The 115,620-nt window shown below is 38.5% G+C and overlaps 1 protein-coding gene across 3 annotated transcripts; it reads right to left on the reverse strand.

Moving 5' to 3' along the window:
• Positions 1-9,135: 9,135 nt before the first annotated feature.
• On the reverse strand, positions 9,136-104,953 carry DPY19L1 (dpy-19 like C-mannosyltransferase 1). 3 transcript variants are annotated; one of them, XM_041728054.1, is made up of 23 exons: positions 104,569-104,953; positions 87,388-87,412; positions 86,671-86,758; positions 83,100-83,237; positions 80,101-80,221; positions 79,294-79,387; positions 61,127-61,184; positions 50,250-50,341; positions 48,274-48,373; positions 46,063-46,140; positions 38,845-38,931; positions 36,600-36,659; positions 35,983-36,063; positions 30,595-30,696; positions 25,688-25,759; positions 23,457-23,506; positions 22,119-22,143; positions 20,904-21,023; positions 19,301-19,475; positions 18,355-18,454; positions 17,074-17,199; positions 11,794-11,967; positions 9,136-10,408 (listed from the first exon to the last, which is right to left on the reverse strand). In XM_041728054.1, the coding sequence occupies exons 1-22, from the start codon at positions 104,864-104,866 to the stop codon at positions 11,811-11,813; spliced, it is 2,247 nt and encodes a 748-aa protein (XP_041583988.1). In that variant the 5' UTR covers positions 104,867-104,953; the 3' UTR covers positions 9,136-10,408; positions 11,794-11,810. The 3 variants fall into 3 exon arrangements, with proteins under 3 accessions (XP_041583988.1, XP_041583987.1, XP_041583986.1); XM_041728053.1 differs by having other exon boundaries at positions 11,786-11,967; XM_041728052.1 differs by having other exon boundaries at positions 9,136-11,967.
• Between the last annotated feature and the right edge of the window lie 10,667 nt (positions 104,954-115,620).

A 115,620-nucleotide genomic window follows, 5' to 3' on the forward strand; every position in this document is an offset into this window, starting at 1 on the left:
CCTCAGTGGAAGTCCAGGGCATGCAGCACCTTGTGTTAGTGGAGTTGGGGGGCTTTAAAGTGCACCTCTGGGTGGGGGGGGCCTGGTAGGAAGACCAGCGTGATCCACCATGGCACCTGTGACAGGATCCCTAGACCGAGTTTGTTCTCACAGTAAATAGGACATTGAGCACAGAGGGCTGGCAGTCACTTGATAAAAAAAAATATGATCTCGGGACACCTGGGTGGCTCAGTCGGTTAAGGGTCTGCCTTCTGCTCAGGTCATGATCCCAGGGTCCTGGGATCGAGCCCCGTGTAGGGCTCCCTGGTCAGTGGGGAGCCTGCTTCTCCCTCTGCCACTCTCCCTTGTGTGCTCTCTCATGCTCTGTCTCTCAAATAAATAAATAAATAAATAAATAAAATCTTAAAAAAATATATGATCTTGGGGCACCTGGGTGGCTCAGCGGTTGAGCATCTGCCTTTGGCTCAGAGTTCTGAGATCGAGTCCCACATCGGGCTCCCTGCATGGAGCCTGCTTCTCCCTCTGTCTATGTCTCTGCCTCTCTCTCTCTGTGTCTCTCATGAATAAATAAATAAAATCTTAAAAAAAAAAAGATCTCATTTAAACCTCACACCCAGACTCTGCAGAATCATTATTCCTATTGTACAGACAGGAAAAGCCGAACTGGGCATGTTACTATGTTGCTTAAGCTCGCTCAGCCTTTTCTAGAGGCTCAGCCTATTCTAGAGGCTGGCGGAAGCAGAACCAGGCTGCGTACTCTGCTCTGAGCCGCTCCAACTCCTGTGTCCCTGGCCAACCTGCTTGTGATAAAACTTGCCCATCCCTCAACATAATTCTCCACGTCCCTGACGACAGGGAACGACTGACTTCACGGTGCTTGCTCACTACTGCCCGGCATGCAGCAGGTACTCAGTATGTATACGCTAAATTGCAACCCCCCAGAAAAGAAAAAGAAAGTTCTTTTTCACTTTCTACAAGTGCTGTCATGGAGAATATTATCCAGGTAGCTCAAAAGTTCATTAACTCGCCTGAGATTACATAGCTGGAAAGTGATCCAGGTGTGCCTCAGTGAAACATTTGCTGGGGACCCCCAGCCAGCCCCCCAGCAGCCTGGCCACACCTCTGCAGGCCAAGGTGAAAGGCCGCAAGGAGGAGCAGAGAGATGGCATCATATACTGGCCCACGGTCAGGGAACACGCCACCAACCCTTTTTCACCCAGGGTAAGGTCCCAAAGCCAGGACGGAAGAGCAGACTGGGTGAAGCTGGGTGAAGGGAGAAATCAATAAAGGAATCAGTCGTTTATTCAAAAAATAAAATGCTTTTGCACACAGTCGGTGAATGATAAAGCCTCTCAGCTTCAGGAAATTGATTCTGGCAAAAAAATCTTTGCTCAGCTTGATTCTTCTGGTTCCCATAGGGATCTCTCGATGATAACAAAAGCTCTGCGTGTCTGCACTAAACAGGAAACAACAATAATTGTTTTGTTGCACAAATGTAAAGTGAATGTCCTGTCATCTGGAACCAGAAATAAATCTGGTCTAGTTATGAAAAATAAGAAGCAAGGAGCATCAAGAAGACACTTAACTAGAAACCCCCATGTGCCCTTCTATGTGCAAGCACCCCCAGAGGCGCGCGGGGCCTTGGCTCCCCTGCAGGCCTGCTGCTTTCCTGCCTGGGCGTGTGCGGGGTTGACGATGTCACATCATCTCAGCCTCCTCATCTGCTGGCATCATGGGTAGGAGGTAAAAGAGGCAACTGGCTTTTATTATAAAAACTTTCACATAGAGTCCCTCATGCAACCTCCTAACAGCCACACGAGACTGGCACGATTTCTAATCCCCTCCAGTCCCTTCACATTGAACTGAGGATCCATCGTGTACCAAGTCTCCAGGAAAATCCTATTTACAATTGTGATTGCCAGAGAAATTGAGGATTTCTTTGCCACTTCCTGCTGCACCTACTGGAGATTGTTCTTTTCATGTGTGTTACCATCTAAGAGTGTCTACTTTACCCCAATATTGAAGATTTGTTGAAGAATATTTATAAAATATTTAAAGTATAAATAATTATCAGGGGTGCCTGGGTGGCTCAGTCGGTTAAGTGTCCGACTCTTGATTTTGGCTCAGGTCATGATCTCACGATTGTGAGGTCGAGCCCTGCGTCAGGCACTGGGGGTAGAGCCTGCTTAAGATTCTCTCTCCCTCTGCCCCTCCCACTTTCTCTCTTTTAAAACAGTAAGTATAAATAATTACAATTAAGTTACATCCACATACCCACTACCCAATTTCAAACAACATAACCTTCAACTTTATGCTGCTGTTCTTTGAAGACCTCGGTGTACCCCGCCTTCCACCCCATCCTTTGAGAGATGACCACTAATCTAATTTTGTATTTATTATTCATTTGATTTTTATATTTTACCATGTTTCAGGCCCTTAAAAATAATTAACTTGTCATTGAACTTTCTGTAAATAAACTCACATTGCATGTATTCTTCTGCAAATTAGATGTTTTTTGCCTAATAATAATCCCGAGAGTCCTCCAAGTTGTTGCCTATCACTATTTTACATATTCAGTAGGATGCTTTATCTGTCTATTCTATTATTTATTCCAGATACATGTGCAAGTGATCTCCAGGTTTTCGGCTTTTATGAACACTTGGCAGTGACCTTCTTAGACATGTCTCCTGATGCACATGTATAAGAATCCTTCTGGGATATATGTCTAAGGAGTGGAAAAACTGGGTCATAGTATATATATATATATATATATACACATTCTCAAATTTAACAGATAATTCCATTAATTTCCAAAATGGAGATCTTCTACTAGGAATAAAGGGAATTGTGCTTTTCCATCTGTTTCTCAGTATTTACTTTTTAAAATCAATGTCATAAATGTTATCATTTTGGTTTCAGTTTGCACTTCCCTGATTATGAGTAGGTTGGATTTTCTTTAATGATTCTGGCTCATTTGCATTTCTTTTCTGGGAAATGTCATGTCTTCGGTCAGTTTTTCTAATGAGTTCTTTGTATACTTCTTACTGTTCGTCAGAGTTCTTCGTTCTGGATATTAATCAGGTATCTTCTACACATCATGGCTTGCTTCACTTCATATCTTTTAGTGAACAGAAGTCAATAATCCTAGTGAATTCTTTCATCTAGAGGTTTTTGCTTGTTTGCTTTTGTTTTGGAAGACTTTGAGGATTTCCTCCTTGAGGATTTCCTCCTTGAGGATATGAAGGTATTATCCTATGCTGTCTCCTAGGTTTTACAGTCCTCTCTCTCCTACTTAGATATTTTATCTGTTTGCAGTGTTACTTTTATGTACGATGTGACGTAGGGAGGCAATTCATTAATTTCCAGGTAGATAACCAGTTGTCAGCCTCATGTGTTAAATACATGCGCATTTGCTCTTGAGCTAACCTCTTCTATGAGTCAATTTGTATATCCTTATGTCAATGCTTCTACAGCTATTGCGATAAATCTTATTATCTGGTAGGAAAAAATTGCCCTATCTCATGTCCTTCTTCAGGAAGGACTGTTCATCTGTAAAAATTTTACATTCAGATTATCAAGCTCCCTAAAAAGCCCTATTGGTATGCCGATTAAATGATAGGTCAATTTGAGGAGAACTGGTATTTTTACATCTTATGTTCAATTTATTCTTAGGTTCTTCTCTGCATCCTTGTACATGTAATAAACCTTCAATTTTCTTTTACTGCATTAACACCACTCTGCTCTGGGTATTAATGTTATAGTCACCTAAAAGATGGAATTCTCTTATTTCCTATTCTCTGGGTGTTTGTAGAAGACTGGAATCATCAGTATCTTGAACATTTAGTAGAACAAACTGTCTAGGATATGTTTTCTTTGAGGGAAGATGTTTCCTAAAATTATTAATTTAAATTCTTTGTTGGAAATAAGATTGTTCCTAATTTTTATTTCATCTTGGGTCAGTTCTATTAAGTTGGATTTTTGTAGGAATTCAATCATTTATCTAAGTGTTCAAATTTACTGTAATTTAATTAATATCCTCCTGTTGTCTGTTTACTATTCACAGCTTCAGTAATTTGTCATTCCTAATTTTTTATGACTTCTCCATTTTGTCTTATGATTTCAAATAACCAACTTTGGCTTTGCTGAGCTGTTTTCTATTTCATCAAGTTCTGCTTGTTATTTCTTTTCATAAGTTGGGGAATGGGTATGCTGCTGTTCTTTGTCTATATCTCTGACATAGATATTTGAATTCATTTTTAGTTTAATGCATGTGTTTTAGACTGAATAGGGAAAAAAGTATACCTCTAGACCTGCTTTCATTATACCCCACAGATCCCTGGGTGGCTCAGCGGTTTAGCGCCTGCCTTCAGCCCAGGGCCTGATCCTGGAGTCCCGGATCGAGTTCCACATCAGGCTCCCTGCATGGAGCCTGCTTCTCCCTCTGCCTGTGTCTCTGCCTCTCTCTCTCTCTCTCTCTTTCATGAATAAATAAAATCTTTAAAAAAAATTATTATACCCCACAAGCTATTTGTGATATATCGTCATTCTATTTTTTCCTCAAATTTTTTCAGATTTTTTAATTCATAGATTACTCAAAACTTATTTATTTTGTATTAATTTCTAACATGAGGGGTTTTTAATCATTAATATTTTTGCAAAGTGCTATTTGGTTCCACGTATGATCAATTTTTTTTAACAAGTATTGAGCACTCATATATGCCAGAGATTGTTCTAGGTCACCAGGGAACGGAACTGACCAAAAATTCATGCCTTTCTGGAATTATGTTTTGCTGTCAATTCTTGGAAATCTCCCATATGCTTAACTGGAATCAAGATTGCTTCTCCTATTACTCAAATTATGTATATCCTTACTGATTTTTCTTTTGCCCGCTTATTATGAGAGGTATGTTAAAATTTCCTGGTCTGTTTGTGAATTCATCTATTCCTCCTGTTTTTAATTACCACCATAAGAGGCATATCCTTTTGAAAGACAAGAAAACCAATTTTCAAAATAAGAAACATGTCTTATCTAATAAACTTTGTAAAAATAGAGCCAAGATTCCAATTTAGTTATCTCAATTATGACAACATTGCATGACTACTGTCATGTTTTGTCTAATACCCTTATGTAGCAACAACACATCAATCTCTCCCAACTTGGGGCACATTTCCTCTCTCATACTTTAAAAAAATTCCTAGAGTTCTCTGTTTCCTGGCCAGCCGTGAATGTGCCCAGGACTGGCCATCATAATATCTTAAGCCACACAACCTAAACCAGGCCAATAAGAGTCCTTCCTCTGGAAATAGACATATCTGCCTTTGTCATATTGCTTTCTAATGGTTCTTTGGTTACTAGTTATGTCTGAATGCATCAAGGAACTTAGCCAGAATATGTCTTGAGGTTACTTTTGTTGTGCTGTTTGTCAATGATATTCTTTTCCTATATATATTAATCTCATATGAAGATATTCTGAATGTCATGATTTCATCTCCATAGCTAGAATACATAATCTTCCATTTCGTTTAGTTCAAATGAATACTTTTTAGTGCTATATGGAATTTACTGCATTGTTTTTTTTTTTAATTTTATTTATTTATGATAAGCACACAGTGAGAGAGAGAGAGAGAAAGAGAGAGAGAGAGGCAGAGACATAGGCAGAGGGAGAAGCAGGCTCCATGCACCGGGAGCCCGACGTGGGATTCGATCCCGGGTCTCCAGGATCGCGCCCCGGGCCAAAGGCAGGCGCCAAACCGCTGTGCCACCCAGGGATCCCTACTGCATTGTTGAATGAAGTATGGTTTATTTCAAAAATCATTAAGCCTTACTACAGGCCAGGAACTGTGTTAGGAGGCACTATAGATTCAGAATGGAATAAACTAGAAGTCCAGTCAATCAGGACACAGATGCAGAAGTCAAGTTATATGCGTGGAATACAGAAGTTACAGGAGCATTGGCAGTGGAGGCAGGTCATTCAGCCAAGGGGTAGGCCATGAGGGAAGGCTTTGCAAAGGAAGTGACACTTGAGTTGCAGCTCGGAGTGCAAGTGATCAAGAAAGTACAGTCCAGGAAAAAAGAAAAAAGCATCTGGAAGGAGAAGAAATGATTCTCCACACTAATATTAAATTATCAGTGATTTTTAGAGGAATTTTTTTTGCTGTTATATTCCCATTTCTCATTGACATTCTCACCAGGGTTTATGAATATCTGGCACCTACGCTGTCACACCTCCACTGACTCTAACTGAACACAGAATTCTTAAGGAGTCTACTACACATGAGGTTCCATGATTAATAAAGTAGAAATAGGCCATCATCCTTAATAAAAGAGTATATAGAGAAACTTGCTGACCATTTCTAGTTTGATTGGGTGGAGGAAACTCTGAAAAGTTGAATCCAGAAGTGAGGCAGGGAGGCCAGGTTCTAAAACATCACTTGGGCATTTTTAAAAGTTCCAAGTCTTAAGCCACACCCTATACTGGTTAAATCCTAAACTCTGGGGGTGAGGGAAAGGATTCAGTATCTTTGAAGCTCCCCCAAGTAATTTCCAATGTGCAGACAAGTTTGAGAATGACTGCCAAAAGGGGTCTTTGTTAGAAAAAGTCTAATTCATCACAGATTAAAAGGGCTCGAAGAATTACCAAATTGCGCTTCTTGGGGAGGATGTCTTAGGGCAAGATGGAGGCCTCTGAATCTGGGCTGTGGTCAATGAGCAGATAACAAGAGTGAAGACCTGAGGGCCTGGCCAGTGAGCAGGGCATCATCGCCCAGAGGTAGAGCCAGAGGTGTGAACTATGTCCATAAAACTGAAGAACTGGCTTTCAGGCACCTTTCCTGTTTTTTTAAAATCAGTTTTAATGGCCTAATGCCAAGTCTACTTAAAAATGGTCGTTTCCTGTTTTCATTTCTTTCTATGCTTTTAGAAATGGCAAAGTACTAAAAGCTTTGAGGGCAATCGGCATAGCAACTGAATGAGCTTAATTTCGCTACATTGAACTTTCTTTCAAGGTATTAAATTTGCATACAGGAAAAGCCCAGGTACTTAAAAATCAATGAAATGATATTATGCTCAATTAAAAAGAACATGCCTGCGTAAACACAATACTTGGTAGCACTACCATTTATTTCAAAGTCATTTTGACAACGCACTGCTTACTTAAAGTAATTAGAATTTTGGGTTAGAGATAATGGGAGTACAGAAAACACTGCCCTGAAAGCAGAGCCAATGTCAACACCATCCTAATCTCCTTGCACAAAAAAGAAAAATCTACCTCTGCGGCATTATAGTGACTCAAAATCTTAAGAGAAAAAGACTTCAACTTGTACATTCACTCAGAATTTTAAAATCTCTCTCACGGAAGGAAAGGTAAAAGTAAAGAGTTTTCAAGACCTTCCCATACCTCAATGTGCTTTTCAGTTCCAGATATAAAACTGTATTTGTACTGATTCAGTACTGTGCAGTAAAGACCAATTCAAGAATGTAATGAACTTTAAAAGCAGCTTCTCTTTTCTCTGCACAGGGAACAATTTTACTGATTTAAATTAGGAACTTCTAGTTGCAGGGAAGGAGAAAGGGAAGGCAGGAGACAGAAACAGGTGATCCGGGACTCAAAGCTGGTCCTTAGCTGCTTTCTAATAGAGGGAGAAGATTGAAGATTTCTGGGGCCAAACAAAGGCAATATAGAAAAATGAAGTTTTAAAATCCACACACATCACCGAGTTTATCCATTTTCTTCTAAGAAAAGTAATTTTGCAAAAGGAAGTTCGATTTTAAAGGATTTATCTCTTTTTTCCAACTCTGAACTGAAAAGAAACTGTTCAAAGCCCAGTCTAGTTTACGGTTTCAAAATATTTAAGTGATCATAAGCCACCTGTTCAGCCAACACAATGTAAATAAGCTGCATTAATGTTCTGGTTAAAAACTACCTTATCTGTTCTTTGCTCCTCGCAAGTTCTGTTGAAGCAATGCCCCCTAAAAGACAAAGAAGGGGCTCTACAAAATTGTTTCCAACACAGAGACCCTGTCGCCTGACCAGGTGGGATAAATGCTGTCAAGAATGGAACGCCCTCTAGAGGCTAGTCATCCACATAGCCTTTTGCAATCCATCAGAGCAGCGGGTCTCAGGTGTGGTTCCTGGACCAGCAGCAGCAACATGACTTGAGAAATGGTTAGAAATGTAAATTCTGGGGTCCTGCCTGTTTAGCCCATTTGGGTTATCCTATAAACTAAGAAATTTATTTTTCACAGTTCTAGAGACTGTGCAAGTCCAAGATCAAGCGCCAGCTGATTTAGTATCTGGCAAGAGTCTTCTTGATTCATAGATGGCACCTTGTAGCTCTAACTTCACAATGTGAAAGGTCTAAGAAAGCTTTCTTTTATATGGGCACTGATCCTATCCATGAGGGCTCTACGCTCATGACCTAATCACCTCCTTATATAATCACTTTGGGGGTTAGGATTTCAACATATGAATTCTGAGGAGACACAAACATTCCAACCACAGCACCACCTTAGGCCAACTGAATCAGAAACCTCTGTGGTGGGGGTCAGTGATCTGTGTTTTAACAAACCCTGCAGATGATTCTGAGGCACACTAAATTTAGGAGCCACTGTATTGGAAACACTTCACTCCCCAAAGATGTCAGAGAATGAATGTGTCACTGTGTAAAGAAATTAATTATACAGGCATGAACTAAGCTAAACTATCTTTCCTCCAAGTAGGTAGATAGATAAAGCTGATGCTTGTATCAAGCAAAGACATGGAGATATAATTTAGGAAATATCATGAGACCAAAATATAATGTATGAGAAAACGCTTTCAGGAACTCTAATAGAAATTATCCCCAAACTATGGCTTTAAAGAATGATCGAGTCCCTTGATGTAAATGATAAAGTAATGTAAATGTGCAATAGCATAAATATGAAAGAAGACTATGGGTAACCCCAGTACCTACACCGCCACCAATCAAGAGGACTAAGTACATTCATGGACTCCCACGGTTGGAACCCTTTCCCATCATTCAGGACTACAGCTTGCTACGAACCAGTTCATGGTTATCTGACCACAGAATGAGGCAGAACATGTTAACAGTCGAGGTAGAAATGAAAATAACAATTAGAAAAAAAAACACACTATATTTTCATGATCTTTTTTATTGAACATACATAGTACATGTAAAACAACTGGCATAAAATTCATAAAAATACAATACTTCTATGCGATATCACTTTATTCCTGATACAGCTTTTCACGTTCTCCTTAATATCACTGTCCTATTTTAATGCAATACTTTTTCTGTGAAGCGTTTTTAGAGGCTTATCTGCTTATAGAAATACTGCCCCCACTTTGTTTTTTCTATGTCATGGCAAGAGCTACATTTACCACCTCCTTACCCATCCTTACCTTCCTCACACTAAAGCAAAAATATTTTTAGATGCTAAAAATGAGTAAAATACTGAGCTTTAATACTGTTTGGTCATGTATATGGAAACTACTACTATTCTATGTTGCCATAAAAGATACTGATCACCTACAGCACCGGCTGCTACGAGATGTGGCCAAGGCTGAGTGTGCTGTACAGCCCAAGGCCTCTGTTCTAAACTGACTGGTCTAAAAGATAATCATAGCTTGCTGGTGGAGTTACATTAATAAATACCATTACAAAAGGATTCTGTTTGGGGGGAAAAAAAAGAAAACCAACCTAATTTGACCACACTTAGCTCTTCCCAGCATATGCAACTGTCAAAACGGCATTTTAGTGTTTCCTGTACAGAATTTCCAATCACTGCATGGGAACCCATCGGGAAGGGAACGATCGGAGGGTGGGGAGAAGAGAGAATGACTTTAAAAGTGCAATCTTTTAAAAAGTGGAACCGCTGCATGTATAAAACAGCCATTTTCGGGTGCAGAACAGTCACACGTAGAGCAGAGCGCCTTTCCCTCCTCCCGCCCGCGGCCACTCTGGGCCACATCAGCCTCCAGTGCCCTCCTCCCAGTTTTCTGGATTGCTGCATCACTGCTCAAATTCTACTCCTCATCCACGACTCCCCAGCTGCTTCCCTATTTTCTGACACTGGCAACAGCCCAAGGAATACAAGTCACCCAGCGAGCGAGGAAGAGGGGGCAGGCACCTGAAGACACTGTCGGCAGCTCCCGGCGGAAGGAGGCTCCCCAGAAACGTGGCAACGTGGGCTCTGGGGCGGGCTGGGGGCTGCCCACTCGCCAGCCCAGGCTGTCCTTGCAGCTGTCTGCTCTAAGCAAGCTAGTGCTCCCCCCAGACCAGGCTTGTCCTTGGGCTCTGGTGAGAAGGCAGAAAGGGAACAGCTCTTCATTGGCTCCCAGCAGTGGGCACCGGAAACCATCCCTGAGGACTCAGGTCTCAAGGACAGTCCACAATGAGGTTAATCTGCCTGTGGTTAATAAAGAGAACACTGTATAATTAAATGTGTAGTCCATCGAAGTCATGGTTTGCTTAGAATGTAAAATCTTAAAAATGTTTCTCAGAACTATGAGGATTCACTGTTTTGAAGAATCTCATTTCACACAAATTAGCTTCTAAGAAACAACAAAAAAAATCATACTAGGAATTCAGAGCAGGTTTGGGAGTCTTTCAAAATAAAAATAAATAAGAAGGAAAAAAAAATAAAGAGGAAGGCTGAATATATTCATTCCTCGTACGGATATGATCACTCTGGGGATCAAAATCATAACATAAGGCTTAAGGCTTTGTCTTACTCAAGACAGGCAATGTAAAAAGTAAAATATAAAAACTCCATTCACTTCTCATTATCGTTTACTCTTTTGACAGAAAAATTAGTCATGTTTTATTGTATATTAATAGAAGAAAAACTACACATACTACAGTCTACTGTTCCACTGCAAATTATGTCTACTCAACTACACATTAGTTTGTAGATGCATTATATTTGGGTCATTCAAAATAGTTGTTCTTAAAACTACAATTAAACATGAAAAATTTTTACAGTGGTTTAAAGGTATTAAAATATAAACATCTGAATAATACTAAAAATGAGAAAAATACACAATTGCCATTACATTTTTTTTAACCAAGAATAAGTACTTTCTAAGCAACTAAACGAGTAACACTTATTTGACAATTCTGGGAGAGAAAGAGGGAGAGAAGGAGAGAAAGAAGACACACTAATGTCATATGGTTGGTAATTACAGGAATTTAGTCCTGACCATTAGATCCAAAAATCTGGATTAGTAATGGGCAGGAAATGCTTCATTCACAAGAGCAACAAGAAACAAAAGAACATTAAGAAGTGAAACAGGTAATTCCACATAGCAAATACCCACGTCTGCCCTATCTTCTCTTACGAAAGTTGATGATGGGCCCGACGCAACTGAGATGCTTAGGACAGTTACTGCGATGTCACAAAGACAAGAGCAAGAGGCAGGAGAAGCAGCAAGGGGCACCAATAGTCCATAAACTAAAATCGGCCCCTACACTGTTCGGAACTCGTGATATTTTCATATCCTTCTTGTCGTGACCCATCATATTTTTTATACAGGTAGCTTTGCTCCCTTACTTTAGCACAAATATTTAAGTCAGGTACAAACATATACTCATTTGCATAGCAAATTTTAAGGGGTGCATTGAAATCGTAACCAATTGATTAAGGTATAAGTATTTTTACAGTCAGAACAACATTCAAATTGACCAAACAAAATGTTTTCTATTTGAAAACAGTCATCTATAAAAGTTTTTGGGATTTGAATTAAAAACAAGGCATGAGTTATTAGCAAAACATTAAAACCATTACTGATGTACTTCTCTGTAGGCAGCAGTCATTCTTCTATAACTTCTAAGACCTTGTAAACACTGTTCTGGAATACGGTGGTGAAGTGTGGCTTGGAATCCTTCACCAAGAGGTTACATAAGGGAGGCTTCCCAGCATTAGCAGGATCTTCTACGTCCCAAATTTCAGGCATACTGCACCCAGGCCTAGAGAAATTAACGTACAGATTAAAAATCAAAGTACACTATATATGGCAGATGAAGCAGAGCACACTTTTCATATTCTTGTCTCCATTTCATCTTTTCTATATAAATTAACTTAGTTAAAAAAATCCTATTAGAGTTATTTATATTTATTTAAGCTGTCATAAATTCTCTTTAGAACAAGGTGAACACAGCCAAGTTAACCATAAAAAAAAAAAGAGACAGACATACAAAATACATGAATTTAGGTGGGGTAAGAGATCTTGTTTAAATTCTGCCTCAGGTACTTAGGAAGACTGTGGCATTGGATAGCTCAAGCAGTCTCACCCCACATTTGTCAGATGGGGGATACAACTGGGGTGTGTCATGAGGACTCAGAAAGAGGGAGAAACTGTATCTAGCTTGCGCTATGCCCCGCACGCAGTAAGAGGTAATGCATTATATTGTCTTAAAAATTCTAACTGGCAGATATGCTTAGGTCACATTTATGCAACTTCCCCCTACTGTCTTCTAGAACGAGTCAATTTAAAGAAAATCCAGTGGTGCTCAGCTCACATTTTTTAAATGCACAATTAAATTTTAAAAGCAATAGATTTTATAAAGACTAGCGGAAGTGAAATTGGCATTGTGTGGTATTTGTTCCAATAACTTCTGCAGATAACTATAGTGTTTATTTTAAATTTAAAGCAGTGTTATAGATATAACTGTTGGCTTTCACTAGGGTTCACAAATTTGTTTTTTTGTTTTTTTTGTTTTTGTTTTTTTTTGGCTTTTGTTACATTGAAGATTTTTACGTTATTATAGTCCCAAACGTCACTCTTTTCTTTCAGGGCTTGTGATTTCTATGTCTTGTGTAAGGAATCCTTCCCTATCATGGTATCATGTGAATATGCATTGTGTGTTCTTCTATGAAAGTTTCAGAGTTCTGCTTTTCATAGATCCATAATTCATTTGGAATTAATTTTTCTGTATGGTGTGATGTAGAGATTTAATTTTAATTTTTTCCATATAGATAGCCAACAGCTCTAGGTTCATTAATTATTTATTATTTATCAAATCCATACTTACACAGTAAGTACCTGTACTTATTCAGTACCTGGTACACTGCTTTCAAATCTATATTACTTGTTTTATAACCACCAATGTAATAATTGATTCAGGTAAGAATCAAAACTGGATGCAAGAACTATCTGGTGAAAGGCTGTTGAGAAAGAGGATAAACAAATGGCCTCTAAGTATCTCTACAGATTTTATAGATTATTAATTCTAAAGGAGATGTGCCTCCTTAAAATAGACCAAGTGATCTAACTTAGCATCATTAATGATGGAATAAAGTGATCTGTCCCTTCTCAAGTGACATAATGGAGAGTATAAAACCCCTTTGAGGTAATTAAAATTCTTGTCACAATTTGCTAAACTAAATCTAATCATGAGGGAGGACTCAGACAAATCCAAAGGTGGGACATCCTAGAAGACAACTGCCCTGGACTCTTCCAACATATCAACAAAAACAAAAAAAGGCAAAAGGGAGTTCACAATTTATGTGCTTACTTGATAAATAAAAAAAAAAAAAGAAAAATTACAGAGAATTGGCAACTGCTTATGTTTTGTCATAGTTGCTTCACTTTAAGAGAAAAAAAAAAATTCCAACATGTCCTTTTTATTCCCTCCCAAAGGCAGTTCCACTCCTCTGCTCTCCACCATGAGACAAGCACCATGGCAGGAGTACATATGCTCTCTGCTTCTTAATAACATCTTCAACTTAAAGGTAACTACCATCCCCAAAGTTGCCAAAATATAGGCCTATCAAAATAAAAAAAAAGAGAGTCAATGTCACTTTCAATGCCATTTCTCAAAGGTGGCTTGTGTAAACAATTCAGCACACATTCTGCTGGACCTCTTTCATCCAAGTTCAGACACACATGCATACAAACAGAGGCACGGATTTATATACGCAGATGCTCCTGCGGTTGCTTTTACAAAAATGAGATTATTCTGGGACTCCTCACTTGACAATAAAATATGGCCATTTTTCCACCTCAGCACCTAAAGATCTACTTCATTCTTTTTAATAGATGCTAGTACATCTATGTATTAACAAATCACTCTTTTATGTATAGATATTGTGTTTTCCATTTTGCCCTTATAAAGTGATATTGATATAAACATTCTTGCGCCATTATCTTTCTGCAAGCTAAACTTCTGGAAGCAGCACTATCACTACATCAGAGGGCTACACAATTTTCACTTTGCCTCTGTCAGATTATCTCCCAAAGGGTTTTACCCATGAGCATTCCCAGGAAGAGTATTCAGGCCACATGTTTTGCACTCTCCTGACACCAGATTCTATCAACACTGAGCATGTATGAAAGCAAGACTGGGCTTGGGTTTTCCACCACTTAATTTTCTCACATGTGCCGAGGCCAAACTGTGGCTACACTGTGGGCCATGGGCAGGAGAGAGCACAACGCAAGGACAGAGAAAACTACCAGCTTCTGAGTTCACCTGCTTTCAGGAGAGAGTGAAAGCTAGGAGCTGCCTTTGTGAGCTCTCTTGGCCTAAGCATAACACCCTGTAGTCCTTATCTGAGTTTCCTGAAGCTCGCCAAGCCAGCCAGCTATATCTTTAAATAGCATTATTGAAAATGGGAATAATTTTCTTCTGAATTCATGTGTTTTAATTTTATGTCAACTCTATTATTGGAATTAATGAGAAAGAAAGCAGAGAACTGAGAATAAAAGAGTAGTTAATTAAAAGCTCATCTACAACTTGCATTTGAGTATATTTTCGTACTTGTATTTGAATACAGGGTGTCAAGTATTTAAAGAATAATAAAGCCACACCATTAAGGCCACTTGTACTGAGATCACATCAATACAGTGCCCACCAAAGTGCCGGGCACAGTTTAAGTGCTAGATACATACTGAGGTCCTCTTCCCTTTCTTCTCCTACTTGAGTTCCCCATGGGCTACCCACCCCCGTCCTCATACATTTTTCTATTCCACTAATCCAGAGATGTCTCAGGCATAAACGAAATGGACAATGGGGGGGCCAAAGCAGTAAAAGATCCTAATTCCGGCATAAAGTTTTGTCAAGAAACTCAGTCTTCCTTCTGCACTAAATCTTAGTTCTTCTTCCCTTTCCTCTCCTGTCTGAGCTCCCGGGTTGCTTCCCTGCCAGAACAGAAAGTACAGCTTGTGTTTGGTTTCAAGGTTTAAGCAGAGTGCACCTGCCTAAGGTTTCCTGAGATTTATTATCATTCTGGCTTAAATCTTGCAGTAGATGGAGAGTGCTTTTTGAGTTACTGAGGACAACAGAGTAGAGAACGTCACTTCTCTGGCTTCCTCCTCTCCACTCCTGCTGGAAAAACACAGCAGGGGCAAGTCAAGGTCCATGGGGGAAATGGAGTATACACCCCCAGCCCAGACTGCTTAGTCTTATGTCCAGAAGTGAGCGCTACATGGAAATGATCCAACGTCAGTGAAATCACTGTTGACCTTGTTTAGTGCACAGGATTTATTGCTATACTTCCTAAATTTGTCTTTCATCCCTTCTGGTATACAAAACAGTTCTTTGCCCATCGGAAAACCGAGGAGCTCCATCAGCATCTTAGAAGATAAAGCGTGCCAGCCTCTACAGTTTCCACATATTCAAAACACTATGCAAGGTCTAGAAACAAGATGAAGAATCTTACATCAAGGTTCATTATTAGCTTAGGAATAAAGAGGCCATAGAACATTATTTTTATGTTCCAGAAACCTATGGGTGTCTCAGGCGATCACTGAACCAGAAAGTGAAGCCCGAGACGATAAAGAAGATCACAATGTGGGTGGAAATCTCTTGCCAAGAAACTACATCCTCCTGACTGCAAATGTCAGCCCACCATTCACTTATTACAATGTCCTCATAAAATTATGAGAGGTGTTTGTGACTTTTTTGTCCTAAGTTTAAATAACAAAGTTAACTAAAAGCGAGTATATGGATTTCATATATATATTCTTATGTTCATAAGGAAATAAAACATTTTCTAAATTATGACTCTAAGAACAATAACATTTTGTATAGATCCTAATTAAATTCAAGTCACCTGGGACACATTCATAGGAAAATCATTCAATAATCAACAATTGTTTGGGTTTCCTTGTGGGCACTGTTGACAGCTATGGTTTCACAGAACCATTCTCACTCCCGAGTCAATATTTAATTATTTTGTCTTAACACTCTTGTGTATCACTGACATACATGGTGAATAAGTATGATTAAGCTAGAAATACAGCAACCTCCAAAGGCCTCTGTTTAAAGAGCAGTGAGAATATTAAAAATAATAGTAGTTCATAAAATACTTTTGATTTCTAATGAAACTGCCCATGTCTGTGCTCCTTGTGGAGCCAATGCTTTGGTATTTTAATAGCCAGCCACTGTCATCAGCTGTCTAGTCAGCCAGGTGCAATATTTCTAAACAGTCAACTTCAACATTCCTCTTTGCTTTTAAGATCTAACTTTTGCTATCCTCTGCATAGTGGCCTTCTCTGAGTGGAGATAGTTTTTAAAACTATAAACCCAAGAGAATGTGGGTCACAGTGAAGTTAATTATTTTCCCACTCAAATAAGCTGTGGAACAGCAAGAAGGAAGTGTTGCTCTGAGGTGACACTGGGAGGGGGGGCCTGTCCATCACAGGACGGGTGCAAAGTGGCATGTGCAAAGGAGGCCCTGAGTCTCAGCTGCCTGCCTTACTTTGTTACAATGAGATGCTCCATTATTTGGTTTCAGACTCTGCAAGTCTTCTAAAAAGTCTTTAAAATACATCCAACTTTAAATGAAAGTTTTTTAAAAACATTCAAGGTGAAGATAAGCCATCTGGGAAATTGTCAATGCCAATATAATACCTTTAAGGTAGCATACACATGCAAATCATTATGAGAGAAACATTTATAATGACTAGAAAGGAAAAAATTCCAGTTCAAATAATGATCTAAACAGTTTTTTCCACTTATACCATGCTAAATGTTATATATATCTTACACATAACGAGTAAAGCACTTGCCATAAGACTGAATTAATTTTTCATGTCTTATGAATATAAAATATTAACTGTGTTAAATACTCACTTGGATCTTCTTATACACCAGGACTCTTCTAGAATGTAATAATTCACTTGTAACTTTATCAATTCTCGCTTCACTTCTTCAGCTGCTTTTCGACTATACATTGAGTAAACTATTTTCGTTCTTGCTCTTTAAGAAAAATAATTGGGCAGAAGATTTTCAAGATTAAAAGGATGCAATCAAGCTATCTGGAAGAAAGCACTGAATGGAATAAGAAGAAAGACTCTACAGAAGAGTCAGGTCAAGAGAACATTCTTCACAGAGTTCCTGCTAAGGGGCATTAGGCAAGTCAAAAGAAAAAGGTAGAGGCATACATAGCACAAGAGTCCTGGGAGAAGAGGCTTAGTTGAATGCATCCCTTCATTTCCAAATTCAATCTTTTTGCTTGTTTGATCGTTTTTGTTTTGTATTCTCCATAACCCTATCATACATGAGAGTAAGGCACACTGTGCATGGACGGGGGGAGCCACAAATGTGGCTACCAGACTACTTTAAAGCTGCCATGCAGTCCCAGCTTTGACAGCAGCAATAACTGGCATTAATGGCTCTCCATTTTATTCCTAGATTGAAGAAACAAAACAAAACAACTAAACTTATTCAGCACAATTGTTCTAGAAATATAAGCTTACTGAAATTGAAAAAGATTTTTTATTTATAAAATATGTTTCACTGTTACACAAAAGAACAGATTAATAAGATTCACCCAATTACTTAGGAAATGAATAGCTTAAACTAGCCTAGAAATTGCATGAAATTTAAACCTACATCTTTTTCAAAGAGAACACAATACTCTCAAGAAAAAATATAAAAAACCAAAATCAAGATCATTCTAGTAGGCAATATGGATGAAAATCAGAATAAAATCCTCTTTGAATGGGATTCCATTTCAACTGCCTTCTTAGAATTCAAGAACAAATAGCCAAAAGGAAACCTTAAATAAAAGCTAGAGGATCATAAATCTTCTGGGGAGCTTAAGGATAGTGATGACTAATAAGGACCTGAGTGTTTCGTAGCCCTCTTTGCCTGGAGAAGATGGACAGGCTATGATTTCGTTTTGCTGCCTAGTAGAGAAGAGACCCCCAAAGGTTGTTGTTTTATTGCCCAATGGAACCTTACCAGTTTTGTTTCTGACTCAGCCTTCTTATTTCAGCACTGCTTTCTCCCCTAACTCTAGAAATCTCTGTTCACCAGTGTTCTGGAACACTTCTCATTATTTTGCTGGTTCCCTTCATCACTAGTTGTGTGAGAAATTTGTTTTGAGCAATGTGAAAATTGTATACTAACCTTAACCCTGCATCTTCATAGTGTGGATGATTCACAATGGGCCGAAGCGCAGAGAGTTTAACACTTGCCATTGTGGGCATGGCGCCCGCAAAGACTGCGTCTGCAAAGCAGGAAAGGAGGTCTCAGGAAGGCACTCAGTGAATGTTAACCAGGGTCTCCTTCTGGTCAACTCCATTACTTCCCAGGTGAGAACGTGGAGGCCCAGAGAGGTTCAGGACTTAAAAGATTCAATGGAAGAACCCAACTGAAGTCAGCTGGCTGGTAAAATGGCTATCAGGCCCTTGGCTTTGGAAGTCAGACCCTCCTTCTTTCATCAGTGAGGATTTCTGGGGTTTTGTTTGTTTGTTTTTGTAACATCTTAGAAATCTTTCCTGCTTCTAGGAAATAAGTATCAAATTGACTAGGAAAGTTTTATAACACCAAGGAATTCTGGGAAATGATTTGAAATTCAGTCATTTGATACTCAGATAACAAAATCTCCCTTGAATAAAATGTCTATTCTATTAGTTCAAGAAGGAATGTGCAGGACTAAGGTTAAAAACTCACAAGGAAAATATGCACAACAAAAATTATTTTAAGTCAAACCACATTAATGAGCACTGAGGATTAGAGAAGACTGATGAATCACTGACCTCTACCTCTGAAACTAATAATACATTATATGTTAATTCGTTGAATTTAAATAAAAATTAAAAAAAATCATGCCACATGCCACGTCAAACTTTGGGTACATTTTGAAAAAAAAAAAACATTAGAATTTCTGGAAAATAGCAAAATAGATTACTAAGAAAATATATATAACATTTCCTTTGCAAATCATTTAAATAAGATTGACATTTCTCTTTTCCTGAATAATCTAGAAGCAGCACTGCTTAGAGTAAGGTCACTGGAAGTAATGTGGGTTTAAAATTTTGCAGTGGTACATAAAACTGTGGGGAAAACTTACCTGGTTTAGTACTGTATTTGATCCATTCGATAAGTTCTTCTTGTGGCAAATTGCTGAACTCTCCTACGATATTCCATTGGGTTTGGAGATTTGCTGAACCCTGTATTGACATTGCTGCTAATACAGCAAAAACAACAGCACCAGGATGTACTTTGCAAAAGAGCCATCCAAACAGCTGAAACCAAATGAAGAATACATTTGATAATTGTTAGTACAAAGCAGCCTGTATCCAATAACAAAAGTTCTTCTCAGAGAGGAATACAGTCTCCTGTAGATAAACCAAAAAGCAAAAACCTAAGGACTAATTATCCTAAGAAAAAGTTCCAGAAACAATGACCAGAGGGATTAAAAGAATTTTTCCATTAACTTTATAGAGGTGGGGTATAACTCAGGAAGCTGTTCTCTCATTGTGTTCTGATTGCATGTTCCAGTAAAGCTGGGACCACCTATATCATTTGCCAGGCCCGATGCAAAATGAAAATATGGGGCCTCTTGTTCAAACATTATTTAGCAGTTCAAAGACAAACAGAAGAGCATGTAAGTAGGTGCAGGGTCCTTTTGAGGGAGGGGGCCCCATGCATTTGTGGAGGTCCCACACCTGTAAAGCCAGCCTGGGGTAAGGTTTTCTACCCTCAGTCACAGGGCGGGCTGGAAATTAAGATGCAAGGCTTCCCATCAGCCTCTTTTCCTGTCCCAGCCTGGAAGAGTCAGGAAGAGTGGCTTCATCTCCAGGTTCCTCTGGTAAGCAATGCCTCTCTAACACAACACCAATAACCTGATTGGGAACCATGAGACTGGCTGATTTTTCCAGTTAAATGGTCCACACTCAATAGTAACACTTTGTCCCTATCATTCACTCCTTAATTTCTCTACATGTCTGTAGAACCAGATTGAAGCTTCTTGAGGGCATACATATTTTTTTGCTTTTTGGTTTATCTATCTACCATCCTACCCTTGTCCCTAGAATGTAGTGCAGATGCTTCATAAATATTTGCTAAATTTAAAAGAGGTACTGCTGCTGCATCTTGGCTAATGGACTGATGTAAAGGTGACACTATAGAGAAACATAAATCTGTGAATACAGAGCAAGAAGGCAGGTAGCCAGGAAAAGTAAGTAGCAAATACCCAAATGGCTTATACTAAATTTTAAAAAGTCAGGGAAGTGCATACAAATGTATACTGAAATGAAAAAAGAAGTTTTAAGCTTGATACTGAAAAAAAAAAAACAAAACATATATTTGGAAGTAACTGCAACTTGAAACCATTGGTTAGAATTCTTTGTGGTAGGAATGTCAAAACAACAAAAAGTTCTTTCTACCGTGAAGTTCTGTTTTCTATCAACATCTGTAGCAGTCACTCATAAATTTAGTGTGTTCTACTTGAGTGTTTGTTGTATGCCAAAGATTATTTTAGAAGTTAGAAGGATAAATGAACTGCTTTGGTCTTTGCCCTTTAGGAAAGATTAATACAAAACCACAAAAAACTTTAACTACAATAATTTAAAGAATTTTCAGTAATTCAATATGATTTTGGGGCCATTCAATAACAAAAGAGGGGTAAAGCGATCATGGCAGCTACAATGCCAACATGACAACCATCTTACCTGTCTTGAACAGATCAAGGAAGCCATAACACACATGTGTGGTGTCAAGAAGAGTTTTAGTCTCATAATTAAAATACCGAGGACTGTATATGCTAACAGTTGCAATGCATGATAAACTAGCTGAAAGAAAGAGAAAAATTTTTTTTCACTTCTACGATCTGTGAAGCTTAATACATTGTTAAATAGATGAATATCTAGAAAAGCGTACTTTTTCTTAGTGACAATATTTTGATTTCTGACTAAACGAGTCTTAAAATTCACTTTCAAACTTCTCCATCTTATTAGAAGCTAAAATTATAGAGTCACTACAGCTAGCAGTTCTAGAATTTTGCTCCGAGTTAAGCCTAGAGTTAATGAAGCCCACATTTCTGAATCTACCTTGGTGTTACCATCAGATTTAGACAGGAAAGTGGTAAACAAAAAAAAATTTTTTTTTTTTATGATAGTCACAGAGAGAGAGAGAGAGAGGCAGAGACACAGGCAGAGGGAGAAGCAGGCTCCATGCACCAGGAGCCCGATGTGGGATTCGATCCCAGGGTCTCCAGGATCGCGCCCTGGGCCAAAGGCAGGCGCCAAACCGCTGCGCCACCCAGGGATCCCAGTAAACAAAATTAAGTACTGTTTAAGATCCCAGAGCTCTGCCTTGGAACAATCATCAAAACCAGGCTGAAATATGCAATACAGTACAATTAACCAAAGTCACCAGGCTGTTGCTAAGAGTGTAGATTTTAAAAGTCCTCACCACAAGAAAAAAAAAAATTTTTGGTAACTATGTGATGGATGTTAGACTTATTGTGGTGATTATTTCACAACGTATACAAATCCAGTTAATTATGTTATACATCTGAATCTAACATAATGTTACATGTCAAGGAAGGAAGGAAGGAAGGAAGGAAGGCAGGCAGACAGAAGGGAGGGAGGGAGGGAAGGAGGGAGGGAGGAGAGAGAAACAGGTGGAATCACCAGGCGATAGGAGCAGCAACCAATCACACAATAAACTGGATCACTGTGAAGATGATCAGAACAGACCAAATGGGCTTCCTACATAAATGTTTTAACAAATGGTCACGATTGTAATAGTCTCATAAAAACACAGGCCCATTTTGAATATGATAAGTGACAATTACCAATAGTTAGAAACTGGAACTAGAAAGAAAAGTCCAAATACATACAAACTGTAAAACAAAGTAAATTTTAGTAATACTGAATCTTTACCTCTCCGTGATCAAACTGGTGTTTTCTGAAATGGAATAAGAAATACGATTGAATCATTACTGAAGTATGTACTTCAATTATTTGCATCATCTTACAAAAACGAATTTTACAACTTGTATAACATTCAAAGGACATATATATGTAAATAAACATAGCTAACAGTTATGAATGGAAATTGGTGTCACAATCTTTTAAAAGCCAGCTGATTTTTTTTAAATGACAATGTTGCATACCCTGCACATTTGACTACATGGACAATTATTGGGCCAACGAAAGACACGCCGTGGTGTATCAGGCGTGTCTATCACCAATATCCCTGGTGATATTCAAGGCAGGGAATGGGGTGAAGGGAATCCTAAAGCCTTCATACTTCCATATGCCTGCTTCTCGTTGTCTCTGAGCTTCCTCATAAACTGTAACTACTACAGAGACAATTTAGGAAACCACACAAAAAACATGTTTTCAGCAGCAGCTCTAGAATATACAAATAGCCACAAAACTCCCCCATGAGTTTTACTTGACAATTTTAATTTCCGAGAAAGGATACATGATTAGAGACCCATATACTCTCCCTACATCTGCCTCTGACCCTGCACCACCCCACCCCTGCCATCCCATTTCAATTATCATCACAGCAGTGCCAGCTAGCTTTTGCAAGGGGGAATCCAGTCATACCAATCCCTTACTTAAAACCCCTCAATGAATTCCTTTTGTAATTAGAATAAACTCTCAAATCCTTATCATGTTGTACATCGTCTTTCTATTTCTCATCCTTGAAACTCATCGTCTACCATGTTCCCTCTTGATCACCATGCTACAGTCACACTAGACTAATCTTAAACATCAGACAGGCACTTGACTCCCATATTCAGTGCCCCTCTCCGTAATCCCTCCTATTCCATTCCTGTTTTATCTCCTAAAAAATGTTCATTTATTGGTTTTTCCTACATTTAAATCTTTGTTCCATCTGGAATTTATTTTGCGTAAAACATAAAATATGGGATCAGTTTTATATCTCTCTGCTTTTCTCTCAAAAGATAGTCCATTGGTCCTAAAACCATCAACAGAATAATTTATCTTTTCTGCTAAGCTGATGCACAAAGCTGCGTCCTTCAAGTATAGATTAAGTACTAGGTCTACTGTCAGATTGTACAGATGGAATTTGAGGTGTGAATAAGTGATGTACTGAGCTCTGCACAGATAGGGAAGAATGAGAAAAGCAAAGAGGAATGACAATCGAAAACATCAATTATCAAATGTTGAGTATGCAACATGAACTATAAAATTAATACACTCTAAATATCTACTTAATAACAAAATGATTAAAAGCATATTTACCTTATATGTGTTTGTTGTTTAGTTAAGACACCCCACATGTCACTAATAATCTGCAAGTAAATTTTTTAACACATTAGAAGAGCTGTTTGGGGAAAATGAAATTTCAACTAAAGCATCTTGTAAACTTTCAAACTTCTACTAAAAAATAGAAGAAATATGGAGATAAGAGATGACTCAGGAAATAATTACACCACCATAATCTTCCATTTGTACAGTCCTTGATCATATCTAATACCCAACAATCCTGTTCAGGTAGATTGCATTATCCTCATTTTGTAAATGAGCCACAGGCTCAGCTGGATGAAATGGTCTCCCAGAAGGTGGACAACAACTAGGAAGCATTTCCAGGCCCTGCAACCTGACCTTCTGGCTTCTAACTCACATTCAGGGAATTCAACATACCCAGGTTGTTGGCAATGCCTCTCCCTCAGCATCCATACACATACCTGGGCAACTTTGGAGGCTGAGAAGCACAACCAACCAAACACTGAGTTTGCATATTTAGCAGCAACTGGAAGGTTATCTCATCTGAAATCCGATCCCCAGCATGGGTGTCCACCATGACACCGCTGACTGGTGTTAATCCACCTCTTGGAAGGCTTGAGTCTGTAACACTTTCCTAGTCAGTCCAGATCAATTCTGGTCAGAAGTCCTACCCCTGAGAATCGGCCATGATTCTAACGAGCCAAAGTGAGTGTAATCTTATTTCCAAGTGGCGGGCTTTTAAATATTTGAAAATAATCACACTTTATTCCATTTGAATCCTTCTTAAGTCAAACATCCAGTTGTTTTAACCCGATGTAACTGTTCTCATCATCTCCAGCCATCCAGATTGCTGTCTTTTTAATGTACTCTAAATTGCCAGTGTTGGTGTTTTTTGATTACCTGCCAGGTGCACACCTGTGCACATCAAGTGTGCAAAAGTGCAAAGGAAGCACAGAGACTTCTTGCATCTGGCAGAAACTGACTATAAACTCATTAGGTTTGAAAAGTTTGTGAGACTACAAAACTGAATGCTACATAACACTTAATAAGGAGGGAAAGGTGCCGAGTCTGATTCTTGCTCTTCCCTTGCTTTTTAATGGACATGGTGTGAGCCCAGAAACAACCTCTCTGATCTTCTAATGCTGCATCTGTCAAAATGGGGATAATAATATCCATGTACCCTTCAGGGCTGTCAAATGACCAGGGGAAATAACATTATATGTGTGATATGTTCAGGGAGAGTATAAATATGTAATATGAACAATAATTATAGTGCAGAATATTCTACAAATATATAATGTGTTAACACAGAATCACTAACTACAAATCAGAAAACCTTTAGAGGCTATCATCTGTTTGTTGATTATAGATTAATCTTTATCCATTCTCTTAAAACACTTGCAGTTACAGAATTCACCAACTCTTAAAAGAAAAAAAAGAATATCACACCTGCTCTTTGCTACAGACTGGAACTTCTCTGACCTGATTTAAATCTGGGCTTAGAATTTCATTATCAAAGCCAAGTTGGGAGTCTAACAATTTTATCGATGTTGGTTAATACATAGTTAATATTCTATTTTTTTCCTTTTGATCAATAATAAGAAACTCATTCCAGGAGTTACTGAGAAATGCAGAAGTGACTTAGAATGGCATATATTAAATATTTTAGGGAAATATTACATAAAACTAAAAGTAATAATTTACAAAGACAAAAATAACTGTATCTGGTTCAATATAGTCTCTTTGATCATGTCTTTCAAAATATATGACTACCAAAACTGGAGCCATCTTTTTCCTATGCCTATTTTATGCTGGCAGATAGAATATTTTTAAGGCCTGTAAATGTTCATCAAGGGCTATTAGTAAGAAAATACAGAATATGTTTCAACAAATCCATATAAAATATTGTGTCATATTAACATGTAATTTAATATACTTAACTACTATGTAGAACAAGAAAGTATTTTATGATAAGAAAGAGCTCTTAAAAAAAAAAGAAAGAAAGAAAGAGCTCTTAAAAGGCTCCTGGTGGCTCAGTCAGCTGAGCATCCAACTCTCAATTTCAGATCAAGTCATGATCTCAAGGTCATGAGATCAAGCCCCACATCAGGCTTTGCACTCAGGGGGAGTAGACTTGAAATTCTCTCTCCCTCTGCCCCTCCCCCTGCTAGCACTCTCTCTTTTTCTAAAATAAATAAATATTTTTTTTTTAAAAAAGAAAGAGCCCTTAAGTGATAGACATATACCTTTTTAACGATTGCAATAAACACAACCAGAACAACTGGAAGCAACAATGTCTTTGTATACCTCAGTGGAGTCTGAAATTCAAAGAGATGTTTTGTTAGAGGAAAATGTTATTTTCAGATAAAATTTCATTTCAAATAATGAACAAAGTGAAGTTTAAAAAGTGTAAGTAGAGCATTTAAGCATTTAGGGTTCGTCCAATATACCCACTGACTCCCATCATAAAAATGAAGATATATTTCCATAGAAACAAGTTTACCCAAAATGTCGATTTGAAAACATGAACAAATATAGTCCCCAAACACTTGTAAGTATAAGATGTGAATGGAAAGATTACTGTTCACTTTTTGCACACTACTTTTCTAACTAGACAGCTCGACTTAATATTCACCTAAGATCAGTAGAATTACTTTAAATTGCATGAGCTCTTCCTGTCCACTTGATGGGAGATAAAAATCTTAACCATGATTCCCTCCCACATACACACAAAATAATGACCATGTTTACAAGATAAATAAAAACTTTTCTATTTTCTTAATAAGAAACTACAGAAACATTTAATAACAAAATCCTAAACATTGCCAATCCTATATATTTCTCAATCATTTTCAAGTCATAGTCTTAAATAATTCTGAAATTTCTAAGCTGCAATTGATTTGCTTACCACCAACATTTACCCTCACAAAAATAATCCTATACTATTGAGTTAAATAATGTACACTTCCCCTAATATGTTAATCAGGAGAAATCTAGCTTTAACAACATTAGAAGCACTGGTACATTTTAATCCTATAAAGTATAAGTAGCATTTTCTTATTTTCCCTCTCATTAGCCCACTTTGGTTGCTTGTTATTCTGTATTAGACAAGTAATTTTGGTAATTTATTAACCACAAATGCATACTTCATAGTTAGAAGTCTCATTAAAAGATTTTTTATGTTTTTATTTTACTATTTACTTTTATTAACATTTGCATAGTATTTAATTTTTAAATATATTTCTATTTTGTAAATTTTTAAAAATAACATAGGCAAAAATTATATAACCAGAAGTATTTTATTATTAAAAAACTCAGGTATTTTCTAATAACAACTAAAAATAAATATAAAAAAAGTTGTGAGATACTGGTGTTTACCTTAAAAAGGCAATGTGTCAAAGCTGCATCAAAAGTATTTAATAAAATTTAACTAAGAACTCAAATTTAAAATCGTATGCCAAAACTTTATTTGAAAAGTATTTTTTAATATTTATTTTTTTTAAAAGAAAATCAGGGACACCTGGGTGGCTTAGCGGTTGAGCATCTGCCTTCAGCCCAGGGCGTGATCCTGGAAACCCAGGACTTAGTCCCACATTGGGCTCCCTGCATGGAGCCTGCTTCTCCCTTTGCCTCTCTCTTGCTCTCATAAATAAATAAAATCTTAAAAAAAAAAAAAAAAGAGGGCAGCCTGAGGGCTCAGCGGTTTAGCACCGCCTTTGGCCCAGGGCCTGATCCTGGAGATCCGGGATCGAGTCCCACGTCAGGCTCCCTACATGGAGCGTGCTTCTCCCTCTGCCTGTGTCTCTGCCTCTCTCTCACTTTCTCTCTCTCTGTGAGTCTCTCATGAATAAATAAATAAAATCTTTAAAAAAAAATTGATTTGCATCAAACTGACAGCAACACTAAGCCGGAAGAGGGTGAATTTAATTTATTTGAGACACTCCAGGAAAAATACATGAGCCAAAGATTTTATATCTAGCCAGATCTCCACATTTAAAAGCCACTGATAAAATACTGGATGTGTGAAAACTCAGGGATTATTGTTCCTATAGCCCCCCGTGAGAATCCATTGGATAGCAAGCTTCACACAATCAAGAAATGGCAGGAGAGGCTTCCTCAATCCCAGAACATCCAGCACGAAAAACACCAACCTACAGAACTATGACAAGGACAGGGATATGAAGGTGAGAGAATAGCATGTGCAGACAGTGAAGATGCAATGGGACTGAGTGGAGGATATTTGGGAAAGAAATAATGTCATTGATGATAGCATTACAATAAATTAGAAAAGGGGTGGGAGGAGTAGTGGAGAGACAAGAAGGGACTGAGTATGACTCTCCATAGGAAACCAACAGAAGGGACTTGAATTAATATATAAAAGCATTAATATAAAGGAAATAAAATTATATAATTTCCTCAATACTAAAAGATCCAGCAGGGAGAGGGTATGCATAAGAACAAATGCAAAGGAAACAAACCACACAGGGACAGAGGTACACATGTGTACATGCGTGTGTGCTACTGGAATTACAAGGTCTTTTTCTATTAATTTTTCATTTTATTCTAAGCATAAAAGTTATATGTGCTCATTGTAAAAGCCAAAAAATGCATAAAAAAGAAGACAATCAATTTTAATCAATTATCAGCATTTCTTCCCCAATGGGCTGTCTGTTCACATGCCTCCCCCACTTCTGCACATGTGTATGGGAGTAGGGATGTATTTTTGGTGGTGGGCAAGGGTTAAGAGTCCTTGGTAACTTTTTATACATTTGGACAATCTCCTAAACTCATTACATTAATTCCTAGTTTCATTTGTTATATTTATGGCAAGAATCATCCCAGTTAATTATTTGCTTTTTAATTTTTACAATATTTAATGTACAGATGTCACATGCAGTCAAATCTATTAATGATTCTCATATGCATTTTGCACTGCTATTATGCCCACTACAAAATGAAGCTAATACTAGTTGAAATGTCCCTCAAATTTATTTTTCAAGCTCCATTTAATTTTGACACATTAATTAACTGAACTGAAGTTTATTGCATAATATGACACAAAGCTTTTTTTTTAAGATTTTATTTATTTATTCATTCATGAGAGACACAGAGAGAGACAGAGAGAGAGAGGCAGAGACACAGGCAGAAGGAGAAGCAGGCTCCATGCAGGGAGCCTGATGTGGGACTCGATCCCGGGACACCAGGATCATGCCCTGGGCCTAAACCACTGAGCCACCCAGGGATCTCACCCCAAATCCCATTTTTCAAATAATATTTCTGAAATAATGCACTTTTTATCCATTTATCTGTGCTTCTTTCTTCTTTCATATTAAGTACATACACATAAACATAGTTAAGTACATACTCATGGGACTATCCAAGCACTATCTATTTTTGGCCATAAAAATGTGCATGCCTTAGTATCCCTGTACTTTAAGTACTGTTGCTAACCATTTCCATACCTAGAAGGGAAAGATCTCCCTCATTCTTTTACTTTATTTTAAAGCAGAATACAATTAAAATATGATTATTGTAGAACATTTTAAAGATGCAAATTACAAAAAAAATTTAATCACTGATTATCTCTCCAGCCAAAGACCACTGTTCAAATTTTCCTCTCTCACACCTTATTCTATGTGTGTTAATTATAGGTAAATAAGATCATACCATTTTGTTCATTCCATTATACATGTCTTTCCATACCAGTACAGTATCATGTTAAACTGTTCCCTTTTCCCCAGTGTATGGATGTATCATACAATGGATGCACACTCTCTGAACTGGCACCATACTGTCTCTACAGCACAGTCCCTGTGAAGATACGAATGGAGATGAGGAATAGCAGGCTGGAAACAGCTTTGCTATTTTCTTCAAATTAACGGAAGTCATGCTATGCCTCAATAAACAATTTCTTCTATCACCTAACTGATGGTACATACTCTCAGGTTATAGTGGCATGAATATCCTCAATAATGTCAAAGGACATTGGCCATATCCTAACACTCTGCTGATGTTTACCCTGTAGTCTACTTCCTTTACCACTTGCTTGAAGGAGTCTTGATTTGCTATGAACATGCATTTTAACGTCTTGCAAGACACTCTTTCTTGGTTTCTTTTAGTGGGCTCAAGAGTATCATTTATATACTTTTTATTAGCCATATATGTCAGAATTTGCCAGAACCAGGGAATGAAGACTGACAAGTTACTGGAGTAAACAGTACATCTGCAGGACATGCTCAATTCAGAATGTCTGGTTGATAAGAGTTTTCAGTGCGGTACACTATCATCCACTGGTCTGTAACTCGGAACACAGAGGTAACCACCCAGCACGGATCAAGGGGAAAATGAAGGTGTCAGTAGAGTACTGTTGACCAGTGTAATACATACACACACAAAGCTTTAAAGGAAAATGTTTCACAGATAATAAAATATCATAATAAGTTGGAGCCACAACGATGGTGTTAAAAAAGACACACACACACACACACACACACACACAATTTGTTGAATCAAACCCTCTCAGTGATTACTGCAAAATAATATTTTATATAAAATATCACTAAAATATCAAAGTACTTCCTACCTATCTCATTTGGCCTTCACAATATCTTTTTGCAGCATACAACTAGGAACTAGTAAGTTATGACAGGAAAAAAAAAATGAGAGTTGCTTGTCCAAGAACATCAAGTAGTACTGCAGACTTCCATCTCACAATCCCCCACGCTACTCCGTGGTTTCTTTTTAAACATCTGAATACAATTTTAGAAAGAAAAACATTGCTGGAATGAAAAACTTGTATTCAATATTTCAAAGCAATAAGATTATTCAAATAAATAACCACTGAGTGAATGGAAATGTGGGAACTTGAGTCTCCGAATTAATGCTATCCCTGAAAATAGGCAACTTGAACTGCTCATGCAAAAAACTATTGCTAGTCTGAATGCTTGCTTCTAAATTATCAGAATGAGAACAAACCATATATTTCAGGGGCGCCATACTAATGTAAGAAGGAACGTCTTCTTCCAAGCCATTGCTTTCCCTTGCTTCCCACAGGTAACAGCACAGGGAAAAGGCGGAGATAACAGGAGTGCCCTTTATGAAAAAAATGAATGGACCAAAACCTGAGGAAGGAAAACTAGAAATCGTATCTTACCTCCTTTTCCATAAAGTCAAACTCAGCTGCACAGGTATACAATAATGTATCAAAATCCTTGTAACTGAAGAATTTTGATGTTAATAAGTTGCCGATGTGAGCCTAGGAAGGAATAAAGTGAGGTATCATTAGATTACGGCATATAGTGTAGTAATGCACTTTAATTTTAATAGTATCTATAAATAGCTTTCACTACATTGCAGAGCTTGCTGCTCCCATGCCAGGCTTGCTTCTGTTAAAGTGCTGCAACTTCATGGTTCTCCCTTCTTTTGCTGACAAATGATAGTTCCAACAACGCCCTGCCTTCCACGATCCATCATCAACAAAGCAAATGCTTTTTATCCGTGGGTTTTCCCTGCTTAGGGTTCTAAACCTGACGAAACAATGCTACATAACATCTCCTTTTCCTGAGCCTACCAGGAGGGGTGGGCTTGGGAACACACACAGGCATCTATCAATCATCAGGAACAGAGTGCAATGAAGTGAAAGGAAAGGAAACATTAATTCCGATTTCTGAAAAGGAGACTGAAAAGACTCTCTGAGGGGCACATGAGTGGCTCAGTCAGTTAAGTGACCAACCCGTGATCTCAGTTTAGGTCTTGATCTCAGGGTTCTGAGTTCAAGTCCCACACTGGGCTCCACACTGAGCATGGAGCCTATGGTCTACAAGAGACATGTTTAAAACAAAGGTATACAGAAAGGTTGAAAATGGAAGAGGAGAACAAAATAAATAAATTGAACCAAACAAATCTAGGTTAGCAATGGTGACATTTAAAAAAACTGAATTCAAGCAAAACATGGAAAGAGACAACAAATGACATTATACTCTGGCAAAATGAAGAGCAAAGCAATGTCCTATGTGTCATGAATACATCTGCAGTTAACAGTAGAGATTCAAAGTGTATAAAGAGCTGAAAAAAACTGTAGGAAGAAATAGACCAGTTAATAGTGGTCACTGGAAATGTGAAATATTTCCCTCTAAAACAGAGCAGACAAATGTTAACATAACACCTGAATAACATTATCAATACACTCATAGAAAATACAAACTTCACAAAGAGAGAATACATGTTACCTCTGAACATAAGAAAATTTTTTTAAATATTCACATACCATATCACCACACATCTCAAAGAATTGATATAATACAATTTTTTTTCTAATCACAAGTGCAATAAAATTGGAAAACAACTAACTAGAAATGACCTTAAAAACCTTTATTGGCTAAAAACTAAGTAGCGCAAAATTTAACCTTCAGGCTAAAAAGAAAATCTCAAAATAGTTAATTTGCAAGGCATAGGGAAAAAACAGTATCAATAGGGAAATTTATAGCTGTAAATGCATTTATCAGAAAATAAAAGAGGTTGAAAACAAAAGAACCAAGCACTTTCCCTCAAGCATTAGTAAAAGCTACAGAACAAGCACAAAGGCATAAGAAACGAGGATAACACAATTTGGTGACAAAGAGAAATTCGGCAAAACCAGAGGCCTCAAAAAAAGGTGGTACTTTGAAAATATTAATACAGCAAATACAAAGCAGAAAAAATAGTACACACAAAAAAAAAAACTCTCAAAGAACAGCTCTTTACAGGAGACTAATACTGATCCTGAATCCAAACAAGGAAAATAAATAAAATAATGTAAAAGATCATTTTACATCCATACAAAAATTTTAATAGAAATTTCTACTGAATTCTACAATATTTTTTTTAAAAACATAATCCATTTGATTACATACATGAAATGGGTAGTTTCCTCTAAAGACATAGATTTTCAATAACTTCCTAAAGAAAGTGGATTTTGTAGTAGAAAATTCTCTCATAAGGAAAACTTTAGGCCTTGAAGAAAGTGGATTTTGTAGTAGAAAATTCTCTCATAAGGAAAACTTTAGGCCTTGAAGGCTTCACTGTCAAATTCCACCAATCATTGCAGGAAGAAATAGTATCAATTCTACATAAATTCTCTTTGAAATAGGAGATTGGGGGCAGCTGGGCAGCTCAGTCAGTTAAGCAACCAACCCTTGATTTTGGCTCAGGTCATGGTTTCAGAGTTGTTAGACTGAGCCCCACATCAGGCTCCACGATCAGTGGGGAGTCTGCTTAAGACTCTCTCCCCCTGGCCCTCACACACTGCGTGCGCGTGCTCTCTCTCTCTCTCTCTCTCTTAAATAAATAAGTAAAATTGAATACTTCCAAAATATTTAGCACTACCTTGAAACCAAGGTCAGACACAAACATTATAAGAAAATAAAACTACAGACTAATATCTGTCATAAATACAGACAAAAAGGACACCGGGGTGGCTCAGTGGTTGAGTGTCTGCCTTCAGCTTAGGTCTGGGATCAAGTCCTGCACTGGGCTCCCCGCAGGGAGCCTGCTTCTCCCTTTTCCTATATTATGTCTCTGCCTCTCACTCTCTGTGTCTCTCATGAATAAATAAAATCTTTAAAAAAAATACAGACAGGGGTCCCTGGGTGGCGCAGCGGTTTGGCGCCTGCCTTTGGCCCAGGGCGCGATCCTGGAGACCCGGGATCGAATCCCGCGTCGGGCTCCCGGTGCATGGAGCCTGCTTCTCCCTCTGCCTGTGTCTCTGCCCCTCTCTCTCTGTGTGACTATCATAAATAAATTAAAAAAATTAAAAAAAAATACAGACAAAAATCCTTAAAAATATTAATAACCAAATACAACAATATATAGAAAGACAAATACATTGTGCACGAGTGGGGTTATCCAAGAAATACAAGGCTGGATCAACACTCAAGAATCCATGAAAATGGGGACTTCCCATGGCAGAGGAAGAAGTTGACAAATCCTCTCTCCCAATAACACCAATTAAATTGGATGAGACTGTCAAAACAACCATATCGGGTTCTAGAAATCGACTAAATAGAAAACAAATTGAGAAGCACTCATTCATATAAGCACTGATGAACAGTGAATGGAAATAGTGGGTGTCTGTGGCATCCATGCCTGGGCTTTTCCCACTCACCATCAGCAGCACCTCAACTTCACTGGGGTGGTAGACCCAATAGTTCCATGAGGGTGGGGCTGGCCATGAAAAGCAGAACCTCTGCTACCAGAAGGTACTGACTTGTTTGGGGACAGGAAGCAAAAAAAATCTATGCTCAGAGGTACTGTTAAAAAGCATCAAACAGCAGGAAATGAAAGGTGAGAGCTCACAGCTTTGCCAGCCTCATGTTCTATTGCTTGCCCAATGAATAGCAGATTAGCTAGAAATTTTAGAGATTCTGGCAATGGGAAAACCAACAAGAGGGTAAATCAGTTCTCACATTCCCTGGTGGACTGGAAGGCTGCACACATGGGCTCAGGGATCCTTGAGCCCAAGATCTCCATAAATCTATGAATGACTGGGACATGGTATGCAGATTCATGAAGATCCAAGAAGGTGTGGAAGAAAGGAAAATGTGGGACAACCTTGATGTTCGGATGACAGTTAACACAGCAAGCCTGACTGCTCTCCTTGAAAAACCTGCTTGCAAAGCTGGCACCCAGCTGGCATCAGTGAACTTGGATTACAGATGGCTCCTACCACCTTAAGTGAGAATGAGTAGTGGCTTACTGTACCTAAATCATATGAACACTGGTTTACGCTGAGCACCCACATTCTTTCTGGGAGTCTGGAATTTTGATATGTGCCAGGCAGAGGATGCCTATGTCACCAGCCCCCAGTGAAAACTGTGTGTCATGGTACTGACTGAGCTTCCCTTGCAGACAACCCCAGGCTTCTACCAAGAAGAGTGTTGATAGGAACAGGGAGGGGAAGTCAGGATATACTGAGAAATGGCTTACGTGGTTCCTAAAGAATGAGGAAGTGTCTAATTTTCTTAACAGGGAAGGGTGAGTGGAAATGCTTCTTAAAGGCTGTGTGGCCTTGCAGTCTTTTCCTTTGACCAATGTCACGATTCAGAATTTATGAGCTGATGTCCTTGATCAGATTTCTAGAAATATTAAATTTGCAATTAAATTACTCCTAATTTGTTTGGTCCCGCTCCAACATTGGGCTGTGACAAACCTTAACTGGTTTGTCTTCCCTCAGTGAGGAGACAGATTCCATTCACCTAGAACTTGGGCTGTCTCCCTTTTCTTCCTGTTCATTCTCTGCATTCTTGCTGACTCAATAACCTTTTAGCTCTCCTCAGGAGACTTCCAGGACCCTTCTCCAACTCTTCTCCTCTGAGTTCCTGCAGCATTCTATTCTTGTTTTTATCACAACCTTTATTACATGGTATTAGAGTTGCTATATATCATCCCTAGCTCCCGCTAGACGACGTCTTACTATTCTGTATCTCTAGGATCTGGTCTACTGCCAGGCACATACCAGGTACATATTGAATGAATGAATAAGTAATTTCAGACTATAGTTATCTACTTTAAAAAGTCTTTCCACAAGTTGTAGATTGCCCATTGAACAACCCAACTGCTATCAATCTTTTTCAAACAAATTCCCTTGTTTAAACAAAAAGCTCTATGATTGTCCAATGTCTAAGAAATCAAAGCTAAACTGCTGTGGGTGAAAGAGGGGCTCCCACCAGGGGGGTTGGGAAGTAGACCCTACAGAAGAATCCTTGGAAATTCCAGAACTTTACAAAACCCAGTTTCAAAACTATAGCTTTAATCTATTATGCACGGAGGAAAGATAGTCAATGAAAATAAATTACAGAAAAAAATATGTGGTTTACTTTACTCTTTCTGTGGTTGTGGTGCTGCTTCTTTTTTAAAATTTAATCAATGTGTTTACTAAAACACCAAAATAAAATAGGCAATAATAAAGTTATGGATAGGAAGAATGCTTAAAGTTATAAAACAGAATTCTTCTCATTTTCTCTCTTATCCAAACACCAAAACAAAACAAAACAACCAACCAAAAACCTTTCGCTTAGTAAGACTAACTTGGGTTAAATTACACATAAATAAACCTTTGACAAACACTGACCTGGAAACAGGGTTGGGGGAATGAGACTATAACATGGTCTATAGTTTCAGACACTCTGAAGATGGCATACTGACATGTTACCGAAGGGGATTATAAAGAAGCCAGAGAAAAATGACTGTATGGACCTTAAAATTTGAGCTGAAATCTCTAGAGCTTTTTTGCTTTAAATTTTTAAAATCTTTGTGATACAGAAAAGATCAATTAAAATAACAAAATTGTGTCAAGAAATTAATATTGGAGAATACAGACTACACACAGTCACATTTATTTTTTTTTACATTTATTTTCTATTATCGTAAATAGACAAAATAATAAGTGAATAGACTTCATATTAGAATTTGACTCTAATAGTGGTACTTTAGTAACTCAAGTAATTCATTCTTAGTCTGTTTGATTCTTTTCAAGTCTTTCAAATTTAAGCAAAAATGCACTTACATCATCTGCAATGCCAAAGATTTTAGATGTCAAATACTTTAGTACAACAGTTCCAAATAACCAAAAACATCCTTGGATAACCTACAAAAGGAAAACATAACAAAACAAAAATCAACTGATACATACAGCCATTCCTAAGACACAGCTGAGGAAGTAACTAATCAATGCTTTAATCACATGTGAAATAAGTATCTCCATATCCAGAAAAAAATGCTAAAAAATGCAGCTTAAAGAATGTTACTCCAAAATCAAGGGGCTATCACCAAAAATAACACATGTGATATTATCAAAATTAAGGTATCTTATAGGAGATTTACACAACAATTGCAGTTACGTTCTCCTTCTACTAATAGTCTCTTACACATGCACTGCTCCCCCAAAAAACATGAGTGATAAAAGAAATAAAACTAGAATTCCTCACCTATCCAATATTAATTTTAACTTGCCACATAAAAAGGGCAATTTAGCACATTAAAATTGAGTCTTAATTACGTCATAAAGCTGTTAGATTTCCTGCATTACATAAGAATAGATAATTTCCTTAAAAGTAAAACATAAAACTGATGATATATTTTAGAAAAGGAAAAATTTATGCATTCTAATAGATAGATTCTTACCCATAAACTAAGTTCAGATACATTTATTTTCAGGAAATGTGGTTTCATTTCCAGTATAACCTTCATGGAGAAAACAACATAGAATACAGTTAATATTTATATACATAAATTCAAGTACCAGAAAACACTTTTATGTAATAAGACTCTCAAGAATCTAAAATTCAGCACATTGTCAATGTTCCATATAGTATCAGCACAAGTTCATTGACTCTACAAAATAGCTCTATTTTATCCAAAGCAGATTAGATCAGTTAGTGATTTTGTAAAATTGAAAACTGAATTACCATACATAAATTTCTATGACTGATTTTACATCTCTGATTTACCTATGAACCAATATAATATATAATAGTATATAATATATATAGTAGATAATAATTTCAGAATTTTAGACAGGTGTCTTATAGTCTTAAGATTTTAAGTATTATCAACTCTTAGAATGACTACAAAGAGTTTTTAATGATCAACTAAGTATTTCTCTACCAAATCTTTTCTCTCTCTCTAGGAAATTAATAGATTCCCAAAGTATAGTACCTATAAAGAGCTAAAGCTACTTCAAACTTGCCAAAAATACAATTGGAGATCAAAACATAAATACATGAACCCAAGTTAAATGTTTTCAGAAGTTTCTGAATATCTGAGAACACAAAAAGTGATAAGATTTAGGTTTCAAATAGATAACTACAAATAAAAATAGGCAGATGTGTGTTTATAGTTAAATACGCATACGTACTCTATATTCTATAATTGTTGGCGTCATTTATTTTTATACACCCAAATATGAAATATACATAAATATGCTTTATTCATAGCCAAGACACACCTTAGCGTCAAGCACCTAAAAGAAAACCTGATATATTTTAGGTACTGGACTGAATCAAAGCTTCCTACCAAATGAACTTAGGTTAGATTTTACTAGTACCTGAAACAAGTATCAAGAATCATGCACTTTAATCTAAGTAATAGCAGGCTTTGCCTGTGTACACATGTAAAATACAGCACTGAGTACATCGTTGCTTTTCCCGATTACAAAGAGAATTCACTGACTGTAAGAACTATCATTAATCTCAAAGTACAACAGCCCAGTTAGTGATTTTTTTGTCATTGCTGAAAACTATGCATCTCTATATACTAATTGCTAATATCTGTGACTACGTATACCCAAACTACACAACCTGAAAAGGGTAGCGGCCCAGACTGGAAAGAGGCATATTCTTGGGAAGTGGGATCTTAAATGTTACTTGTGAAAAGGGAAAAGGAATAGGAAGTTCCCAATTGGTTCACTGGTTCTAAGAATCAAGAAAGCCAAAGTAATCTGGGTAACCTAAACAATTATTTAAGGAGCAGAAATATATATTTATTTATTTATTATAAAATATTTATTTATTTATTTATTTATTTATTTATTTATTTATTTATTTATTTTAAGAAGCAGAATATATTTTACTTAGGACAAAACAACATACTTTTGTCTTCAGGAAAACAGCCTCATGCTAAAGCATGTGCACTTTAAATAAAGGAATAATTTCTTTCCTCTTAATGTTCTTAACAGAACATTGTAATGGTGAATTAAATCTACTAATAATAAAGGCACACCCACCTCTGGAAGTCCTTAAATTTAGGAAGACTTCTATTTAGAAAGTCATCCTGCCAAAAGTGGCAGAAGGAATTAGATGACCTTTCACCATTTGCTCTAATTCTAGAACATAGTCTCCGGATAATCTAAATCTGCTCTTTGCAGTGATGTAGCAAAATATAACTGAATCATCACCTGATTTAAACTATCTAAATATTTTACACAAATAGACATGACTAAAAAAACTAAAAGAGCCCAAGGTTCCAAGCTTCTGATCACAGTGAAACCAGGAGAGACTGCTGCGAGATGCCATGGGGAGGCAAGGGAGTCAAAGAGTGGAGCTCTAGGAGAAAAACTGCAAAGAGGGGAGGAAACACGAAAAAGAAGGAAGCACACAACCTCTCTGAAATGAACCTGGACTAAGGGGACAGAAAAGACGAGTAAAGAGAAAGGGCAAAGTAGGGGTATAAGGCAAGATGCTGTTTTCCAATACTAACGCTTGTGTTTCTTTCCTGTTTGGGAAGGGAGCACTCTATCACATATACATGAATTCAGTAAAATACCTGAGATGATTCTTATCAAAAATCCCTCACGAATTTCAAGCCAGTGAGTAAAAAAACTAGAGAACCATTAGCTTCAAAAATAGCCACATACTTAAGAGACACTTACCCAAATAATTACCAAAGAGGAAGCATAATAAGAAGTTAGTAACATTGAGTTTCCAAACATCAAAACAAAACAAAGTGCAAGAGATATCTGGAAAAAATACAAGAAAAATATAATTAATGTACATCAAAAACACTGATTTTTATTTTGAAAATTGCACATGCCATGATGAAATGCAAACCATTCAAAAGAGGATACACCATGAAAACAGCCCACATTCTATCCCACATTTCAAAACCCCAAAGCTGCCACCATCAGTAGTTACTGTGCATCCTTCCACACTTCATGAATACAAAATCTCAGTCTGTATTTTTTAAAAACCACAAATGGAAACTTGGCCCATAAGCTATGCTATTGTTTGCTTTTATTCTTTGTTTCAGAGAGCTTTTTATATGAATCCAAGCAAATCTAATTCATTTGGTAGCACCACTCTGGAGTCTTACCAAAGACTACTGTGAACAGGTAAGTACTTTCCAGTTTTATTTTGCTGTTATTTTGTGTTTCCTATTACAAACACTGTTATGATAAACATCCTTAGGTATGTAGCTTATATACATGTCAACACACTCATGAGATAATTTACTAGAAGTGGAATTGATGGATCAAGGGTATACACATTTTGAAACCTGAAAAAATATTGACAAATTGTCATAAGAAATATTGTACCAATTTACTCTCCCATCAGTAAGACATGAGAACTGCTGCTGCTACACACTTGTATCAATTTGTTAAAAAATTTGACTATTTCATACAAGAAGAATGTTGCCTCATTGTTTCACTTTTCCATTCTTTTAATACTTGGTGGGACACAGCATCTTCTCTTCTACTTGCTGTTTTTGTTGTGGGGCTGAACTGCTTATTCCTACTGCCCATTTTTCTATTGGGTTTTAATTATTTTCTTTAAGAGCTCTCTTTATATGTTATGAAAACATCACTCCTTATCAGGTAAATATGTTGTAAATATTTTTCTAAGTTCATTTTTATCTTTGTGGTATTTCTGTATTATGATTATTTTCCCAATTTTTATGTTAGTGAAATCTATCATTTACTTCCATTAGGTCTTCCATCATTAGAAAAGCTTTTAAAAATAAAATAATCTGTATTTTCTTTTAGAAGTGCTATTTTTGATCCATATATTAGAATTTTCATCTGAATTTTAGGATCAGCTTAAGTTTCAAAGGCTGACGTTTTATTAGAACCACTTTATTCGATAATGTACATCACAGCATGTTTAGAGTTCTGTCCACTATCAAATCTTTAGATCCAAAAATAACACATGATTTCCATTTCTTTAGGAGTTCCTTTACATTCATTACCAGAGTGTAAAATTTTCTTCATATAGATGATCCTGCATATTAAATTTATTTTGAAGTATATTATTTCTGTTGCTTTTATATCAGGAGTCTTTTCTCATCACATTTTCTGACTGCATATAGAAAAAATGTTAAAAGTATGCAGAAATGAATATACTCTTTCATTGTTTCTCATAATAATTAGTTTATTAATTTTGGTTTTTTAGGTATTCAAAATCACATCACCTGCAAACAATATTTCATCATCTTTCTTTATTTTTAAAAGTCTTGTTTTTTTAGTTCATGTATTAGCTAATAATATTCTTGCAACAAACTTAAGTAATAAGAGTGGCAGTAGGCATATTTGTCAAGCTTCTAGCATTAATGGGAACAGTTCTATTGATTCATCATTTTGTGTGATGCTATTAGCTTCTGAGTTGAAGTATATGCATATATTTAAAATTTCAATGAACTATCCATCAATTTTCATTTGATTAAAATCCTAAAATCAGAAATATCTACTGACTTCTATCAAATGCCTTTATAGTATCAAAGGAAATGATCAGATTTTTGATATTTTTAAAATATACTGATGTGATATATTAATAAAATTTCTAATGCTGTCAAAATCATTCTTGTATTCCCAGGAATGAACTTTTCATGGTACATTATTCTCCTATACTTGCTAAATGAGTAAGCCACTAAATTCTCAAAATTTTATGACAATAGCTTTTTCCCTTAAGTACTAAAATTTTTTTTTTAAGTACTAAAATTTAAGAATAAACTTTCCCAATCAATTTTAGCAAAATTTAGCAGAATAACATCACTTTGAGTAAACAGATCCATAACCAAGAATTAGGTAAAGCAATGCCAAGGGTATTCAGGAAAAAACATAAGGCGGTATTTTTTTTAAAAAGGGGGTATTAAAGGTTTAGAGAAAGATTTGTGGTCCATTCTGACCTTAGCAGCCAGTCTGGTCACTTCCCTGCTCAAACCCTTCAAAGACTTTGATTCTCAAGTTAAGGGAAAGCCAAAGCCTTTCACACACCTACAGACCCTCTAGGGCCTACCCCACTAATATCTGGGACCTCACTTCAATTACTCTTTCCCATCTCACTCCAATCCGGCTGTATCTTGCACATCCTAGGCCATACCAGGTACATTCACAAACTCAGAGCATTTATGCTTGCTGCTTCTCTTAACCCAGTGGCTGGCTACCTCAACTCCTTAGCTATCACCATGTAACTTCTCAGTGAGGCCTTGTCTTTGCACCCTTTTCAATTCTGACTTCCCCTACATACTCAGTAATTCCCACAATCCTTGTCTGTTTTATCTCCTCAGTAATACCTACTAACATTTAACGTAATTGTTTATCTTGTTTATCTTACATATTTGCTTTCTTTGTAAACTAGAATGTAAGCTCCATGTGGGAAGGGTTTTTTTTTCTTCTTTTTACTGTTTTTATCACTGCTGTTTCCTTAGGACCTAGAAAATGTTCGACAAACAACTGGTTGCTCAAAAAGCTCAGTGAATTTAAATTTGAGGAAGAAAATTTGAAAGTCAATAAAGCAAAAAATTGAGAACTTAAAAGGTACAGAATAAAGCAGAGATTATTACAAATTATTTAGTATTTGTGTCTCGAGTATCTGTATTTTAGTAGGCTATAAAAAATATGACAACCCTGTGAATGACTTATGTTGGTGAACTTTAAAACTTAGATAGTCCCTAGCAAAATTAAAATTACCAAAAATTACTCAGAAAAGTATAAACTGTCCTATTACCATGAAACAAGTTAGATCAATAATTTAAAATTTGTCCACAAAGAAAACAACAGGCCCTAATTTAATAGGCAAGATCTACCAAACTTTCAGGGAATATTCTTTCCAATCTTACACAAAATCTACCACAGAAAGAAGAGGTTGGGACACTTTACATTTCATCCACTCTATATACATATATCCTACCCTAACTCTATAGGGCTAAAATAAATCTGATCTCAAAATCAGTCAAGCAGAGTCAAAGGATTCTGGGAAAATGGCAGGAATCTGTCTCCTCACTGCACTGGCCAAACCTGTTTGCTGGAATTATTTGGGAACTTGGGAGCCTCCCAAGACTTGCAACTCCCAGGAGAACTCTGATGAGAAATGGAGTTAACTGGAGTGACTTTTAGCTTTTATCTCAAAAGCAGCTGCCCATCCCTCACACACAAGCCCAGATGCAGACAGTACTGGGTGAGTTCACAAGTACAAGCAACAAAAGTAAAATAAACAAGTGGGACTATATCAACCTAAAAGATTTCTACACAGCAAAAGAAATGATCAATAGGAAGATGCAGCCTACACAATGGGAGAAAATATTTGCAAGCCATCTAGCAGACTGTTAATATTCAAAATATATTGAGTAATTTTTATAACTCATTAGCCAAAAAGCAAACAAATCCCCATATAATATGATTATAAATGGGCAGAGGACCTGAACAGACATTTTTCTAAGGAAAACATACCAATGGCCCACAGGCACAGGAAAAGGTGCTTAATAACGTCAGTCATCATCAGGGAAATGTAAATCTAAACCACAATGAGATATCACCTCACACCTGTTAGAATGACTATTATAAAAAAGACAAGAGGTAAATGTTGAGGAGGATGGGGAGAAAAGGAACCCTTTTTCTCTGTTGGTGGGAATGTAAATTGGTACAGCCACTGTGGAAAATAGTATGGAGGTTCCTTAAGAAATTAAAATTAGAACTACCACATGATCCAGCAGTTCCAAAGAAAATGAAAACAAGATTTCAAAGAAATATCTGCTCTCCTATATTCACTGCAGCATTATTCACAAGAATCAAGACGTGCAAACAACCTAAATTTGCATCAACGAATAGATATTGAAATTGTGGTATGTGTGAATGTACACACACACACACACATATATATACATATATACACACAATGCAAAAATTATTCAGCCATAAAAAAGGAAATCCTTCAACTTGCATCAACATGGGTAGAACCATGAGCTAAGTAAAATAATGCATTAAGAAAAAGACAAATGTTACATGATTACACTTACATGAGGTACCTAGTACAGTTAAAATCATAAACATAGAAAGCAGAGTGGGGGTTTCCAGGAGCTGGGGGAAAGACAGGGAATAGGGAGTTATTGTTTAGTGTGTACAGAGGTTCTATTTCCCAAGATGAAAGGAGTTTGGGAGATGGTAGTGATGGGTGTAAAACACCATGAATATACTTAATACCACTGACATGTACACTTAAAAAAATAAGATAGTAAATGTTATGTTACTATATATTTTACCACAATAAAAAAATGGAAAAAAATCCTTTTTGGAAATAATTTTGTGTCTTTTTCCTTTATGTAATTATAGGGATTTAGCAATTTGTAAAGTGATAATGGAAGAAGACATTCCACAGCAAGAAAATAGTTCCATAGTTAGTAAGTCACATCACAAAACATATACCCTTCACCCAAGATAGGTCCTACTACAAACTAAACCTGTGTAATATTAGTGCTTTTATAACTGTAATTGAGTCAACACCCCACTCATAGTTGTCTATATGGCTGTGTGGCTGACTGACTCTAAATGCTAGCCAATTATTTTGACTTTTACTGCAATAAAGAAAAAAAGCTATATTAAACACTTTGGAAAAAAAATAAGCCAGTGTAAAAAAAGGATAATTACTATCAAATCCCATTCACAAACAGAGATTTAAAAATCGTAACAAAACAACAGCAAAGTGAATCCAGCAATATATAAAAACTATGTTTAGCCCAGAAAAGCAAGGTTTTTAATGTAGAATATCAATTAATATAATTTACCACAGTAACATATTAGAAAAACACACAAGGGATCCCTGGGTGGCGCAGTGGTTTGGCGCCTGCCTTTGGCCCAGGGCGCGATCCTGGAGACCCGGGATCGAGTCCCACATCGGGCTCCCGGTGCATGGAGCCTGCTTCTCCCTCCGCCTGTGTCTCTGCCTCTCTCTCTCTCAGTCTGTGACTATCATAAATAAAAAAAAAAAAAAACAAAAAAAAACACACAAGATCATGTAGACAGATGCAGAAAAGCATTTGATGAAGCTTAGTTTTTATTAATTTCTTTTAAAAAATCTCAAAGTTTGAGGACATGTTAAAGGGACAAAGAAGTCACCTTACAGTAGTTGGCCAAATCAGGAACAAGTCAAGCATAAAAGCATAAAAATAAATAATGGAAATAGTGGATATACTGCAGTGAATAAAACAGACACCATTCTCTCTTGGACTTAAGAGAACTGATAGATGTGAAAAGGAATGTCACAAAAACAGGGATATCACAAAAAAGGAAAACAAAGGGCCCATAAACAAAGTAAAATATCTTTGGCTTTATTGAGAATCAGAAAAAATGCAAATTAAGGCCATATGATGCCATTTTATACTCACCTAACAGACAAAATTAAAAAGGATGTACAAGAATATGAGCTATATATTATACATTACCGTTTGAGGTAGTCCAATCATTTTTGAAAAACAATACAGGATTAAATTAAAAAGTTGAACATGTGTATAATTTACCACCTAGGAATTCTACTAGTAGGTAAAGACCCTAGAGAAATTAATATATATGCCTCAGGAGGTATATATGACAATCAACATACAGCATTACTCAGAAAAAAGAAGAGAGAAAAAAAAACCTAAGCATCTTTCAACAAGAAAATGGACAAATAAATGGACAAATGGAAAATATAAAGCAAGGAAAATGTCTAAATTCCAATAACATCTAAATCTCAGAAACCCAAGTAAAAATCAAGTCTCAAAAAACAGGCACTATTTTTATAAACCTTAAAGACAATACTAATATTCAATAATAAAGATATATTATTTAGGAATACATATATGGTAAAGTCATAAAGAAAAGCAAGTTAATTATAATTTAAAAAGTCAGGACAGTGGTTATCTATCTCTAGGAAAAGTGAGAGGAATGTGTCCAGGGCACACAAAGGCTCCCAAGCAGTGACGGTTCTATTTTTCAGTTAGAGAGTGGGTTCATGTTTGTTATAACTTTGTTATAACTTCCCTACACATATTGTAATAAAATTTTATATGATAGCTATTAGAGAATAAAACATAATAGTGGCATATTATAATACCATCAAAATTACAGAAAAAGAAAACATTAAAATTGTAGAAATAATGACAAAGAGAAGACACACTTTTAAAGGATAAACATTTGTCAAAATCAACCATCTAGCCTTAAGGCCCTTTGTTCTAACTGTTCCACCCAGAATATTCTTCTCCATGACACATAATTAGTTAACTCCCTCTCTCCCCAAACTTTGCCACACTTTCCTCTTCTCAATGAGACCTGCCCTAACCACCTCATTTGATATCTTAATCCCCTATCCCCCAACACTGGCACTGTTGATCTCCCTGGGGTATCATGACTTATTCTTTCCTTTATCACCTTCTAACATACTATATATAATTTGTCCATTTACTGTATCTATTATTTGTCCTCAATTCTCTTGTCTTTCTCCACTCTACCAAAATATGTTTAACATTATGCTGGGATCTCTGTATTTCTCTTCTCTGGTATGACCCACATGGCTGGATAGTTGGTGCTCAGCAAATGACCATTCCACCTCATTTTAACAGAAGGCTCCTGGATAATAAAACAGTCTGTGTTTCTCTTTCATGAATTTTCTTTTACTTATATAGCAAGTCCAGCACAATCTCAAATCAGATAACATGACCCTAATTAAAATTTTCTTGGTGGCCTATTTAAAACATGGCCTTTAGTTATATCACAGTATTTGAATGACACTTGTTTTAGTTATGGAATCCTGTTACAACTAGTTTCAACCATGTGCAAACAAATAATAATCAGGAGTTTGTTTTAAGGTCAAACTAAACAGAAAAAATATTTTTAAAACATTACCATGTGTATATAAATGATCTTCCGTAATTTGCATATATCAATGTATCCCACAACATATACTGCAAATAATGATGCAATCTGAAATTTAAAAAGAAGTTACATTACAAATAAAACTTACATATAATGAATAGCTATAAGAATGAAAAAAAAAGATTATTTTTATTGTTTTATCACATTGATTCATATTTATATTCAAAGGGAATTCTTTAGTCTCCCTATTACCTGCCAAGTTATTATTGAATAGTCAATATATTAATATAGCAAATATTGATTTTTTTCTTCCATAAACAGCTTTCTTAATTAACCATTTGAATTACCTACTATGTGGATCATTCAAAACAATACTCATTTTAATCTCAACTTACTGCCAACATGTACAACTACAAAGTGCCTTGCCCAATCAAAAAACATGAAAATTTAATTATAACATATGACAATTAATACATAATTGGAAAGGTACATTAAACTCAAAAGTAATTATGTAATGCATGTGTGTGTAAAAAATGCATTCAGTTCTGCTTATTAGTCACTCTACAAGAATCTCCATCAGTGTTCTTTCACTTATGTAAATATTCAGGTGTTTGTTGTCATCAAATCCATCAAATTTCAAATCAGAAGGAGTACTTTCACTACTTTTAACTTTCTTTACAGTTTTGAAGAAATCTGTGTAGTTGTTCACCAAGAATTCAAAGAGTACTGGACTTATTTAGGTGAATTGATTGATTAAATGATGATAATATACTTCTCCGTAAAATATAGTTACTATGTCAAACAATGCCTCTCCTCCCTTCTTCCGCAGAAAGCAACTCAGATGAAGTCCCATGCTTCCCCTACTACACAAACATGGCATAAATAAGCTACAAAGTAGCTGAATATCTAAACATATAACTTAAGTTTCACTCATTAAGTTTTTTATCTCCAAACATTCTACAACAAATTTTCCCATTAACAAGAAAAACAAGATTCCCTTTCCCCAGATTGATCCATGGGAAACAGTTCATTGCTTTAAGGATGAAACTCCTATGACACCGTCAGTGTGAGGAAGTGTGCCTTGTTATTCGACAGAAAACCCTCACTCCATGCAACACCTTCCCCGGCTCACCCACCAAAAAGCAGGTCATCACCCCTAGCTGGAAGCAATGGGAACTCTCCCTTTCCACCGCAGGGCCAAGTAATATACACACAGCAGGCCTACGAGGGTAGGATCTCTAAGGGGCGTCTTTCAGAGACCTTTTTAAACAGGAATATTTAAAATGTCACCAAGCTAAAAAAAACAAACAAACAAAAAAGGAGTCTAAAAGATCAAAGAAAGAATTAAGTACAAATAATCTCTTTTTAAAAAGTACCGATAAGAGCAGCTAACCTTACTGACATCTTGCTAGGTACCAGCAATGTGTTAAATCTCACATACATTCCCTCATCTGATCCTAACCCAATAAAGCAGGTTCTTTTATTTTCTCTCTCTCACAAATGAGAAAACTGAAACTAAGCACAATTAAGCAGTTAGTCCAAGTTAAGCAGCTCGTGGACAGGACTCAAACCTAGATCTTACTTCATGTCTCAAGCAAGACATTTCCAAGATTACAAAGCAACTCTTACACTGCTTTATAGGAGTATGAATATGGCCAGCATAATGAGGAAACAGAAGTAGCTGGGAGTTGGGGTGAACACAGGAAGAGACCACATGATTTACTCCCTCTTTTACCAGGAACCTTCACCTTGCTTCATATACCTCCATTTAAAGGGAGAAGAAGGCAAGAATGCAGAGAAAAAAAATGATAAATTACATATTGGTAGAGGAGTTATAGAACTAAGAACAGTTTATTTGTCCCAAGTTATTTCATGTGCATTTATCCTGTGGATAAGAATGTACAGCATTGTTCACAAAGGAAATATATTTTTTAAGAAAAATACTTAAAATTATAGCACCAGTCCTCTTTTAAACACACTAACAATACTGAATAACAAAGTATTCTTATTGATTTGAATTCAATAAATGCATTCCATTAGTAAGCAAATAATTAACACTCACTAATAAATAACCTTACATAAATCTTACGTATTTCCCTATCCTGAACTCTCTTTAAAAGTACTAACTAAAAAACATTTTAGGACTTAGAATCATATAATCTCTCAGTTCTATAATTTTATACGAGTTCACATAATCAAACAAACTAAGCATAATTCAGCTTAAAAATATAAGCCCCTTACCTGAGTAAGAAGTACAAACTGAGCAAACTGCCATGGAAGCATGAAAAAGACATTGGAAATGCAGAGTGCAATCAAGCTTCCTCTATAAAGTTTTGTAGCCCTTGGAAAGAGAAAATAAATATGAGTAAGTTTTACCACACGGTAGTATAGCATGGGCCCAAACTACTGCAAATTAGAATCTCTAAACATGATCTGGTTGTAACATAAACCAGACATAAAATGAACCAATGGGTTAGAAATTATACTTCCTGACGCTCAACTACCACTTTCCATGAAAAGTAAATACCCATTACTACTGTAAAACCAAAGCTTGCCAAAGAGAGAGAGGGCAGCTGGGTCAGTATATCCATGGAATTTTTTTTAAACTCCATTTCGGTGAATTCATAATCAAACATATTTAGTGCTGCATCCAATAGTGTTATTTGCAGAGACAGAGGATGTCTATAAAAAAGCAGAGAAAGCAGTATATTCTAAGTGCTAAGTATTTTGCTGACAAGGGGAATTCAGATTACGGATGAGCATAGGGCGACTCTGTGGAGGATGCGAGGCAACGGCAGGTTCTGCACAGGGAAGTCACAGGAAAGAGAAGAGGTGGCAAAAGCAGGGGGACAATCTGGAACCACCTTTAGAGGTTTTGCTTTGGTCCTGACTTGTAATTTAGGGGATTCTGAGGAGTGTGAGTTAATTTTACCTTCATGCTAGTTTTAAGAAGTACTTCTCTCCTAAATCGTCAGGCTTATATGAAGCCCCCAACACGCCTAACACCTTCCCAAAGCGAAGAGCATACATGATGTATGGAGGTTGCAAGGAATGCATCTTAAAGAAATCTTCCTCAGGATAAACCTACCTGGGGCACTAAGCCCACCAAGAGGTACCTTTCTTTACTTCCTTAAGTGTCCCTTTTCCAAAGACCTCCTCCTTTGCTATTCTAATCCAATTCTTTCTATCATGCCCATGAATTAAGTATTTTTTAAATCCAGGTAACTTATTTGTGAGGTATGAAACCAACTTATTAGATAAAAACCTGCAATTTTTAATGGAGTGAATACATTCCCCCATTCAGAGAAAGGCCTGTCTAGAAATCGTACTTAAGAGACAAGGCCACCTAACGGCTCTAGTCATGCTGAGGTGTCACAGAGGAAACAGATCGTCCAAAGGATTTGGCGTAACAGATTTCAACCAGGTTCTCCTGAATTCTGCAGATCATTAAAAGGAGTTCTTAGTCTGAGCCATCTTCAGATTTTCATCGTTTTGCTCTATTTTTTTCTAGTCCCCATTTTCTTTCTTTACCCTCTGAATCAAGGTAGCATCTATCCAAACTCAGTATTTGTCAACAGAAAGGAGAGAGAACTGTTCCCGGTCCTAATCTCTTCCTCTCATATGGTGCTTGAATCTCTGTGAGATCTCTCTAGCTTAGGAGCCTAATCCAATCCACAATTCTCAGCAGGAATTCCCCTAGTAGATCTCCAGTCTACTGAGCGGTTTCTTTCTACACCTACGATCTGATGCTCAAGGATACTAAGCAAATATAGGAAGAATTACACATGTTCACGTAGCTGGCCACAACTATTCTACAAACTGTCCTTTCCTCTGAAGGACAATATCTCACAGGTTACACTCTGTTGCCATCTGTCTTCCCCCTCCCTCTTGCCTACTTTTGGGAAGCTGTGGTGGCGGCCTAGAACGACTTGGGGAAGTGGAGATGGTGAAGTAAAAGCACATTTGCTGCTCCTCGAGCAGCTCTGTGGGCCATTAAGAAAAAAAGGAAGAAGACTAGAATGCAGATGAAGGAAATGTTTTTGGTAGTAAATATTTTGAAGTTACACGCTTAAAATAACCATGAATTCAACCTAGCAACACCATTGTAAGTTTTTCATTACATTGACTCTTTTGATTATGGAAGCTTAAAAAATCCTAGCTTAAGTTACTCAGTGCAAAATCCACACACAGGAGACCTAAGGATAAGTCAAAGTTACCTGAGAATATGAGTCACAAGCAACATCTGAAGGACGAGGAATGGATAGGAGAAGCTTTCGCGGAGAGGTGGGGTCCACATCACACGAGTGCACTGAAAACAAAATTCATTGCATATGGTTGAATTTGTTAAGTAAGACATAATAATCGAAGGCAGCTACTCATACACACAAAAAAGTTTTTTCACACATAATTTAAATGGTGAGTTGGAAAACAAGCTGTTAGGTTTTCCACCAACAGCAAAACCGCAAAGTGAGAAGGAAACATTATTGAGAGGAAGACACACACAGCAGAAGATCTTTTGAAATATTAACATGAATTGTCAACACCAAATACCAAAAAACTTCAACTAGAGCCTAAAAGGAAGGTACGGAAAGCACCAGCAAGAAAATGCTCTGCCAAAATCGAAAACATTTCACTTGAATTTGTTGTATAAGCCAGTCTAGTTTGTCTCCTTCCACTTGAATTTCAGCAAAACTATCCATAACCAATACTTCAAAACTCTTTGTAGTCATCAATGCTAAAATTTCTATTCACAAGGCTACTAAGAAAAAAAAGTGCTCCTCCATTTCTGTTTTTATTTCGTCTTTCCCCAAGCTACCCTCGTCTGCCAAAATTTAAAAGTGGCAGAGGGGATCAAATAAAAAAATAACAAAAGTGCTAAAATGTCATGTACCAACTCTACTGAAGAACTAGTTTTGACCTTAACATTCCATCTCATTCTTTCTCTCCCTCACCCTCTGCGTCTACCTCGACTCACATGCACTCTAAAATAAATAAAATCTTTAAAAAAAAAGCTCGATCCCAGTTTTAGTGCTCTATCATTTTTTTCTGCATCTATACTAAATAATAAGTCTATCTTTCAATTAAAGGAACACTGCATTGGATGAAATATAAAGTCAGATATTACTATTACTAAGCTAGTCACATTAGAATAAATCATTACATCTTTCAAGTCAAGCAATTAAAGACTATACGGAATTACAAAGACCACAGTGGAAATAAGCACTTCCTTTATTTTAGCTCTACCTCAGACTATTAGATTTTTCTACTATTGCTCTAGAAAGTTTGATCCAATTTCCTTTTTTAACTAAAATTCACTATGCCTGATGAAATTTAACATAGATATCTATTTATAAGTGAGCTATACACACAAGAAAATTCTGAAAAGATTGAAAAAGTCTTTTTTAAATGCATATTTGTTGTTACTGGAATACAATTTTAAAAATCTGTTTACTAAATTAACTAGAAATTTCAGTATGATAGTGGAGATATATAAACACAATTTATAAAGCTATCGATTCCTATGCAAAAACCAAGAAGAAAATATTTAAACTATATATTGAGAATTTTCTTCATATAGACTGTTCACTCACATTTATTTTGTTACCCAAATCAATGTTGCCATCTCTTAGAAACTTGCTTCTTTTATTTTTTTTTAATTTTTATTTATTTATGATAGTCACAGAGAGAGAGAGAGAGAGAGAGAGAGAGAGGCAGAGACACACACAGGCAGAGGGAGAAGCAGGCTCCATGCACCAGGAGCCCGATGTGGGATTCGATCCCGGGTCTCCAGGATCGTGCCCTGGGCCAAAGGCAGGCGCCAAACCGCTGCGCCACCCTGGGATCCCCTTGCTTCTTTTAATAGCTGAAGTCACACAATTCTCTAAAACTCAATTAATGTCCTTTGTAAAGTAGCATGAGAAGGACAAATTACAGAATTGAAACCAAGAACAAGGTCTTTTGCCTCTACAATGTTGAGTGAATGAATGCAAATATATGTGAAAGTGCTTCTTATTGTTTCAATAACACAACGTGCTTTACTAGATCTACAAACATAATTGTTGGCTCAGATGACCCCATGTAACTTGAAAACAGTATACAGATTTGCTTTAATCATACTTTAAGTTTCAACAAATAATTATTTTTCTTTAATTATAATACAGTTCTCAATATAAATTGACAGGTCAAAATGCCAATGCCTTATAAAGGCATATTCTTGAAATTTAGGAATTAAAGAAGGGAATAAATGTGTGAATCCTTCACAAAGGGTTACACGACTATATGAAACAGACAAAATACAAGACGTTCCTGAAGTGTGAAAATGAACACAATGAAAATCTCAGTTTATTTAAACTGCCCTCTTACAGTATGCAATTTTTACCACACATTTCAGAGCAATGAATAATGCTGCAACATAATACTGCCTGGGTATTGACGAGAACAAGCTCCTATTTTACACTTAGGAAAGCCAGATTTACTCCAGAATCAAAAAGCCAAGGAATTTCAGCAATAAGTAGCTTCATTTGTCAAGCTCTACTTTCAAATAGCTCACTTACACTATTAGAAATCTATCATAATCTAATATACTTCTCTTCGTAATCTAAAACTAAATAGGAGTACAACTAACTCCTGAATTATAAATTACAGTTAGTAACAGATCATGATTAAGGTTAGGCCCAAGAGTTTTGACTAGAGCTGATATTTGTAGGGTCAGTCATAAATTGTTTTTGGTATAATGTTTAGGTTTAAAACAAATTATCCCACTTCTGAATGCTACACAGCCCTATTAGTTATAATACTGCTTTATATAACTTAATGTTAATTATAATATTGTGTTAGACCTTGCACTTAAAAATGCTTTCAAGGGATCCCTGGGTGGCGCAGCGGTTTAGCGCCTGCCTTTGGCCCAGGGCGCGATCCTGGAGACCCGGGATCGAATCCCACGTCGGGCTCCCAGTGCATGGAGCCTGCTTCTCCCTCTGCCTGTGTCTCTGCTTCTCTCTCTCTCACTGTGTGCCTATCATAAATAAATAAAATTTTTAAAAAAATGCTTTCAAAAAAGATTTGTGGCCACCATGGGTTTGGCTACTCCTCTGCAGAGAATGGTATAAGTATAAAAATTTTATTATCCAGATGCTAACCATAAAAAAGCTAGGTGTAACAGCCATAGTTTGACCATCTCCTACTTGATGTTACTTAGGGTAGTCCCACTGTTTACACAGACCTTTAGCTTGGTGTGGGCTTTGTGGGGCTGATGGGTGTTGTACCCTGATAATAAGTCAGATAGCTTTCTTGGAGTTTTTGTCTCTTTTTGTACCATGTACTGATATACTGCCCAATTAACCAGTCAGTCATATACATCAATTGAACTTGTAACACAATTTTGGCTCAATAAGAATTAATACTGCAGTAATATATGACTGCTATTAAGTTCTATCTTTACAAAGAATTTCTGCCAATTCTATGAAAAGAAACACATCTTTTTTTGTCTCTGGACTCTCAGAATATCAGTATATCCTATTTTAAATATATGTAAAACTTCTGCGAACAGTAAACTCTGTTGGAAAAGCATTTGAATTACATTTTCATGCCTCTATCTATTGTTACAATGACTCAAACTTGACCATTTCCTACTCATTCAAAATAGAAAATACATCTGACAAAATGCTATCAATATCATCTCCTTTACCTTGTGATTGCAAACTACACCTCACAATGCTATTGAGAATCAGAACTGTCTATAGTATGAAAGTATAAGTCAAGACACAAAGGCAGTATAAACTACAACAAATTATTTTAATTGTATTATCAAAGTGACAGAGAAGGAAAAATAATTCAAGTAACTTTTGAACTATTTAATTTTTGAACTGTAACTAGAATATACTCAGAAGAATAATGCTGAATATACTCTTAGAAGAAAAAGAATTGCAAAGAAATCTCAAGCCTTACTTAGTAAATTTGTTGTTGGTAGCAGGATTAGTGTACCAATTTAGAAACTATTTTGTGTGTATTCTAAAATGAAACAAATAAGTAAATTCATTTAAATCAGGGTGAGGAGAAATATAAAAATATGGGGAGGTGAAGAAGAACTCTATGATAACTATTGGAGGAATCAGTATAAATTAATGATTTTTTAAAAGTATATTTACTGGCTTTCTGCTGAAAGGACCTAAAAGGAATTATACCCAAGTACCAAGGGTACACCAAGGACCTCTTTGTGGTCGCTAAATACCATTTCCAAGGGTCCAAGTTTCCTTGGAAAACAGTGGATTACACATCTGGGGGCAAGAAAGTGTAAGGCAATCCTGAAACATCTTTTTGATTTTTCCTCAAGAAAAAGTGTTCAAAGACTGATGGAGACATATCAAAGGCACACAACAGTACCCAAAAAATCCATAAAATACTAAAGAATTAATCTAACATAAATATATTTCATCACGTCTACAACTCAGTTTTAATGGGTTAGAAAAATGTCTGTGGTGTGTAGGAGTGTGTATAAGAGAGAGAATACACAAATGTGGGAAAATATTAAAACTGGCCAAAGAAAGTGAATCTGGAACTTTTGTGTAGAATTTTAATTTTTCAAAGTAAAAAGCTAGAAAAAGAAATACAGAAATGTGTACTTTTGTGGTACTGCCTTTTTAGGACAAAAATTATAATGGAATTAGATATAGCCCAAAAGAAGATATAGAACATCTGTTGGCTCTACGTTCACACCTGTGAACAACTGCATAATTTAGGTATGGACCTGCCACAGTCTTTGCTGGTACCAGATATAATACAGATAGACTTTTAACAACATACACGGAAATCTGGAAAAGTCAAAACACAAAAATAAATCTTTTTGATAACATCCCCCTCCTCTACCAACCCTGAACACCCCCCACCCCACCCCCAACACACACACAAATTTGGCAGAATAAGCAGTAGTGGGGGAGAGCCAGAAAGCAGAGAGATCTCACAATCTCCCACACTCCTCAGCTTCCAGATACTTGCTGAAGATGAATCCAGAGATGGACGGAAACTAACTAAAAAGCTGAAAACTATCCCTGTCTCAATTCAAATGCTGGTTAAGATCAAAGAGCTAATACCAGGGCTGAGTGTCTAGGAAGCTGGAGACTGAGCCAAAGAGTAGAGATCCCCTTAATTCAAACTGGAAGTAAAGTAAAACAATGAAAACTGCAACCCTGTCCAGCTAAAGCAGGACTCATGGTGAGATCCAAATGCTCAGCCCCTCACCTTCCATTCTAACACAGGAAAAAATGTTCCTTCTCTGAGAAAAAGAAAAAACCAAGTGAAAGCAATTATTTACTTCCAGTTTTATCATTTTTTATACATGTCTTACATAAAATAGAAAGCTATGAGACATTAAAACCCACAATCAAGAGTAAATTCTAGCCAACAGAACTAAATTCTTAGATAATGTATATGTTGGAATTAACAGACAAGGACTTTAAAATAACTATAATAATTAGGTTTAAAATGTACAGAAAAAGAATAGGTGAACAGATGGGAATTTTCTACAGAGAAATGGAAGCTCTAGAAAAAAACTGAAATTCTAAAATCGAAATTTGTATCTTAAATGAAAAATTCATTGGACTGAGTAGCAGACTGAACGTATCAGAATAAAGTATCGGTGAACTCAGGGATATGGCAAGAGAAAATACCCAAATAGAGACAAAGATCAAAAAAAAAAAAAAAAAAGGAAGGAGTATCAAAGCCTAAAAGGACAACATCCAAAACTGAACACATATGGAATGAGAATCCTCAAAAAAGAGAGACAATGGGAAAAAAAAAATATTTGAAGAGAAGATGCTGGCTAAAAATTTTCCAAAACTGATAAAAAAAAAAAATCAACCCATAGAAAAAAGATGTTCAATGAGCTGTTAAACAGGGCATGTACTAAGAAGACCACATCTAAATTTATTACCATCAAACCAAATATAAAAAGAAAGTCTTCAAACCACCAGAGAAGACACATTACATGCAGAGTAACAATAAGAATGGTAACCGACTTCTCATCAAACAATGGAAACCAGAAGACAATAGAATGACATTTAAAGTGCTGAAAGGTAAAGCTACCAACCTAGAATTCTCATCCAGCAAAAATACACTTCAAAAAAGAAAGGCAACATACAGACATTTTTAGACAGGGAAAAGCTAAGAGACCTTGCTGGCAGCAGATCTTGACCACAACATAAATAAAGTTCTTAAGACCGAAGATAAATTATACCAGATGGAAACCCAGACCTGTAGGATGAAAAATATCACTGACACCCAAACACAGGTGTCCAGATGTGAAGGATGACTAGGTGGTAAAAAGGAGGGAAGTATGAGGGGAATAGGAAACAGTAGGTATAAAAGCCCTGAGGAAGGAAAAGGAGTGGTTCTTTCTGGGAACTAGAGAAGGAAGGACAGTGGAATTGAAACTTAGAAAAGAGCCTGGTGGGCAGCCCAGGTGGCTCAGCGGTTTAGCGCTGCCTTCATCCCAGGGTGTGATCCTGGAGACCTGAAATCAAGTCCATGTCAGTCAGGCTCCCTGCATGGAGCCTGCTTCTCCCTCTGCCTGTGTCTGTTCCTGTGTGTGTGTGTGTGTGTGTGTGTGTGTGTGTGTGTGTGTGTGTGTCTCATGAATAAATAAATAAAATCTTTTTAAATTTTTTTTGAAAAAAAAAAAAAAAGAAAAGAAAACATCCTGGACAATGGTGAGAGCCAGCAGGGCTCAGGTCACAAAAGGAGCTGTAGGCTCTTCTACTCCATTAATAGGCAGTTTTCAAATCTAAGCAATAGACACATTCCTATCTAAGATCAGCACAATCTTTTTTTTGGGGGGGGACTTTTGGAGTTTATGCAAGTTTAATATAAATTCACAAATCCAAAGTACACCTCTCAATAGCCTTAATAAATAATACAACTTGCACTCATACTATTTTCCAAATTAATGTAAAAAATAAATTAAGCCACATCTATTTTCCAAATTAATGTAAAAAATAAGTTAGGCCATATCACTCTTCTACCTGTAACCTTCCAACGGCCTTTCCACCTCTCCAAATGAACTGTACAATGACAAACAAGGACTACAGAAATGGCTCCTTCCACAACCCACCTCCCACTTTTAACCTGCCTCATCCCTTCCACTTTCCGCTCCTGTCACAATGGGGAGCTCCTGCTACTCCCCCAGATAAGCCAATATTCTCCCATGGTAGGTATATGGTAGAAGATGGTCCCACTTTCACAGGATTATCCACAAGGACAGGGATCTTTGTTTTACTGAGTTAACAGCATATCCTCAGCATCTTCAAGTACCCTGCAATCAGCCCTCTGTATACACTGTTTTAATCCAGCCAAATAAAAGGAAGACCCAGAATAAAATGTCCTGGCCAAAGGTTACCCTCACAAGAAAAGGAAGAAAGAAAGGAAGGAAAGGGGGTAGGGAAAAAGAAAAAGGAATAGAGAAAGAGAAAGAGAAGAAAAAAACATTTCACAAATTAGCAAGGAAAGATCTCTGTACTTTTGACTTGTAAAAGATAAACTGTGGTGTTATCACTGAAATTCTACTCCCCTATCTGAGTTATCTGTGTTGAGAGAAGTTTGGAGAGATTCATGGTTAATCAGGAAACCTAGAATTCTGTCCCTGCTTCACAACCCTGAGCCAAACACTTAACCTTTTAGTGCTTCCAATTATTATGCAAACTGGAATATTATTATTTACTACTTATCTACCATACAAGAACATTCAACCGATTAATGAGGCTGTTTTCAAAGCGTTCTAAGAACTGTTTTCCAAACCTTACATAAATAACATAACTATGTCAATAATTAATTAGGAACATGTACATTTATAATTTCATTATCTTAGTTCAGTTCAAAAATCTTTAAGAAACTAGTATGGGTCAGAAATACGTTATGGGTAATAAAAAAAAAAAAGGTTAATTAGATATGCCTCGATAGCAAATCTTTCATATACTACTCTGAATTACTTACTTTGGTTCCAAAAAAAAAAAAGGATTTTCTTCCCCATATGTGCCTATCTTTTTATCTGTGAGCATGTGAGCATGTTTTATATAAAACACCATCAGTCGTGCTTGGTAATAACTTATAAAATCTCACCATGAAAATGTTAAACAAACTTATTTCACATATAATGAATTTTTTAACAGTCAAAAATTAAAGAAAAATATTATATTTCATTTTTTTCATATACTCCTCTAAATGCTTTTTAGTCAGGATGCTAAAAATCCTGCAGCATCCAGCCGTGCAGCATACATTGGATCTTATAATAAGGAAGGATTCAAAAGGCAAAGCAAAACTGTTAGTTTTCATCTTAGCAATAACTCTCAATAGTGACAGGGTCAACATTTAATTAAAAAAAAGCTCGACAAGGGAAAAATATCAATATAATTTTTATTATGAAACATATAACCTCAATATTATTAATCATTACTATGAGCAATTAATGAGTCCTTCACTGCTTCTTCACAGGTTTCAGATTTGAAGGTTTTCAACTTCTGTTTTATATCATTTGATTAATCCTTTTATACTATACATCTTGTAGTTCTTTAAGGCCCTAAATTTTCCCTTGTAAAATCATCTGAGTGAAAGAATATTTTCAAAAGTACATCATATTCTATCTTAGACTCAAGCAGAGAGCAAACTGAATGATGGAAATAGAACTTAAAGGCAAGTAACAATTCACAACTATTTTTTGGTATGTAAATCACTCACATGATTAAAATACCTCTCCTAAGAAAGAGGGTAGGTACCACTTAGTAAGCCACCAGCAATTGTAGTTAGCACAACACTGTGATACTCTAGCAAAATTCACTAAATGCGTGAATGGGTACTACCAGAGCAGATGCTTCTCTGATATATGCTTCGGGCAACATTTTTTAAATCCAGAAAAAAATAGAATTTGACAATCTTGCAGTCTGAAAACTAAAATAAATATTACATTATTTAAAAAATGGTTTCAGATACTTCAATTCTCACCCTTATTTTACCCAAAATTACAATTTATTTCCTCAATTTTAATGTCTTTACTCCAAATGGTTACTTTTCTACTCTAAAGCTAAGTTCTGACATTAAGTACAATTACCTACTTGACTATTTCAGTAAAACTTCAATTCTAATTCCAATTACATTTAGTTTACCCTTTAAGTAGAAAGTAATGTCTAAGCATATTTAAACACACCAAGTAGCTGAAAGGTATAAAAAAAAGTTTATCAACCTGAAAAATGATCTGAATAGTCCAAATTTCATTGGTATAAACTGAAAAGACTTTGTAAGGAATGATGTGAGCTACATGAGGATTAAAATTATAAGAAAAACATAAAATCAGGAATTGACAAGCTCTAATTGAGGCTGAGAATAACACAACAGACCTTTCTGCTTAACAGACAGTCATCTTTAAACTGCACCTTCACTTCAAATTTTTCTATAATCTCTTTCCTCCAACATCTTATTGTGAACTCAATGCTCCTTTCCTCTATTGCTAAGTTGTTATTTCTGATCTCTTAGGTCATTCTCACAGGATCTGTGCCTCCACATGCTCTGTGGTCCACACTATGACATTGAGAAGCATCCACAGTCAAGAAGAGGCCAAAAAATTATTTTTTGCTCAGAAGTCAGACTAAACCATATTGTAATGATTTGTCTCAAATGCCCTAATCTATAAGGCCACTCTTAGCTTTAAATTTCTGTGATTCCAAACACTAAACATGTATTAGTTCAATATCCATTAGTAACCCACTGAACAATTAAAAAAAGTTCAACCTTGACTCTACAGTTAAGTTTTAGTATGATTATTCTTAGGGCTTTATAACATGTGCATATTCAAAAACTACAGATACTGAGTTTATAAATGCATAAAAGTATTAAGTTGCTTCACACAAAAAAAGCCAACCATTCTTATCTTTCTTTCATACAAAATTTACCATGAAAGAAAACCAGGTAGACATACATTAATATAAATTTATTTACAATTACAATTGATTTGGTGGAAAGAGGTCATTGGCATCTTGAATTTTTATTAGAATTTAATCTAAACTAAGTTATTAATAATAATAACACAAAGTAACAGTTACCTAGTAGTTACTATGTGCCACACTTTGTTCTAGCAACTTTACACTTATGAATTCATTTAAACTCCCCAATAATCCCACGAGATATGTGCCATCATCATACCCATTTACAAAGAGGAAACTAAGGCAAGTGAGATTAATAATTTGCTCAGGTCACAGAGCCGCTAAATGGCAAAGCCAGGATTTGAACACAGGTAGTTTAGATCCAGAGCTGATACTTTTTAGAATAGTGTTCTCCTTAAAAAACTCTTGGATATGTGCAAGTTTGGAGGTATAATATAATTAATATTCTGCAAAGGAGACTTAAAAATACAACCAAGTTTAATAATATGCATTAAAATAGAAACATACCAAAAAAAAAAAAAAAAGAAACATACCATATAACTCCTAACAAAAAGTTATCCCCACCCAAGGAAATTAACTATATCCATGGCAGACTTATTTCCATTATAGCTGAACTTCATGATTTCAGCTATAAACATGAACTTTCACAATTTTAAATTACATAAAGAATTGATGCAGACACACTTATTACTTCAAATCACTAAGAGATTAGTATATCACATAAAAGATATAACGTTCATGAAAACTTAAAATAAATGCGTGTTAGAATTTGAATTAAAATAAGACCAAACGGGATCCCTGGGTGGCGCAGCGGTTTGGCGCCTGCCTTTGGCCCAGGGCGCGATCCTGGAGACCCGGGATCGAATCCCACATTGGGCTCCCGGTGCATGGAGCCTGCTTCTCCCTCTGCCTGTGTCTCTACCTCTCTCTCTCTCTCTCTGTGACTATCATAAATTTAAAAAAAAAAAAAAATTAAAAAAAAAAATAAGACCAAACATTTTAAAAATGCTACTTTAGACTAAATTTAAAGAAATTAAATTTTAAAAAGAAATCTGTAGTTCTGGAAGTAAAATCTATAATTTTGAAAAGTATTTGACTACTTAGAAAAAGAAATTTGTATTTCTAAAAGTACAATCCCCTGAAGATTTTAAAAGTATTTGTTGACTACTTACCTCTCCATGATTGAAAAAAAAGCACAGCACTGTAACCAGGCCTCCTAATCGGCTGCCACTGGAAAAGAGGATAGAAAACATAACTCAAATAACAAAAATGCAGGTCAATCCTAATGAAACCTTGAAATAATATGATAAACTTCTAGTTCTACACAAAGTAGTAGCCACACTAGAATTCTACTATGCTTATTTATAAAAGTTTATTCCATTTATCATATTAGTCAAAATAAGTTTCATTTCTAAAAAGCCATCTTCCATTTTCAAAATATACAAAAAAAAAAACCCACACAAACTGACAGGCAATAAAAAATTGTGATTAGTCATGTTATTGGGCATCATGTAACCTCATTGTTCGTTTCTTTCTTCTTTCTTTCTTTCTTTCTTTCTCTCTCTCTCTCTCTCTCTCTCTTTTAATTCTTTAGTGACACATATTTATTTGTGTCCTCCAGCAGTTCTCAAACTATTTTTCTAGGGACACATGACACACACTCAGGAAAGAGAAGAGAGTGAAGAAAAAGGCTTCGTGGTCATAAAGGTAGAAAACATCACACTGACTCTTTCTCTTGGAAATTCAGAAAGCAAGCCAGCACATTAAGGATTTAATTAATTAAGCATTTCCCAAACCCCATCCCAAGCTACTTTCCTAAAGAACATGCTTGGAGAACACTGGTTTACAGGCAAAATTTTATCTTTCGTCGGTTTTAAAAACTTGTAAAAGTACACAAATATCAAAATATTACCACCAGCCTTCTAACTCTAGCTAAGAAATCACAATCCCATAGTTTGGCAGTCCTAACAACTAAACCTTCATTTGTTTAGGTAAGAGTAATGCAGGTCCTCCCACCCCCTCTTCCCATCCTGGCATCTGGATAGGGGAAGGAGGGCTGTTTTAGGTTTGTTCCATCATTTTTTTCATCTTTACTCTTGAGGTCTTCTACTCTCTTCAGCTCATGCTGTCTTCTTATTATTTTACCCAAATATCCTTCCTCTGTCTAACCACCCAACAAGCATATGTAGAACATAGACAAGCCAGGGAGGTAACAAGGAATCAGACACAGGTATTCTAGGTCATGCTACTTACTCCTGGGGATGTAGGAGTAAGAAAACACAGAGGAGGTACAGGAGATGGCAGGGCTAATCCATGCAGCCAGCACACATCCCCTCCTCCTCCCTCCCAAGAGATGGGGAGGGCTGGCAGCCCCAGCAAAAGTGGCCAGTCAGCCTTGGCACAAGATAAGGGTTAAGACTGCATGTTCAGTGGAGTTTAGGGAGTTGCCATTTCCTCTACAGAATCTTGAGCCCTTTGCAGCTCTAAAGAAGAGATAGCAGTGCTAAAAGTTTGAGGAAAGGGGGGTTGTCTGAAATACCACTTGCATTTAAGGACAGAGGTAATGAGGGAAAACGGAAGAGCTGCAGAGCCATCTTAAGGGATCACAGGAAGTTGGAAGGCCACAAATTTACAGGACACTATTAGAACAACTGTGTGATTTTTCTCTACTGATTATCAGTCTGGACTAGCACAAATGTAACACAAAGGGACAAAGAAATAGCACATGGACCAGAAAGTGGCTGATGGCACTGAATCCTTAGACACGAGAAAGAATAGGTTCCTCAGGCCCTCTGAGCACCATGAGGAACTCAGGTGGGCATCTTCGTGGGAGCTGGTGGGACCAATTAGCAGAAATAACATGGCGGCCTTCCAGAAAGAAATAAGAAAACATAACCACAAGTTATGATGAATCATAGAAATAAGAGGGACACATAAGGGGGCCAGAATGTCATACAGACCAGAGAGCTGAAGGCAGGGCTCTGCCCTCAGAGGCACTGCATATCTTAGAAAAATCCGCAAACAGGCCAATGCCAGGCTTCATGGCAAGTCATAAGACATTAAAGAAGTTAAGTGTGAGTTATGGGTTTAAATAAACAGTAATATTTTGAACTTACTCCAATAAGAATAATGCAAATGTCTATATATTTTAAAAGTTGGGTTTCCTCATTGCCACTTCTTCCAATCCTATTCACTTAAGATAATCAATAATAACATTTGTGTGCGTCCACCCTCCTAAATCTTTCTCTGTACCAATACAAATATATATTTTAATGTGATCATGCTATTAACACCTCTATGAATTTTTTTCCTTTTCTAATTAATCAATTATAAAGATTACTCTTAATCAATATACATAACCTAAGGCATTCTTAATAACAGATGTCAAACGCTGCATAGTACAAATGTACTATAATTTACCCGGTCCTTTCCCTATTATTGAACATTTTTAAATTTCTTACTATGACAAAATCACGCTAAAATAAATATCCTTGTACATGTAAATACTGGTGCTTTTAGTTCTATAGGACAGACCTAACTGTGAGACTGCCAAGTCAAAAACTGAATTTTCCAGAAAATGCTATACCAGTCCACACACACCCATAACACAGCATCTGATGGGCCCAAACCCTTTTGTATTTTGCCCATGGGATAAGTGGAAACTTTTTTCTCACTGCTATTTTGATTTTTACCTCCTGCCTGCTAATACAAGGCATCATTTTAATGGGTTTTGGGGGCAATATGCATTTTCTGTTTTGTGAAGTGCCTGTTTACATTCTTGTCCATTTTTCTACTGGATCATCTGTTTCACTATTCAAAGATTAAGGGTATCCACTTTTTTACTGCCATATGTGTGATTAAGCCTTTTGATATAAGCTATGGTATATTTTGCCAAAAAGAAATTTTAAGCTTTATGCAGTAAAATGTCAACACTTTCCTTTATTTCTTCTGCATTCCCTGTCTTATCTGTGAAGATCTTTCTTACCTCAAAATGACACAGTGTTCTAAAATATCTACTAGTAACATTATATTTTACATTTAAATCTTTCATCCACAGAAATGTATGTGTAAAGCCCTAATTTTGTTCTCTTTGAAACCGATAGCCAATTATGCTAATACTATTTATCAAATAAACATTCCTTTTTCCAGTGTAGTGAAATTCAGCCTTTATCATTCATTAATTTCTCACAATACTAAAATCTGTTAATTCTAGTCAGTTGATTTAATTCTGTATTTTCTATATCACAATGTTTTCATTACTATAGCATTATGGTAATCTTAACAAATGATAGGGAAAGTTCCCCACCTGTAAGTGCTCTTTTAACATTTTTTAAGGTAATTTTAACCACTGCCCCTTCCTACACACAAATAAGTGTTGGATTCCTGATCAGAATGTCATTAAATTTTCATATAACTTTGAAAGAATTGTCATTTATATGATGGTAAGTCTGCCCATTTGATTGGATAGTAGGTATCTCTCCATTTATTCAATTCTATTTTTTATTCCCCCCCCCTCAATTCTATTCTTTAAATAAAAATGTTATGGACAAGCAATAGAGCCACCAGATATCTAGAGCTAAAACTTCTAGAAATACAGGGATATGATAAAATCTGATCACTGTAAAATCTCATTACATGAGATGTAAAGTATTTAACACTTTGAGACTGTGGCAGGTGATATAAGCTTAAGAAAACACACCAAGGATTTGAATGAGATAATAAGCTCAATTTTATGAATATACGTAGTACTTTGACTATACAGAGAACATACATAATTTTTTTAAGTTACCTGACTGTAAAAACACCTCATCCTCTGATTATAATCCAAAACAACCTACACAAGAGACTGAAATACATGACCGCCACCACCACTTTGGGAAATTAATGTAAAATTCTCTTTTAAAAATACCCTGAACAGAGAGTCAAAACTAAAATTTTGTGATTAAAATTTTTATGATTAAAATTTTAATTTTTTTTTAATAGCAGAGTGAAGATAGGGATGGGGATAAAAAAGACAAGGATAGAAGAATCACAAGTCCAGTTTCCGAACCAAATCTCATGATAGGGTCTGCTCAAGAAGTCTTCCACCCTCACTCAATGTCCATAAGACCCATGGGGCTCTGGGACTGAACATTTTCCCAAGGATAGAACCAATGTGACAACACTCCCTTTTCACCAAATAACCATAATATAGGTTATAGCCCAGCATCTTCCATGAACACAGACAGCTCTGCTTAACTAACCAGGGAGGCAGATGTTCTGGTACACTTTCATACTCTGCATAGCCAGGAGGGGAGAACAAAATTTGCTTATCTCCAAAGAATATATGAATTACAATCATTTTGAAATGATGTGACTTCCAATAAATCTAAAATAGTGTCCCCAGCATTTACTCCACCCCAATCCTTACAGACTATCACATAAGTCATTTTATTTTGCTAAACAGAAAAGATGTAATAATCAGAAAACTTAAGACTGATTTTCTTTTCCCCATTACAGTTGATCGTTGATATTTCAGCATTCCCTAGTGGTTAAAAAAAAAAGCTTCTTCTACAATATTACCTCTATCAGAAAATATGAAGGCTCCTATTGTGCAAATTTTAAAATAGTCTAAGTTCGCACATCAACTCATACATCTCCTTTACCTTTTGAGTCTTGATTTCCTCAGGTATAAAATGAAGGAGTAAGAATGTAAAAGATCTTAGAAATACTTTTCAGTTCTGACATTTAATAATTTACAATTCTCTTCTTTCTCACATCTTTAAGTACATGGATTCAAATCAATCATCATATTTGGGTCAGCTTAGTTAATCACTGACACTTGTACCTCTATTTACCAAAAAATAATAAAACATACTAAGTTCAACATTCAAGGAGAAAAAATAATCATAGTTAACTCAAAATGTTGGAATTGTGTAACTCTTGGAGTGAGTTAAATGAAATAACTTTTGTTGTATGAATGCTTATGAAAGAGAAAATGAGAGAATAATGTGGAAATAACTGAATTAAGGGAATTCCGATCTCAAGTTTGAGATGTAAAGTATAAGCACCTTGCTAGACAGATGAAAAAATGCCCAGCAGGCCTGCGGAGAGCTGAGCATTTTCCCCTAAACTTACACGTGGATCCTCTGGCATCTCTGAAGCATTAAAGAAAGGCACAGAGAGTAAAGGTGAGGAACAAGAATGACAATCAGGAAGGCTAAGAAAGGTCTCAGCTTAGTTTTTCCAGTCTATTACAGGCAACTAATTAATGCCTTTAACTCTTTGCTGGGGCCAAGAAATAGAATTATTTACTAGAACTTCCTAGTTCATCATGGTAGCTCACATAGTGCCTAATACTGGACCTGAGCCTTGCTATGGCACAGAATCTAAAGGTATCAGAGTAGTAAATGAAAGCGTAAAAACTGTCCAATCAAAAGTTGTCAGGCATTCCTTTGGCAGGGGAACTTTAAGTCAAACACACCACATCTCACATCACTACTATCCTGATCACTGACACAGGATCCTGCTCATTATCAGCACCATGTGTTCAGTGGAGCCTCTACTGTGACCCAACCACCAAAATACTTGAGTTGCCATCCAGACCTTTAACTGTGCCCTCCAGAACTTCCATTCCATGCCTCTACCCAGATGCTTCCCTCTCCTCCTTCCTTGAAACCTCACCATCCTCTGAGAAGAAGTTTCCCTTCCTCATGCCACCATTCCCCTGTATGGCTCAAGACCCAGAGGTAAGGCCAGCAGCCTCCTCATTGCTACTTTCAGACACCGTGCAGGACCCTTTGTGTGAGCCTGCTCCTCCAAGCTCATTTCTTACTTGCCTCCTCACAGAAGTTCTCTCCCAACACTCCAGATCATTCCCCATACAGCTGTTCTCCTTCATCAAGGGCATGCTTAGAGTCTTAACTCACAGAGGCTGCATCCAGGGTTCCCTATTCCTCGTTTCCAATCCCTCTATTGCACTGAGGTGGCTTTTTGAGAACTTTTTAATGATCCTTTTTATGAACTTCTCCAGATTTAATGTCTGCTGCTCTGTATCACTGTGGCTACTCTGATCTGTCTTTGATCTCTTCCTCCCCTTGAATATTTACCTTTCTCTGTCTCCAAAGCATCTCAGCTCTTGTCAGAAGAACCTGCCCATTGTTTTGCACACATAGCTAGTCATCTGAAAATGCCTTTTGTTCCACAAGAGGAACCAACCAGTAACTGAGCATAATGTATTAATCTTCTTTATTTATCTACTCTTATTTTCTTTGTTATTGAAGGTTCATGTTTCTTTGATACCAGAAAGGATTTTTAACTACTTTATTTCTAGATGTGTTCCAGATGCCCCGAAGGCCTGGTAGATTAGTCTATATGCCAAATCTTCTTTAATTTTGCTCATTAACATTCTCCTTTCTATCCTGAATAGTGATAGTGAATAGTCATAGTTAATGTAATCAGTTTCTCTATTTTCTTCTCATGATCCAACCCAACTTATGTATGAAATGACTCAGTGTGGCAGAACAGAGTAGCTTTCCTTATCAATTCTTTGTATCAATGTACATCTCCCCCTTCCCCAATCTGTTTTAAGGCAAAGGTGAACTTCTTATTCTTTATGCCAATTTTGTTTTGCTTCCATTGTTTTGAGATTTTTCTGTTGTTCATGCTTCATTAAGACAAAAACAAGCATTATTATTTATGCAGACTGGATCTTTGGCTAACAATGTCTTAAATAAGCTATGAATTACACCAGTTCAAGCTTTTCAGTTCCACGTTATTGTTGCAGGGTTTTTTTTCCTTGTTTTTTTGTTTTTGGAACGTTCTATTAATTTGGCCTGCTAGCACATCTTTAATCACTTGGTCTAACAGTTGTATATGAATATTTAAAAGATAAGTATTTCTCTTCAGTATGCATAAATTGATGGAAGTTATTGGTTGAAAATATTGGCATCTTTTCTCTATCCTTTTTTAGGTCATTATCTCAGCAAATGACACTAAACCACACTGTTTGCTGCCCAAATCTGACCCCTAGGAGAGATCTATAACTTTCCTGCTATATCTGTTTCCTTAGAGTTACACCTTGAAGTGTTAGATATATATATCTTCAGTAAAAAGTAAACTTAAGACTGGAATCTGGAGGGGAAAAAAGGGTAGAATCTGCAGAGGAAAAACTTCAGACGAGTCCACTAAAAAAATATTTCTGAAATTGGTAAAATGCTAATGAAGCTTATATGATAGATAATATTTTATTTTTGTGCCTTTCACTAATAGCAATCAAAAGCTAAGGGTTTTTTCCCAATAATTTATTTATTCATTTCATTCAATTAAAAACTATTTTCTGAAAGGAAGCATTATTTTATTGCAATCTCACATAGGAGCCATTGCCTCTTAACTTGGGTATTCTCCCTTCTACTCCATCACTTCTTAAAAATTCTATAATCTTGCATTCCAGTTAGCTTATGAAACACTTCACCTCCCTATTACAACCCTGAAAAACCTTTGTTACATTAAATTTTCTTTTATATCTAAAGGCACACCAAAGAACTGGCAGTCACTCTAAGTTCTTCCCACATCATTTATTCAAATTACATAAAAACTCAATGCTAACAGGTTCCACCCACGATTTGGAGCTTCCATACAGCTTTTCTGTCCTCCAATTTCAATCATGACAGCCTAGGATAACCAAACAGCTAAGGAAAACTTTTGACATGGCAGGTGAAGACCAAAAGATTAAAAAAAGCAAACTAGATATCAAATTGTTTAGGGAAGAAAAAAATCATTAGTATTCTCAGACAGAAAGATACTGAACCCCCAAAAAGAAATAAAATACTATTTTTGAAGGACAAACGAACATTCTCAAAAATTAAAAGGTAACAAATGAAAAACTGAATAGAAGAATTGGAAAAATAAAGTCGACAAAATTTCCTAGAATGTAGAACAGCAATGATATTAAAAATGGAAAAAATACATGAAAATTAGAGGATCAGGAAATGCAATATCCAAATAACAAAAGTTCGGAAAGACAAAACAGAAGGAATGAAGTGAAGAAATAATCCAAGAAAATCTCCCTGAAATTAAGGGCATAAGGTACAAGACTGAACCCATCACACATCCAAGATAATAAAGGGGAATAGATCTTCGTGAGACATACTGTGAAATTTCAGAACCATGGAGACAAAGAAGATTCTACATCTTACAGAAAGAAAGGAAAGAAAAGGTCACATACAAAAATTTAGGAATCCGAATAATTTAGGAATGCCTGAACAGTATCACATGAATGAACAACAGTGTGACACCTTCAAAATTCTGAAGGAAAACAGTTTCCAATCTGGAGTTCAATATTCAGCAAAACTATCAATCAAATATGAGGACAAAAGAAAGATATTTTCAAATAACAAGGCTTCAAAAATTTACCTCCCATCCACTTACTCTCAAAAACTCCTAGAAGAAATACCAGAATGAAAAAATAAACCAAGACAGAGGAATACACAGGATATGGCACAAGAGATCCCATTATAGGAGAGCAATGAAGGAACTCTGGACAGTGAAGGAAAATGCCAAGGTGACAGATGTCTACCAAATAATAGAAAGCAGTCAGTCTAGAACTGAGTACTGACTCATGCCCAGATCCTCATGTTTTATTTAACCCAAGAATAATGCCCCAGTGAGCTTGGACTAGATTGTTGTCTATATTTTGTCTTGGCTTCTACATGCCTTACTGTTGGCATCAGCTAAAGACACTCATTTCACCTACAGGAATTTTTCTGCTTTGGTATGCTCTTGAGAGCCAGGTAAGTAGTAGTGAATTTGGAAACAGGGGACATCTCTTCCCCTCCCTGGTGTTGGACCAGGACAACACTACATTTCTTTCAGATCCCTGGGCCAAATGAGTCCTACATTCATCCCAGGACTAGCTCATGACCTTGCCTACTGATGTCCTAGGGAGTCGGGCTCCTGATTAAAAACGCATACATGATTTCTGAAACTCAACTGTAGACAGTTACAATGTTTTACCTGACAGGCCTCACTGAGACAGCCACCCTGCCCACACACCTGTGGTCCATGGCCAGGACAACGCAGCCTCTGGGGACTCAGGATACCCTGGCCAGTCATGCCTTTCAACATCTCTGCATTCCTAACCCTAGCACCTTCATTCCCAGGTCTCTTTATTGGCGACTTTGGGCAGAGGTCCTCTTCATATGCCTCTGCCAATAGCTCCTTAGGGAGGGGTAAGAGAGGGAAACTCTGAAGACACTTTTCCCCAGTCTGACTCCATAGCCAGTACTTTTCCATCCCTGGCCATCTTCCTCTCACCCTTCCCCTTCCTACCTCAGGGTCCATAAAACTGCTAGAGCCTTTTGTTGAGGGCTTCCTCAACAGAGATGACCCCCGTGTCTACACTGATCCCTTGATTCTCAACCAGAGGAAATTGGACCTGGGGGGGTCTGTGTTTTCCCATTTTAGAATCTTGTTACACCATCACAGTAAGTGATGAAAGGCTTAATTCTTTCGCTTTTGGCCTGTTGCTTTAACAGACTACACCAATACCTGGCAGTTCAGCTCCCTCTCCTCGCTCAGCTGAGCTCCTAACAGTCCCTGAAAGTTTCCCCAGGGAACCCTCCTCCCTGCAGAATAGAGAGTTACACACACCAAGTCTTAAGCAAGTGGCCTCCAGAAACCTTTAGTCTGTAGCTGAAACATGTCAGGGGATCCTATGAAAAAAATCACTGCAACCATGAATTAACAATATGGCACTTAGAAAATAATTAACAACATGTGTTTTATTTCTAAAAACACCAAAATACAGAGAATTCCAGAAAAAGAGGTACAGCATGAATACGTTGTATTTGCAAAAACATCTGACTTCATCTCAAGTCAGAGCTTGGCAGCCCGGTCCCACTTCACCATTTGGCTGTGTTTTCTATTTTCTCTTCCACTTCCATTTTTTGTGAAATGGATTGGCTTATCTGACTTCAGAAAACTTATAGCTGTACTATTTTAAAAGAAATATACTTCTGGAGTAAAAATGTCATACTCAATCTGCCTGTAAATTTATATAATACAAATTATAAAAAGATTCTAACCACAATTATAGATATCCTCCTCTTTATTCTTAACCCACATGTTAAGAAGTCTGCAGCTTCATCCCACTTTATAAAGTTAGAAGGGTGACAAAACTAACCACCAAGGAAGAAAACAATAAGAACTACCTAGCAATTTGAGACCTCCTAAAATATGTCAAGAACATTTTAAAATATGATTTTAAAAAAAAAAACTGATAGAGGACAAGTGACAGAAGACTTTATTCAACACAATATAAGCCAGGATCACCACTGGAATCTAATTCACACACCCGCCCTCAAGGCACAATGCAATAGTCAAGACTCCCTGGAACACCAGGGGCTCTAAATGTAGGAGAACTAGATGCTCATTTGGGACTGGGAAGAAATGAGTTTAGGATGTGTTTGAGTAGAGCTAAACCGATTATTCAAGGTTAAAAAAACACCCACAAACAGAGCAAAGGGAGAGCTACAGAAATGAAAATATGTGCCACTACTGTGGTGTCTATATCCAAGCACAGCCACATAAGGCAGACCACCCCAGGTGGGCCAAGAGCCAAGTGACACCCGAAGGGGCCAGCCAGGGCACAAAGCAGTCAAGTGGGTGAAGCTGAAATAGGCTGTAGCCCTCAGAACCAGGAAGAGAAACCAAAACAGCTGCTTAGAAAGACTCAAATGCTTTTTTTGTTTTTTTTTTTTTTTTGATATAGAGCAAGCGCATGCATGAGCAAGCGAGCAGGAGGGGAGGGGCAGAGGGGGAGAGAGAATCTTAAACAGGCTCCATACCCAGCCAGTGCAAAGCCAGATGCAGGGCTCAATCTCATGACTCTGAGACCATGACCTGAGCTGAAATTAGGAGTCAGCTGTTTCACCGACTAAGCCATCCAGGTGCCCCAAGATTTAAATGCTTTTAAGGTAAAGCCACTCCCTCTTACTACCCTAAAGGAGTGGTCTAGATTATTTTTTTACACTGAAACTACAAGAAATGAGACTTTACACTACAACTCAGCACACGCATGTGTATACATACGTATATAATAAACAACAAACAGAAGTTTCTCTAAATAACACCTATCTGAAAAGAGCTGTGTACTCTGTTATTTACATGTATAATGTTTCCTTTTTCATGTAAAAAAAATTGCTGGACCAAACCCACTAAATTGATTCTAAAATTGTCCTGTAGTTTGACAGCATGTCGAAGTGGTCCCCGGCTAACTTGGGCAACAGGTGAAAAGTCAACGGTCTCATGAGATCAGAGTTCAGCTTGAATGCCATCCTTCTATTGACCAAAGTTCTGATTTCCCGCCCTGGCTTTGGAATAGTCCCAAACCACCCAAGGTCATTCATCAACCAGCCCGACCCATTTCTTCCATCTTCATCTTCTACAACCCTGTCAATAATCTGCAACCTAGCAAAACTGATGCACTCTCCTCCTGGGATGTGGAATCCCTGCCTCTCCCTGGGATTCTTTTCTCCTCCATCTATCCAAAATGCTCTGATGCTCCAAGGCACAGTTGAAGCAATCCCCCACACAGAACAAATTTCTCTTGCCTCCAGCATTATAAGCACTTTATCCTTGCTCTCTGACTCCCATTTACACACACCCAGCACCACCTCAATCTCCCACCTCACACTACCACATGCTTCCAAAACCCAAGCATGCCATCTCAAAAAGAAGCCACTTGGTCTATACTTCTTACTGACTGGACAAATGCACATCATCTCCTACAAAGGGAGAAAACTGCTGGCTGGGGACTTAAGACTGAGAAATCTTGGATCAGGGCCCAAACCACCAAGAACCTCTCAAACAAAACCAGAACAGAAAATTTTGTACCTCTGCAGAAAATTTTGTACCTTTGGCCTTTGAAACAATGGTTATAACAAGCATTATAAGAAAATGATACTGTTTAGAAATTCTTCTTTCAATTTCAATTCTTTCAATTCTTTGTCCAAAAAGTGGCATAACTCTAGATCAGCAATTTAGCAACATTCCCATGTTCCATGTTTTAACTTCTCTTACTCAAAATCAAATCTCCCAAATGTAATAAAGCTATCCATTAGTACTTAACAAAATGATAGATCCCCCTGAAGGTAGAGACCTCTGGCTCATCATGATATTTAATACTTGGCCTTGCTTTCTTTCAAGTCAGCTTCCTATTCTGATTTCCATATACTTTTGGTTAAGTAATCTTTGTGTCTTATTTCAAAAACAAAATTTTCCACCTCATCTTTAAATCATGCATTTTAATTTCAGTCTCCCCCAGGAACATAATTAAAAGAACTTTCTTATAGCTAAATCAGAAATATTAGCATCAAAGTGTCTTAAATCTATATGCAAATATACTCTAAATTGATCTTCTAATAACTTCATCATTTGACAAATATTTATCAAGTAACCATTATATGCTCAAACATTGAGCTAGGAATGCAGTAGATCTTTGAGGTACTAAACTGAAAATGCCATACTTCCAAAGCAAAGATAATGAGATAACAGCAGATTTAAACTCATTAACCCAAACTGAAAATCACATACTTATGCTCACACTACTGTACTACAAAAGATCAGTAAGCAATAAGAAAGAAAATTCTAAAGATACTCTCAAGGTAAAATAGTTCAAACAAGTATACAGTGTAATTAATTATCAAAAAAAAAAAGAAGAAAAAATGGAGAGGCGGGGCAAGATGGCGGAAGAGTAGGATCCCCAAGTCACCTGTCCCCACCAAACTTCCTAGATAACTTTCAAATCATCCTGAAAACCTACGAATTTGGCTTGAGATTTAAAGAGAGAACATCTGGAATGCCACAGTGAGAAGAGTTCATGCTTCTATCAAGCAAAATGACTAGAAGGAAAAACTCACCTCAAAAGAAAGAATCAGAAACAGTCCTCTCACCCACAGAGTTACAAAATTTGGATTACAATTCAATGTCAGAAAGCCAACTCAGAAGCACAATTATAAAGCTACTGGTGGCTCTAGAAAAAATCATAAAGGACTCAAGAGACTTCATGACTGCAGAATTTAGATCCAATCAGGCAGATATTAAAAATCAATTAAATAAGATGCAATCCAAACTAGAAGTCCTAATGACTAGGGTTAACAAGGTAGAAGAACGAGTGACAGAAAACAAGTTGATGGCAAAGAGGGAAACTGAGGAAAAAAGAGACAAACAATTAAAAGATCATGAGGATAGATTAAGGGAAATAAGTGACAGCCTGAGGAAGAAAAATCTACGTTTAATCAGGGTTCCCGAGGGCACCGAAAGGGACAGAGGTCCAGAATATGTATTTGAACAAATCATAGCTGAAAACTTTCCTAATCTGGGAAGGGAAATAGGCATTCAGATCCAGGAAATAGAGAGATCCCTCTCTAAAATCAATAAAAACCATTCAACACCTCAACATTTAATACTAAAGCTTGATTCCAAAGATAAAGAGAAGATCCTTAAAGCAGCAAGAGACAAGAGATCCCTAACCTTTATGGGGAGAAATATCAGATTAACAGCAGACCTCTCCACAGAGACCTGGCAGGCCAGAAACGACTGGCAGGATATATTCAGGGTCCTAAACGAGAAGAACATGCAGCCAAGAATACTTTATCCAGCAAGGCTCTCATTCAGAAAAGAAGGAGAGATAAAGAGCTTCCAAGACAGGCAGCAACTGAAAGAATATGTGACCACCAAACCAGCTCTGCAAGAAATTTTAAGGGGGACTCTTAAAATTCCTCTTTAAGAGGAAGTCCAATGGAACAATCCACAAAAACAGGGACTGAATAGGTATTATGATGACACTAAACTCATACCTTTCAATAGTAACTCTGAACGTGAACGGGCTTAATGACCCCATCAAAAGGCGCAGGGTTTCAGACTGACAAAAAAGCAGGACCCATCTATTTGCTGTCTACAAGAGACTCATTTTAAACCTAAGGACACCTCCAGCCTGAAAATAAAAGGTTGGAGAACCATTTACCATTCAAATGGTCTTCAAAAGAAAGCAGGGGTAGCCATCCTTATATCAGATAAACTAAAATTTATCCCGAAGACTGTACTGAGAGATGAAGAGGGACACTGTATCATACTTAAAGGATCTATCCAAGAAGAGGACTTAACAATCATCAATATATATGCCCTGAATGTGGGAGCTGCCAAATATATCAATCAATTAATAACCAAACTTAAGACATACTTAGATAATAATACACTTATACTTGGTGACTTCAATGTAGTGCTTTCTACACTCGATAGGTCTTCTAAGCACAAAATCTCCAAAGAAACAAGAGCTTTAAATGATACACTGGACCAGATGGATTTCACAGATATCTACAGAACTTTACATCCAAACACAACTGAATACACATTCTTCTCAAGTGCACATGGAACTTTCTACAGAATAGACCATATACTGGGTCACAAATCAGATCTGAACCAATACCAAAAGATTGGGACTGTCCCCTGCATATTCTGAGACCATAATGCCTTGAAATTAGAACTAAATCACAACAAGAAGTTTGGAAGGACTTCAAACATGTGGCGGTTAAGGACCATCCTGCTAAAAGATGAAAGGGTCAACCAGGAAATTAAGGAAGAATTAAAAAGATTCATGGAAACTAATGAGAATGAAGATACAACCATTCAAAATATTTTGGATACAGCAAAAGCAGTCCTGAGGGGGAAATACATCGCAATACAAGCATCCATCCAAAAACTGGAAAGAACTCAAATACAAAAGCTAACCTTACACCTAAAAAGCTGGAGAAAAAACAGCAAATAGATCCTACACCCAGCAGAAGAAGAGAGTTAATAAAGATTTGAGCAGAACTCAATGAAATAGAGACCAGAACTGTGGAACAGATCAACAAAACCAGGAGTTGGTTCTTTGAAAGAATTAATAAGATAGATAAAGCATTAGCCAGCCTTATTAAAAAGAAGAGAGAAGACTCAAATTAATAAAATCATGAATGAGAAAGGAGAGATCACTACCAACACCAAGGAAATACAAACGATTTTAAAAACATATTATGAACAGCTACATGCCAATAAATTAGGCAATCTAGAAGAAATGGACACATTTCTGGAAAACCACAAACTACCAAAACTGGAACAGGAATAAACAGAAAACCTGAACAGGCCAATAACTAGGGAGGAAATTGAAGCAGTCATCAAAAACCTCCCAAGACACAAAAGTCCAGGGCCAGATGGCTTTCCTGGGGAATTCTATCAAACGTTTAAAGAAGAAACCATACCTATTCTACTAAAGCTGTTCGGAAAGACAGAAAGAGATGGAGTACTTCCAAACTCGTTCTATGAGGACAGCATCACCTTAATTCCAAAACCAGACTAAGACCCCACCAAAAAGGAGAATTATAGACCAATATCCCTGATGAACATGGATGCAAAAATTCTCAACAAGATACTAGCCAATAGGATACAACAATACATTACGAAGATTATTGACAATGACCAAGTAGGATTTATCTCCAGGATGCAAGGCTGGTTCAACACTCATAAAACAATCAATGTGATTCATAATATCAGCAAGAGAAAAAAACAAGAACCATATGATCCTCTCAATAGATGCAGAGAAAGCATTTGACAAAATACAGCATCCATTCCTGATCAGACTCTTCAGAGTGTAGGGATAGAGGGAACATTCCTCAACATCTTAAAAGCCATCTACGAAAAGCCCACAGCAAATATCATTCTCAATGGGGAAGCACTGGGAGCCTTTCCCCTAAGATCAGGAACAAGACAGGGATGTCCACTCTCACCACTGCTATTCAACATAGTACTAGAAGTCCTAGCCTCAGCAATCAGACAACAAAAAGAAATAAAAGGCATTCAAATTGGCAAAGAAGTCAAACTCTCCCTCTTCGCAGATGACATGATATTCTGCATAGAAAACCCAAAAGCCTCCACCCCAAGATTGCTAGAACTCATACAGCAATTTGGCAGCGTGGCAGGATACAAAATCAATGCCCAGAAGTCAGTGGCATGTCTATATACTAACAATGAGACTGAAGAAAGAGAAATTAAGGAGTCAATCCCATTTACAATTGAACCCAAAAGCATAAGATACCTAGGAATAAACCTAACCAAAGAGGATCTATACCCTAAAAACTATAGAACACTTCTGAAAGAAATTGAGGAAGACACAAAGAGATGGAAAAATATTCCATGCTCATGGATTGGAAGAATTAATATTGTGAAAATGTCAATGTTACCCAGGGCAATTTACACGTTTAATGCAATCCCTATCAAAATACCATGGACTTTCTTCAGAGAGTTGGAACAAATTATTTTAAGATTTGTGTGGAGTCAGAAAAGACCCCGAATAGCCAGGGGAATATTAAAAAAGAAAACCATAGCTGGGGGCATCACAATGCCAGATTTCAGGTTGTACTACAAAGCTGTGGTCATCAAGACAGTGTGGTACTGGCACAAAAAGAGACACATAGATCAATGGAACAGAATAGAGAACGCAGAAGTGGACCCTGAACTTTATGGTCAACTAATATTCGACAAAGGAGGAAAGACTATCCACTGGAAAAAAGACAGTCTCTTCAATAAATGGTGCTGGGAAAATTGGACATCCACATGCAGAAGAATGAAACTAGAGTACTCTCTTGCACCATACACAAAGATAAACTCAAAATGGGTGAAAGATCTAAATGTGAGACAAGATTCCATCAAAATCCTAGAGGAGAACACAGGCAACACCCTTTTTGAACTTGGCCACAGTAACTTCTTGCAAGATACATCCATGAAGGCAAGAGAAACAAAAGCAAAAATGAACTATTGGGACTTCATCAAGATAAGAAGCTTTTGCACAGCAAAGGATACAGTCAACAAAACTAAAAAACAACCTACAGAATGGGAGAAGGTATTTGTAAATGACATATCAGATAAAGGGCTAGTTTCCAAGATCTATAAAGACTTACTAAACTCAACACCAAAGAAACAAACAATCCAATCATGAAATGGGCAAAAGACAGGAACAGAAATCTCACAGAGGAAGACATAGACATGGCCAACAAGCACATGAGGAAATGCTCTGCATCACTTGCCATCAGGGAAATACAAATCAAAACCACAATGAGATGCCACCTCACACCAGTGAGAATGGGGAAAATTAACAAGACAGGAAACAGCGAATGTTGGAGAGGATGTGGAGAAAGGGGAACCCTCCTGCACTGTTGGTGGGAATGTGAACTGGTGCAGCCACTCTGGAAAACCGTGTGAAGGTTCCTCAGAGTTAAAAATAGACCTGCCCTAAAACACAGCAATTGCACTGCTGGGGATTTACCCCAAAGATTCAGATGTAATGAAAAGCCAGGACACCTGCACCCCGATGTTTGTAGCAGCAATGTCCACAATAACCAAACTGTGGAAGGAGCCTCAGTGTCCGTCGAAAGATGAATGGATAAAGAAGATGTGGTCTATATATACAATGGAATATTACTCAGCCATTAGAAACGACAAATACCCAACATTTGCTTCGACATGGATGGAACTGGAGGGTACTATGTTGAGTGAAATAAGTCAACTGGAGAAGGACAAACATTATATGGTCTCATTCATTTGGGGAATATAAAAAATAGTGACAGGGAATAAAGGGGAAAGGAGAAAAAATGAGTGGGAAATATCAGAAAGGGAGACAGAACATGACAGACTCCTAACTCTGGGAAACGAACTAGGGGTAGGGGAAGGGGAGGTTGGTGGGGGTGGGAGTGACTGGGTGATGGACACTGAGGGGGGCACTTGATGGGATGAGCACTGGGTGTTATTCTATATGTTGGCAAATTGAACACCAATAAAAAATAAATTTACAAAAAAAAGAAAAAAATGAACATAAAAACCCTTAAAAATGTTGTCAATCTTTTTCATTTAAGGAATATTGCTGGACTATGAAGTTAATCAGGTCAAGTATTAAATATCTGTAATAGAATATATTTCCATTTTAACATCAGCAAAATAGAGTCACTAACACCATTTGATAATGAGTAGTCCTTTCCTTATGTTTTATGTAAGCAATATACTGCTTACGCTCAAAAGCCTGTGAATATGTAAAATACATCCAATATCCCCACCATTCTCTTTTTAAGTCTCTACAATTATTTTCAGTTTGGCTGATCATGCCAATGGTAAAATCATTCAAATAGGCAAGAATTTTGTGTCTATAAGTAGCTGTATTAGAAATAACATTGTTACAAAACTGAACTACACGTTAATCTTTATCTCACTGTTTTTATAATTTTAGTATATAGTATTATAACATATACCAAATATTCTCACTGAATGGTCTTACCTTAAATATGTGCCATATATGAAGAATAATGCCATCATTAGTCCATTTAAAATAAAAATTACAGCAACATAAAAGCAAGCAGGATCTCCCATTCCTTTAAAAATAAAAAAAAAAAACATATGTTCTAACTATAAATTACTTTGTGTGTCTGGCAATTTATATTAAAATGTGCTTATTTTGAAAATGGCACAGATATATTAAATGGTTGCCTTGGTTCCCATATGAATACGTGACACTACCATGGAACAAAGATGAGTATGTGGCAGTAGCTGCAGTGGTTTTCAAACAGGGCTACAAATTCATGGACATGCCTCCCATAGACGCATGGGGGTTCTCTGCTCCTATTTTTGAACCTGGCTGGGCTTCTGACTGCCTCAAAAGATGATGGTGGAGGCCATATCACGTGATTTTCAAGGCTAGAAGAGGCCAAACAGTGTCCAACTTGTGCCCACAAAAAGCCTGGCTACTCTGAGGTGCTATGCTATATAAAGCCCAAGGTGCATGGAAAGGCCATTATGTAGGTGTCCCAGTTGACAGTTCCAACTGAGCTCAGCCTGGCAGGCACCCCAGCCCTGGAGCCAGAATATAAGTGAAGCCGTCTCCAATTAATTCCAGTCTTCCCAAGCCACTTGAGTCTAGCAGAAGCCTCTGACATTGTGGAAACAAATTAACTCTGCTACATCCTGCCCAAATTCCTCACTTGCAGAATCCATAAGCATAATAAAATGGTTATTTATATCACTAAGTTTGCAGGAAGTTTAATAAGCTCCAACAAATAACTGGACAATATCATGGAAAGAACCTTGCCTTCACAGCTTTCAATAGGACTGAGTCCTTCTCCTCTGGTAACCGTCCAACATATCTTGGTTTGAAGACCAATCAAGTCCATTATTTTGGTATAAATCCGGTACCAGCTGGCTAAGATAACCTATTTTTTTAAAAAATAGAGACATTTTTTAGAGGAAAGATATTATCATCAACAGTTTCATTACTAGAATAATTTTGAGATATTTTGGTAATTATCAAATTTTCCTTTCCTATACCATCTACTGAGCTCCCTTTATATCTAGTAAAATAAGCCTCACAATCCCCTACACGGATTTTTCATTGGTCAGTCTTCAACTGTCCACCCATGGGTAAGAATATAATACAAATACAACATGAAACACATAAGATCTATATTTTTCAAAAGATATAGAATTCTACTAAGGTACATTTAAAAAGTTAAACAAATAGGTACTCTGTCTTCCTGAATAGATCTAATTTCTCAAGATGTGAATTTTCCATCAAATTAATTCATAAACATAAAACAATGCTAAGCAAAATCCCAAGTATCTGTCTGGAAGTGTTATGTGGCAACATAACAAAAAGGAGATTAACTGAAGGGAATATTCTAACAGATATTAAACAAAAAAATCACTTACAAAAATTAAAATAGTATGATACTGGCACAGGAACAGCCACACAGATCAAAGTAATCATGGTGGAGGCAGAGCAGTGCTACTCAGATCCCCCTCCATGGCCAAACACTCATTTCCCCAGTGGCTGGGAGGGCTGGTGGCTGACAGCTCTCAGTTGAGTCCCTCTCTGGGAACTACCCTCTGCAGAGGAGAGTGAATTCATGACAGGTCACACCCGGACCCAAAGGTGACCCAAAGAAAACCCAACCGCAACCACATTCCGTACCTGAGTACTCAATGGGGAGGGGCTGTAAAGGCCAGGGGCACCTCTCCTCAGGGTAGGACAACTCTGCAGGGCATCTCAATCCCAGAATTCCCAGTGGGATTGCTTATAGCCTTTGTTGTCACTGCATCATAGCCCAACTCTCCTCCTGCCTTATCCAATTTCCTTCATCCCTCTTTAGGTATTGTCCCCAAAGGCACTCCCTCTAGATACTCCTATATGCAAATCTCCATCTCAAAGCCTATTTCCCAGGACCTCAACCTAATGTAATACAGAACACCAAGTCCACAAAAAGATGCAAGCATATACGTATAATAACTTTGTATGTAATACAGAAAGCTACTTCAAATGAGTAGGGAGAAGATGGACCACCCATCAAAGTGTCAGGTTACCCATGAGACCATTTTGAAAAAATATATGATTCCTATCCCATACTGTTCATCAAAACACAGTTTTGTGTTTCCTATCCCATTCTGTGCATCAACAAATCCAGAAATATTTAAAATGTAAACAAAAAAACCTAATTACAATAAAGAAGTTTTTTTATATATATAAAAACATAAAAACCATAAATTTAAGACTCATAGATATGGTATTTCTGTACAGAAAAAAATACATACAGATCATATACAACATTAAAAGGCTAACAAAAAGCTGGGGGAAAATGTTTACCCATATAGCATTGTATTAAGATCCAATATATAAAAACAAGCTCTTACAAAATTTCAATAGAAATACAAAGGGCATAAGCAATTACTTTTAAAATTAAAAATGCATTTTAATGTATAACATTAAATGAAATACATATATACACATATATATAGGAATGAACAAAATACATCATGTGATTTTGATTTTTTTGCCTACCAAATTGGCAGGGATTCAGAGACATAAGAATTTTCAAAAACACTGCTAGTGGTAATTTTGATTAGTATAATCTACCTAGAAAGCATTTTGGCCACACGTACCAAAATCATTAAAGTATATATTTTGCCAAACTAAATAGCTCCACATCAACAAATTTATGGTTTAAAAAACATAATGGCATACACAGAGATTTAGCTTCAAGGATGCTTATGGCAGCTTTAGAATATTTTAAAAGCTGAAAACTATGAAAATTTTCACAAAAGATGGACTAAATAAACATAGAGAAATTTTGCCAATAACCACTAAAACTGATCCTTAGGAAGAAAAGATGACACAGTAAGATTGCTATAAATATTCTAAAAGTCAAAAAGCACTTATAAAAAAATATTTGTTGTGTGATCGATCCCATTTCTGTAAAAGTAAATGTGTATATGGTCACAGAAAATACTTAATAAGCAGTACATTAATAAAATCACACTGAACTTTGGTGGTCACTTATTTGTCTCTAGCTCCTCTATCTTCTCCCTAGTCAGTCGGCTAACTCACGATTTGCATCGAAGTTGCACTTCTCTCATTCAATGGGAAATGCCTGAGAGCCCTGCTAAGTCTGCGTACTGAGCCTGGGCCTGTTGAGGTCCCCAGAAACCAAGGCAGCCATGGCCCTGACACAAGGATATGCTGTCTAACAGCATCAGCAAGCTAGGAAAGGGGAGTCACAGAAGCAGGGGACCTTCATATCAAATCAAGGAAGATGTTACAGCAGAAGTCACATCTCAGCTTGGCCCTGGAAAATGCTTAGAGCTGTGTCAAATGAAGACAGGGATGCTGCAGGAGAGGCTAAAAAAGTTACTGATATCACTGCCTTCCTCCCTCACCTCCTGGGTGGATCCACCTTTCCCCCACCCCCACCCAAAAGAAGTGCATTCAAATAAGTGAAGATTCCCCCATCTGGGATTTGGCAAATGACATGTAATGGTGCTTCCTTGCTATAATTTCTACAAACCCGTGAAATCTAGAATGTTTTCAAATTTTCTAGAAGATGCAATCATAATAGTTCCCATGAAATCAGTTAAAGCCCACCAAAATTTATAATAATCTTTTTCCATATTCCTTTCCAAGAAAATATATACATCTTCCTTTAAAAAATGAGATGAAATCTAATATATTGAATTATAGCTTATATTTAGAATAAGCATTTAATATAAATAACACTTTAAAAAAGTAAAAAAAAAATCACAGTTGAAAAAGTAACTTACCTCAGGGTAAAGATTGAACCTTTTTAATGTATTAATAACAAGGGGGTATTCGGTCAGCTTATCATTCATAATCATCCATACGCCATTCAAAAATGAGGGTGCTTCCACAATAGTCTTAAAGTAGGAATAATATAGTCCCTGAAACAAGCATATGTTATAGTTAGAACAAAAAGTATATAATCCTTATGCATCTCTTACCAGGTTAAAAAAAAAACTTAAATATACTGTTTTTGAAAAATAAAGCAATTAAGCAAATGATAGCTACAATTATTCTCACAGTTCTTGATCACTAGTACTATGTTAGGTTATAAAAAGAAGAACTACATATTTTAGTATAACTTTGTCTTAATTAAAAGAATTGAACTCAAACTATCTTTAAAACCATTTCAACATTTAAAAAGTAATATACATAGCTCAGACAACATGTATAATTTAAGAAAACCCTGTAGCCTATACTAATTTGAGTGTTAGAAAAAGTTATCTTACGAACAGGGCGAGTGAGTGGTCCACCATGGAACTTAAATGACCATGATCCAAGAAATCTCCCCTAGCCAAAAATGTTTCTCCCGTACTGCTTATTTAGATTCTCAAAAGATGCTAGCAGTCATCTTTCCTCCAGATTTACATGTAAAAATGCAAATATATTAGGAAGCCTACATGTTGATATAATATATATAAATTAATTCAGATGCCAACTAATTTTACAGACTATTTCCTCTCTTTCCAGCTCAGAACAAGATAAAAACCCTAGAGGACTGGGGTTGTGTGGATAGAGGAGGAAGACAGTAGTGGTACTCCCATTTTGAGGGAATTAGGACAGATATTGAGGTTGGAATAATAAATGGAACAAAAAATAAGCAAGTACCAGTACTTGCTCCACTTGGGAGGGAGTATAAGTGGCAGTACAGGACGAGACAGATGAACACTGGAAACGAACTTCATCTCTATATAATTTTGCCCAGAGCTGCTCTGGTAGCCAGTATCCATCAGCTATCAAATTCCATACTGGATTTAAGACTCATAAATATGAGAGTAATTTGCATACCCAGATATTTATTGAAAAGGAAAAAAATACAGTTCTTGATATTATGGTGTTTAGTTTACCTACCATGAGTTTTTAAATATTTCTTACTATCCTAGGTAGAATAATATCTCTTTAAATTTCACATTCACTGGGAATGTGAACCTATGTGGAAAGGGTTCCTTGCAGAAGTAGTCAAGTTCAAATGAGGTCATCTAATATAAATGGTATCCTTACAATAAGAGGGAAATTCAAACACAGAGACATAGGGAAAAGTGGCCCATGAAGACAGAGGCAGAGCTTGGAGTGATGGCATGTTCAATGCCAACCAAGGAACACCAAGCATTGCCAGAAAGCACAAGAAGCTAGAAAGAGGCAAGGAAGGATTCTCCCTAGAGCCTTCAGTGAGAACACAGCCTTGCCAACACTTGGATTTCAGACTTCCAGCCTCCAGAACTCTGAGAGAATAAATCTCTGATTTGTAAGCCACCTAGTTACTATACTTTTAATATGGCAGCCGTAGAAAACCACCACAACTTATCTGGTTTTGTAGGTTTATTTTGGAATCATGTAAACACCTTATTTAATTATTAAATGAAAAAATGTAAATCCCTTAGTATCAAAATAAAAATAAAATAAAGGAATTAACTGCCAAGTTAGAAGACGATTTCAAATAAGTTATAGTCCTTCTACTGCATATCCCTAATAGAATATACCATAAAATCAAAAAGAAATGCAAGAAAATCTTAAAATGTTTTCAATCATCTTATTTTTAGTAATACCTTTGGTACTTTTATTCCTTAAAAATAAGTAATATGAACCCAAGATTCTTGGGCTAAAGATACAAATTTAATACAAAGGAAGTAAAAACCATCCAATCTTAATTTTGAATTTTAAAATATGAGTATGAATTAGTAATTTAAAAAATTGTTTCTTAACTCTGTTTACTAAAACAGCTTAGTTAGACACAGTGACCAATCTAGTATCAAAACTGTTGACCTTAGAACAACACAGGTTTGAACTATCCAGCTCCACTTACACACTGACTTTTTCCGATAAACAGAGTATATGGTACTGTAAATTTATTTTCTCTTCCTTATGATCTTCTTAATAACATTTTTTTCCCTCTGGCTTACTTTATTGGAAGAATATGGTATATAATACATGTAACATACAAAATATGTGTATGTAACACACAAAATATGGTTTTGGTAATGTTTCCGGTCAAGAGTACGATATTAATAGTTAAATCTAGGAGTCAAAAGTTTATAAGTGAATTTTGGACTACATGGGGGTCAGCACCTCTAACCCCTTGTTGTTCAAAGGTCAACTGTAGTAGCAACAAACTTCTCTAGCACCAAATTTGTGGTCTCTAAATACCATCTGCTACTGAAACGAATTGAGGTTCCTTGGAAAATTGGATGATTCCAGGTCTGGAGAGGAAACATCTTAATAGTATCAGAAAGTAAAAAAGCTACAGAATACTAATGAAGGCACATCAAAGGGACACAGAGTCAACTGCAAAGGCTCTCACCAGGTAAGTTAACAAAATGTTACAATCAATCAGATCATAAGGATATACTCCAAAAGAAGGAACTCTACTGATTACCAGAAGAAAATGCTGGGAGACCAACTCATTTTTCTAGAAAGTGGTAAATAAAAGAAAAAAAATCAAGCATTTACCTGTCTTACTTATATGAAGCGTACATCAGAGAAACCAAATGAATATTATGGCAGAATTCTTTATAGAAAGAATTACAGTTAACAAATGCAGAGGAAAAAAATAATAGAATAGATCATCATGATTTGGTAATCTTAATGAATTAACTGACCTAAGCTGATGGCTGGCTAAGTGAGATCAACATGACAATACTAAAGCCACGGATCAATCTTGACATAGCAAAAAAGACAGACAACCAGATACGATGTGCCTCTTCATACAGTACAATAATAAATATACATCATTTATGAAATATTCCTGCTAAAAAAATTGAACCTTCAGGTACCAAGTCTCTTATCTATCAATTTTCAGGAAACTTGGGAGGTTGAACATAATAAATAATGTGAATTACTATGGGTAATTCTATAAGACAAATAACCTAGATTCTTCAATAATAGAAAAACAAAAATGGAATTTATAGATTAAAAGACTTAAGAGATACATCAACTAGATGCAATGTACACTGCTTGAATCCTGATTCAAGCCTACCAATACACCAATTATAAGAAGAAAAAAAAAGCCAATTGGTCATTTAAACACTGATACTTAATGATATTAAGAAATCGCTGTTCATCGTTCTCAAGTGTGTCAATAGTACTGTGGGTAACAAAAAATTCCTTTGAGACACATATGAAAGTATTTACGGATGAAATGATATGATGTCTGAGGTTTCCTATGTGTGAAGGTGTATACAAAAGATAAACAGCGGTGTCACCAGTTGAAGCTGTGGGTTGGGAAAGGGGAGCTTTCTATTTTGGAACATCTTTGAAAATTTCCATGATAAAAAGCTTAAAGTTTTTAGATTCCTAAAATATGACATAAAAACTAACCATTTCAGTGCGAAAAGCCATCTCCCTTTCCAATGTTGAGAGGTGAGAAAAGTGACGATCATTTTCGAAGAGATGTGTTATATGGCTCCTGCAAAAACAAAAGGGTAACAAGCATTGACACTTATACTAAGTATCATTTTTAAAAGAAATTCTACAAGCAAAAATAAAGGTATCTAGAAATTTACACATAATTTTGTAATGAAACTCAAATATAATGGTATCCATATTTGTTTTTCTATTACATGTCGTAACATTTCTACTAAAATTTCTAATAGAAAACACATTCAGATTAGATTTTAAAATTAGAATGAACCAGAATAACAATATTTTAAGTCAAGTACAATAAAATTATAAATTGAACTATAAATGTCATTGAGTTACCATTTCAGAAATGTCTGATTAATGAAATTCATATTTCACTCTATCTAAAAGATTAAAAAAAATTAATCTTCCTCTCAACATGAACACTATATTAACGTTAAGTGAAACAGAGTCTCAAATATAACCTCTTTAATAATGGATCTTTTTTTATTAAAAAATTACATTATTCTGACCTTGATTTATCAATTAAACTACTTTTTCAGACTATTGTGTTGCAAGTAATAATATATTCTCATCCTTATCATACTGAAATTATTTCTTTATATATATGGGAAATAGCTTTGGGGAGTTGTAAATATCTACATAAAATATACCAGAGGAAAAAAACAATCTTACCAGTGCAACACTGCTGCAAAGGCAGCTGAAAGAAAAAAAAAGAAACTTAAATTATCATGTTAGCATAAAGAAATGTTTTCACTTTATAGAAAAGCATTATAAAGATAAGCATTTGGACTGTGTAATGTTGTACTCTTAGCAACTGGGGAAAGAAGAGTGACTCTTTGAAAGAAACCCTACGGCTATGCTTTAAAATCCAACAGCCTGGATTATAAAAGAATTAGGCATATATCTACAAATTTCATTTATTCACTCATTCAATAAAATGGGGGCCTATTATTTGCCAAAAACTATACAAGGAACCCTTAGATTGAAATTTCCACAAATATAACTGCTGAAGGGATAGAACCAATGGTGAGAGGTAAATTTAGAATGGAATAAAGAAATGGTGACCCTAGGGCGCAGGACTGGGGATGAATAAAATGAGAGCCTATCACTCTTTATATATTGCTGCAATATCTGGATTTTTATGATAAATTTTACTATTTTTAAAACAAATTTAAAAATGAAATAAGTAAAGAAGGAAGAGATGAAGGGATTGTTGATGCAAAACAAGCAAACATTTTAGAATCTCTAAAAGTAAGAAAAGAGTTTTACTGGAGGCCAATTTAGGACAGCTGCCCAGGAAACACACTCTTCGCAGAGAAGAAAGTGCTTCAGAGAATAAACAGTTTTTACAGGGTTATATACTTCTTTACATTTTGTTAAAGCTCCAAAGATTATAGATTAGCATACAGACAGGCAACACAAGTTTTAATGTTAAGGAATGCAGGGAGTAGAAGCATTGATGGATATCTTAAAGACAAGATGGTTTTCCTTTAGGCTACTCATTTACAAAGCAAGTGTATAATGTATGCACGCTGGACCATAAATCAGCCTTTTGGTTTAAACCAAGTTTATGTAGAGTCATGCTGACTTAGAAACCTAAAATGACTTCCCTTATACCTCAGGCCTTTAGAAGGTTTTTTTTTCCTCTCATCAGGGCAAAAGGAAGAAAGAAAAGGTAAGGAAGAGAAAAAAACAAGCTAATAATAAAATCAGTCTCATAGGAGAATCAATAGTTGGCTTTCTGTCCAAGTACAAAGAATATATTAAGAGGAATCCAGAAAATACCAATTTTCTTATGTCGTAAGATTCATCTTGTTGCAGGCTTCCGATTAAATAACTAATTGGACTATGAAAATACTCTTAGAAATGAAAACTAGTCAGATCTTATTGCCTTATTCTTAAAGAAGTATTTATATTTTTAAAAATTAAAAAAATACACTTTACCTAAGAGATACTAATGCTTGTAAAAGACAAAAGGTTACTCTTTCTAGATCACTACAACTGCAAATATTTAACTAGGCTTGTCATTTGACATTTGCTTACATCGTACTTTGATCTTTCAAAATTTTGATATTTCTTGTTGACAAATTTACCATCCATTCTTTTTTGGTTTCTGCCTTTAAAGCCATAATGAAGTTTGGGCTTTATTTTCTCAATAATTTAATTACCATGTTCTGAATAAATCATTCTTCTCTCACAAACTGTAAATGCCATATTTATCATATAGAACACCTGACACACATATTTTGGTAATACGAGATTTGGTAATTTGAGATTATAATTGGGATTTCATTTAAAAATTAATTTGGAAAGAATCCACATGTTAACGATATGAATCCGTATGTTCATACCCACAAACATGGATATACCTTCAATTATTCAACTTCCTTTACAACTGCCATTGATAAAAATCCTATCAGTAGAATATATAGCTATTAGACAGTTAACTCATATTCCTTAAGTCTTTCTTGTAACCTTAACATTTTTTCTCATAATATCCATAATATCATTTTATTATACCTTACTAGTATTGTTAATGTATTTATTTTTGAAGTGTATTTTTTATTTAAATTCAATTTGCCAACATATAGTATAATACCCATTGTGCATCACATCATGTGCCCTCCTTAATGCCTGTCACCCAGTTATCCTATTGCCCCACTGACCTCCCCTTCCCAGAGTCAGGAGTCTCTCATAGTTTATCTTCCTCATTTTTGAAGTATATTTATTTTGCAATGTATCTTCTTAGATATTTTATTTATTTATTTGAGCACAAGTGGGGGAAATCACAGAGGGAGAAGGAGAAGCAGGCTTCGTTCACACTGAGCAGAGAGCCCAATGTGGGGCTTGATCCTAGGACCTCCCCAGGGACCACAACCTGAGCTGAAGGCAGACACCCACCTGACTGAGCCACACAGGTGACCTTGCAATGTATTTATTTTTTACTCATTTGCTAAATTATTATTAATTCTTATAGTTTTTTGGTTTATTATCTTCAATCCTCTATTTTAAGCAATATTATTTAAAAATGATAATTTTGCTATTTTATACTTTTGCTGTTATTTTTCCCACTTGACAATACTAATAAATTTGTAGAATAATAATAAGTAATTCTGGTAGAAGAGGGCATCCTGTCTTCTACTGACTTCAATGGTAATGCTCTTCACATATGCTTTTAAATTAGCCTTTAAATTCCACAATTCTAGAGTGATAAATAGGATTTCTCAAGGCCATCACCTCTGTACTTCCTCAGAATACCACAATTCCTCAGAACAAAAGTACCAAGTGGTCTTTGGTGCCTTCCTTTAATTCAATCACTGAAACACTAAACAATTCTTGGAGTTCTGGGCATTTGAACAGAGCTCTTTCACAGCCTCCAGGGTCAATTCATAATTCGCCCAGTGCTTTTAATTCCTTTGTTCATTTCAACCTAGTAGTAATAATAATAAAGCAGCTAACATTTGCATTCTTATTATATGCCAAGTATTTTTAAGGGCTTTACCCGAACTAACATGAGTAACTTGCCCAAGGAAAGGAAGCAAGTAAACAGAGAAAAGGAAGTTGAGGACAAGAACTCTTACATGAAAGCCACACACTGGATGGCCTCTTGAGGAGGACTATGGGGGTGGGTTAGACAACAGGCAGGCTTTCTTAACCTAAAGGGTCTTATTCCCCTCCTTTTTTTTTTTCTTAAAAGGGGGAGAAAGTCACAATTCATCAATTGATATAAGCAGTTTGTTTTATAGAAACTACTAATTTTTATATAAAAATGTAGAGTTACAGGGCACCTGTGTAGCATAGTCGGTCAAGTATTCTACTCGTGATTTCAGCTCAGGGCCTGATCTCAGGATCTTGAGATCATGCCCTGCATTGGGCCCCGTGCTGGGCATGCAGCCTGCTTAAGATTCTCTCTCCCTTGTATACATAAACCACATCCTAACTCGGGGAAACGAACTAGGGGTGGTGGAAGGGGAGGAGGGCGGGTGTTGGAGGGGAATGGGTGACGGGCACTGAGGTGGACACTTGACGGGATGAGCACTGGGTGTTTTTCTGTATGTTGGTAAATTGAATACCAATAAAAATTAATTAAAAAAAAAATACTCCTGACCTCAAAAAAAAAAAAAAAAAAAAAAAGATTCTCTCTCCCTCTGTCCCTCTGCCCCTCTCCTCCTTCCCTTCCAAAAGAAAAAAAGATGTAATTATGCTTTAATGTATTCAAAATTGAAAGACGTTTTAAGTGTGCATGTGTGTATATCTACATATGTCATTTGAAAATGAAACCCCTAGTAAAGCAGATACCGCCTGGTGAGCATATAATTTAAGCATAAAGACATAAAATGACAAAAACTTCTAAAGGCACCCCTAAAGAGCTTTTCTTGCCTTCTTGCGTACAGAAAAGATTAAAGATGATTTTCTCCAAATTTAGTCCAGTGATTATCAACCCTGTATATAGTCTTTTGGGAGTGTCACAAAATTGATAATCCCTTTTTTTCCATTTTAATACAGATAATATTTTTTTGTCATTCTAAGGTACTGTGGTAAATATAGCGTGATCCTGGGGTCCGGGATCGAGTCCCACATCGGGCTCCCTGTGAGGAGCCTGCTTCTCCCTTTGCCTATGTCTCTGCTTCTGTCTCTAACTCTCATGAATAAATAAATAAAATACTTAAAAATAAAAAAAGAAGCTTCAACAATCCGAGCCCATTCCATAAGAAAATGTGTTCAAGGAAAGAAGATTTGCTTTGTAATCTAATTCAAAAGATTGCAATCCTATGGCTGAGAATTCTGAAATGCTCTATGCTTTGCTGGAAGAACCTAAATTACTAACTCTAAAACTAAATTGGACACTCCTTCCACTTTCTGATTAAAAAAATTTTGCACCAGATTATATGTCACATTATATCAATTTTCAGTTTCATGGGATGAGCAGCCTCTTTACTGAAAATTGTTCTTCTCCTGTTATTAGAGTCCTGTTTAAACAAACTAGAAGGTAACTCTCTGAGGACAGAAACAGTGTTTTACTGAAGTTTATATTATAGTATTTACCAGAGCTCAACTCAAAATGTTTGCTAAATTAATGGGTACAACTTGATACAATTAAGGAGGAAAATGAAATAATGTAAATCATGTCCACATAATAAAGTTGAATGTGCTCTGATTGATGGATACACACACACATTTCTAATGTATGTAATACATTTGTGGGTTTTTCCCCAAAAATTTAGTCTTTGCTTACTTAGTGCAAATTAGATACCTCCCCCACCCCACCCCACGCACCCCATCTATAAGCAGCCTAAATTTCCAGTTCCCCCCTAGTCTCCAGCACAGCAGCAGGCAGCAGGGTGGGACCAACACCCCCAGGTGAAGTCCCCAAAGTCACCCTTGTTCAGCTCCCTCTGACACCCCTCCCTTCTAGCTACAGCTCCCTAAGGCCATTCCTGGCCTTTGTTCTTTTCCTCTGGATGGCCTCACACCAGCATGTCCAGTTGCCTTGAGAAAGCAGGAAGGGGATGCCCCTTGCCCCCCACCACAATGCCTGACCCACAGTGGTGAGCAGCAGGAGGGAGGGCAGGAGGAAAAGAAAAGAAATGAGAGAGCTGGCTCTTCCATAGGTTCCCCTCAATCCTCAATCCTTAATCATTAGGAGCTCCTAAACCCTCTTCCCTCTCTACCCAGCACCCAATCCCTGCCCATACTCGCCTCCTCTTCCAGCCTCCTCCTTTCCCTCAACTTGTCCCTCCTGAGAAGATGACTCAGAAGCCCAGGGCACCTTTGTGTACATACCTCCCACCCACCATCAGGACTGCTGAGAAGTAAAGCCCCCTGTGATTTGTATTTTTAAGATACCCAGCTGAGTCTCATGGACTCTAGTGCTGGAGGCCCAATGTCCCTTCTCTCTTCCTCCTCAAGGTAGGAGAGCAAGAACCATGAAGCCAAGGTGGGCTGCCTCTACTTCTGTCCTTCTGTGGTAACTCGCCAGAGGCTCTGCTGCAACTGCAGCCAGCAACAGGTATTCCTGATGGGGAATACATTATCCCACCCATGTTACATTTTTCCCTTACCTGTATACTTCATAACTACTACTTGAAAATTTAGAGCACCATCACAAACTCTTGTTTGGTTCTCACACAGCCTCGGGGGTATTTATTTCTATTTTACAAATGAAAAACTGGGCCTTCAAGAGGTCATTTCTTCCAAAGGCATATAGCTGATAAATGGCAAGAATCAACTGGAGCCAGATGGTTCTAATTCCAAACCTCCATTTCTTTCCACTGGGATTGAACTGCCTCCTCTCCTATTTGTGGGCATTTGATGACCTCATCTTGTAACAATATTTATATGGAAAAATGTATTCTAAGTCCAAAATTACTTGCAAAATTTAATACAATTTATTCCTAAATTGAGGTTAATCCATACTTAAAGCATTCGAAAGAGTTTAGCCTTCCTAACCCTCAAGTGACAATAACATAAAAAGAGGTTAAGGATGCTCCCCTTAAATCTATTGGACAAGGTTTCCAAGTCAACCTTGACAAGTTCTATACTCAACTCCTTCCTACTATTACTAATCATTTCTTATTGTTCCCAAGGATCTATTCAGAGTTTAAAAGTTGGGGACACCTGGGTGGCTCAGTGGTTAAGCGTCTGCCTTCAGCCCAGGGCATGATTCTGGAGTCCCACGATCGAGTCCCACATTGGGCTCCTGCATGGAGCCGGCTTCTCTCTCTGACAATGTCTCTGCCTCTCTCTCTCTCTCTCTCTCTGTATCTCTCATGAATAAATAAATAAAATCTTTAATCAAAAAAAAAAAAAGTTTCTTTCCAGGAGGAAAAGGCACCAGTAAATAGTCTCCTTGTTCCACATCAATATCCATCCTGGAGAATGAAGTCAATTTCTAAATGTACAGGTTTAAGCATCTCATCCTCTTGTTTGAAAAGCTCCATGACTTCCCATGGCTCAAACCATGAAGCCCACACTCTGGTCTGTTTCTAGTTAATCCCCATCACACCTCCTTTATGCTGGCTGCACTGGACAATAATCCCCTAAAATACCAAGTGTTTTATGATGCTATGCCTTTGCTTCTGCCTGCAAACTCCTATGTCATCCTTCAAAATCACAGGAAATCAAATGGGGCATTTTGTGGAGCTTATCCTGCCACCCTAGCTAAAATACGTTTATTACAGTACCCAAACAGCTAGTCATGCACACAACAGTTTCTCTGCTAGAATGCAAAGGCCTTGAGGCTGAGCTTGTGTTTAATTCATCTTCATATCTACACCTCTTAGCATTATGCCTGGCACCTCACTGGGCCAAACTGTTAAATGATGATCACCATGTAGGAGAAACTATAGAATGTACTAAATTAATTAAAAACCTAAATATCTAAAGATAATATCTAAGCATTCCAAACTGCTCAAAGAGCTCCCATTATACAAAGGTATACATGTTACAGTAAAATTAATATATTGGAAGAAATCATATTTTCTGCAGTCTGTAGTGCCTAGAATGAAACAGAGGCCAGTTTTTGTGTGGTAAAGTAACAAGTGAAAAGACATCCTGTAGGACCCAGTTTATTTTTTTTTTTTCAAATTTTTTATTTATTTATGATAGTCACAGAGAGAGAGAGAGAGGCAGAGACACAGGCGGAGGGAGAAGCAGGCTCCATGCACCGGGAGCCCGATGTGGGATTCGATCCCGGGTCTCCAGGATCGCGCCCTGGGCCAAAGGCAGGCGCCAAACCGCTGCGCCACCCAGGGATCCCTACCCAGTTTAAGAAAGAGCCTACAGCCATGTATATACCACAAGCTCAGCCCCCTTCTTCTAACACCTAGTTTTGAGTTACAAGTGCTCTAAAGTCAACAAGTATCTAAATGTCTACTAAATGCACAACACATTTCCCTAGAAACCAACAACATTAAAGAAATAGTAGCCAACATCAAAAATAAAACCTTTGAGAGATAAGATTTAGGTACATAAAATAATGAGAGAAGGCATTAGGCTTCAAGCAAAAGGGCACAAAGTCTACAAACTATAAAAAATCTGAGAAGGCAGAAGGGTTAGGACCTTCCCAGGGCAGGGGCTATGAAAGTGGGATGGGAGGGAGGGACAGAGCTCAAGACGTGCCAACCACTTAGGTGGGGATTACGATGGGTAGCCGGAAGAGAAGACGGCGACAGTAAAGCTGTATGTGGCCTGGGCTCCGACAGGGAAAAAAAAAAAAAATCCCATTACTGATCCACAGTTCAGAATATAAATGTTAATGGCAACATTTGTTGAGGGCTCACTCACTATACATAGAGTGTGTCTGGCTCTCAGAGCTCTGTGAACACCAAGGAGTACGACAAAGCTGGGCCTGGAGTTCCAAGAATGGGAGGACCAGAGTCCCGGGGGCCAATGACCTAAGGGCTTCGAAGATACCATTGACCCACTCAATGCCACACAAATATGATCATTTTCTACGTGTGCCATGATGTGAAAAAGTTGAGAAGCACTGAACCACTCAATAAAGAAACAAAGCAGGTTTCAGAATGTATCATACTGCAGTACTACAGAGTCATGGTGGTCTAAACCCTGGGACTGCATTAGAATCATCAGATAAAACTAGAGATGCATGAGTATTAATCCAGAGCCCTTAAATCTGAAACTCCAGGGATTTTTTTTTAATCCACAAGCGATTCTTCTGTACAGTCAAGGTTAATTATCACTGGTACAAAAATGACTGGAACAGAATCTGTGATAGTTCACAAAATGTGAGATTGGCTCTCAGTATTCCAAGTGTCCTCAAGCAGTAATTGCATCACCTGAAAGCTTGTTAGAAATGCAGACTCTCAGGTTCCTCCCCAGAACCCTTAAATCCAACTATACATTTTAACAAGACCCCTCAGATGATATATAAATACTTTTAAGAACAATGTGTCAACATTGATAGCATGGTGCAACCACCGGGGAGCTTTGAACATTGCTACGTTTGGCACAGGAGGTGATTCTAATGAGCAGTGAGAGTTGAGAACACTAATCTAAGAGAAGCACATTAAGACTGTATTTGTGGGTCCCCACTTTCAAAGACCCCAATTCAATAGCTTTCACTTGGGACTCGGAAATCTACAGAATTGATCATTGATAATTTCATGCTCAGGCATGAAAATGTCAATTAGCACATTTAACCAAAAGAATGCATTCACCTACAGAAGGAAATTCTTACAAAATAATTTAAAAATCAAGGACAAAGGCTTATTTTTAAATGAATATATGAAAACAGAATATAGAAAATATGTATCGCCACCCTCAAAAACAATATACTATGCAAAGTAAATTTTCACATTTTTAAATATTTATGTATATTCCTATATTAAAGTAGGGAATACTTAATAGAACAGTCACCCATCATATGGGTTTTTAAAGCAATAAATTCTAACTTCCTTTAAAATCTTATCCTCACATAACGTGAACACAAATACCTCTAAATTAAACAGTAACCTACATTAGTAATTTTCATAAGGTAGCTTCTTCCTTATTGAAAAAAGGCATTTCAGTGTTTTAAGTATAAGTAGCTAGATAAATATAGGCCCAAAATAATAAGCTAGCACATTAAATGCTTCTGAGCAATCATAGCAAAACTAAAAAACTTTAGTAAACCTAATGGAAAAAGTGTAGAAGCTGCATCTCTTCTTTAGAGGGGGGAAAAAAGATCCACATATATACAATATAAACCCAGGCCCATCACATTTGGCAAGGGATTTTAGCAAGGTCGTGCATCAAAAAAACCATTCCACTCTTTGGGTTATGGATTCTCCCACAAATTGCAAACTGCCCTTGGATATCACAGTTTACCTTATTCTTTAAATAGTTAAGAAAACTATAATACCAATGATTACTATCTTACTCTGTTTTTATACAAATGCCAGATGACCAACCGACACAATCAAAAATAATTCAGAATTTAGCTGTTTTCAAAAAAAGTCAAGCAAAAACAAAAATGGAGACTAACAGGTTGACCATATGGATATAACAGAGTGACTCCTCCAAATAAGCAGAAGCCAGCAAAGTAGTGCTCTTGCCAAAAGAGTTATCAAGTCTTAAAATACAGGAGGTCATCTTCCCATCGATGTATTAAAAAAAAAAAAAGAAGAAAGAAGAAAGAAGAAATAATTATTATGATATTTATCTGAGCGAGAGAGAAGAGAGAGCTGGAGGGTTTGGGGGCACCAGGGCAGAGAAAGTCCTAGGCAGACAATGCACTGAGTAGGGACCCAAGGCAGGGCTCAATCTTACTACCCTGAGATCTCTAGCTGAAACCAAGAGTGGAACCCTCAACCGACTGCACCACGGTGGCATGTCCCATTAATGTATCTTTGACAGTTTTTTTAAAGTTTCCCTAAACTATAGATCTAAAATCTACAATTTGACAGATATGCTTAACAAGCCAGGAGACCTTAATTTCAATCTTAAAGTTCCCCCTGTGAACTCACTAATGATGTCAGGCCATTCACCTGGCCTACTTTACTTTCTTCACATGTAAAATTCCAGTAACCTTTCAGTTCTAGATTTTTTATGGTTTTCCAATGGAGATCAAAGATGACAAAAGAATGAGAATAAGGTCTTATTAAAAAAAAAAAAAACTTTTAAATAAGTGGAAAACAGTGGCACCGTGCTAGTTACATAAGTACTTTATGATTATTATTAAAATGTGGAGAAAAGATTCTGAGGTTTGACAATTGAAGCACTGAAAAGCTGCATTACAAAAAGCAGTGATTACTGTTAGGAAGTAATAGACAAATCCAGTGCAGAACAGTAGTATTTTAGGCAAATTTGAGTTGAGTTGTATAAAAATATGACTAAAGCCTCACTCTTCTCAATTATAACAATCTTCCCAAGTTAAAAATTTGTCAAGATGGCAAGTTTTTCAAAACTAATTCACCAAGTAATTTATAAAGTGTGTTTAAGATACAGTTGTTACTACTGTAAACTAGAAGAAAAACTCACCCCATCCTTGATCAGTACAATGAATCACAAGAGAACTTAGTGAGTGATTTGGGGGACTAGGTTATTATGTTAACCTTTGTTGCTAGAAGTTAAAATTACAAAATGCTGCCCAAGCATTGATCATGTGCAGTGACAGACTTGAAAAACACACCTGACAACTGGTTACTTTGGAAAGGAAGTCAAACATGAAGGAATATCCCAGACAAACATGGAGATATATGAGCTGTAAATTTAAATGTATTTAAGAAGAAAAAAAAAAAAACAATGCTGAGAAAATAAAAAGTAGTATTGAAGAAAAAAAAGTTACAATAGTTGTAGATTTATGTACTCTAAAAATCAATTTTTCTACTTTTAAATTTATTCCTCTTCATTGATTCTTGAATTCTGAAAGATCACCCATGAAGAACTGATCTTTCCTATGAAATGAGACTGCCTTCTATGGAATTAAGGAGTAGCACAAAGGTCTCGACCTAGAAATAGATAAAACTTTTACTAACTTTGATGACTAATACTCATTACAGTGGTAACTAAAGAAAACTAGCAGACTCTTCCCTGGAAGAGTAATGTTCCGATGGCTTGGGTAAAGTATAATCTGATGGCAAAAGATAAACCAGCAAAGCAAGAATTTAGAACTAAATATATAAATTATAAAGCCTAAAGCTACCCAGCTTGGAAACATGCACCCAGACTTAGGGTCCCTATGATAAGGTAAATCTCATTAACATAAACTTTAAGAAACATTAATACAGCTGAATAGGCTAAATGTATAAAACTTATAAAAATGGGACAGCCTGGGTGGCTCAGCAGTTTAGCGCTGTCTTTAGCTTGGGCCCTGATCCTGGAGACCCAGGATCAAGTCCTACATCGGGCTCCCTGCATGGAGCCTGCTTCTCCCTCTGCTTGTGTCTCTGCCTCTCTCTCTCTGTGTGTCTCTCATGAATAAATAAGTAAAATCTTAAAAAAAAAAAAAAAAAAAGCTTATAAAAATGGCTATAATTCAAATTTTAGAAACTTCCAGATACACATGTATATTTCAGTACTGATGTCATATTGTAGGCCAAAAATCAATCTCAAATTGGTAATACACCCTTCTGTTTACACAATCTGAACTCATTACATGTTATTTGAGTACACATTAACATAACATATTCAGAACCCAATTGTATATTTTAATCATAAAAATGTTTAAGTGATTATAAATGTTCTTTAGAGTTAACCTATTTCAAAAGGAAAAAACTGGTTTCAAACCCTGAAGAAACCCTTTAAGTCCCAAATTCCCATCTTTTTCACTGGCTTTCCAGAGACATGTACTGGCCTGACACCTATTTATTAACACACCCTTAGATCTCCAGTCTATCGCCCTGCATCACCAACAACAACTCTCTTGCCGGATCCCTGTCACAGCCTCCCGGGGGGGTTCCTCTCTGCGCTGCCCTTGTACTCCACAACCCATTTGCCCCAGAGCAGATTTCTCCAAGTTAAAATTAAATCATGTTATTCTCCTGTTCACCAGTCTTCAGTAGCTTCCCATCATACTAGGAATAAAACCCAAACCCCCCCCCCAAAAAAAACCCAAACCCCAAACTCCTCAAGGCCTGGTGTGTGCCCCTCTGGTGTTGAACAGGCCGAGTCTGGCCTACCTCAGCATAGGCTGCGTGCCACATCCGGAGGTGAGCCCGTTCCCCTCCGTACAGGGCGCATCTTCTCTTCCTTTAGGTCTCACTTCTAAGGCTGCCTCCCCAAAGACTTTTCTGATTCTAAAGTGGGCATCTCCTATTTTTTCTATCTCGGCCACTTTTTTCTTTCCTCCACTGGACTTACTACAATGTACTATTATTTTTATTCGTCCCTGACTCTTTCAATATGGAATTCCATGGCGACAGAGGCCACAGCTGCCTTGTCCTCCATTTCATCCCTCCAAACTAGCATCAGGAGTTAGCAGACATTCAGCAATTAGTGAATGTGAATAAAGCTGCTGTTAACGTACATTTATTCTTTACCATAACCACTGGGGCATTTATCATGCCCATTTTAAAGACCAGGCAGCCAAGAGTCGAAATATGAAGGGAGCTTTCAAGTGTAGAAACAAGAGGCAAACGCAGGTGAGTACCGAGATGCCTGTGCTACCTCAAACACATCACACTGCGTCCTCCCCAGCCCTACTGCTAACACCTAGCCTCCACTTACTTTCTTACTCCTCTGCCCCTAAGAAGTCATATGTGTTTCCCATCATATGGACTTTCACACTCCCATAAGTTGTGGCTAACAAAAGGAGTGGTCCTAGATGTGGCATTTTTGCTTCCCAAAGGACATTTGCCAATCCTATGGAGACATCTTGGTTGTCACAACTGGGGAGGCACCACTGGCATCTAATAGGTAGAGGCCAGTGATGCTAACCATCTCACAAAGCACAGAACAGCTCCCCCAAACAAAGAATTATCCAACCCAGCATGTCATCACCACGTTGCAGTTAAGAAGCCTTGCCAATAAAGAACCAGCTTAGAGTAGGGTGCAGTTGCCATTAACCTTGCAGGCAATGTCAACAAGTCAGGACAAATGTAAGGTAAAAAACAAAGAGTTTCATTTTCCCTCTCCTCCATATTCAGGTTACAATTTTATTATGTTTTGTAAATGATATCTTGTAGTCTTCCACCATGGGCATGCCTTATTTGCATGTTTAACAATTATATTCTTCACTTCCACAAAGGAAAACACTCCTACCATTTCTCCTTGAAACACAGAGCCCTCTCCAGCTATCCTTTTTCCTTCCCTCTTTTGATAATAGATAGGAGTACAAGAAACATGTCACTCTTCTCTCAATTCTAATTAAAATAACAGCCATCTCAGATGATGAATGGCAACTCTCAGCTCCACTTTTGGGAAAACAATGGAGACCAGGAAAAACGGGCAAACCGGACTGTCTGTGCTCCTGCCTGAAAGAGGGGAGGTAAGAAGCACTTAGTACAAGGGGGTCGCTGCCATGTAGGCACGTCAGCTCTGCGATGCTAAAGGTCTGCTTCTAAGTAGAGGCAGGACATAGCCCTTTAAAATTATTGACGCTTTCCCCTCCCACCCCACCCCCCAGATTCTGATTTAATTGGTCTGATGTGTGGCTTGGCTATCAGGATTTTTTAAAGCTTCCAAGTGATTCTAGTCCAGTTTTGCAAAGACTGAGAGCCACCGGTCTAGTCCAGGCCTCCCACTTTTACGTATACACAAACTGAGGCTCAGGGAAGCTACATGTTTTGCTCAGGCATCCGACTCATTTGAAATAGGTATAGAATCAGAAAACCAGTTCTTCTAAGGCAGTGTTTGCAAACCGTAGGTTAAACACTAGATCAAAAACTCAACAGTTTATAAACGGCATTTGTTTTCAAAAGGACAGAACAGGAAATCAGAGTATACCGTCCACTACAGGAGTAAGTATTCTTACACGGCACTTGTTTCAGGTACATGCACATATTTGCTGGTCAGTCTCCATTTGCTTCTCTAAATCCATTCCTCTCCCTTCTCTGCCTTGTTCCCACTCCTACAGAATGATTCAGCTGAGTCCCTTGCCAGAGGGGTTCCAGCTCATCAGCCAGTGAGAGGCCCCAAGCAGGAGAGCAGAGGGTGTCTGGGGTCACTCCTCGTAGGAGATCCTGCTCCCACACCACAGCTCTCCCTGGCTTCAGCTCCTGATGAAGCTCCCCTCCTCCCTGAGACCCAGAGGTGCTAACACCTTCTCATTGCTGACAGTCCTAGGGGTTTCAATGCCTTTTATGGGTCCCTTAAAACTGTTCACTTTCAAAAACAGCTTATTTATTAAATCTGTTTCCTACCAGGACATTCACATACCTAAACAGAGTAACAGACACGACAGGTGCCTAAATGTACTGGGTTGCACTTTCAGAAGTGTGAGCAGGTTTAATGTAAATTGTATTGCTTATCGTGAGTTGCACTTTCAGAAGTGTGGGCAGGTTTAATGTAAATTGTATTGCTTATCGTGAGTTATGGTCAAGAGAGCTGGACAAACACCATCATGGTTTTTCTTTACCGCTGTTGCGTCTGGCTGATACAGGGAGCTATTGCATGGACACTTCAAAACACAAACATTTGAAAAACACTTCTTTATGACTGTTGCCACAAAATAAATAGCACATTATGTCCAAAATAAGAAAAGCATGGGGTACCTGGGTGGCTCAATCGGTTAAGCATCTGCTTTCAGCTCAGGTCATGATCCCAGGGTCCTGGGATCAAGCCCGGAGTGAGTAGGGCTCCCTGCTCAGTGAGGAGTCTGCTTCTCCCTCTTCCTCTCCTTTTCTCCCTCTCACCCCCGCTCATGTTCTCTCTCTGCCTCAAATAAATAAAATTTTAAAATCTTTTAAAAAAAGAAGAAGAAGAAGAAGAAGAAAAACATGCGTGATGGTTAAGTTGATTTTTAAACAGGGCTTTAACACCTGGCCAACAGCGGAAAATGGCCACTGTGGCAGATAGTTCATCAGTGCTTAGCACATATGGAGAAAATGAAAGAATGGAACTGAGCGTCTCTAGTCAGTTTCTAAGTCTTAAAAATGTGTGCTTCTATCAGGGAGCTTCAAGTTGTAAAATTTCTTCCCAAACATAAATGAAGCCATTTTTGTCATAGCAAAATCCCACACTAAAGATCTGTACAGTGTCAGCTCAACTCTCACTCGTTCTGCAAAGAACAAGAAGAGGAGGAATGAGGAGGCTTTCAAAAATGTCTAAACTCTGCTCCTTTTTGCAGGACCTAAGAGTATAGAGCCAGAGGAAGAACCAAACATCCTATGTCCAATCATTCTCCAGAATCACCTCTCAAGCTGCCTGTGGCCTCTCATAGAGGCCTCCTACAGATGGCCTCTTGTAGATGTAGAAAATCATCCAACTTCCATACATCCGATGACCAGTGTCCAGAGTACACCCAAAAATGTGGGCCAGCTCCTTCACTGTACCTCTTTCCAATGCCCAGAGGGGTAAGCCAAGGGAAGTGCTACACTGTTGTATGAATACGGAGCTGTATTAGGTATAAGCAGTCAATATAATGCTCACTAAAGCCAAAAGCCAAGCCATCCAGTAATAGGGATCAAAGTAAATGCAATTATAAGAAAATGGCAAGATATCATATTACCCTCTGGGTGTTACTGTAACCTCTCTGAAAAGAAGTGGTGCCCTTCCATATTTTACTGTGAAGTGGTTCATCTTCTTAACTAGCCATTCAACAAAGATGCAACTTCATCCTGTTGCCAGACCTCAAGTCGCTATTATGCATGTGCTTTTATAACAGCAACTAAAACTTGTTAAAGGCTTTAGACGCAAAGTGCCTTCCCGTATATCAGCCACCCCTTTTAGTCCTGCTCCTCAGAACATGCCCACAGAATAAGCAGGGGAGGTGACACTCTCATGTCACAGAAAAGGAAGGGCTCCCAAAAGAAATGATTTGAAACTTAAACCAAACTTAACCACTCTGAACAGGAGTTGAAGCCTGTCTCATCCACTGTACCATGCTGCCTCCCCAAGGTGAACTTACCTAACCTGCACGCTGGCAAGGGTTTTCAAGCTCACGACGGAAAAGAGGGGGAATATACTGAAAATACTGAATTTTTCTCGGCTTGAATCTGCAATACACTGAAGCACCCATTCAATAACCATATCAACCTTCCTGAGCCCATCAGAACACACACAACACACGGAGATGACTCTGGCTTTTTTTATGATTGAGTGGCTTCTAGTGGTGGATGTTATGCCAGGGGGGAAGCCGAATTGCTGTGTCCTACCCCTTCGCCTCTATGGAAATCCAGATTCTTCTGGGTCACTAAGGGAATTTGAAAGGATAATAAGGCATAAATCACCAACAGTTCAATCATGCGGTAGCCAAAGTCCATTAACGGTATTATATGGGAAAGGCGGTGGAGTTACAGCATTTTACTGGCTTAGAAAAAATAGGCCCATTATCCAAACTGCTTGAACTTGCCTTATCGGGATGTCAATCAAGAAACAAAGGAAACCTGAAGTAGGTCCACAACCTGTGACTGTTTCAACTTTATTATTATTATGATTATTATTATTTCCCCCAGCACACCGCAGCCCACCATCCATCTGGTGCAAGGCAGCGGGACAGGAGGGGAGCCCTCCCCACCAAACCTGGTCTCGGGTCAGCAGAGACGATTAGGGCTCGGGGGGCGGGGGGGGGGGCCACACACAACGACACGTACCTGGAAAAGTGACCTGCCGGGAGGAACCACACAAGTGCCACCGGCGGGCGACAAGAGAGAAGAAGAAGAAGGAGAAGGAGAAAAAAAAAAAAAAAAAAAAAAGCACGCTAAAATTTAATTATAAGTTGAGCAACTTTCTAGGATGGGGGAACGTGCTTCTGCTTTGAGCTCCACGGGCGGAATCGCTTCCGAGCCGAAGCGAACCTCATCCTCGTCCTCGTCCTCGGGGCCGGGGCCGGGCCGGGGCCGGGGCCGAGATAACGGGAAGGCGGCGGGTCCGCGCCAATCAGCGGCGCCCCAGCTCGTCAGCGCAGACCTGTCAGCCCGCGCCAGGCCGGGCAGCTGTTGATCTCGGGGCCATTTTTTTTTTTTTTTTTAAGGAAAAAAAAAAAAAAAGAAGAAGAAGCAGAGACAGAGAGCGGACGGGAAGGGAGCGGGAGCGGGAGCGGGGAAGGCTGAGCAGGGCGGAGCGGGAGGGGAGCGGAGCGGAGGGGAGCAGGGGGAGGGGAGGCCGTCCCGGGAAAAGTCGGAGACGGCTGCAAACTGCGGGGCCCGGGCGGCGCCAGGCGGGGGGAGCGCGCAGGGGCCGGGGCCCGCCCCGAAGTTCCGCGCCCGGCGGCGGCGAGGGCGGCGGCGGCGGCCGCGCTCCGGGGCTGCTCACCTAGCAGGAGCGTGGTCCAGGTCCGGCCGCGCCCCGCGCGCCGCAGGCCCAGCGCCCCGCGCAGCCCGGCCGCCAGGCGCCCCCCGAGCCCGCCCCCGGCGGACGGCGCGGCCGGCTCGGCGCGGGGCCCCTTCCTGCCCGCGGCGCCCTTGCGCCCGGGGGACCGCGGCGCGCGCTCGGGCCCGGGCTCCCCGGCGCCGGCGTCCTGCGCCCCCCTCAGCGGCGACGGGGAGGCGCGGGGCGGCTGGGGCGGCTTGGGGGCCGCCTCCCGGTGCTTGCTCCGCGCCTGCAGGACCATCTTGGCATAGTCGCGCCCGCTCGCTGCGCGCGCCCGGACGGCGGCCGGGGGACGGCGGGCTGGCGGGGCGGCCCGGGCGCCGCTCACTCTCCGGCGGGCGGGCGGGCGGAGGGCGGAGGGCGGAGGGCGGGCCGTTCCCTCCCCGCGGGCCGGGAGGCGGGGAGAGCGGCGAGGCCGGGCGGCGGCTGCTGGCTTTGGCGGTACGGCCGGGAGGCGGCGCCGGACTCGCGCGCCCGCCGCCGTTGCCGCCGCTCCGGTTGTCACGGCGACCGCGGAACGCCGGGGGCGGGGCGGGGGCGGGGCCACCCCGCGCGGCCCCGCCCAAGCCCCGCCCCGCGCCGCACGCGCGCCCCCGGACGGCCAGCGCGCACGCGCGGACTTCCGGCGCGGGCGCGGGCGGGGGCGGCCCCGGCGGCGGCCCCGCGACCCCCCCCCCCCAGCGGCTCGCTCGGGGCCCCGCGTCGGGGGCGGGCCCGGGCGCTCACCGCCTTCCGGCCAGGGCTCCGGGAGACGGAAGGGGCTTCTCGGGGCGGCGGCCGCCCGCGAAGTTTCGGACCCGCGTCGGGGGCGCGCGTGGCCCGGGAGCGGCCGCTGGGGGGCGCTGTGCGCGCGCTCCGCCGCGGGAAGGCAGCGCTGCCCGGGCCGCCGAGGGCTCGCCGGGGCTCCGCGGCGTGTGGCCTCGCGCCCGGGACCGCTGCCCCGGGCAGCCCCCGTCCTGCCGCCGCCCGGGCCACGCGGCCTACGGAGCCAGCCAGGTATCCCGGGGCGAGGGCGAGGCGTCGGGGCGCAGGTGTGCGCCGGGGGCCGAGCGCGGAGCGGGACGCGGCGGAACGGCCCCGGACGAGTCTGCGCTGGGGGCCTCGCGTGCCGCCCCCCGTGACTGCTCGCACAGAAACTTCATGTGCTGCTGGAACACAAAACTTTGGTGGAGAAAGCCTCTTCTCTCCCTCAGCGCGGAAAACGTGAGTAGAGGAAGCGCAGCACGAGCGGGGACAAGCGGGCAAAGCCGGTTATCCCTGCGCCCCCCGTTCCACCGCAGGCTGTTCAAGCTGCTCCAGCTGGGCACGAAGCCCTGCAGCTCCGCGGTTCATGGAGGGGTCCCCTTCTCTGTGGGTGTCCGAGGAGCTCGTTTGCAAAAAGTCGCCCTTAAATCCCAATTTTGTACATCGAGTTACACCGTTTGGTCATTTGCATTGTAATTTCAGAGGCTTCTCGAGGCCATGGATCCTCACCCTTAAGTTTCCCCTCTGAGCGACGTCTTTATTAGGGAAGTTAATACGGGCGTGCATTCACTGTTAACGCCTTTTCTGTTTTTTAAGATTTTATTTATTCATTCATGAGAGACACAGAAAGAGAGAGAGAGGCAGAGACACAGGCAGAGGGAGAAGCAGGCTCCATGCAGGGAGCCCCACGCGGGACTCGATCCCAGGACTCCAGCACCAGGCCCTGGGCCAGAGGCAGGTGCTGAACCGCTGAGCCACCCAGGGATCCCCTCTTAACGCCTTTTTAAGGGACAGTGAATTCTTTTCAAAAGGGGAAAAAAAAGGTTGCTGTGCTAATTGATAATCCCTTATACTCAATATTTTGTGAATTAGGATTATCAGCAGTTGTTTTCATTGGAGCATGGAACAACTATTTTTAGACACTATTTTGCAAAAAAAAAAAAAAAAGATTGCGAATGATATCAGGGAATGCTTGAATTCTGAAACAGTGTGTCAGATGGAGCCAGTGTTGTCCTCCTGGATTATTTCTGAATTTATTGCCCGTTAGATGAAAAGAAACCTAATTCAGTGTCTGTTAAAGCAAATAATTATCTTTTTTTTTTTTTTTAATGATTGGAAAAACACATGGAAAAGGAAGTTCAGTATTTGAACTACTGGGTTGCTTGGCTGTCTCCTCCTATACATGGCAGGCTGGATTTAGGAACTGCCTCCCTTCAACTGGTACCATTTCACCAGAGAAAATACTTGATGAATGAGTGAATGAGTAAATGAATGCAGGAAATGTCATAATCAAATGATGATTCAAAACCCTGAGTTTTGTAGCGCACTTGAAAGTCACCTTGTTCTGGCTCTCTCCTACAGTCTCAGATTTCTAGACAATCTTTTCTGTCCAATTTCATATTGGCCTGCAGAGCCAACCTACAACCTGGTTATGGAAGTTTATTGAATTCAAAGAGGAACACCTATATTTAAGACACACCCAGTGGGTTTTGATCAACCTCACCACTGCTATTAAGACCTTTTCTTTGCTGGGTGACCAAGTAGAGAATCCCAGAGAAGGCAGTGTGGGATATTGGCCAAAAAACGTGGTGATGTTAGGCCCAGGCTTCCAGCCTTTGCTCTGACATGTACCAGTCTTGTGACCTTGACCAGTTTCCTCATCCCTAAGATGGATCTAATAAAAACAGCTACCCTACAGGTTTGTAAAAACTAAATAAGACAATGTATGTTAAAGCATTTAACAGTTACTTTCATCAGAGTAATTACTCGATAAATGTTCAAAGCAATGGATGATATTTAAGGAGGATGGTAGGTCCTCTGTCCTCCCAGAAGTCAGTCTGGGAGGTCTCCCTGAAGGTCTCCATTGGGTGTGAGGATGCGGAGGAGTAGAGCACAGAAAAGCGAGGACGGCTGTGTGCCCTTTGGACAAGTCCTACACTGGGTGTGATTCAAGCTTCTCAGCTATCTCAGGAGTTGACCTCTCCTGAGGTTCCCTGCTTCCCACGCATGCTGTGCACATGATGCCCATTGGGTGGGTCACTAAACTTGGATAAAACAGTAAGCATCCCTTCTTGTCCCTCTTCCCTCCATCCCACCCCCCCAAAAAAAGTATTTTTCACACAAAGTGGGTGGCAGAGCAGAAACTAGAACAGTCATAGAAGGTTACATGCCAGATTTCATTTTGCATTTATCACTGTGGGATCCACAAGAGCCAGGAATGCAGTTTATTCATATCTGTATCCTTAGGCCAGTGCCTGCCACATAGTGGTGGATGCTTTACAAAAAAAAAAGGAAAACAAGTTGCATTTTAAAAACTGTATTGTGGGGATGCCTGGGTGGCTCAGTGGTTGAGCATCTGCCTTCCGCTCAGGTTGTGATCCCAGAGTCCCAGGATCCAATTCTGCATCCAGCTCCCCACAGGGAGCCTGCTTCTCCGTTTAAGTCTCTGCCTCTCTCTGTATGTCGCTCATGAATAAGTAAATAAAATCTTAAAAAAAAAAAAAAAACTGTGTTGTGCACAGATGATCCTATGAATCAGTTCAAGATTATAATGAACGTGAATTAAGCGTTATAGTTAGTGGCCACCTTTAGTACGCTTTTCAAGAGTAACAAATGCAGCAGGAAGCTATTTCCTTTTGTGACATTATAGAAATACTGGACCAAAGCAGACAAATTCCAAACCCAGAAACCCAAAAGAGAAGCCACTTATGAAGAATCCCTGATCTGGTCCCCAGCATGCAAATCCAATCTTTTTCTCACTAAAAGCTACACTTTGGGCAATTGAAATAGAAACTACTTTTAATTAAAAAATAATGTTTAGAGACTTCAGGGATGGAGAGGGAGGAGATTAAAAAGGGAAATGAGCATAAAATAAAGAGGAAGAAAAAAAAATAAAAAAAATAAAAAAAATAAAAAAATAAAGAGGAAGAGCATTAAATAATAAAGGAAGACAAGTAAATGCCCCAAAATAAAGCTTAACAATATTAAAGTAAGCGATCAGGGAAACATTGTTCAAAGGGCAACGAAAACCAAAATTTGGTCCAGGGCTGGGAACCATTTTACTTAGTTCTCTACATTGGCATTTTAAAGGCCCTTTAAAACTTTCACATTTGCCCCATTTCCTCCTTCTCACTCTCCCGTCCACGGAATGAAGCAAAAGGAGAATCTTGGCTGTGACCTCTATTTCTCATTTCCTCGGACTGGGTTACTGGATCTCTTTATCGGACAAGTGTCTTGGGGGCAAGTTCTAGATCCTGGCAAGTTCCAGATTTCTCAGCAGTTGCGCATACCAAGAGGAGAACCTGCAAAGATCCCAGCACACTTCACAGAAGCCTGAAGTGGGCGAGTCCAACCAAGTCTACCCCTGCAACATTCAACTTTCCACAAAGCTCCAACATTAACTTGTCACTGTGTTATAATGTATTCCTTTAGTCTCTGCTGAGAACAAATGTAAATTGCTACTTTATTGCTTTTCAAATTTTATCTTCCCTCTTTCTGGAAGCTGACCTTGTAATTTAAACTGTTCATGCTCAGATGGAGTGCTCCTGAGAAACTCGGGGAGTGCATTATTAGGCCTCGTTAGAAGGCATCATCAAGAACCACTCCAGTGCTGAGCTGCTGGTTTCTCTCTAAACTGCAATTCCTGTTACTGAGGGCTTACTATGTCCTCCGTGCCTTCGTAGACATTAGAGACATTAAAAATTCATACGCTAAGTCTGCAACCCCAAAGGGCTCACAGTGTAGTCAGAGAGGCAGGGTAAGCTAGAACGAAAATATGGGGAAATAGGTGATCCAGAGTGTAAGTACTGAAAGCCCCAAAGAGAAAAGACCATGGGCGACATGACTGAGGAGTCTGCAGGGAGGCGGTGAGACTTGGTCTAGGCCTTGTTGGACGAGCAGATTTTGTATGAACAGGAGGAAACATGGAGAAGTCATTACAGGTGGGGAATAGCACATTTCTGAAACCCTATGTGACAGATAGGATATAAAGTAGGTGCAAATGTGAACCTCTTAAATCCTTTTCAGAATGAAGAAGGAAAGAAACAGCTGATGTAAGTCTCAGTAAGAAATAAATGGATTAAAGAGTGAGTACATGAAATAATGATTGGAGTGTGACATGCCCAGAGTGCCCCACCGTGGTTCCTGGCTCTCGAAGCCCCACAAATCTATCTAGAACCATACAGGCTCCTCCTGAATGATGCTGAGCGACCCTCACACCCAGGGAGCCTTAGAAATACTGGGAACCAACGAATTCCAGCCCCAGGCTCTGATTTGGGCCAGGACATGCTTGCCTGTGGCAGGCCTCTGCTGACTCCTAGACTGAGGACTGGGCCTGTCACCTGCCTCCAGGTTAGGGACTGACTGACCTAGACTTTGTAAGGTCTCTCCATTCTCCAGGGGAAGCACCTGGATGCATCACACAATTTTGCCCCTCACTCCTAAACTGTTGCCTCTACCCCCACCTTACCTTGTGCTCCCTGAGGCCACCCGTCCATCCCTGATACACTGGGTTCTTCTCAGTAGTCTCCACCTCTCAGCTTTTTCCAGAGGCCCTTTCTTCAGTGACCGGTTCATTCCCTGACAAGGCCACCCGTTCTCTCCCCAGAGATCCTTTGTGCCTCCTAGATAGCTCTTCCAAACTCCCAGGCATCTCTACCCTTCACCATTGCTGTCCTCACTCTAGCCCTGGCCCCAGTCTGCTCAGTTCCTTGCGGTGCTCTGAGGAACTTCCATACCTGTCTGACTCCCAGACTCTCAGCTCCCCAACATCCTCCTCTCTGGTGACCTGCACTCCCACACCATGTCATCCACCCACTCATCCTTGTCATCACCCCAACCTTTTATAGTTCAAACAACCCAACCTCCAAAGCCCATAAGTCTCTTCGTTATTCCATTTTGAGTGTCAGGGCCTATCACTGCAGCCCTCTCTACCAGGAGGACCACCTTCCCCACCCCTGCATGGTCGCCCTCTCTCGTCAACCTGGCAAAATGTTACTGTCCAACTTGAGATCTACACCTAGTGCTGCTGAGGAAAACCGGGGAAATCCCACAACACGGAAGGCAGTAATCCCTAGGAACTTAGTTTCCATCAGCAGCTGGACCCTAAGCGCTGCCTTGAAATACTTCCATATTCCCCTGAGCCCATTCTTCAGAGCACGTATAACAAATATTTTCTAGTCCTATGGAGTATCCCTCAGAATTCACCTGTTGAAACTTAATTCCCAGTGTGGTGGTGTTTTGAGGCGGAGCCTTTGGCGGGTGATTAGATCATGAGGGTGGAGCCCTCAGGGATGGGATTAGTGCCCTTATGAAAGAGACTTAGAGAGCTCCTCCACCCTCTCCTTCCATGTAAGGGCACAGCAGGAAGAAGGGTGTCTGTGACCCAGGAAAGAGACTCTCACCAGATACCAAATCTGTCAGTGCCTTGATCTTGGGCTTCCCTGCTTCCAAACTGAAAAATAAGTTTCTGTTGCTTATAGGCCACCTGGGCTATGGTTCTCTATCAACGCAGCCCGAGCGAACTAAGACAACTAGTTTCTCATGCCTGCCACCCTCGCACCAATGCCCACACTCCCAGATAATAGTCTCCTACATCACAGAGAAACTGGACATCATCAGAAGGAGTGGCCTGGGATCCCTGGGTGGCTCAGCGGTTTGGCGACTGCCTTTGGCCCGGGGTGTGATCCTGGAGACCCGGGATCGAGTCCCACGTCGGGCTCCCTGCGTGGAGCCTGCTTCTCCCTCTGCCTGTGTCTCTGCCCCCCTCTCTCTCTCTCTCTCTCTCTCTCTCTCTCTCTGTGTGTGTGTGTGTGTGTCTTTCATGAATAAATAAATAAAAATCTTAAAAAAAAAAAAAAGGAGTGGTCTTCCTGTCTTCTCATATACCCACAAATTCGCCCAATTTGTCCTTCCCATCCCAGGGAGGAGCTCCCTTCCCATATACCACCAACCTCTCCTGTCCTATCCCAGCATCTTGGTGCCTCACTCTACCAACTACTGCTTGGTCATCTTTCTACTATTTGGGCTGCCTTCGCTCAACCAGAGCCTGCCCAATTGACTCCTATTTTAATTAGAATCCTCCTCCAAACCAACATCTCCTCAAAACAATGGCTCTCTTCCTGTTTCATAGACGTTCCTGGTAGAGTTCCTTAGACCTGCTACTTCTGCTTCTTCACTTACCGCTCACTCAAGTTCAAGGAAGTCTGGTATTACATCCAATACCCTGTGGTACTCACCCCAAGATGGCTAGGAACCCACCCTCTGCTAGGTTCACATGATGCCCCAGTCTTCATCTTGTCGTCTGACCTCACCATTCCTTTGGTTTCTCTGACCCACACACTGGTTTTTGCGTCTCTTCAGCTGTTGTTTTCCAATCTCCCTTAATCCCCTCTTGTTCGCTGAATGTAGATCTCCCCTAGGGCTCAAAAATGAGCTTCTCCCCCTTTTTCCTCTACATACATCCCCTGAGCATTCTCACTGCTTTCACTTTCTTTTTTAAAAAACTTATTTATTTATTCATGAGAGACACAGGGAGAGAGAGGCAGAGACACAGGCAGAGGGAGAAGCAGGCTCCACGCGAGGAACCTGATGCAGGATCACGCCCTGAGCCAAAGGCAGACTCTCAACCGCTGAGCCGCCCAGGCGTCCCTCACTGCTATCTCTTTGATGCATATTTCTGTCTCCAGCCCAGATCTCCTTCCAGAATCTCAGACCCATATCCACACCTGCACATTTGATATCACACCAGCAGGTCTTTTTTGGCGCCTTAAACCCCCCAAACCAAACCTGCTTCTTTTCTAGTGTCCTAATCTCAGTAAATGCCACCACAATTCCCTCCATCTATTCAGGGAGTCCTTATTTCTTTTTTTTTTTTTTTTTAATTTTTATTTATTTATGATAGTCACAGAGAGAGAGAGAGAGGCAGAGACACAGGCAGAGGGAGAAGCAGGCTCCATGCACCGGGAGCCTGATGTGGGATTCGATCCCGGGTCTCCAGGATCGCGCCCTGGGCCAAAGGCAGACGCCAAACCGCTGCGCCACCCAGGGATCCCGGGAGTCCTTATTTCTTGTCTCTTACTTCCATCATCCCATCAATCACAGAATCCTACTGATTTGTCTCATAGACATCTCCCAAAACAGTTCCTGTCTTTCCATCCTTATGGCCACGATCCACCATTATTTTTCCCTGGAGCCTTCAACAGCACCTCCTAACTGGTCACTGCACCTTCTCTTGCTGCCCAACCATCTTCCAGAGACCTCTTTCCAATATACAAATTTTATAATGTTTCTCCTTTAAAATTATAAATAAACAAACAAACAAAGCATTCAGCCTTCCCAAGTCCTCAACACAACGTTCTAGGCCATCATGATCTGTGCCACACTGTGCTCTCCTGCTACTGTTTCTTCCCCAGCCTCAACCCTGCATTGCCCCAGTACTCTGTGCCCTTGATCCCCCTGGACTGTCCATGTGCTCTTCTCTTGAACTGACCTGCCCCTGCCTGCCCAGCCCCCAGAAGTTCTCTGGAACAACTGACTCATCCTTCACATCTCACTTAGAAACCAGTTCCGGCAGGATCTTTCCTCCTGCTCTTGCTCCCTCCCTCTGGCCTATACATCCAGTAACCCAGCCTGTCCTCTGGCTATAACTTACCACACAGTCTCTTGGCTTGTTTATTGGTCCAACTTCTCTGCTAGGCTCTATGTTTCTTGAAGGATAGCTCTGTAGGAAGTCACGTTGCCCAGGAAGCCGACTCTGAGGTGAATAGGTGCATGCGGGTGGTTTGTTGGGCGGTGCTCTCAAGAATAGAACCTGTAAGGGACCAAGGAGAGTGAAATTGGGCAGGAGAGGAACTGAGCTGCAGTGCAGTTGCAACAGAGGCCTCAGCCAGCGCAGCTGGGAGCTCTGGAGCTGGGATGGCCCTTCAAGATCATCCCAGATTATGGCAGGGGACATTGATGCTGGCTGCTTGCAAGGGGCAGGGGACGGGGGAAGCTGAGCAAGGCTCCCCGGAGTGTTCACGTCCAAGAGCAATTCTCCAGTTCCAATAGGGCTCAGCAGTAAGCCCTCAGCAGCCTACATCCCACCCCCACTTGCCCCCAGATGCAGATCCGAAAATCTGGGTGGCACACCACAGCACCCGCACTCACGCCCGGTAGGGTCTCAGGGCCTGATGCACCACGGCTGCCTATTCTAGCTTTCGCTTCCATTTTTCGTTTTTTTTCTTTTTTGTTTGTTTGTTTGTTTTTGAAGACAAATAAACGTTTTTTCTCAAATTCCTCTATTATTATTTAATAACCTAGACCTTTGTGAAGGAGACATTCAGGAAAAGCATACAGAGAAAAAAATGGAAAAAGCAATAGAGATACATTTTCACAAAGTTTACCCTTCATTCTTTTTCGGGTTTTTTTTTTTTTTTTTTGGAGTCATATTTTGGAGAAATGGCTCTTGAAAGTCCCTTATAATTCTTCTTTAGTAGTTTAAGGTTGGTCTTGGAAACAGGTCTTGAAAATACTGCCAAAAAAAAAAAAAAATGAGGTAGATGACAATAGACCACATACTATTTATAACTTTGTTAACAGGTTACACAGATATGTGATTTTGAGTTCTGTGGGAGGTGTCTTTGGTGTCATCTGACCCTTTTCTTGGAGCCCAAAGTGGGGGGAAGAAGAAGGGGGTGTATAGCCATAACTCTTCAGTGACTACCACAGCTCTGCAAGCTCTCGTCCCTGGAGCTCTGGCAACATTAACATTACCTAAAAGCCTTTAAGCAATGCCAGTGCCCAAACCTTACCCAAACTAATGAAATCAGAAGGGGAGGCCTCTGTACTCCCTTAGGAGCTCCCCAAGTGACTCTGCCAAATGCTGAGGCTGAGACCCTACAACCTTTGGGAAGAAAGATGTTATAGTTATTCGAATTCCTTGGTTACGTGACAGACGTTTAACATGTATTATTTATTTTATGTAGGATCTGTACGGTAAGAGGAAAAAACAATGAGAGAGCAAGGAATGCAGGATGTCACTTCATTCAAATCCAAGAGCAGGTTTCACACATCAGAGGCAGACTTTTTCCATGACACCATCTCTATTTGAGTCTCTCTTCTGTGGCCTCTGTAACACTTCGATCAGGTCAGATGCCAACTTAACCCACGGTGCACAGGGTACCCAGCACTGGTTGGAAACGAGTTTGGAACTTCAACCTGGAATGCCAGGGATTCAATCCCTAGACTCCCATTCCTCCCCTTGGCCCAGACCCAGCTTTGCTACAGCCTGGAAAACCGGAGCAGGAACCTCTTCTCTCCCCAACTCCCTGGACTCGTGAGGAACAGAAAGAGCTGAAAAGTGATGGATGTAGGGAAAGAGAAATGAATCAAGGTACAAGTGTGAGGAGCCAGTGAAGAGAGTCACAAAATATTTTGGATTTTGGACAAATATTTTATTTGGACAGCTCCTCGTGCCAAATCTTGGTTTTCTTGCAGCTACCCAAGCCCAAGACATATTTCTGGAATTAGCCCAGGAAGGGGTCCAGGGGAATTTGAATTATCTTGAAAAGAAAAGAAATCCAGGTGGAGGCCCTCTATGTAATTATGTGTGGGCATTATTCAACGCAGTAACGACGTATGTGTTCTTTACGCCCAAAGACCAAACAACTGGTAAAACATCAAGGAAAATCCTCAGAAAAGTAAAAGCCTCCCAATAATAAGTAGCAACAGATACTATAAAACTCACCTCTACCAGGTCCTCGGCCCTGTTCTGTGTCTTTCTTTTTTTTTTTTTTTTAAGATTTTATTTATTTATTCATGACAGACACACAGAGAGAGGCAGAAACACAGGCAGAGGGAGAAGCAGGCTCCATGCAGGGACTCAATCCCGGGACCCCAGGATCACAACCTGAACCGAAGGCAGATGCTCAACCACTGAGCTACCCAGGTGTCCCTGTTCTGTATCTTTCAGACACATTATTTAACCCTCACAACAACTTGCAAGGTGCATACTTTTATTCTCTCCAACCTACTGGGGCAAACACAGGGAGG

Source organism: Vulpes lagopus, chromosome 13, assembly GCF_018345385.1.
Source record: "Vulpes lagopus strain Blue_001 chromosome 13, ASM1834538v1, whole genome shotgun sequence".
Taxonomy (NCBI): Eukaryota; Metazoa; Chordata; class Mammalia; order Carnivora; family Canidae; genus Vulpes; species Vulpes lagopus.

Excerpts from the sequence above, each read along its gene's own strand:
- DPY19L1 (XM_041728054.1), bottom strand. The coding sequence starts at position 104,866 with ATGGTCCTGCAGGCGCGGAGCAAGCACCGGGAGGCGGCCCCCAAGCCG. Across the intron at positions 87,413-104,568 it reads CTGGACCACGCTCCTGCTAG|CTGCCTTTGCAGCAGTGTTG; the intron begins GTGAGCAGCCCC and ends TTTTTCTTTCAG. Across the intron at positions 36,064-36,599 it reads TATCTGAACTTAGTTTATGG|GTTATCCAAGGATGTTTTTG; the intron begins GTAAGAATCTAT and ends TTCCTTTTGTAG.